At 37.9% G+C, this 144179-nt stretch overlaps 8 protein-coding genes and 1 long non-coding RNA gene across 26 annotated transcripts in view; 4 read left to right on the top strand and 5 right to left on the bottom strand.

Moving 5' to 3' along the window:
- The window catches only part of PA200 (proteasome activating protein 200), a 29995-nt gene extending 8427 nt beyond the window's left edge, over positions 1-21568 (bottom strand). The window contains exons 1-27 of one of the 4 annotated variants that reach the window (XM_039116886.2): positions 21157-21568; positions 20563-20665; positions 20335-20447; positions 18394-18516; positions 13358-13459; positions 13101-13266; positions 9159-9275; positions 8937-9004; positions 8731-8832; positions 8420-8636; positions 7980-8210; positions 7771-7898; positions 7534-7651; positions 7194-7409; positions 6968-7123; positions 6761-6837; positions 6429-6646; positions 5696-5912; positions 5537-5616; positions 5329-5446; positions 4626-4796; positions 3895-4063; positions 3650-3693; positions 3475-3517; positions 3262-3407; positions 2932-3026; positions 1866-2764 (exon numbers count right to left, since the gene is read on the bottom strand). In XM_039116886.2, the coding sequence (XP_038972814.2) occupies positions 1866-2764; positions 2932-3026; positions 3262-3407; positions 3475-3517; positions 3650-3693; positions 3895-4063; positions 4626-4796; positions 5329-5446; positions 5537-5616; positions 5696-5912; positions 6429-6646; positions 6761-6837; positions 6968-7123; positions 7194-7409; positions 7534-7651; positions 7771-7898; positions 7980-8210; positions 8420-8636; positions 8731-8832; positions 8937-9004; positions 9159-9275; positions 13101-13266; positions 13358-13459; positions 18394-18516; positions 20335-20447; positions 20563-20665; positions 21157-21317 (4398 nt within the window). In that variant the 5' untranslated portion in view covers positions 21318-21568. The remainder of the gene's footprint in view (positions 1-1865; positions 2765-2931; positions 3027-3261; positions 3408-3474; positions 3518-3649; positions 3694-3894; positions 4064-4625; positions 4797-5328; positions 5447-5536; positions 5617-5695; positions 5913-6428; positions 6647-6760; positions 6838-6967; positions 7124-7193; positions 7410-7533; positions 7652-7770; positions 7899-7979; positions 8211-8419; positions 8637-8730; positions 8833-8936; positions 9005-9158; positions 9276-13100; positions 13267-13357; positions 13460-18393; positions 18517-20334; positions 20448-20562; positions 20666-21156) is intronic. The other 3 variants (XM_039116887.2, XM_039116888.2, XM_088707121.1) reach the window with 3 other exon arrangements.
- Positions 21569-25022: 3454 nt separating this feature from the next.
- Positions 25023-45179, bottom strand: CPL4 (C-terminal domain phosphatase-like 4). Of its 2 annotated transcripts, none has more exons than XM_088707120.1 (10): positions 45004-45179; positions 42751-42837; positions 40013-40193; positions 35479-35573; positions 32963-33093; positions 29849-30029; positions 28728-29017; positions 25963-26151; positions 25829-25867; positions 25023-25701 (listed from the first exon to the last, which is right to left on the bottom strand). In XM_088707120.1, exons 3-10 carry the CDS (start codon positions 40165-40167, stop codon positions 25390-25392), a joined length of 1392 nt encoding a protein of 463 aa, XP_088563246.1. In that variant the 5' UTR covers positions 40168-40193; positions 42751-42837; positions 45004-45179; the 3' UTR covers positions 25023-25389. The 2 variants fall into 2 exon arrangements, with proteins under 2 accessions (XP_088563246.1, XP_088563245.1); XM_088707119.1 differs by having other exon boundaries at positions 42751-42827; positions 45004-45168.
- Positions 45180-49079: 3900 nt separating this feature from the next.
- On the top strand, positions 49080-59664 carry LOC103724312 (uncharacterized). 2 transcript variants are annotated; one of them, XM_017846932.4, is made up of 9 exons: positions 49282-49790; positions 53387-53764; positions 53848-54074; positions 54184-54378; positions 54547-54600; positions 54684-54741; positions 55866-55909; positions 56068-56124; positions 59155-59664. In XM_017846932.4, exons 1-9 carry the CDS (start codon positions 49499-49501, stop codon positions 59185-59187), a joined length of 1338 nt encoding a protein of 445 aa, XP_017702421.4. In that variant the 5' UTR covers positions 49282-49498; the 3' UTR covers positions 59188-59664. The 2 variants fall into 2 exon arrangements, with proteins under 2 accessions (XP_026656275.3, XP_017702421.4); XM_026800474.3 differs by lacking the exon at positions 56068-56124 and having other exon boundaries at positions 49080-49790.
- Positions 59665-61247: 1583 nt separating this feature from the next.
- Positions 61248-62715, top strand: LOC103724311 (uncharacterized). The gene has a single exon (XM_008815531.5). The coding sequence runs from the start codon at positions 61709-61711 to the stop codon at positions 62375-62377; it is 669 nt and encodes a 222-aa protein (XP_008813753.3). The 5' UTR covers positions 61248-61708; the 3' UTR covers positions 62378-62715.
- Positions 62716-76669: 13954 nt separating this feature from the next.
- On the top strand, positions 76670-83390 carry LOC103724309 (KH domain-containing protein At5g56140). 5 transcript variants are annotated; one of them, XM_008815530.5, is made up of 7 exons: positions 76670-76913; positions 77664-77749; positions 79741-79889; positions 80809-80910; positions 81006-81122; positions 82539-82682; positions 82785-83390. In XM_008815530.5, the coding sequence occupies exons 1-7, from the start codon at positions 76804-76806 to the stop codon at positions 82932-82934; spliced, it is 858 nt and encodes a 285-aa protein (XP_008813752.1). In that variant the 5' UTR covers positions 76670-76803; the 3' UTR covers positions 82935-83390. The 5 variants fall into 5 exon arrangements, with proteins under 5 accessions (XP_008813752.1, XP_038972818.1, XP_038972817.1 ...); XM_039116890.2 differs by having other exon boundaries at positions 79738-79889; XM_039116889.2 differs by having other exon boundaries at positions 79738-79889; positions 80791-80910.
- A 1736-nt stretch (positions 83391-85126) lies between these two features.
- Positions 85127-85832, bottom strand: LOC149751640 (uncharacterized). Its single transcript, XR_016397806.1, has 2 exons — positions 85640-85832; positions 85127-85352 (listed from the first exon to the last, which is right to left on the bottom strand). It is a non-coding gene; the product is annotated as an uncharacterized LOC149751640 (long non-coding RNA).
- A 25142-nt stretch (positions 85833-110974) lies between these two features.
- Positions 110975-111983, top strand: LOC103724307 (copper transporter 1-like). Its single transcript, XM_008815525.5, has 2 exons — positions 110975-111606; positions 111700-111983. The coding sequence occupies exon 1, from the start codon at positions 111012-111014 to the stop codon at positions 111447-111449; it is 438 nt and encodes a 145-aa protein (XP_008813747.1). The 5' UTR covers positions 110975-111011; the 3' UTR covers positions 111450-111606; positions 111700-111983.
- A 3592-nt stretch (positions 111984-115575) lies between these two features.
- Positions 115576-116088, bottom strand: LOC148700699 (uncharacterized). The gene has a single exon (XM_088707117.2). It carries the CDS (start codon positions 115931-115933, stop codon positions 115694-115696), a length of 240 nt encoding a protein of 79 aa, XP_088563243.1. The 5' UTR covers positions 115934-116088; the 3' UTR covers positions 115576-115693.
- LOC103724306 (uncharacterized) lies at positions 116079-139809 on the bottom strand. 9 transcript variants are annotated; one of them, XR_015971248.2, is made up of 3 exons: positions 138699-139809; positions 138478-138567; positions 116079-116204 (listed from the first exon to the last, which is right to left on the bottom strand). XR_015971248.2 is itself a non-coding variant. In XM_026800481.4 (3 exons), exon 3 carries the CDS (start codon positions 139248-139250, stop codon positions 138717-138719), a length of 534 nt encoding a protein of 177 aa, XP_026656282.2. In that variant the 5' UTR covers positions 139251-139255; positions 139355-139402; positions 139494-139808; the 3' UTR covers positions 118651-138716. The 9 variants fall into 9 exon arrangements, 6 of the variants coding, with proteins under 6 accessions (XP_026656282.2, XP_088563241.1, XP_088563242.1 ...); XR_015971247.2 differs by lacking the exon at positions 116079-116204 and adding an exon at positions 118154-118449; XM_026800481.4 differs by lacking the exon at positions 116079-116204 and having other exon boundaries at positions 118651-139255; positions 139355-139402; positions 139494-139808.
- Positions 139810-144179: the final 4370 nt, after the last annotated feature.

Here is a 144179-nt window from a genome sequence, read left to right as displayed (position 1 = left end):
ACAATAACGGGCAGTATCTTTCACTAACTATTAATATACATTCTGCAGCTTTGACTTGCATCCAGCAATAACTAGACAACAAAATTAACTAAACTGCATTCTAAAATTCATCTAATAAATTGAACATTAGTGATATGAAAGCTTAAGAGTAAAAGTTCAGACAAGAGGGTAGAGGGAAAAGGTGTGCCTTATTGTACGATATGGTGTCCAAACCAAGAAATCTCAAAATAAAAAATTAGCCACACGAATGTCAGAAGTTCATGAGCTCCACATTGTAATAAGCCTCAACAAATGGATCGTCCTTGAAGCCCAGGCATAAAAAGAATAAAGTGAAGCAAGAAATTCTTAACAAGATACATGTATTGAACTCCTTATGTCAGATAAGCAAATCCTTCATTATTCAATCAGATGCTTGTCTGCATTAGATGCAGAGGTGAAGAATTTGCATCCACTCCAAGTCACAGCTTGGACTACAGGTTGAGCCATCTAAATGGCCATTTATTGCAATTGTCAATATATGAATGTGATTTGCTATGAGGGCAAGCTCCTATGTCTGTGCCAACAACCTAAATGTCCATGGCCAGGAGGTAGCCACTTCTGACATCAAGGACCGTGCATGAGTTGCCATGAGAGCAAGTCAAGAATCAAAAGGCAAATGAGATCGTTTAGGCAATAAACCAATATATTAGAATACCGAGCATCCCATATACAATTATTATTTAAGAGTTTCTAAGCCAGACTCTAGAAACAGCAAGATACCTAGATAAGGACACATTAGAGGAACTACAAACTGGGGTTATGGTATATATTCCAAGGTCCCTTCACTGCATCAGTCATTCAGAATGGAATTTTATCATAGCACATCCAGGAGTGACACTCCGAGCAATCATATGTACATCCCACGTCTAGATTACCATAGGTAACCTTGACCAACACAGTGCAGAGAGAGAGGGGGGAGAGGGGGGAGGGAGGGGGAGGGGGAGAGAGAGATGGTGAGTAAAGTGATTCTTCAATTAAAGGTCCCTTGAGCCAACAGCCAATTCTTGGAAATCCTTTATCGGTTTATCCTAATACAGAGGAACCTCGCACCATATAGGAAAAATCTACAAAGGAAAAAGCAGTCAATCTTACCATTAGAGTTGATTCGCACATTAAGGCTCTGTTCTATTGCCAAGAAAATGAAGAAAAGGAAAAGTAATCAACAGAAGAAATTGGGTGGGGGTGCAAAGAAAAGAAAATCAATAATTTTCTCTTGCTTGGTTAAGGTAGCAAAATGGCAAGGGCTTCTGTTAACAATGTTGCTATGATAGGGTAAGTTATCCTGATCCACTAGCTTTCTGTTATCCTGTGTAAAAATCACCATTTATAAGAGAAGAATAGTTTTTGGCTTTCTAATGATAAGTTTAACCTTTTTTCTTTTTATTTTTCTCTCTGTTAGTTTCATCTCCAAATGTTGGACCAGAAGAATCCTCTCTTACAAAATTTCTTCTCTCTCTTACATAGCAACCAAACAGAGACTAGTCCTAGGAATCAGGTAGTCTCTGTATCTCACAAATCAAATGCTGTCAGTCTTACATGCAGCCATGGTGACATCTTCAGGAATGATTTAGGAATTGAAGACAATTACTCATCTGAATCCTTGCAGCTGTTTTGTTGCAATCAAGTGAGAAAAATAGGATGATGCACAGAAATTCATTTAACCACCCCAACAACGCAAATATACCCAATGTCATGATTTGACAAGCTGCAATTTGTGCCATGTCTGCCGATGCTTAAAAACCTCAAAGAAAAAAAAATAGACTAGATGGAATACAAGCAAAAGAAACTATTTAAACTCAATAAACATTTCCTAAAGTAAATCTTACTTGGGCAGATGGATGAGTCATCTTATCCAGCAACTCTTCCAGAAGCTTATCATGGTATTCAACCTCTGCAGTAGGCATTCTAGGTGGAGAGATTTCAATGAGTGCAACTGAAAGGAAAGAATACCTCTTGGCCACCACATTGCTCGTCATGGTTTGGGGCAAAGGTCTTGCCAAGCAGTCTAAAATTCTTTGCCTCAGAAGAGGAATTCGTGCGCCATATTTTCCTTTTCCCGTGACCGCATATCGAATGCATGCTGCCCACTCTGGAATAGACTCCACAGATGGTGTTACCATGATATTCTGAAGCTGAAGCATCATCCAATTGTCCCAGGCTTCCAACAGGCCATTAACATCAGAATGAAGTAACCCAGCCATGACTTCAGCAGCAACACATTGCTTTGCTCTCTCTTTCGCACTAGAAAATTCTTCAAGTGCATCCTGAAGCACATTAAGAACTGGTGCCCCACATTCTTGTATGAGCCGCTTAAAAATCCTTGCGAAGTTAGAGTAAAAGGTGTCATTTCCCACAAGAGATATCCAGCTGGGGGTGCGTGGCCATGATGCTGAGAAGTCAAAATAGAAAAAAGTGATTGCTTTATCTGTCAGGCTCTGAATGGATGACACTCCTTGAGTCCCTTTAGAAGCCGAACTCTCAGTATCAGTTACGTGGACATGGGAGAGGCTGTTTAGAGTCTCACTGAAGAATCCCTCCTCCCTTAATATCTGATTAAGTACTCCTTCAACAGATGAAGCGTTACTTTCTTTAAGATGATCAGCGCAAAGTTGCTGTTCCTGGCCGGATATTTTATGTGGTGTTCCTTGTAATAGGGTATTCAGAGCAGAGATTGCCAGCATTCTTGACTGAGGAAGTTGACTTTTCAAATTTCTTAAAAAATGTCCTGATATGAAACAAACCTTCCATCAGAGTCAGAGATAAAGAAATGCAGTATCGAAATAGGTGCAAGTCGTTTACAAGGCAGAATAAGCCTGAACTAGTTTTTTAAAAAAACACCAAGGTGTAAACATAATATCAGCTATTAATCAATCAATTTTCAGACATACAGACCTGCTGTTTCCCCAAGAATTTTTGAAGGCAATTGTGAATCACTTCTAGAAGCCAGAGTTAATAGAAGCAGTACTCTGTTAGCCATCAAATTATACCTGAAACACAATTAAAAAACATTATGCGATATTCCCAGAATTCAAGACGTAAACAAATCCAAGTGTATGCATCACTAGAGAAAAATACAGGCAAAAAATGTGACTACATGTGAGTAACAGGTGATACTTGAGAAATACATAATTGTGCAAATTAACAAGCTATTTTGAAAATTATGATTATGATATATTTATTCTTCTGCATGCAAAATTCATGAGAAGTAGATTCAATCTATACCGCCAGTGCAAGCCAGTGGTGTCAAAACTCAAGGAACTGATCTGAGAAAGCAAATCTACAAATTCCGGCCTGTCCAGCTGGCCATCTGAAGTCTTGAAAAAACTCCTTGATATTCCAGAGAAGTGGATATTGTATTTGACAAACAGCTGTTGAGACACCAACATAGTCAATATTTAAAGATAAAATCAACATCTATTCATTATTATTATATACCTCAGTAATAGCTTTCTGAGCTTTCAGTGATTCATGATGAGAGCTTCAAAAACAACACAATAAAAGTTGGATCAGAACTTCAGATCGCAATTTTGCATAATCATGAATTCATGATACAGTTGGACAGAAAATAAGCAAAATTAGAACAATTATCAAAATAAATAGAAAAGATTACCTTGCCAGAAGGCCCATGATAAACGAAGAGAACGAAACTGCATCCTGTTTATAACATAAAGTAAAGATCTGTTACTGAAGACAATAAGTACATGCACAATACATAGACGTGCATTTGACTGCACAGTCACACATCTGAACACCAAACCACTAACCTACCCACAGGCATACACACACAAAAACACATATATAGCGTGGGTGGGTTGCAGGGTGGGTGAAGCAAACATATGAACGCTAGTGGGTTACCGTTGTCAAATGCCGGATAACAGTTTGCATTGCAAGTATGGTGCAAGTGCCTAGTACTGCATGTTCTGGTGCTTTTGGATCCCGCAAGTTCCCCGTTAGGGTGAGAACACACTTAGCAATCAATGCCGGCCAGCGTTTGAGCAACTTTGAAAGAGACCTTCCAGCAAGGCTAAAGGTTTACAAAAATGCAATCAGATATACTGAACATATAAGGAGAAATGAGGAGGGGGGTAGGCACTCTATTGCAATTTACAAAAGTACACTAGCAAATCTCTCATGATACAATTTTTTTTTTAAAAAAAAAGAATCGCCACTGGAAACCAATAAAACTATGCCTTTAAAACTTCAAATAAAAAAAAGTCACTTCTTTGTTTCTGAAAACAGCTATTATACAGAAGGAAGAAAATCAAAGGCACTTATTATCATGAAAAATCACTCAATAATTAAATCAAATTCTCATTAAAAAAAAAAAAGCTTAAGTCACCAAACAAATCAAATAACGCTCATCAAAAGGAATGCTTTATTTTCAATCAATAATGGTGAATAAGCTGTGCAGTGAATAAAGCTGTACAGTGATCTGATCTTTCATCACACATGCTGTGTTTTCTTTTCTACAATCAATAAAAAAGTGTTGGAAATTCAAAAAACATGCTACTGAAAACCTATAAGATCAGATCACTGAAGTTGACTGACTTATAAATAACAAAGATATAATCCACTGTTGAACTTACGAGCGAACTGTTTCATAGTTGTGCAAAGAGAGATCTAGAAGATCCTCCATCAGAATAATCGTGTGCTCTGAAGGAGAGATGTTGCTATCTGTACAAAATTTACGGTATGCTGATTGCGAAGATCTCCATGTATTATGCATGTATGCTTTGTCAATAAGTGCCCACCTGGGCCTGGAAATACAAAGGATAAATGGCCTCTTAGAATGTGAAAAATGATCATAATTTAATGCTCTAGTCAAACGACACACCCGAGGTCCGTAATCTTGATATCAGACACCATACCGGTACATTACTAGTTCGATACAGTAAGGTTGGTACGGTATGTACCCTATACCAAGATAGCTCTCAACCATTTTTTTCTCACTTTTTATTATGGTACCATCCGAATCTAGGTGGTACAGGTTGGTACAGTATGCACCCGGTTTTCATGTAGTACTAGACGATGCAGCGCAGTTCTGTTTAGTTTAGATCGGTAATGTCCGGTAGAAACCGATTTCGCTAAAGAAAAAGCTTTTACTGCAGTTAAATATCCTTTTTTCTTCCAAATATTCCTACGAATATGTTTTTTTGATATAGAAATAGTACAAACCGGTTCAACTCATATACCGAATCAAACCTCGATACCGGTACAGTCCATATGAGTCAGTATGGGTCAGAATGGCAGACCTTAGATATACCACATATTGGCAAGAGGAGTCCTCACCTTTTCTTTCCTTGGGCATGAGAAGAAACAATGAAATTACATGGAGGCTCAATTATAGCAGCAGACTCCAACTTCCAGGCCTGAATGTGATTCGACCATTCTTCGTATTCCAAGCTCCCTATAAGCACAATGCCTTGTGAAGTCAAAAACTCTAATGAACAACTTGCAGAACCCCACAATGTACTTCATTTGGTTGCAATGTTCATACCAAAATTTGCTAAAGCATCCATGACACGAATAATAAGGATGAGAAGTATGCTATCATCTGCTCTTTCTTTCAGTAGATATCTGTCAAACATGTAGCAGCTAATGAGCTTCAAAAAACGAGAAACAAGACTAAGAAATACCATCAGATATCAAGCATTACTTGCAAGCTACATGTATATGCTGAGCAGCTCTCTCCCTCATTTCTGAACTACCAACAGACGAGCCAACTGCTCCTGCAATTAAAAAGTTACTGTGATCCATATCTTCAGTGCCTTTATTTCTGTATGATGGGCGCATATCCGGCAAGCATGACATCACGCCTTGCAATGAAGAGTAAATGCGCAACAGCGTCACCTTCAAGTGTTCCTTCTCATCTCCTATGCAAACAATTGCATCAATAATTAAAGCAACAGTTGCAGAAAAGCAAATTCCCATATGATCAATCAAGTATCAGAAATTAAACAACTTTCATGTTAGGAAAGAGCCTGAGCAGTAGACCAACACATGGAATCTAACTGATTTAACAATAGTGAATAGCACAGAATATTGTACTGCACTAAAATATTAGACAGGTTTATAGCTAAGCTTAGTCAAAAATCTTCCTGAAAATTTTGTGGTTGCTTTCTTTTTCATGAACTTAGCCTTGGATGGCAATTAACAGTAAATCCCAAAAGGTCAAATCATACATTAATGGGATAAATCCTTATTTCTAAGGTAATGTAATTCCTTGAAAGGGGGAAAAAAATCCATGAAACACCTAATGCATTATGCACTGAAAGAAAACAGTTCGTCAGGATCTACCCTTTAGTAGGATATGCCAATTGGTTTTCTTTCATCAATTCAACAATTGCTGACGAGAAACCTTAAAAAGAAGAAATGTACGTTACATTTACCTGCCTCAGAATGCACTTTGGTTTGACATAGTCTGAGAAGATCATCCAAAGCAGATTGAAAATGAAGACCTAAAAGCTCATTTGCAAAAGAGAGTTCGTCTTGACTTGGAATGTGCCACTTGGGGAGAGAACTGAGCTTCTCATTTTTTTCATTCTCATAATCCTTTGAGCAAACCCAGTCTTCCAAAACAGAAGAAACAGGCTGACAAGAGAAAGGCCTACACAACCAGGAATATCTTCAGTATGTGGAAACAATGACTAGTAGGAGAAACTGTTTAGTCTGCATGAATACGCAATGAATTATGATATAAAATAATAAATTTTCAGCATACTTGTACTGATCAATGGGGTAATAAAGGACCAGGCTTCCAAGGAGAGAGCGAAGGACATGATCACCAGCTCCATTGACCTATCATTTGTAAACTAAATCAGTGTTATCAAAGTTCAAAAGAACTCTAAAAAAGATACATAAAGAAACCAAAAATTAGCCAAGTACAGTAGTCAGTTAAGAATGATGCAGCGTAAAATTAGCCTAAAACCTTCCATGATGGAGCCTGAAAAGCTGACGCAATTGCTTCTTTCAGTTCATCCCTGTAATGAAGTAACACAGGACCCCCATAACTAATGGTTATTGCCAAAACTTTTAGATGGTACTCAAGTGCTGTTTCCAGGGCTGGTGAAAGTGTGGCCTGCAACTAAATGAAGTTCACAACAGATCATTGAGCAATAAGCGGGGCATATATAACTATGTGGTATAAAACAGACCTTGGTAGAAGATGATGCACCAGAAGCTCCTCCACCAAAACCTGAAACTGGTGTTCCTCTTAGCGTGGAGATTATAGTCATTAAAATCGGTTTAATAAGCTGGATGGCTGCCTCTTCTGGATTAGAATGAACACAGGCACAACATAGAAGCCCAACCTCTGCAGTAGCTCCAGGAAGGATGTTTGTGTTGACAAACTTGGAAATTTTCTTTAGTGACTGAAAAGTTCAAAAAGAAAAAGGGGTCTATAACATGGAAATGATCCAAAGATGGAAAAGAAAATTAGGGAAACTAAACAGCTTGAAGCCTTGAACAGTCGTATACAATAACAAAAACAAAAACCTGATTAAATAAAGCTTTGGACAATTTTCCGAGCAGGATTTCCAGCATGCAAAAGTAGAATGGACTGTCCTCAACAAGAAAAGTTCCTGATGTTAACGAAGTCTGGATACCCTCAGTCCTGTATGATCCATAAAACAAAGATGTGTTTAAGCAGTGAGGGATTTTATCTATAGATGAACATTGAAGAAGCACTAGCAAAGAGTAAACATATCCAAATCCATGAACGCAGCTACTCACAAGACATTACTTGGCTCCAAATGTTGAAGTAGAGAAAATAAGCGACAAAAGAACTCATCTAGCCATTCTGATAAACTGATGGTTTGTAGGAATGCATGCCCATCATCACTACCACCCACCATAGCTAACTGAAATACAAACAAACAGTAAGATCGAACATATCCATGCTAATAAAATGGTATCCGTACAGCATGAATGCTGATACTCACATTGGAAAAAACAGAACCAATTAATTCCATGGTCGCTAAGGTTTTTGGCGGATCATTAGCATCCATACCAAGCAATGCATTGGACAAAGAGATTACTATAAGATCCATGTATGCATCAGCAGTATCACAGCCATCAGTTTGAGGGGGAGCAGAAATAGAAGAGAGAAAAAGTGAACGACCAGCAAACGCCACTGATGTGACAGCAGTTTTCAACTGGTGAGTAGCTGTCATCTTGTTCAGAAACAAAAAACAGAACTCAGCTGGAATCAAAGAAAAAGTTCATAAAGAAGAAAACCCTCAAGCAACTTATTTTTGGTCTTGACAAATCTAGATGGTTGTAATAAATTAAGTGGTTGAGCAATAAATAACTAGAAATGCTAAATTCTTCTAGAAAACCAGTAAACTTGTCAGTTGCAGTGGATAAAAGAAGAAATACTTACAGTCTCTAAGGCTAGTTGAAATCTGGATGCAATAAATGAAAGGACCAAAGAGGACTCCACATATGACAAAATTGAAGTTGCAACAGCAACCGTTTCAGCAAGAGATTCATTTTTGCTATACTGACCACGATCAATTAATTTCAGTACCACTTTGACGAAAGAAGCTCTTTCTAGATTTCCCAAACACAAATCTGCCCGCTTGCTATCACTTGTCTTACTGCATATATGTAATTTTAATCAGACAAAGTTATGTCTAGTGAAGTAGTGAGGATTATAACTATCTTGCATCAGCATCTAAATTGAATTCTTACAGCTGCTCATCCTGAAGGCGCTTTTGGAAGCTAATTACCAAGTGCCGCAAGAAACGCTCCAATGAGGAGGTCCAGCGACCTCCATTAGAAGGATGGTAATATCTACAATGCCAGAAGACTGTCATCATTTATTCTGAAAGGAAGTGATATCACAAAGAGCATCCCTTAGTAAGTGAAAAGTGATGTGAAAGAGGTCAGAAACAAACTGTTCTAATAGGTTTGCCAATCTCTCGAAGTACACTTGAACCAAACTACCAGGCTTCAAGAGATAAACCTGCAATAATACAACGTATCATATAAATTAACAATTTAAAACATACTATGTGATTTTAATAGAATTTCAATTATATTCCTATTTCCTTATGATGGACTCATGAACCCTTAGGACAAATTAATTTGGCATAACAAAAATACAAAAGTTGTCTTACAATTGACTTTGCTATAGCCTTAGCAGGCATGCCTGTCTTGCTGGAAAACAAGAACCTCGTATTCCTAGGAACCTCTAAAGGGAAAGGATATGATCCATTCCCATTTGATACAGGAACCTGAGCACACCAAAATAGTATAAAATTAGAGCAGACAAATCATTTCAGCCTATGCGACCACGATTGAAGATGAACTGTAAAATGGCAAAATACTTAAAAGTGTAGCTAATTATATGAAAAGCCGATTTTACTTTCTAGTGTTAACTCATACAATTGGCTATCTTACTAGATCAAAGCATTCTAGATACCGGACCCATATTGGTACCCAACCTGTACATCTCTATCGATACCATGGTATGCTATACCAGTCGGTACCGGTCAGTACCGGGCATACCGTACCGGTACTGGTACTGATACACCAATGTCGGTATGCCTGGCATACCACATACGCCAGTGTCAGTACGGAGTCTGGTATCGGTACGGCGAACTTTGATCGGTACAATACACACCCAGGTACTAACACTCAATATGGTAGGTATACTGAGTCTTGGTACCCTACTGCTATGGTAGGGTATTGCCCTATTTCAAGCAGTGCAGTCTGGTACAACAAACCATGTACTAAATACATATAAATTGCTAGAATAAAAGAATCCAAGAAGCATTTCAAAAAAATAATAAATTAACTGAAAAGCACAATAACAAAACAACTAAATAAATTACAAAAGAAATATAGAATGTGAAAAAGCATGACATGTAATCCAGACTAAGATTTACATTATTCAAATGTTTCTAGGTATGGCTCCAATTAACCACTAGATCTTGGACTTTCTTGGTCCAACTTGTAAAAGAGATGCATGATACAATAGGAACAAAAGCCAGAAGACTATAATAGAAGGAAATGTGGCTATATGTAACAAAGTTCATTGTTTGTCATTTAATATATCCAAACACACATCACCGTTAACTAAATGAGTACCCGTGGATTAACAAAAAGTACAACATAAAAATGACCAGCATCGCATATGACATATGCCACATTAGAAGGAGCAGAATAATAGAATAGCTTTTCTGTGCTAGCTCTTATATGAAAAATTAAATTTTAATATTTGTTGAAAGAATACAACCAATTTCTGAAAAAATAAAAGAAAAACAGTGTTAAACATCCTTATGAATAATTTTCCATTTAAGTAGGTAAGATTGCCCAAAGTACTTGTCAACTGACTGGTTTCACAAGAAAACTGATCAGAACGACTTGAATTAACAAAGTCGCCAATCAAATTCAGACAATCTAGGGCAAGTTAGCCAAAATTCTTTTGCAAAAGATGCAGGAAAAATGGATTGACAAGGCACAGGTGCAAAAAAAATTTCATCATATTATTAAAATAACAAATAGTAAAGTGAAAACTAAAGATATCAAATCTCTTAATAAAAGCATAACGTCAGTGATCCTTCAAATCTCTCTTAAGTCACACTTGATGGGTTTCTCAAATGAGAAGCTTAGTTTCGATATCTTGTGGATATGAAAAGTCTTTAACTTCCCTAACCATTGATAGGTTTCACAAAGATTAAAATATCCTGACACCATATAGGATTGCCCAGACCTAGTAAAGTTGGTCACAAAAACCAATATGGTGCATTTAACACCTCCAAATAGTTTAATCACATTAAGACATATCAAATAATAGCCTAATGAATTCCAAGTTGAGGCCGCTTGAAGTCTAGGTTGCATTTGAATCTAAAATTTGACTTTGAATGAAAAATTCTTTGATGTAATTCTTCATACACCCCAATGACTGCATACCAAGAGATTCCTATGTCTGAATATATATTATTTTTTTTAACATACAAAAGACTCAAAGTATACCTGTAAACATCTCCCACCTAAATCCATTACCGTAATTGCTCAACCTTGATATGGCTTGATGCTGACCTCAATCATCTCTAATTCTAACCTTTCAGTAAAAAGGTAATAGAAAATGAATGCCTACTGTAGGATGTGTCTCAATGCCTAATTCACTTTTAGGTCCCACATGAATCATGACCCCTTTCAACAAAATTAGAGTGGGCATGCATCTTCTTTCTTTTTTTTCCTTATAAGATCTTCATTAGATTGTTCCAAACAAGGTCCGCCATACCAGTACCGGTCGGCGTACCAGTGGCAGCCCGGACCGATACATACCGGTTCCATACCAATCTGTACCGGCTCCATACCGGTCCCATACCGGTATGGCAATCATACCGGCCAGTTTTTCAATAAAAACTTTCGATACCGGATCCCACGTTGATCCGGTATCGATCCCAGCCCGGACCGGTTCGTACCGGCCGGTACGAGCCAGTACGGCATACCCTGGTTCCAAATATGTGGCTAACATTACTTATAAAGTATCCATTCCACCACTTGATCATTGAACACTTTAATCCTAACTCCTAAGGATATTATCCATTGACACAAAGTTGTCATAGTTATCAAAATGGCCTTGGAAAGTCTCATCATCTATGAAAGCTTCATTAAGGACAACAATCTACACAATAGTTAGCTTCATACAAACTCCCATTTCTATTTCATATTTCTTCCTTTCCTTTTTGACGATTTTATTTTCTTGAGTGATCATGAAGACTTTCTTTGTGAAAAGAAATTTGATTTTCAGTGAAGGGTTCTTCCATGTCATTCTAAACCTCTTTAAAGGTGAGAACTCTTTAAAGGACACACGAAGTTTACAAAAAAATGTAGTAGTTCCCTAAACAGATAAAGGTGCGAGGCAAGGTAAAAAAGTCAAATCTTTGGGGAACTGATCTTGTTGATTACCAACATCTAATCTTAGTAAGCAATAGATAACAGGAGGCTTATCTCATCAAAGGATTCAAAACCGCTACTGGTACTCGTGCCAGTCAGTGGCTGGCATGGCACATGCTGCAGAGTGCAGAGTGATCCAAGTGGGAACCAGAGCCAGGCAGTGTTGGGTGCTGGTTTTATGTCGGTAAGGTACATATTGGCCAGCATGAGCCAGCATGAACAGCTGTTACATCCTTGATCTCAATCATGAGAACATCTTAAGCTAATGCATAAACAGCCATTACAATAGCACATGGTGGTAATTAAAGTATCAGTGCCCAAATGATGCACGCCAAAGAAATCACTCAGTTGCTTAAATATAAATTAACAAAGAACAAGTACAGATCTTTCCCTCTACAATTTTTTTAAAATTTAAAAAACACCACTCTTCTTGAACACTAGAAAGCAAAATTAATATCTCTAGTATTTGGCCTAATGGATACAAAATATATGAAGACATAGATGTCAAAATTGAGTTTCTCAAAAGATAACTATTCATTTCATATTTAATCAATAACTTGTTGCCATGCTTGCTTTTTTCTAAACTTCTATTAAAGACATAATCCTTAAAGGAATCCAGAACCTCCAATAGCTTTATTTGGCTTCACTTCTTCAAAAATATACAGTGTCAATGCGGAATCATGGATTTCAAATTACAGTCTGCTAGAGTATAGGATATAGCTAAATTAGAAGATTGATGTCTAAATGAAGAAATCCTAAAGCTAATAGAGCTCTTAAGAGTAATGACAAGATATAGTAATCACACATAACATTACAACTCGCATCTATAATGCAAAGTACTAGGTGTAAGCTAAAACACTGATCCTGCATCACAGTCAAGACATGCTTTACCCTCCACAAACCTAATATTAAAATTGTCTACATGCACTGCCAGTTTTCTGCTAGCAATTTTTGCTATCTTATCAGAATGACATTATATCGTTGGCCACTGTTTCATTTTAATTTCGTTTTTGTCTCAGAAACTACATAGAGAAGTAAGCCGACTAAAAATAATATTAAAATGATGACTGGTTAGGCATAATCTTTTTTCCCCACTATTGTCTGCTTAAGCTGGTATGCCACACAATTATCAGGAAAACTTCTTCCCTCACCTCAAACAAGTTTAGAAACCGCGTAAAAAGTGCTGGCAAAAAGACTTCCCAGTCAATTGACTTGCAACTCTTTATACAACGTGCAATGACAGAAGCCCATTGAATATCCCAAAATTGGCAATTTGGTATCGAGTCCCATACATCAAGACACTGCTTAATCCAATTACTGCAACCATGAGGGGGAAGGTTAAGCAAATACTTGCAAAGGGGGGAGAAAAGTAGATTATGTAGGTTTTTTTATATGTTTCTTCATGTACCTTGTAAAGTAGTTCTGGTTCTCCAAGTTCACAGGAAGAAACAGTCTCACAAATCCAGCACCTTCAAAGGCTGAATTATGCCATGGGTTTTCCATTAAAGCCCTGCAAATTTGATAAGTCAAACAGAGGAGTGCAACCAAGATGAAAAGTAGGGAGAAGGATTTACAACTTTATAATGTTCAACTTCAAGTAGAATTCTTAAAAGTGATTTCACTTTGTAATTTCTATTCAATGATGCCAACTAGAGCTACTGGAACGAAGTGACCAGCAAGCAGCAAGCTAGCGTAGGCAATACAGATGCTTGGTGCTGTTTCTTTGCATAAATCTAGCTTCTAATGATCAAAAGGCAACATAATATACATGCCTCTGTAGGACTGATTAATCACACATAAAAGGGGGGATGAAATGGAATATCCAAGCTGATCAGCTGAATAACATGAAACAATACCTCACATTATGTGAATGGCATGACAAATGACTGCACTTGATCTAACACTACAAAGTATAAATCAAAGAGATATATATGAAATATTTAATCATTGCTGGAATTAACAAATAAAGGTCAACACTGCTGCAGGGACTGCTGTGTTTTGTAACCAAAAGTATCCTTGCTCAAAATGATTCTTCTAAATGTGATTCTTCTAAATGCTGAAACAAGAGCTTATAGCTCAATTGCATATCACATTAATATAGGTCTGGCCTTGTCTGTTCAATGATATTTCCTTTTAAGCTCTAAGAAATCAGCCCAAAATTGGGCCTAGCCTGGTTAGGTAAATAACTTGAATTTATGTTAAGAAAATTGACCCGATACCATTGTTGGTTCCAAGATTTGTCGAACCAGTACTGAAGGTCGTACTAGCAAGCGACCGTTCAGTATGATACAGGTTCGTACCGTATCATTTTAGGGTGCACCGGAAATAGGGAAAGGAAGGGGGGAGAGGGAGGGAGGAAGGGGGAGGAGCCCTCTAAACCCTAACCCTAACCCTAGCAGCATGGGAGAGAGAGAGAGGGAGGAAGGGGAGCTTCTCTAAACCCTAAGCCTAACCCTAATCCTAGCAGGGGAGAAAGAGAAAGAGAGAGAGACGGAAAGGGAGAGGAAGGGAGGGAGGGAGGAAGGGGAAGGGCCAAGGGCTTAATAGTGACGGCCAAGAGGGAGCAAGTCCGATACAATCGAAACCCTTGAACAATCATAAGCTGTGGGAGAGAGAGGGGGAGAGGTTAAAACCGAACTAAGGGTCGTGGGAGTCGAATCGGGGAGGCGGAGAGAAGTTTTATTCAGGGGGAGAGGGAGGGAGGAAGGGGGAGGAGCCCTCTAAACCCTAACCCTAACCCTAGCGGCATGGGAGAGAGAGAGGGGGAGGAAGGGGAGGGCTTCTCTAAACCCTAACCCTAACCCTAGCAGAGGAGAAAGAGAAAGAGAAAGAGAGAGAGACGGAAAGGGAGAGGAAGGGAGGGAGGGGAAGGGCCGAGGGATTAATAATGATGGCCAAAAGGGAGCAAGTCCGATACAATCGAAACCCTTGAACAATCATGAGTTGTGGGAGAGAGAGGGGGGGGAGGTTAAAACCGAACTAAAGGTCATTAGAGTCAAATCCGGCGCGGGGGGGGGGGGGGGGGGGGGGGGGGGGGCGGGGCCGGGGGGGAGAGAAGTTTTATTTAGGGTCGGAGGAACCGGTACCGGATATCATACCGGTTCTCTAGCAGAACAAGTTGGTACGGGTCATGTCGAGCCCGTACCGAGAGAGAAAACCTACCAGAGGCGGAGAAGAAGAGAAACTGAGAGCGAGCAGGGGAGGAAGGGAGAAGGAGCGGTGGCAGACGCTGGCGGAAGCCGAGGCCGCATCCCATATTTCGAAAGAAACAAGAGATGCGACCGCATCATTTGCGGACTTCATTTAAAAATTTTCAATTTTTTTAGCCATAGTCTGTTCCCCTATTTGCGAAGAGGAGTTTTATTCAGGGTTGGAGGAACCGGTACCGGATATCATACCGGTTCTCCGGCAGAACGAGTTGGTACGAGTCGTGCCGAGCCCGTACCGAAAAAGGAAATCTGCCGAAGCCGGAGAAGAAGAGAAAGAGAGAGCGAGCAGGGGAGGAAGGGTGAAGGAGCGGTGGCAGACGCTGGCGGAAGCCGAGGCCGCATCCCATATTTCGAAAGAAACAAGAGATGCGACCGCATCGTTTGCGGACTTCATTTAAAAATTTTCAAATTTTTTAGCCGCAGTCTGTTCCCCTGTTTCGAAAAAACAGAGGACGCGATCGCGGCATCGGCCTCCGCCGGCGTCCGCCATCGCTCCTTCTCCCTCCCCTGCTCGCTCTCTCTTTCTTTTCTTCTTCTTTGGCTCCGGCAGCGAGCCATTTTTAAAGCCAGAACGGTACCGGTGAGCCACCGGTATGGCTCGAAACGGGCGGAACCGTCATTCAATGGTTTTATTGCAGTGAACCGGGGGTGGGGAGGGGTTTTATAACTGAATCATCCCAACCCAGCTGAACCATTCCGACTTAGCATCGGTTTAGGTTGGTTCGAAAATCACTGGTTGGTTCCACCTTGTCTAGCATACTGACAGGTTGGGTTGGACTCATGTTAGGCCAACGCTGAATTGCCACGATAGCAAAAGTCTGCCTGATGCACTAGCACATATGCTTGATCATCTACTACATGAGAATCATTCATTAGGACCCCATAATTGAATTCTATCAAATTTGGCTTCTAACTGAAATCACTGATGGCATGATAGTATTTTCATGACAGCCTTGTTATCAAGGTACTTCTTTGGTTGTTGGAAATGACATTTAATATTATTTTTTAGGGCAACTCAGAGTTCCTAGAAACACAAGCCACATAGTTAAATTATGATGTACAGAGATCTGAGGGTCCACAGCAAATGGTCAAATCCTACTGCAGCCTACAAAAATCAGCTAGGTTTAAGAACACCTAATATTATATATATATATATATATATATTTATATATATATATATATATATATATATATATATATATATATATATCTGATTTGAGTGATCTTGGGCTAGTTGGAAAGATCTCTTTAAAAGCTACAATAATAAAGTTGATATTTTCAGCTTGGTCATGTTCCCTTGTGTTCAGGATCCAGACTGGCCAAAGATTTCAGCTGTAATTTAGTTCTGATTTTCGAAATATTAATCATATTCTAGGAGTTCTTTAGTTAGAAGTGCAGTCTGGATTAGAAATTATATAGGGTTACTATCGCAGTGCAGTTTGGATTAGAAATTCTCTAGGGTTACTATTGTTGGCGGTCTGTTTAAATAGCTATCCTAAGGGTTGCAAGCAATTTGGTTCTTTTGAGATATAACAAGTGTGAAGTATTGGATTTATCGAGGTAGATTCGCCATTTCTCCTCTCTTCCTGACCCTATTCCTATTCTTCTCCTTTATTGATATTTTCTTATTTCTAAAGATTCTAAGGAGTCTCCAAGTTCAAATTCCACATCACATTGCAATGAGTTAGATTCATCTTTCTTAATTGTCCATTGAATATTGCACCAAATCATGCAATTTGCTTCATGTTGTGATTGACAAACCAGGGTGTTCAAGCAAATACAGTTATTTAACATGGGAATGGTTTCGTAAAGCACCCCATCCTTGTAACCTGCCATAAAAAATAAACAGTCAATCTATAATTGCATTGTAGCGGGATTGGCACTGCCGCTAAATGCTACAAATTGATATGGCTACTTAGGCCACCTAGGCACGCACCTTAGCTTGTGCGTGCTCTAGTCACTTCTTTTCAACTCCTTCCTTTCCCTTTCATTCACCTTTCTAATCACCCTTCGTATCATCATTCATTGTTCCACCACTAAATTTATTTATGAGTCCTCAAGATAGATACCTTGTGTCTGGCATGCCTTGGTCATTCTCCCCTAGGTCTAGATCAACTCTTCCTCTTTCTATTTCGTTTTGGAAGGGGTTTTCAGATTTCTGCTAGATGCTTATGAATTACTATTTTGCTGCTGTCTACTTTGATCATGGTTAATTCTGATGATTAGCTTTTGCAAGCTAAGTTAATGAGATTTCCCTGCTTGTTTTGTTATTTATATTAATTCATCCATCACATTCGAGTAAAAATTCAAATTTTTCGCCAGAGAATTCTCCAGAACTTTTGACAAATATTCCATAAAACCAATGAGACACAGCACCAGTTCAAAAGATTATGCAGCGTAGAGCCTCAATCATGAATACTCTAAACCTTATGTGTATTATATAGATATACTAAGATGATCCTGATATACAGATTAAACTTATTGGTACTTGGTCAGCATTTGTGTTTGAGTTGTCAGATAAAAAGTTTTCAACAATCACAACCTTTTTTTTTTTCTTTTCTGGGTTAGACTATTTAAACCTAGTTTATGGCATTATTACAGTTAACCTCTCACCAGCCTAAAAGTTCTAATTCAATTCTTTCTGGAGTTTTTTTAGTCTCTCATGACCTTTTATTATGCTTATTAGTTTTTCAGCATTATGTGCTTAGATACCTTCCACTTAATGTCATTCAGGACATCATATGAAAAGAAAATAGAAGTTTGATATTGAAAGCAACTTGTTTGCGGTGGCAGTTGATCCTACCATTACCTTTCCTCAACCTATGGCAACCCCACCAATATTAAGATCTCCTAAATCTAAAGAATGCTAGTAAGTTTCTTCATCAAATTTCATATTACTGAAAACAAAGAAAATTGATTGGTCTACACGTGCTAAAAACTAAACTAAACAAGATGTAACATGGTTCTAAAACAAACCCACATGGATTTCATATCAGCAAGGTGAAGCAACAACTAATTCTGTTCTCTCTCTCACTATTAATGGCCAGCCAAATAATAACATTTACCATGAGTTCAAAACCATCCTACAAAAATCATTAAGTAATATATCTGTGTGTGCTTGATTTCGAAACCATCCTGCAACTTTAAATGTTTGTGGCAGACAATTAATTTCCCAACCACCAAGCCATGCATGACAAGAAACTTGAAACCAATGGAAAAAAAAGAATGCAGGTACCTGAATTCTGACCATATTTCAGAAGCAGAACCTGCAGGAAAGAACTTCCGGCAGGATCGAGCAAGGGACATGATAGTTATAAAATGCCGCTGTCTCAATTTCCATCCCTCAGGGCCTGTATTTCTGCTTAACATCAGACACTTAGGTTAAAAAAATGATTCAAATAACCAAAAATTCAGTTAGTGAGAAAACTTCACCATAGTAAAGACCAGTTGCATCCTTAAAACAGTAGGTCACCCAAGAAATTCACAAGTCAAGAGTGAAAGAAATGATGATAGAAAGGCAAAGCTTCAGAAAAGTACTAAGAAAAAAATAGACTCGTGATCTCTGCAATTTGATTTTGCCATGACAGAAAAAGTTCGTTCAAAGAATAAGGTCACAATGTATATTAAGACCATCTGGGTTGCATTCATATAAGAAATGTTATGAGTTATGACTAGTTAATTCTTAACAAAATCTTAACCTGATATGAATGCTCTAAATGGTGCCAAGTTCCTAATCGAGATGACTCCGGATGCAAAAAGGCCTCTTTAAATCTAGAAGCCAAGTTGGTGGATCGGAAGCTCAAATTAAACAAGCAACCAAGAAGTAACCACCGTGTCTAAAGTTAGACTTGTAAAGAGTCTAGACCAAGAGAGGTCTTAACTAAATAAGACCTCCAAATGTTACAAGTACATAACTAAATCTAATTCAATAAAATTAAAAAATATTTATAAATTCTTAAAATAGTACAAGAATTCTTATGATAATTTCTTGTATGTTCCCTTAATCAAAAGGTTTCCTCAAAATTTGATCACCATAATGAAGAGAATCGATACACTGATATTGGATAAGATTTCGTGCACTATTAATTGCATGTTGTATCTGTTGACATTTGCAAATATCAGCACAGAAAAATATGCAACATGGAAAGGAGTATAGACAATACTACACCATGATACACTAGGAAATCTTACTATTTTTCTAATATAGAATTTTTGCGCTGGTTCTTCATTAATGGACAGACGTGTTTCTATTAAACCTCTCCCTACTAACCCTTTTTTGGGATAGTAAAGAACTACTATACTGTATTAGTCACTCCAATTTATAAAATAACATGCATGCATCAGTAAACCTGACAAAACAAACAGAATTTGTAGAAAGGTTTGGCCAAAGGATGACAGTAGCTCAATATGAACCCTTTAAAATGTGATGAGTGCGAACTGTGTCAGTGTAGCCTCAATGCAGTATGCCTTCCAGAAGTCAACAGCTTGTAATCAAAGATGACTGTTATTACTAGCACAAAAGAGAGAGAGAGAGAGAGAGAGAGAGAGGGAGAGAACACTATTATTATTTTCCATCTCTTCCAGAGTCCCTCCAACAAATACCATATTGTTTGGAGATCAATTAAATTTACTCAGCCAACCAGACCCCATAAAGATTTAAGAACTTCTAATAAATTGCATACATTAATTAATTTCGATGCTTGTTTTATTATTGGATTACTCATGCACTTACTGAGGCCATTTTACTTTTCCATTCTCTGATGATCATGGTCCAAAGATCTTCCATTGCACTTCTTGATTGCATGCCGTTCCTTCTTTTCTAATCAGATCTACTGTTGCCAGAAGACAGATTGCTTAAAAGTTCCCTACTTCCCAATACCATATACAATTGAGGTTTATTCTAAGTGATATTCAGGATCATCAGCCAAACGAGAGAGACGAACGTGTATGAAGATTCATAAATATCTATTATGGGCCCACTTGAACATTTCAAAGTTCAAAAGGGAAAAGTCACATGACTCTGATACTAACTTGGCAGTGATTAACAGGACTAAAAGGTATGAGGGCACTAAACAACATATGATAATGCAAATATTCTTAAAAGTCCAGTCTTTATGATGTGCCTGTTTTAAGGATTTGAAGCAGTATGGATGGAGAGTTATATAAGGAAAATCACCTTTTAAAGTGTGTACGCATCAAAGTGTCATAGATTGGTCTCCACTGAATGCTTATTGACAATTTCTTTCCACGCTTCCTCAAAAGCTTGACTAAGATATTCCCCCATCTAACCTAATTAACATAGATGAAATTCAGAATCACAATACAACACAGACCAGAGTTTCGTCTAAAGCAGAACATAACAATTGAATCCCATACATATTAATGCCATAAGCATCATGCTTACCTGAGCATAAAGCTTGTTCTGTGATGCATGAAACACCTCCAAACCAAACTCCACGAGCTCCTTTACATCTGCCGGGAAAACTTCACTTTTCGCTTTTAAGAAACTAGAAAAGACACGGAAAAGCAAAAGGTGTGAGCAGAAAATGATAACGAAAAGTTTGAATATATATATATATATATATAAGAGGATAAACAGAAGAAAAAAGAAGCATGAAATGATCAAGCAAGATAACCGGGGCATCCTTCCTAACATTCCATGAAGAACAATACAAGAATCATGAACAACTAAAAACCCAAGAAACGATCTAGTACTTGAAAAATTGACTCTATTGAAGCCAACATGACCAAAATCACAAAAAACAAAAAATCTAAAGCATTAGCCATAACATGTTTTCCATCATCTAAGTTACAACGATCAAGAAACGTAGCATCGAGCTCAATATCAACTAAAGTCATCAATCAGAAGATCCTAAAACAATCCAAGAAAGCAGAACAACTTCATTTTAATGATCTCAACCCTAGCAATCAAGAAACGGGCCAAATCAAGAACCAAGTGGATGAGGAGGAGGAGGAGAGAGAGAGAGGATCGGCTCACAGGTCGATGATGGAGATCCACTTGAGGGTAGAGTAGACAGAGTCAGGATCGTCCGGCCGCCACGTATCCTTCACAGATCTCACCACCGTGGCGAACGACTCCGCCTCCCTTTTCGTCTCCTCCGCCACCGGCAGCGGAAGCCATGCGTTGTAGAGATGCATCACTTCCCTTCCCCTCCCTCGTTCTCTCCTCTCCCTCTCGCTGTTTGCCTCCTCCGCGGTCGAGGTTTCTTGATTTCCTGCGCCTGGGAGACTGCTCGGGTGCTGCTTATATACCCTTCTCCGCTTTCTTCGTCCCCAAGACGAGAAGCGCGGTATAATATTTCGCTCGATCCTCCTACGGCGAGGACTTACGGCGGCTTGACTGCTTTAGGGAACGCGGTCGGGTCACGTTGTTGAGTTGTACCGCCGCTGCTTCGCCTGAGATGACGCCTGCTATTTATTTTTGCTGGTACGGGAAAAACACACGCGTTAGGAGGTTAATCGTAGACCATCAGTTTAAGATATTTTATGAATCAGAATCAGATGATTGTCATGGGATCATCTGGGATCCGGGATGATCCAGATTTGTTTGCGAGGTGGACGTCCGAGTTGGGGGTAGGTAAAAGGGAACATCGTGGGTGGTATTTTTATCAAGTCAAATTGGGGTCAGTCGTGGGCCTAAAGGGTTCGGCCGGTGGGCCGGGGTGGAACCCATGGATTTGTCCACATCTGTCGGTGCGATCGCAACCGGATAGTGGTGCTGCTTTTTGTTTTTTTTAAAAAAAACCAAAAATTGCATGAATACCATTTTTAAAATATTCTCTTAAAATTTATATTTATTTCTGTATTCTTATAAAATATTATTTTTACACAAATATTTCTCATATAACGGTTTTTTTAACACCATTTATAAAAATCATGTTTATTTTAATTAAAAATAAAATAAAATTTTGAAATTACTTTTTTGTCTTCCATTGCGATCGCTTTACTTTATAAATATTTTTTTTGCACATCTATTAATTAAGGGTATTTTAGTCATTTTAATTTGAAACCGTTAATTTTTTAACAGTATTAGATGACGTTGGTACATATGCAAAAATAACGATAAAAAAAAAGATAGAATAGCAAAACAAATGTTTAATAAGAGTACACATACAAATATTAATTTTGAGAGGGTATTCATACAAAAATTGATATTTAGGAGGCTATTTATAAAAAAAAAACTTATTTTTTAATATGATTCCATGCTATGACTCGGATCTTTCCAAATTTTTTTTTTTTTTGCTTTGAAAAAGAAAAGGGGGGTGAGAAGAACCTCACCCACGTAGCAACCCCCACTGGGGCTCCTTCCCGTTGGAGAATGTTCGATGCGGGTAGACTCCGTTTTACTCATACCCTTCCCGACCCGTAAAAAATTCTATGTGTAAGTACGTCACACCAGCACCACCTAAGTAATCGGCGGACCAGATAGCGATTCCATCGGGTAAACCAGATGGGGGCATCCGAACCCCACATTTAATCAACGCCTGCGCATTTCGAATCTGAGCCACTTCTGTGGAATTAAAGCTCCGTTTCCATCATGCTACCACCTCGATGGTGACTCGGATCTTTCTTCACTAACTAACTGGAATTAGCAGTGCTTCCAAGTTCCTAACTCGGACTCCTTTGTTCCGCTTGTACTTTGGACAACCTTGAGAGAAGGTGTGAAGTGCCTCCCCATCAGTTGATCATGCAGACCTTGCTGCCGAATTTTGGAGTCCTTTTTAACTAACAATTCAAGTGAAATACTTTTTTTTTTCATTTGGATGGGGGAACCCAACATTCTTCACGACTGACTCTTTGCACTTGTATTTGGAATGTTGTTTTCGATAATTTTGAGATGCAATTTTTTAGATTTTCTAAATATTATTTTCTTGCAGTTTTACCATACAATCCTCGCACTGGTACATCCATTATCCAATTTTACCTCAGTCTAATTCAGATTCGCGTGCTTGGCTTTCTTAGCTTTGTTCTCCTTAAACTAATCCAGAATTTATGCTATATCATTGTTCACTCGAGTAGAAGTTTCCAGGAAAACCAATGCATTTCTTTTAAAAAGTTTGCTCCAAAGTCATATTATATCGCCAGAGAAAACAAGTAGCAAGGAAGAGAAAATTTGCTATTATCTTTTGTTGTTGTTTAAAGGTCTAAACGGCACATGGTCGGAAAAAGGGGAAGGAGAATGAGAAAGATTTGGATAGGAAGATTCTTCTTAATCCATAGAAAAAGCGAAAAAACACTCATTTTTATTCGGAAATTCACAATCTTTTGCTTGTACTTATAAGAAGGAATTTCTTTATAAATATGCATGATTTAAATTTTTAGCTAATTTTATATTTGATCTAAGTTTGGGAATCAGTATGAATTCACTTAAATAAATTACATTTTATTTCCTGACCGTTACTTTCTCTTTTGCCTGCCACTGTTTGTGCCAATGCCAACTATGGCTTCCACTGTTCTCCAGTTATTCTTCATCCCTAAGATCTGAGAAGCATGAAAGAGCGGTATAATCTTTTGCGCTATGCCTACCCAAGGAGGTATAGATTTGGATGTATATGTACTAAAACTGTATGAATCATCCATTGTAACATATATATATATATATATATATATATATATATATATATATATATATATATATATATATATATATATAAATAAAGGTTACCCGGACTTTCTACTATTACCTCTTTATTTTGGAAATATTGGGCTTACATTGATCTTTGTCATTATATAACAGCAGAAGAGTTGAGGACGGTACCATACTCTGCTTGCCTTGCAACTTTCTTTGTCACCTGGCGAAGAGCATGGCGATTTGACTCTGATTGGCCTTCATTCTTGATGAGCAGGTGAATATAAACAAGCAAGCGGGGATTAGCCCCTTCTAATTTGTTTTTATTCAAAAAAAGACTACTTTGATATTTTTGTTAGAAGATTATAAGGATTTACAAATTTGAGATATATCAGATATTGTAATGTTTTGCAGAGTTAAAATTTTCCTGATTTCAATATGACACAAGCTTGGGTTTCCATCAACCATTGGTTGTAGCATTGAACAGGCTACAGAATACACACCAAGTACAAAAGAAACACAAATCAAGATGCCTCCACCGAAAAAGAAAAAAAGCAAAAAGATTTAATCGTTGTCGGTAGAAGGCATCATTCGCTGTTTTGAACATTCTTCTATGATTGGTGTTTCTGATCCAACTTATTGCATATAATTTGTAAATGGAAGTGACTATTTGATTTATCTGCTATAAACTCCACAAAAGATATTACAGCCAAGATTTCTTGCATCCAGGCTTGAATGTTATTGGGAAAATTCTAGGTCCTTCGTACATGCCAACTCCTGGCATTTGATACAAATAAGCAATCTTCCCATTGATTATTCACAAATCAAAGCCTTCAAAAGAAGTCAGCTGCAATGCATGCATAAACATATGAGCTCCAATAACTAGACAGATGCCTCAAACATGTTGTACATCTAGAATATTATGAGATACAAACGGTTCATTTCACAACTGTTTCAGGCCCGTGATCACGATACATCACATTCTGAGCTGTTACAGTAAAAGCATCTTATTGTCTTCTCCCTGAATTGTTCTTCCTTGTTTCATACTCTGGAACTCTTAGATAAACACACAAAGGAAAATGTTCCATGGAGGCAAACCTATAATTTTGTAAATTGATACTGAAGCCATGGTTTTCAGTGTCTGGATGATGGTGTGGTACATAATAAACAGGTCTGGTTCTTGTGCCTTTGGAAATGCATACAGTCCATCAATGCTATGCAAGACCACCTTGGTCCAGAGACTACCAACTGATTAAACAACAGTAGGACTAACATTCAGGTGAAACTGTGCTGTAATTTTTAGATGTGCAATATCTGCAGGTACCATGAAGGACAACAACAGACTCAGTTTCCCCTAACGAAAGGAAAAGAAAGTAAACTTCAATGCACGGATGACAGAGATAGATTCTCCCAACAAAGCAAGAGATCTCAATAATGTAAATAATGCCTACGTTGGCATCAGACGGCCAGAGCACCCACTTAGTGACAAGACAACAGTTGATATCAGCATTATACACGAAGTCACAAAAACAACCAAGGGTACAACAAAGCCTAACAATCCAATATTGTGGTCATTCTATAGGTTGGGTATATACTAGTTTCTCCAAGTTGGTGACTTTAACGACAATATGGAGCATATCCTCATGAATTTCTTGAACTGCTAATCGGAAAATCCTCCTCCTGCTGCCGACGCCATAAGTAATTTGCTGCTTCAATCCAACGTGGGTTTACCAAAAACTTCTCATTCTGCAGGGCCCATTGCGCTTTTTGTGTTCCTGTATCAGTGGAGACTACATGTGTTATGGATGCATCCACATCTGTACAGCATATTGCACCTAACTGTTCAGCCAACTTCCAAATTGGCTGATCCTTGGCCAGTGATTTGGAAGGAAATACCCTGCTGAAAACTATTTTGCATCCCTGTAATATCTCTCGTCGGATTTTCTTCAAAACCTACAAAGAAAGTCATATGGTGGGCTAAGAATTAATAACTAGAGGGTTAGTTCATGTGCAAATTTCCCTTAGGACTGAAGAACACGAGAATAAGCCAGAAAGAATGACACATGTTTGCTAGTTTTACCTGTCTAACATCTCCGGAGGAGAGGTCAGTGCCCAGGACCTGAGATAAGTGGACCAATAAGTAGAAGAAAAGAGATAATATATTTATATTAGAAATAAAAATAATCAATACAAAAGAACGGGTATGAAACTAACCGGATCAAAAAACATCTGATGAGTGCACTTTAAAACATTAAGAATGGTTGCAAGTGCACCATCAGACTCTCTTTCATCTTTCTTCAATTCTGATAATGATTTGGCATTGAAGCCAAACTGGCGACAGCTAGAAGAAAAGAAATGGTATCTTTCCATCAGAATTAGGTTCTCTTTGTGTTTCTGCCATACCTACAACAACAACTGCTTCTGGTTATAGTATGCTGGAATATAAATGTTAAAAATACTAAAATAGAAAAGCAGCAAAGCATGAAGTAGCTGGAAGGCAAATATTGCTGATATACAGATTCATATGAAGGCTCATCAATTTCTTCTTCCTTATTTTTCTAATTAACAGTGTTTGAAGTGTTTACTATGCATTTTATTTTCAGATAAGAAATTACTATGCATCACATGACAAGTTTTCTTCTGTTTCATATACTTAAAAGTAAAATGTTGACATACAAGCTTGCTAAACAGCTAAGCTCAGATCCACCAATATTATGACATGAGATAATTTCCTCCTGCACTATCAGTCACAAAGGGCAGATTATCAATGAAGGACAAAAGCAATATATTACCAATTGAGATTAGTATAATATCTGTAATAACTGCTTGACATCTCAAAATCCCCCCCATCCACTATTTTATCACACCATTTAATCCAGCTCATAAATGATGCAAACATCAGCACGAGGAAAATCAGACAAAGGATAGGCCTGCCTCCAAATGGAAATTTTGGATATGATAATTATTTATTCAGAAGGGGAGGGGGTTTAAGAAAACCTATATGTAGAATCATGGACAGCCATTCCTTCCCGAACCACCTGCTATAAGGTATACCATACCGTACCGGGTCAAAACCGATACGAAAATCATATTCAGGTCAATACAGGCTTGGTGCCAACCTACATGAAGGCATACCAAGGTGCGTACTGGCATGTATTGAGGCATATTGAGATAAAAATTTGGAAAAAATAGCTTGAGAGCTGCTTCAGTATGAGGTGCATATCATACCATACCAGCTTCAACCGTATCGAACCAGTAACATACAGGTATGATACTTGATACTGAGACTCCAGCCCTTGTGCAGAATGTCGAGAGATGATTTGTAAAATCTTCCTTTTACTGAACGTCTAGTTACCACAACATTATGTAGTAAATTATGATAATACTGAATGGTGAATGATTCCCTTAAGTCGAATTTTTATAACTATTTAAGGCTCCTTAGTTTGGTGAGGCTTATATAGACTGAGAAGATATGGATGATTGTGAGACACTAGATACAATGTTGGTTCTTATATGGAGAGTCAGTTGACAGTAGTAGGCATGTAGAAAGAGGATACTTACTTGACTGGTGATGCATAAGTGTTGATTTGAAGAAAAAAGTTAACGTTATGTTGGGTTCACCAGAATGAAATAGATCTGGATGGAATGGAAATGGAAGATAGGGAATCAGAATGGTTGTTCCTACTCCACTAGGGCATAAAATGAAGGAAATGAAAATCAATTCTAATATTTAATTTGGCTAATTTTTATAGAATAAATAGATTTTATATTTACTTTTTGAATAACTATTTGAGTAAGGAATAGAAACAAATTTTAAAATAACAATTATTATAGTTATATATAAATATATATATAATGGGAAAGGTCTGAGGTCGCACCCCACCCCACCCCCCCTCCCAAGGCACCCGGAAAAACAATAAAATGGTATTCCGTTTCCCCAGGTTTGCACCAGCCCCATGCAACAATTTTTAGAAAATGGCCCTAAGCCCATGCACATGGTTTTCATCTGCACGTGCATCACACATGCTGAACTTCAATACCGTTATAATTGCCATTATTTTACTTATACAAATAACATTATCAATTTGAAATGTAATTAATTATTGATTCCCATTTTTACTAGAAGAGTCGCTAACTGATTCACACCAAATATGTCATTTATTTCCATTTTATACCATAAATCCACGTGTTCATGCCATTCTTCCCATTTAGGAGTGCATCACAATTCCTCTATATGAGGGAACGGTGATTCCAAAGGAATCATGAATCTGTTAGTTATTGTATAAACCAAACACTAGAACGGGCCCAAAGATGGAATTCCAATTCCATGGCAACCCTCATTCCTCAAGCCAAATGTAGCAACAAGGGCTGCCTTGCTTCCTTTAATCCTTTCCCTCTCATCCTCCTTCCCACTCTTGTATGAAGGCTCTAATAATGCCATATCCCATTATAGTGCCCCCCACCCCCACCCCCAAGAGTTTCTTTTTTTCTTTTTCTTTTGGTGGTAACACATGGTCAGTAGTTTTGGTCATTATAGTAGAAATAACAAGTAGTTGTCCATTCCAGCCTAGACTGCGCTATTGTAGTCTAGCCTTCCAACTGTAATAACAGCTGTTACTTGCACATTCTAACTTTGGACTGTCATAAAATAGTCTTTAATAAGCTGGGCTCGTTATCACAACCCCAAGGAGCAAACAACATTGTCAGATAAATTCCAAGTCATCCAGTCAAGAATGGGATGAAATGGTAAATTTTGGCAATCCATGAACAAAAAAAACAATGAGCACCCAAAGCAGATAGATTGTCAAGACAAAAGTTAATTTACAAGCAGAATATAGCAATTTCTCTAAATCGAGAATCTAAAATTACAGGTTCAAACAATTCAAATTAGTACACTAAACAAATGGAAAAGGAAATCAATTATAACAATCAAAAGATATATAAACAGAGCCAATTTTTCTATTAGCAATTACACTTACAAACTCTGTGTCATCAAGAATCAACACAATGTTTTCCGCTCCCAGCACCACATCAAGGCCTTTCTGATGCCGCTGGGTGCAATCAGCTTGTGAAATTACTTTGGAATTGAAGTAGACTTTCTCAGGGTCAAGGAGCTTGGCAATTTCCAGTGCATAGGAACGCTCTGCCATAGTATATATATACATCTCAAACATACTGCTTGCTTCTTTCAAAAAGGTGTGGACAAAGGGCCTCAACTTTGTCAGCATATGCATAGCATCCAACTTGAATAAGCTTCTTTTTGGATCATCTACAGGGCATGACATAGCATATTAAGTCCACAAAATCATTAAAAAATGAAATAATGCTTCAAGTGGTATTGGGAAAAAAACAAACATATACAAATCAAAGTAAACATGTTATGTTAAATATTGAAGACACCAGCTTGAACAAGCAGCCATTGACATCTAGAAGGTAAGGGGAAAAATGGAAAGTTATTTCATAATAAAGATGAAAGTTCTGAAAAAGTTTGTTGTTAGCATCTTAGAGAAAATGAGATTCACCAAGATAGCCAGTTATAAAGATCACTGAATGAGAGAGGTAAGAAACTTTGGATCCCATTTGGCAAAATCACAACCTGATAGCTGGTGCCAGAAATCTCAATTTCTTACTATTAATAGTTTTTTAGGAAATTAATGTGTATTTAACCAACAACAAAGATATCAAATGGTGGCAATGGTGGGGGGGTGGGGGTGAGAGAGAGAGGGAGGGAGGGTAAGAAACTTTGGATCCCATTTGGCAAAATCACAACCCGATTGCTGGTGCTAGAAATCTCAATTTACGTTATTTAGCTTACTGTTAATAGTTTTTTAGGAAATTAATGTGTATATAACCAACAACAAAGATATCAAATGGTGGCAATGGTGGTGGGGTGGGGGTGAGAGAGAGAGGGAGGGAGGGAGGGAAGAAGGGAGAGTAGCGGATGGGGATGCAGACCATATTAATACAAAACCACTATTATTTAGGAACCAGAATATTTTGAATAAAGGAGAAGAAAGAAGAAGAAGAAGAGCTACAGGTAGTTTGCAAACACAGTATCCATTACAGTGCAGAACTACAAGAACTAAAAAACAGGAATTACCTTTTATGGAATCTGCTTGCCTTAACAAATATTCCTCCTCCAAAGAGACATCTGCAAGCCGGGTTGAGTTGAGTAGAGTATGATCCAAGTCTAAGATCAGTATTAGCTTTTTTTCGCGCAACAAGTTCTTAAGATCTTCCTTCCGTAGTCTGTCACTCTCCCTAGTCCCTAATTTTAAATCCTGCAAAAACAAATATTTCATATGATACCACATGGAACTGCAGTGAATACTCCTCAATATGCAAAAAAGTGTTAACAAAGCTAACATAGGTGGCTGGATTAAAAGTTCACTTGCTCCAAAATAATTCAAACGAAACCAAGCTCCGTTTCATAACCCTCATTCAGCTCGACTAGAAAATTCATTATTCAATATATTCAGAGTGACAGTACAGAATCATTATTGGTGTATACAAGGTTCGTTGTACCGGATCCGGTAGGCGTACCGGTCACCTACCGGACCGGTACGATTCCGGTTCGTACCGGAACCGGCCGGTACGAACCGGCTAGCTCTTCCCCGCCGGAGCCAGGGAAGAAGAAGAGAACGAAAGAGAGCGCGGGGAAGAGAAGGTGGGAGGAGACCTGTGGCCGCCATCGGAGAGCCGGAGGAGAGGGGTGGCGGAGCTCCGAGGGGGGAACCCGCGGAGGTGCGACAGAGGCCGAGGACACGGCCGCGGCTTTTTAATTTGAAAATTTTAAGTAAAGTCGACTTCACTTAAAAATATCTTTTTTTTTAATTTAAAATTTTTTTAAGTGAAGTCGGCACCCAATTTGCCGACTTCACTTAAAATTTTCAAATTAAAAAGCCGCGACTGCGCCCCCTGGACGCAGCCTCGGCCTCGGCCTCCACCGCGCCCCCGCGGGCTCCCCCGCCCCCCAGCCTCCGCTGCCCCTCCGCGGCTCTCCGATGGCGGACACAGATCTCCTCCCTCCCTCTCTTCCCCGCTCTCTCTCTCCTTTTCGTCTTCTTCATCTCCGACACAGAACCGGCCCGTAACGGTTTTCACTGCTCCGACGTACTGGTTACAGGCCAGGCTGGTCCAAACCGACCGATACAGACCGGTTCGTCAAACCTTGGGTATATACAAGGTTCGATGTACCGGGTCCGGTAGGCGTACCGGTCACCTACCAGACCCGTATGGTTCTGGTTCATACCAGAACCGGCCGACCCGGTAGGCGTACCGGTCACCTACCAGACCCGTATGGTTCTGGTTCGTACCAGAACCGGCCGGTACGAACCGGCCCGCTCTTTTCCGCCGGAGCTGGAGAAGAAGAAGAGAAGGAGAGAGCGTGGGGAAGAGAGGACGGGAGAAGACTTGTGGCCGCCATCGGAGAGCCGTGGAGGGGCGGCGGAGACCGGGGGGGCGGGGGACCCGCAGGGGCGCGGCGAAGGCCGAGGTTTCCCCGCCCCTCGGCCTCCACCGCACCCCCGCGGGTTCTCCCGCCCTCCCGGGCTCCGCCGCCCCCCCAGCCTCCACCGCCCCTTCGCAGCTCTTCGATGGCGGCCACAGGTCTCCTCCCACCCTCTCTTCCCCGCGCTCTCTCTCCTCTTCATCTTCTTCGTCTCCGGCACAAAACCGGCCCGTACCGGTTTCTACTGCTCCAGCGTACCGGTTACAAGCCGGACCAGTCCGAACCGGCTGGTATGGATCAGTTCATCAGACCTTGGGTGTATATATTGTCACCATTGTGAAAGAAGTTAGATGCAAGTGTGTTGCTGGTATTTTTTGACCTCTGAACGTTGCCTAATAATAGCAGAGGCCACATCTATTGAAATTTCAATAACCTATATGTGCATACATTGGAAAACTAGCAGAATGTATCTATATATCAATGAACAGCTCAAGATATGGCAAACAACCAGACACGTATATCGGTGTTCGATCGTGGCACAAATACAGATGCAAGTATAATAAACCATCAGATTAAGAAACAACGACATGGAAATATTCATGAATATATAAACTAAATAAACATAAAAGCAAAAACGTAATTCTATTTTTTTTTCAGGTGGTGGGGGAGCAAGATGCAATTATTCCTCATTGACAATCTAGGGATGCTTTGACCATGCAAAAGGATTCTATATACAAAGCTGAATGTTGGACACTAACCATCTTGGTGACACTAATACAAATGTCAACCATATTATGAAATACACTGTACCCTGAAAAGTTAGTCTCAATACAACAATTTACATCCAGCAATTTATAAGTGAAATTTAAACACAGCTGTTCCTCATAACCGTGCTCTCAAAATTGAAAATACATAGACTAGAACTAGATGAGATCCTTTAGATGGCTCCTTCAAGACTAATATATCACAAAAAATATAAATAAGAACCTTTATTTTATTCTGAGATGTGATCTCCTATGTATAGAACCAACTATTGATATCTATAATGAGATATAATTATGCGGTTTCCACCCCAAAAAATTTACTAGTCATTGGCACAAGATATTCTTCCCCAAGTTAAGATAAATAGCGTACATTTACAACAGATGCCAGGGTAAAAAATTAAGGGTTCATATCATAGAACCCTTAACCATTACTAACATTAAAAAAAAATCTGAACGAAGTAGGATTTGTATGAGAAGGGGTTAGGTACAATTGAGTTGGGGTTCATGTTTCTGAACACTGATCACATCCAAACAGGTTGAATATGAAAGTATGGTGCACACAGAATTACACCACAACCCAAAACAATGCAGGAGAAAATTGACAGGATGCAGGACCCTGTGGTGATTGAGTTCAGAATAATAAGAATGGCAGATTGTCAGCTGCATATGGTTTCTGATGCAACCTGTTCAAATTTGACAACGACTCCATGCTGCTAACCAGGCTGAATTTGTGAAAAATGGGCACTTCTTGGCACCAGTATGCAAGATGTAACCATTTTATTTAGAATTAAATATGTGGAAGCAGGATGTGAGCCTAAAATGAAAATAAGTTATCCACATTCCAGACCATTTTGAAGACAAACATCGCTTATACACCTAGGTAAGCATCATTAAGCTGCTAACCCAGTCCACCTCACTACCATTTGCATTATATAAGAAACATAAAGTTACTATATCATGATTATATTACAGCTCTGTAGTATAATTTTGAGCATTGCACCTTAGTAATGTAGTCAAGTGAAAGCATAGGCCCATCATCCTCCACTAGCTGACCACATCTCAAGCACAAGCCTTTATAAAATCCAGGATGTGGAGGGCATGAATCCTCATCTGCCAGTTTCTTAGATGTACCTGTAGTAGAATATTCAGTTTGCTTGCGTAAGCTTTAGTTGACTATAAAGTGTAAGTCTTGCTCATCACTATGTAAAAACTTTAACAATTACCAAGACGTAGAAGCATAGATGACCCAAAGTTTAATTACAGCAGCAAAATAATAGTTGAAGGTTGCTAAAGCACTAAATGTAGAATTTATAGTAAAAAACTAAAATGTAAAAGATCATATAAAAGTAATCAATTTTGAGGCGGTAAAATAAAGCACAATGCCAAAGTGCCTTTCTGATGCTGTACACTGACAAGTTGTTACTAAATTAAGAAATTTATCTATTCTTGGCATGCTCAAATGCTATACCAAAAGAATCAAAAAAAGGACGTAACCAAGATAGTGTCGAAGTTCTTTTGACAAAAATTGCTTTCTTGAAGATGAAGTATCCTTAGAAATAGCCAGCACCATGATAGTGATATTATAGAACTCGAAAACTATTCAAAAACATATTTACCAGAAACCTTACATGCTAAGAAATGCATCTTGGAAAATGACTCAATCTAGTTCCCCAAATCATGGAACACCTGGGACATGCTTTGGGAATGCTCAGCAGGCCATGGCTATAAGAATATCAAACAGTGCTGAGTACCGTTTCCCTTCTGACTCAAATATTTTTCAAATCTTTTTATGATTCCTACGTTACATACAATGACTGTTTTGAGCGGCTCGTTTTCAAATCACATATAGCTTTGACCTGTTCTGATTTCTTAATCAGGTGACTAAGTCTGGAAGCCTGTGGTGAAGTGTCTTTGACCACCATTATATCTGAACTCTGAAACCCAATAACTGAAAAAGTCACGGAACAGTTACTAAACAAATGTTGAAAGATAAGTTCGTTTACTGCAAAATTTTTAACTTTCACTTTTTTGGTTGGACAATTTAGTGTTCTACAATGAACTTAGTTATGCACTTTCAGACAATAGATGTTTTTGTACTTCCCAAGATTCTGCACTTAAGAGTGGCACACAAAGTAGAATGGATTATAGGACATTGTCAAAACACAAAATATTAGTTAGTAATTGTTTGACCATCCTCTGCCAAATTCTTGAGCAAACCTTCAGACTTCATAAAGCTAAGGATTATAGCCTCCGCAAAGTCTAACAATGTGAAAGAGATTGGTTCTTATCGGGCTCCTAAATATTTAAATATTATGATTAAATTTGAAGGAGCTTGAAGTAATCATGGTTTTGAGGAAGCTCATTCACAAACAGGAAAGTGGGATAATTTTTGTTCTACAAACAAGTTGGATCTGCATTACTTCCAACATGACAGGATCCATATGCTGCATACAATATGATAAAAAATCAAAAGAAATAATTTATCTGGTTATTCTAATAAGGTGTTACACAAAAATTGATCCATCATGTCAACTATTTCAACTACATCTACTGGTCTTTTGGATTTGGGCACCATGCGTGGACCTATAGAACCTAGAACTTGAAAACTCTATCTAGGGTCCTGCAACCACTTTGAAATCTCTGCAAAAACCATTTCCACACCTGCTAGCTTAGTATCTCTTTTTGCTTTTTTTTTTTTTTTGGGTGTGTGTTTCTGTGTATATGTGTGTGCGGATGTCCACTTCCCTGCCTATATTTCCACAAAACCACAACCATAAATAAGTTTCCTCCAACTATTTGGGATGGATTTACATGCTATTACTTCCCTGTCATCTACTTCCTTATTACAAAAGTACTTCCAATTTTTCAGTAAAGGCAGTATTCTTCTTTGAGAGTTTGACATGTCACGAAGTTATAAACCCACATTCTCAATTTTTTGCAAATCTCCGCATCAATTACAAATATGAATAGTAAACACCTTCGGCTACAGGTCATTTTGCTATGGCCTTATTATGGTCGGCCAGGTAAGGAAAGATAAGTATAGGACGAGCAGGAAAAGTAGACAGGGAATTGAAAAGCACGGCTTCCAAGAGGCTTAAGCAGTATATGCAAAATGAAAATATTTAATTGCAAAGATCCCATTCCTATCTTTATAATTAGCATTCTCAACATTACTATATGTAGCTGAAATAGCTGCAACATGTACTTTATATTTCTATTCTAATCAATAAGTTGATTCTCCTTCCATGATTAAACTCAATTCTTGACTAAAATTATTGTATCTTTGATCATAACAAGCAATCTATAATATAAAAACATCCTAGCATAGGCTAACAAATTTTGCTCTGGTATTTCTCCATTTCTTCAAATGTGAATTTTTTGAATGAACGTATTGTCTCAACCTAGATTTCATTTCTGAAAACAGTATTTTTAGAGTTTCCTTTTAGTGTTTGGTAAGTAAAGATTCCTATATTTGGAAAACAGAATTTTTTTTTGCTTCACAATCAAGATACTAACCAATAATACCAATATTTTCTTGATTTGTCTCGATCATCACTGATCCCTGAAGCTCTTTTATGCCCTCCAAGCTCTCCACTTTACGTCTTTTAATCCTGCATATGCATGTAGCAAACAAGAACAAGCATAACCCTAAATGTCAAAACCAAAATGATGCAAAATACTTAATTAGAAAAGTAGTAACTATTAGATTTTTTAAACATGATGCAAAAAATAATATGAATCGCCAGAAAGAAACATTCATACACTGCCACCCCAATAATTAAGCCATCCAGTGTGTACTATGACTAAAGCAACTCTATTCAGCATTCAATTTGCAGATCGCTGTCCCCTGATTTAAAGACTCCAACCAGAAAAATGAATCATCAAATCATATGACTATTTCAAATCTGACCCTTAAAAATGTTGACAATAAATGAAGTAATGTGGACCGATGTGCTGATAATATTGGTAGCCACAAATGCTTATGGAGCCTAATAGTTGCAACCCACAGGAAAAGGCCCTAAAGTAAGAAGGTTGTATGGTATTGTACAGCTTGATTCAAATATGGTAAGCAACAATGACAAGATAATTTTTTCAGAATAATTATAAAAAGATCATAAGAGTATGCAATAGAAGCGGGACTCCAAAGGCACATAAAGCAACACATCTTCCTCTTAACAAGAAAACTATGTCCAGTGCTACAAAAAGGAAATAAGCAAGGTGGCTAAGGCCAATAGACTGCCTATAAGCACTTTGACATTCCTGAATTTTACACTCAATGAAAGGGTTATTGCCCCAACCCTACATTAGCTAAATGATGGCAATGATCTAGATGATTGGTTTGACTTGACTGATTGAACATGCATGACATCATGACTCCATAGTGTCATTCGACTCATTCATAAGTATTATACAACCTGATCAAATTTGGGTAGTGGATATTTTTTTTGAGATCAGAATAGGCTGTGGAATATGAAAAAAATGCAACAAATAGTATGCAGCTTCATAACCTATACACATTCATCTGTTTTTGTAATACATAAAGAAGTCATTAGGCATTAATCACTCCATGTTCAGGATGGTTTAAATCTAATGTTCATCAAGATCAATGTCAACTGTGGTTTGGATGTTCAAGACCTGTCTATTCTTGATTGCAAAACAGCCAAAGTTTCAATATTTCGATTTTCGAGTGTACCTTTATACTGGCAAAGGATTATTGGAAGTTTGCCCCTCCATGGGTTGATTTTACGCAATCAAGCTGGAGTCTTCTTCTCTAGAATACGTCTTCTGGGTTTTGTTGCAGGTTCATCTCTTGTCCCAAATTTCCTTAACCAGGAGTCCCTTAACAATTCTTGAGAGTTACTAACACAAAGTTTAGGTCCAGTCCTAGGGAACTCCAAAACTTGATGGATCATGCTTTGAAATGTTGTTGTCAAAATTTTATACTCCAGGTCAATATGGGTCATATTAATCTGGATCCCATCCCAAAATTGTGATGAAATGCAATTACTAGATCTAGATCAAGATCATAGATTATGCAATCCCATGAATCATACGATCCAACTTGATCCAATTATTCACATACTAAACCTTGTGGAAAGTCCATTCTTTTATGGTTTGGTTGACTTTAATAATCACTTAATTATCAGTAATGAGCCTCTAGAATATGAGATTAGTAATCCCATTTGGGGATTTAACATTTAAAAGTAAAGAAAAAGAAATCCAGGAGCATGAGGAGCCAAAAGCTAAAGGCAAATATTCATAATCTTATAATCTTTTCTAAGGATTTGATCCTTCTGTCTTAACTGTTCAACCTTAATAGTCAACTAAAGTGCTATTTAGAGTTGTTAGTCATGCTTTGCTAGGCATATTCAGAATCATGGCTCTCTTCATCCTTAGATACCACAATGACTTACTCTAATGGTGCCTTGTAAAGTTCAGTTATATAAGAAAGAAGAAAAATTCATTTTTTTCCCCCATAAGCAATAAGGGAAGCAATTTTATCTATGAAATTTGATAATGATGATTATGATGGAAATATTATTTTTCTATTTAATTTCTTCTACCTGCCTATTGAAGCATAATTTCCCTGGTCCAATTAAGATGCAATATGGATTTTGTTGAAATGTGTCTTCCGTGTAGGGCTGGAAGTGGGCTCGGGCCGGCCCGAAGCCCATCGGGTCGGGCCGCCCGCGGGCCGGGCTATGGGCTAGGCTCACTGTCTTTCGGGCCGGGCTCGGGCTTCATCATTCAGCCCATTTCTATTTCGGGCCAGGCTCGGGTATTTCATTGGCCCGGCCCGGGCCCGTCCAAGCCCGAGCCCATCAGTCTGCCGAATGCCTTAATGGCCCGAATCGCGGCCGAGTAACCCGAGTTGCCATTAGGGATTTGCAGCCCGAGGGATTTGCAGAGGCGTCGCGGACGAGCGGTGGAGGCGACGAGGCGTGGTCCGCCTGGAGCTAGGGTTTCTCCGGTCGTCGTTGTCGTCATCGACGTCGACCGTCCAAGCTCGGCGAAGTGGTGAAGAGGAGTCCCGACCACCCTATTGTCGGCGAAGCTAGGTTTTAAGGTACGATTACAAATGATCTTCTTCGTTTTGGTTCGGATTTGCAGAGGCGCAGGGCGAACGAGCGGCGGAGGCATGGAGCAGCTGGAGCTAGGGTTTCTCCGCTTCTTCTTGTCGGCTCGTCGCCGGTCGCCAGCCGTCATCGTCGACCGTCCAAACTCGGCGAAGCGGTGAAACCCTAGATCTGAGGGCTCTTCGACCGTCCAAGCTCGTCGACCGACGACCGTACTCGACCGTTCTCACCCATTTTAGATCTGAGCTAGAAGATTTTTTTTACTTTTTAATTCAACAAATATTTATCCTTGGCTTCAAATGTGTAATGCACGGTTTGTCTGCTGCCTATTTGCACATAGTTTGATAGTATTGATATGAATCCAGTCCATTTTTGCATTTGGATATGTCAACAAGTATTTCTATTTGAACTTACATTGCTACTGGTTCTTTTAGTGGTGACTCCTTTTTGCTGCATCATATTATCTGTATGTCTCTTTACTTTGTTTAGAGAACTAAAGATTTTCAGCGAGGAGAAATGACTTATAACTACTGGGTAGAAGACCTGGTTGGAGTTCATGACTTTGAAGATGATTAATATCATTAAACTTCTTATCCCTTGCAAGTTAGGTATGCGGGTCCTGAGGAGACACCAGCAATTTGCTCATGGAAAGAGAGGTTTAATGCACGGGTTGGCCCAAACGGGCTCGGGCCGGGCTCGGGCCTCGTTCCTTTAAAATTGTTCGGGCCTCGGCCCGGCCTGAAGCCTGGAAAAAATTTCGGGCCGGGCTTGGGTAGGGGTGTGGCCCGGCCCGGCCCGGTCCACTTCCAGCCCTACTTCCGTGCAAGGATACTAGTCCTGATGTTTTGGGGAATGGGCCTCTCCGGAGGCCAAGAATATTAGCTTTAGTTTCCATACCTTGAGATTTACATTGCCAAAGTTGCCGTGAATGAGGCTATTGACCACCACAACTTAAAAGTCTGATGTATCCAAGGGAATCTGTTACGTCTCGTATCATCATTAATAAGAATAACGCTTTTCTAGAGATGGTCTGATTTTGCATGTGGCTTTGCTAGCAATTTGGCAACAATTCAATTTGTTGCTTATGCTAAACTACAAGAACTCAAGAAGACATGGCTATTATCTGACTTACTAGATGATTATTTAGATAGGCTGCCAAAATGATAGGCAAAAGTGCGCATGTTTGTGCCACCATGTGATATGATGAATTTGAACTTTCTTATTTTGTCTCAGCCACGAGATGAGCAAAAAATTAGTTAATGTTGCTTGAAAAAAAGCAAAATTCTTTTCTCTAAATATGTCTAAATATCTGCAGCATTATCCATCTGGGTATGTTCATACCAAGATATGGATACAAACACACATACATACATACATATCGTTTATAAACATACACATATATACATACATGCATATATACATGTCTATATCTAGATATATATATACACATATATACATACACACATATATATAGATATAGATATAGATATGTGTATCTCCATATATATAGATATTTGTAGGTATATATGTATGTGTGTATATGTGTGTATGTGATATCTATCTATCTATCTATCTATCTATCTATTCATCTACATATACATACACATATACATATATATATATATATATATATATATACATATATACATGTATATGTGTATATATATATATATCTGTGTGTGTGTGTGTGTATGTGTACATGTACATATACATATATACATATACATACATATCTATATATGTATATAATAATATATACATATATATAATATATGTGTGTGTGTGTGTTTATGTATGTATGTATTTGTGCATGTGTATTTCTGATAGTATGTGATAATGTGAATTGGGATGAGATACATCATATGGTAAATTATACAAGGTTGAGTAAACCAACATTGAAAGGAAAGGGGAAAAAACTGCTCATATGATTAATTGTAGTTCAAGACAGCAACTATAAAATGCTAATAAGAAACCTCTGCTCATGAACATCATTATTTTCCTCATCTTCATCTGGTTGATAATTAGGAGAAGTGTCAGAAGAAGCCAATTCCAACTCCGCCTCAAGGAATGCAGCGAGATCATCACTACTACTTGAAGAGTGCAATGGAGATTCTGCTGCAAGACTCATGCTTGCCACATCATCTATGAGACATCCTGTTGCAAAAATCAATCAGTTATACAAAAATTTTTGAAGTGAAAAATTGGTAGAACCAACACAAAACCATCATATTTTTGCCAGTAAAGAAAACAAGAAAAAGAATATCAGATGAAAACAAATTTAAGGGTGACAAAGGCAGTATAATTTTAGTTGAACTTGTGCTTCATTAATCATTATGCTTTGGAAAAACATGACCAAAAAGGTCTAGTTTTCTCACTATCAAACTTTTCTACAGCATGATATCCATAAACCTTTATGCCATCACCATTTAAAACTCCGACTTCAACTATGTTTCAGCAAACACAGAGGGGGTTGTGAATGTAGGGGTTTATGTGCACACCAACATGCTGCAAGGATCATAGAACCAATCCTGGTTACAAAATTTTGAGGGTAAAAAGAACTCGCAACCATCATATGCCTGCTAGGTTTGACAGAATTATATTAGCATCACATCCCATCCCTACTTGAAACACTAATTTCAGCTAGGTTTTAGCAAGAACTAGGACAGAGAGGGGGGGGGGAGTTGGGATTAAGGTTGTCAATGGGTCGAGTTGGCTAGAATGGCCCCAAGACATGACTAAAAAAAATCCGAGCTCAGGCTCAAGTTGTAGGGCCACGGGCCAGTCTCGAGACTATAATTTGAGACTCAATCAATTCTTGGAGCAAGATCGAGCTGAAAGATATGGTAAAAACTAAATAAGGGCCTAGTTTGAGCCCAACCCAAAGCATATTCTAAGTCATATTAGGCTTGAAATTGATAGCCCCAAGCTAGATCCGAGCTAGGCCAAGCTTGGACCTAAGGTTTAAGCCTCAAGCTTGCTTCAGGCCTAGGCCTAACCTAGCCCATTGACAACCCTATCAAGGATAGGCATTTACACACACACCAGCAAATTGGACCAAGGACTTAATTCTAGTTAGAACAATTTGGGATTGAAACAATCCATCCCAATCATGTGCCAAGTAGTATTGCACACACACTAGTCGAGTGGGATCAATCAGCTTATAAGGTCAACCGTCTAGCAGGTATGGGTTATGCTACATTAACTTGCTAATAGGTCATGTATGTGTCATCTCAGTTATATGTGGATTGCACAAGATATTGACCCAATTTGAACTCATATAGTCCAAAAAAGCTGCCAGTGTTACCCAACAAACCGAATCTTTTTTTGGTAATGTGGACTTAGAATCCTTGATAGTTATTGACTTGGAACTACATAAAATGGACCCAAACAAATTAGCCTCAACGTGTGGATGACAAAGTCAAGGACGGTTAGTAAGAAAGTGAACATCATTGTGTGCCCAAGAACAATAAACAGCTTAACAAGCAATAATTAAAAGCCCACATGAAACTTAGGTCATGGAGGTGCAAAAAACTAATATAAAGGCAAAATTGGCTCAGTATAAATTGATAAGACCAGCTTGAAAAATCCTCGAGCAAATTTAAATGTGGTCAAGGAGCCCTGCTTTTGCATTCTTTCTAGGAGGATAGAAACAAAGAAAGATTGGGCACATGGTTTAGCTCCAATTGAAAAGCGATTGAGAGTTAGAGGGTTTATGAATAGAGAGGAAGGGAAGAGTAGGGACTGGAAGAGTTGTACCTTTGAGACTCCAGAAGATGACATCCATGGTGGGTAGAGATATTGCGGCAAGGTTTCAATTAACCAATGAGAGAGTGGAGATGGGGAAGAAGCTAATTTGAAGGAAGGGTGGGTGAGAAAAAACGAAGAAACACGCAAAGAATAGCCACGGAGTAGGGGGCATAGTTAAGCAAACAGGTTGGTTCATCATACACCACAAAGACCTAGATTTGGGATCCAATTGGATTCATAGGTTCTAGGATCCATATTTAACAATTTTATTTCAAAAGAAATAAAATACTCAAAACAAATCCTACTCCAATTATGGTCAAATCCTAGGTTCGGATTTCTAAATAGAAGAGCAAACAAGTGGCAAAGTGAAAGGAGGATATGAGAAAGGAAGAAAAAAGGGCAAGCGGGTTGATGGGGGTGGCAATTTTTTGGCTTAGGTTGAGTTCAGTTTGGATCAACCTTTTGTGCTATCAATTTGAAAATCGGATTTAAGAAACCATGACTTTTCATATACGAACAAATATTAAAGTACACAAATATAATAAAGAGGACTTATGTGCTCAAAGTAATATGACTATTGTAATTTCTTTTTGCTTTTCTAATTATAATGTGACATCAATATGCATCATTAAACTACCTAGTCTAGTGGAAGACAATTTGAGCTGCATTCATTAATACAATACAAGTTATGCAAAATTCCTCACAATTAATTGCCAATATTCAAAGCAAACCTTCAATATATATCATTACATAGATTAAGCAGTGCATAAGACCTAGACAAAAGATACCACTAAAACAAAGTATGCAGCTAACCTTCATAATTAACATATAACACTGCATCTATGAAACCGAAAGCAAGCCTTATATAAATTGTCTGGTTTGGTTAATTTAGATTCTATTAGAAAACAAAAAATATATTAGATATCTACAAATCATCCATAGAATGAAAGATAGACTCACGTACCTTGGAATATGATGCAAAGCTGAAAAGTGGAAACAGTATCTTAATGACCAGGTGGAAAATGCAGCAAATACGCAGGCCTGAAAAATACTTAAAGAGAAACATTAAATTAATTTAACGGGATCAAATAACCTCAAAAAATATGCAAAATGCTAGCACACTAATGTAGTACACTCCAGTACAATTCATTATGTGCTGATGTTTATGTAACCATAACTACAACATAATCTGTCAGAGGGAATTAGATATGTGCATCATATGGGAAAATTAATCAGATAAATGCTTGAATTTAGACACCATGTTATAGTTCACCAACAAGATGAAAAGTATGGGGATCAACTCAATTTGATCTACTCAAAAACAATTTGCCTGGCTTTGATTGTCATGCCCAGATTGTAGTTTCAAATTAAAGAAAGACCAAACAAATGAAAAAGATAAAGCAAATAGTTAAACCAGAAATGGACCAACAAGTGACAAATTTCATGAGCTTTCCAATGATTTTTCTGTTTTGATCTTGAAAATACAAGATGTTTGCAAGGTAAAATATCCTTGCTAAAGCACAAAGATGAACCTTAAATCAAGCTAGCATTTAACAACACCCATAAGACTTTGCTCAAGCAATCTAAAATTAAAAAAAAAACAATAAAATTCCAGTTTTAAACAGCAATAGAAAAGTCATGACTCAAGAAAAATTCAGTTTATCAAACTAACAAGCAAGTTCCGACAACCAAGATTAGCTGTTCATAATTTCAGAACTTCTTCAATGAACAGCCAATATATCATCATTAAAGAAACAAATCATTGATCATTTTCATTTGAGTTGGCATAGCTTGCTCTAAGAGAAGGCTATTTAAGATTGAATAAGGGTAAGTGGCAGGCCTGATTGGTTGCTAGAGGAAAATTTGCAACCAGGTTTGGCAGTTGAGTGATGTGTTAGGTATGAGTGAAATATAACAATTATGCTACTGCATATTATGTTAGGGTGGCACCTATCTCAAGGTTTGTTTTATATATTGTTATTGCATAAGGTGTCACGAGTAGAAGGAAGGTTTAGGTGGATGCACTCAAATCAACATAGAGACTTTTCATGACGGTAACATTTTCAATAGACTTTTCATGAAGATAACATTTTCAGTCCCACATTTGCATGTATAAAACATGGACCAGATGTTCAGTTGTCAAACCCTAACTGCAAAAGAATTCCGTATTAACGTCCAATTTAACCAAATTTTATTCTACTTACCTTTCAAATCCTTTGATCATTGTAAAACATATCATAATAAAATTTGATCAAGGAATTTACCACAATTGACAATGTCACACAGATGGTCAGAAAAAGTTTGATGATTTAAAACACAGGCTAGAATATGTTTAAGTTTGACCCCAATTTAGCTTATTAATCAGTATGTACATGGATGTGTACGTGCGTATATACCTTCCGCCTGCAGAGAGAGAGAGAGATAGAGAGAGTAAATTCTACTAGCATAGGAAGCCCACCTACATAAAGAACAGGATAAACGTGCTGGGTTAAAGGAGCTCCAAGTAAGCCTAAGTGGGGAAAATTGGAGGTTTTCATGAATGCAAAATGGTACAAAAAATTAACCATGTTTTCATCAAAAAATATTGAATGCAGTATTTCTTACTCTACTTCGATTACAAAAGGCAAAAAATCTGAGAGGAAAAAACTGGAGTAACTCATCACGCCTTTTACACCTTTCTTGATCATCCACATTTCATCTTTTCCAATCTAAATCTAACAACTATTAACCTACCCTAAGAACCCTCACAACAGCTGAACCACGATAACTAAAAGTCCAACATTCAAAAGCTTTTATACCTAAGGAACCCCAAATTCACTGCTCAATTCCACAAGAAACCCACGGCATTTAAAAATAAAACCATCTAATAAGCATGTGATAAGACAGGCAGCAGCTTAAGCATTCAAATCTGTGGAAAGTAAGAGAAATACGAGTGTCTTTAGGTATCGTGGAGGAAAGTAAAAGAAATACGAGTGTCTTTAAGTATCTTTGAGGGGAGACCGACACGGGAAGGGAGATTGGGGTACTGAGAGCAAGGATAGAGGGAGAGAGACCAGAATAGGTGAAATGGAGAGATAAGGAGAGAAGAGCTGCCGGAGAAGGTAGGAAAGAGGAGGGAGAGGCGGAGTTGAAGACGCTAGGGGATGGCCGGAGACGGGGAAAGGGAGGAGGGAGGGCAGCAGAGGAGAGATGGAAAGAGATAAATGAGAGGCGTCACCTTGGCGGAGGGGTCTGGAACCTGGACGGTGATCGCCGGCGCCCGAGATGGGAGGCGGAGCAGTGGAGGAGGTGGTCGCCAGAAGAGCTGAGAGGCGGGGCGCGGTGAGGAGTGGAGGAGAACAATAGAGAGAGAGAGGTTGGGCCCGAGTTCAAGTCGTAAATCGACATTAAACCGGGTCGAGTCTAGCTATATCCGCGTCGGACATGATTAGGTTGACGGGTTAACGGTTCAAATCGAATTCTGGAGCTCCGATAGTAATATTTCATCTCTCTACATTGTAGCTTATGCATAGCAGCAATACGAAGAGAAAATTGGCATCCCAGGAGGCATCTATAAACAGCTCACCAAAACCTCGATAAATTATTCTTCATTATATTAGCACAACTTAAATATTTTAAAAGTATCAATCATATCTGTTGGTAAGCAATCTTAAGTTCTTAACAATTAGATTTATTTAAACAAATCAAAGCTATTGAAACTTGGTTCGGAATGTGCAACAAAGAGTTTTATGCCAGATTAATTTGTGGGTTGAATGATGGTACCAACAACATAAATGCTAGGCCAATGGTTTAAATAAAAAACACCCTGTGTGTTTTATATTTGCATCAGACAGCTGGTTTAGGCAATCATGTTTGTATTAGGGGTGCTGGTCTTCCTATATTTTCATTTTCTTTTTGTATTGTTTGCATTTGTATACGAGTGATGTTTGATGATGTTAAATTATGTATTCACGTAAATTCGATCCCACTCATGTTTTTGGATATCCATCATGATTCAAGCATACTTAGCAGTAGAAGTAAGGGTATGAATGGATGAGAAAACTTGATATGCTTGAACTTGATTTAAGTTGGACCTGCCAAATTCAAAACCTCAACTTTGTAAAATAGTATCCCAAACTTGACTATTTGTGCACTTCTCTACATGTATGGATTTGGTATAATTGGATCTAATTTTATTTTAGACAAACCTAAAAATTCGTATCTTATATTGTCCATTTTTTTCTGAATTATCTCAAACAAGGCTAACATCTGTGTTCGTATCAAAGAGGAGGTGCGACGAGCGTGTAGAGGATGAGATAATATTATACATTACGTTAGTTACACTTTACAATGACATAAAGGCAAGAGCGGGAACTTTTTTTGGGAATTAATTTGGAACCATATTTTGCTTGTTACCACTTTCCATGGTAGACTTTTTTTTTGGTTATCTATTTTTGTCGCTTCATGTATAGTATTTTCTGAACTAGAGAAAATATCAATATTATAGGATGAATAATCTTTTTGCTTAGTTGCATTTGACTTAACCTGACCTCACCCAATTCTAGCCAATTCAACCTAATCTCATCCACTCCAACCTAAGCTCACGCTTGATCTACTTAATTCGACCTAATTTGATCATACTCGAAATCTAATCTTAACCAGCCAATCATACCCGATCACACTCATTTGCACCCTATCCAACCAATTTGAACTTATGTCGCCCCAATCTAATTAACCCTATCTTGATTTAATTCCTATGGATCCAAATCTAAGTGCTAGACATAATATATCCACTAAGAAAATCTAAAATCATGCGCTTGTACCACATTCGAATCTAGTTTGAACCCAATGTGGGTCCCATTAGATCTATTTTTTCATGATTGCACCTGTAAAATTCATATTTTGCTTCTTTAGTATGGATGTATATCACAAAGAAGATCTTCTCGTAGAAGTGTACACCTAGTTAAGACCACTAACTCTGTTATTCTATCATTAGAATGAGTTATTTGTTAGCGTGACAGGTGGCACTCTCATAAGTCACCATCTTATTATTCCTCAATTCCTCTCATTATGCGCCTCTCTAAACACTATCTGCCAATGCCGCCACCTTTACGCTAAACCCAATCATACAAAAACATAAAAACAATATATTATCCATAATAATAATATTTTTATATCATTTTCATTATATGCATTAGATTGAATTTGGCATAATATGTTGCATCCCCTCCTAATGATAATTTTGGCCTTTAAATCTTACTTGTTTCTAGTATAGATCACATCTACTGCACTCCATCCTCATTTATTGGATCCTTTTCCTTTGTACAAAATCATATCCTTCAATAAGTTCTTCAACATATCAATTTCAGAGGAGAATGAATTGACCTATCACATTCTTCCATCTACTATCCTTTTCAACTATGAATTAACTCTCTTTCCTCATCTCAACCCTCCTCTTAATCTTCTCATTTTATCCTTCCAAGGATACATTTTGAAAAACACAACCTCCTTAATCCTTGCCCTCCTCCACAATCCTCCTCTTTCCCTCTCTCTACCCAATAAAGGGATGCCACTTTATATTAATCTCCTACTTACTAGATCGGAAGAGCTCTTATTATTATTATTATTATTATTATTATTATTTTGCTAAAACATATGATTCATACAGTTCTAACATGGATAAATCTAATAAGATTAAAAAACAACAAATTCTGAAATGCTCTAGGCAACTCCCTCTTTCCAACCCACATGATACTTCCGAAGTGAGTCTAGAGGTGGCAATCGGGTCGAGTCGAGCATAAACGGGTCGGGTCAGATTCAGGTCGAGTCAAAAAATTATAAACCTGAATTTGACCTGTTTATTAAACAGGTCAGAAATTACAACCCGAACCCGACCTGTTTATTAAATAGGTTACCCGACCCGACCCATTTAACATGTTTAATAAACAGATCAGTTTAAATAGTTCCTTCTTGAGTCTTGACCCGTTTAAACAATGAACACCCGATCCAGACCGCTCTCCGTTCTCCTCTCACCCATCCGACCGTCTCCTCCAAGACCCCCTCCCCGTTCTCCCCTTACCCGTCCGGTCGTCTCCTCCAAGACCCCCTCCTCGTTCTCCTCTCACCCATTCGACCGTCTCCTCCAAGACCCCCTCCATGTTCTCCCACTTTTCCGCCTCCCCCTTCGTCCGCCGGCGACGGCCGCCGCTCACCTCCCGGAAGCCCCGCCTCGGAAGTCGGAAGGTCCCACGACCCCAACCGCGGCAAGCCCTGGGCCGTCGACCCCCACGTCTCCCTCTGTGGCCATCACTCCCTCCTTCGGTCCTCTGACGACCCGTCCCCGGATCTCGATGAAATCCTCCGACCCTTGGCCCCCTCCTCCGACCCCGACGCCGGCGTCGTCGTCGTCGTCATCGAGTCCTTCCTCACCGACCTCCTCAGCATCATTGAAAGCCCGGCGTCCTCGGATCTTCTGCTTCTCCTCGGCATCATCGAGTCCCTCCTCACCGACCTCCTCGGCATCATTGAAGGCCCGGCGTCCTCGGATCTTCTGCTTCTCCTTAGCATCATCGAGTCCCTCCTCACCGACCTCCTCGGCTTGTTTGTTCGCCAAATCTAAAGGGATCGAGGTCAAATCCCACGACGGCCGGAGGGGCGACGGTTGGAGGGAGATCTTCGGCAGCTCGGTAGCTGGGGGAAGATAGGGAGAGATGAGGAGGGAAAGGGGGAAAGAGCCCGACTGGCGGCGACTCCAGGGGGTTTCTCTTTCTCACTTTCTCTTCTTTTAGTTTTAGTTAGGTTTTCATCTGTGAATCTCATCTCCACTCCCAGTCGTTGGATCTTGAAATTGTTAGCCTCCATCAATTTTATTTGGGATAAAATCAGGCCCAATGAGGCCCATATATTAAACAGGTTATACGGGTTAGACATATAAAACCTGTATCCGACCCAATTAATAAACAGTTTAAACGGGTCAACCTGTTTACGACCCGAACATGTTTAGGCCAAACCCAAACCTGTTTATGGCGGGTCGAATCATATTTTGCCACCCCTAGAAGTGATTGACCACATACCGAGCTCTTACAATCATCCTCAAACCCCCTTATCCCCTCCTACAAAATCCTAGCTATTTAATTTTAAAAACATACAAGCAACACAACTTTGCGGCATCCTAACTTTAAGTCCAGCTATGCCATTAATCCATTTATTAATATGTTAGTCAGTAGATTTTAGCTATTTAGCATTTCATGATGGTCGTTAAATCTAGGACCATACAATCTATACTATCCCTCGTTCAATCCCGACCCTAAAACCGTCAATCAAATTTAGAAATCCAGTTCGTTTTATGTAATTCTATTTTAAAAAGTGGATTTTCTCTCTTCCAAGATATCTGTTTATTTTCAAAATTCATAAAAGAATTATAAAAACATTAGACAGCTTTTGAAAGATTAAAACCTTTTTTTTAACAAAGAAACTCGCATCTTCATCCTTTTCGCATGTGCCTTCTTATACCCTCATCGCACTTTGGCTTTTACTCCCGAAACTTTAAACGGGAAAGAGAAACCTTCGGCTTCTGCTGCTGAAGTTTTAAACAGGAAAAAGAAACTTTTAAACAGGGTTCTTGCCCACTTCTCCATATCTCTCCTCTCCCATGGCGCCCTGAATTGTTCTCTCGCTTCCTCAATGCGAGCATCGCCCGGGCCTAGGATTAGGGTTTCGATCGAGGCCGGGAGATGGAGCAGATCGAGTCGGAGATCAGACGAGTCCTCCAGGACCACTACAAGTTCAGCTCCACCGTGCGGACCGAGGAGGACAAGATCGACGCCCTCGGTAAGGAGATCAAGGCTCTGGAGGACCGAATCCGGACCTCAGAGGCGGGGGATTTGGAGCGCCAGCGAATGCAGAACCTTCTTAGCTACCAGTCGACGCTAATCGAGAGGGCGTCATCGCGGACTGAGCTCCTTCGGGCGCTGCACGAGGACCTCCTACTCTTGTTCATCCGAAGAAAGCAGTTAAGGCAAACAGGTGGTCGTCCTTTCTGATTACTTGGTTCCTGTGATTTTGTTCATCTTGCGTTCAACTGAGTGTGTTAATTCTAGGGTTCGTTGATTTAGAGCTATATTTTTAGTCAATAGTGCGTCTTTCACTGAAAAGGAGATTCTTTATGGAATTTTTGTTTCCATTAGTTTCTTTGGTTGTTCTTGTTTCATTTTGATGGGCAAAATATGAGTTCATATTTCTGATGCATCCTTTTCTTTTATCATTAGGAAGGGAAGCTTACTTTCTGCTGTCTTCTTTTGTTTCCATTTTGAGGACGAGGAAAGGGTATAAAAAATTCACGAATTGAAGGTTTACTTTTATTGCAATTTGCTCGAAAAGTTGTCAGCTAATGAGAAGCTCAGAGCAAGGGATAGAGAGTGTCAGCGTAAAGATGAATGAGTTAGTCAAAGCAATGAAGTTGTTTTCTGCTTTTTGATGGGTTGCTACTTGGTTTCTTTAAGAATATGATTATGAGAACTGTTAGCGGCCATCAGGAAGTGTTTCAGGTCGATAAGCTGCTAGCTGGTAAGATGACATGCTGTGTGGGGCATGATTTGTGGCCATACTACCATATACAAGTGCATATTCTTAAAATTTAGCTTAAGAAGAGTCCTTTTTTAAAAAGGTGGAGCATATGAACTAAAATACATTCGCAAGGTTTTTATGGAGAAGGTGTACACGTGTTTGGAGACTTCAAGGTTTTTCCCCTTCAAGGTGCATCTCAATTATCCCAGAGTTGGAAATAAGAAATCATCCTTAAATTTGGAGCAATTGAACCCCAATTGTTAGTTTATTTTACTTGCAAGCAGATCTTTGTTAAGAAGAGTTCAGCTTTTGTTGTTTATTAGTATATAAATCCATATAGAACCTTTTAAATTCCAACATTATGTGGGGAATGGAGAAGACTTGACAAATCATCTTCATAATTCATTGGGAGTAGCTAGGATGGGTTTGATCTCACTTCCGACATGTGCCAGGTATGTAGTTAAGTGTGTTTTGCTATCTTTTGACGTGTTGTTTGGTTGCCAAAGGGTCAAGCCTGAAAGCTTGGTAAACTAAAGTGGGAAAATAAGCTTACGTCTTTGGGGTTTAGGTAGAGTGCAGAAATCGGAGCTTATTTGAAAACGTGTTAAAACTTATTGGAACTATCAACTTGATAATTAAAGGGACTTTTATGTGTGATTTGCTCTTGAAACAAGTAAAATTTCAAAGACTTGCTTGGGTTCACAAGTGGTGTAATGTTTTCACATTTCATTGTACAAGTTTTATAGCATCCATGGGAATTACGGCCATTTTAAGTGACTAAATTATTGGGATTAACTTGAGGTTGTATCGTATATAAAGCGTAGTTATAAAGTCTTTTTAACTTATCAGATATGTCCTATTGTCACAAATATCTCCATATGAAGTTATAGGGGACAAGGTAAGGGTCTAAGCATGCAAGTATGCATCCTATCATGATCTTAGAGTTGCTTGCGATGAAGAGGTTAAATGAGTGAGAAAGATACATGCTACTATAGATAAAATTTGTTTCATCAAGAGTAAAAAAAAAAAAATTAGTTTTAGTAAAAAGATAATGAGTTTAAGGATCAGTGGAGATATGACCACTAGAAATTGCAAAGGAAGTGGCGTAGCAATGAAACTAGATAAAGAACAATGCTACGAAGAATGGCAGGTTTAACTGGATGTTTTAAAATAAAAGTATAAAAACTTTGAATGATACATGATTTTTACACTGGCTAGGTGGAAAAGTTCTCAAATGAATGAAAGTGAGTGTTGGCATAACAATTTGCAAGGAGTGGCCTACAAAGTTGCACCTGCTTTCATGAACACACATTATGAGGTTGAGGAAGTGGGTCTTGGGTAAAAAATTGGTGCAGGCAATGATGATTCCAATGAACTAATTTGGCTTTATGTAGTGAAGGTTAAATTTTTGGCTAATTATTTCTCAATCGGTTAAAATTTGTTTTTGTGGATAATTATTATCTTGAAGGTAGTATTGCATGGATACAAGTGTGAGAGTTAGATCTTGATGCATATCTAATTTTTTGGTTCAACAACAAGAAAAATGAATAAAATGGATAAATAGAAAAAGTATATTGACTAAATTACAAGTAAATTAATTCTACTTAGAAAAACTATAAGCAAATTTTTTTTATTAATAGTTTAGAATAAAATTATATTAAAGATATTACTTGTCAGGTTTTTGCATCTTCTATATAACATCGAGAACCTTATTAGTGATTGATTTCTTTGGGTTTTTGCTTTTAATATGTACATATTGATGATTTGACTTGTTTGATGTGTTTGTTGAAAAGAGTGGAATGCTAATGAACTGATGTTACTTTGTAGATCTTAGAAAGTGGTCACAAGTATAAAGCATGATATGCAAGATGGTTTTATTGCTATGAAAAATTGCAATTAAAGGGTATTAGTGTTAAATGATGAAAAAAGGCACTGGTAAGATAGCTATTATGCTTATCTTCTGAATGCTTCACAAGGTTAGTGCTATATGTCTTACCAATACAACTGCTATTAAGATACATATTCCTCATCCAAACTGTAAATTTAGCTCAAGACTTAAGGTTGAGAAATATTTGACATTTTCTCTTTTGGATACTTCATGCTTAACTAAGCTCCAAAAACAGCAAGGATGGACTTCTAACACTTTTAAGTACCACGTCATGAGGCCAGCCCTTAATAGCCGGGACAAAGATTGATAATTATGGTTATTGAGCATGTGAGATAGACGTCTTTGTCACAATTACTTATTTCAAAATTTAAAGGGAGAAGAGGTAGACTTGGCTACAGTTGAGTGCATCTCCATTAAGATTCAGTCAGGTCTGGATTGGACGATGAGAGTCCACATCAATGATATGAGCTGTTGGATGTGATTTACTATCTTTAAATCTAAAATCATATGATTTAGAGACCTCTAGCCATGCTTCAATTGGTCAAAAACTTAAATAGCCTAATAACATTAAATTGTTTATTTTTTTGACACTTGATGAATAGTCTAGGGATCTCCAAATCATATGAGTTTTGGTATATAAGCAATGTAGAGGTAGTAGATCACACATCCGATAGCTCAGATAATTGATTTGAGACCTCCATTGTCCAATGTAGACCAGACCAGATTTGAATGGATATCCATTGAGTGTAGCCAAGTCCAGCTCAAGGGAGAAAATGAAAAAGATTATTAGATCTTACCTATGCTGCTGATTTGAGAACATTTCTTTTAGTTTCAGATTTTTTCTGCATTGACTATATTTACAGAAGACGACAGAAAGTATATCGCAAGCAATGATTATTTCAGCCTTCTTTATCTTAGTGTGCTCCAAGCACCCCAGTCCCCTCCCCACCGAAAAAAAAGAAAAAAAAGGAAAGAAAAACTTTAACATTTTAATGTGGTCGCTGATAATTCGTAGAATGTTTCTTCTGCTTTAAGATTAGGCGATTGGATTATCATATGTGCTTGCTTTTATGTTACTATTCTTTGTTTCCCTGACAAAAGTACCCTTGTTTTTTGTTATTCATATACACAGTTTTTCTTCACCAGTACATCATTTTCTTGTTTATAGGTGACTCAGGTGCTGACATAATTCCCAATGTATCCCTTAGCTCTGGATTATCAAGTGGTGACAATAATGAAGGATTACCAAATGACTGTTCAAGGCCCTCTTCCGTGGATATTATGAGAATGAATGATGACCAGGACAACATGGAGGAGGTAACTACTGAGCAAGCACAGGTACCTCAGGGTCTTAATATGCCAGAAATACGTACGAACAAAGACACAGGTTTGACAAAGGATGATAGCAGGGAATACAACGATCTTCGGTATAAGAGTAATATCCTAGACAACATTGCTATCAGCATCCTTGATACGAATACAAACATTGATAGCATTTTAAGCAAAGCAATGAAGAGCTCTGATTTTCCGTGTGAAGAAATTCAAGGTGATTGTATTTTCGTTTAGTTTTTGCCTGTATATATTAATAAGCTATCTTGTTTTCTTATGCTCTAGAGATGGTCCTTCCAGATGCAGGCTTGAAAAAGGTACCTAGAAAAGTTTGTCGTGTTGCTAACCGTAATACAGTCAAGAGATTGACAGTGGATTTTGATGAAGCTGGTAACCCGACAGGCCCAAATGCTGGGGCCTTTAAACGGTCAATTAATTCATATGTATGCCATTTTCTACCTGTCAGATTCAAGCAAATCAGTGATGTTCCAACTGATGACTATAAATCAGTTTTAAGTGTATTAATGGTAGGCATCTCCATCCTTTCCATGTACAGGTATTTACTCCAAGTTTTTTGATTTTTTTCTGTCATCATTCGTATTCTTAATTTTGGCAACAATCATTTTCAATATACAGGAGAGGTATAATTTTGATATAAATGGAAGCTATACCAGGAAAAAGATTTCTTCTTGTTATAGACAACACAAATACAAACTCTTGGTTCGGGTTAAGAAAGATCTTGAAAGAGGTATTGAGCCACTAAAACCATCATATGTAAAGCAGGAGGACTGGGATGCTTTTGTCGCAAAGACAAAAGATGAAGAGTTTGATGTGAGTCTCTGCATTCTCTCCACTCTCCATCCAACCTCCTCTCTCTCTCTCTCTCTCTCTCTCTCTCTCTCTCTCTCTTGTTAAACTCATCATACCCCACCAGTGCATCAGGAATTTTTTGGAATGACATATCATCTTCACTTAAAAGCACTATATATTTTTTTTCAGAGGATCAGCAAGAAGAACAAAGCCAGCAGGAGTTCTGTACATAAAAGAAAGCTGGTGAGTTCAAACCCAACTTTATTACCTGTGTTTGTTGTATTGGAAATGATTTCTGAGGGACGTTTATGGTATTAATGCACAAGGGGTCTGAGGAAGTGATGCACGGATATGTGTATACAAAGGTGCCAAAACCCAAGAGAGGTAGGCTACTATTTCTTCTAGTTTTAAATTGTCGGCAGGCCTTCTAACTGTCATGGCTTAAAAGTGATGCTTGCTGAATGACTGATGGGATATGGCTACTATATGCATATTTGTGCACATGTTGCCAATGATGGAGTGATCATATACATGTATCCTTTGCCATGCGTTCTTTCTTCTTCTATGTGTCTTAAAGTGTTATCTTACAGTCAGAAGTGGCAACAAAAGGCATGTGCTTGTAATAGCAAGTGCAGGCCAATATGCTTGAGTGCCTGCTTATATTTTGGCAGCTGCAATAAGATGCACTTTGATGTACATGTTGGTACGTGTGGCTGCAAAAAGTACCTGTTGTTCAATACTCTCAAAATGGAAGCTGTATTTAAATCCTAGATAGCTTGTTTCCTTGTGATGAAGATCCACCTTCGACTAGTGCTTTGCTTTCCATTAATAATATGAGCAAGTAGTGGATTTATGCTATTATCAATCCTTTCCACTTTTCCAGTGTTTACTTTTTCAGTAAATGGTTTTTTACTTTTCCAAGATGAATGAGAAAAAAATCTTTTAATGTTTCTGTATATAACACAGCCTTTTGTGTCATGATGCATTTGCATATGTTTCTACTTTTAGGGGTAAAGATTTCATTATGCCATCTAGTGGTTGGTATCATTTAATCTTATTTAATTCTATACTTATTTCAGCTTTCAGTTGTATTATCTTGTGATTTTAACCTTGTGAGTTGTTTATTGTTATGTGTTGTCGCTATTAGGACGTAATCCACAAATCTTATCCTATTCATTTGGCATGTCGATTGAATTTATCTGCACTCATTTCAATCTTGACTCATGTTCGCTTCCCTTGCTTGCTTTCTTAGATCCTTCTTATTATTTTTATTTGGTCTTTTCCTTCCAACCTTCTATGCTTTTAAGACCCTTTAATCAAAATCTGAATGACCTTCCTTATTAGAATCTTCTATGACCTCGATTGACAAATCCATATCAAATATTTAAATAAGTGTGAAATAAGTGTGCATGTAAATAGACATATGTCATTCGTCTTTCAATTTTCAATCTGCACTAACTTTATTATTTTTTATTTTTTCACATGCTTTTTTTTTTTTAAATGTGTAGGTCGAAAGAAGAAGGTTCCAGCTGTTGCGGATAGTAGTGACAATGTAAGGTTCCTTTTGTTTTATTCTCGTTTATTTTTATTTTTGGTTGCATCGTCTTTGCTTGCCTCCTTGGAGTTCTCAGACTATTGAAATATAGTCTTCTGGTCTCGAACCATAGGTTTATTTGTCTTGGATACTATTTGCTCTTTTGCCGATATCAGGTAAAGTATGTGAACAGCATGAAGCTTCATGTTCGCCAAGTGGTTCTTCATGGAGAGGTTAAATCCATTCTGCCTGCCTTTGTCAATGATATGCCTGCATAACTATTCCTTGCACATGGCAGTCATTTGAAGATGAATCATTTATAGTGAACTTCCTTGTTGAAAAAGAAAAAGAAATTTCATGCACATTATGCAACAAAGTGGTGCGGTCACTTGCTAGATTCATACACACACTGTTGTTTGCTGCTCAACCAAATTTAAAATTAATTTTAAAGTGTAAATACAAGCAGGAATAGAAATTTATTTGAACAAGTGGCACCATGGCATGCTCATTGAGTGGTTTTGCTTCTTGAGGTTGCAGGGTTGAAATTGGATTCAAACACTAAGATTTCTTAAACATCTTTTGGTTTCTTTATCATAAGGTTTTAATACCTTGACACGATGCAAGAGAGGAAACACTTTTGCACTCTCAAATGGATCCTTTAATCAATGTGATCAGATAAGTTAAAATGGTATATTCATAGGTTCCGAGGTTCCTCTACTTTTGAACTGGCGGTTAGCCATTGGGTCAATATTAAACTTTTAAATAAATGAAAAAAGTAAAAGCTTTTTGGGCTGTGAGTTGGTTTGGTTTACTTTCTTTACGGATGCTGTGATACAAAAGTTGGGATGACCTTAGGCATCTTACTCAATATGACTCTGAAGCAAAAGAGGGTATTCAAATATATTTTGGGCTTCAGAATTGGATGTCATTGGTAGATTGCGATGAACCTGTTACAGCAATCATCTCTCAGGATCCGCAAGTAGTAATACACTGGAAATAATGTGAGAAATGCTTCAGATTTCTGGATACTATCCATCATTATCTCAGAATCTAGAAGTCCACTTGCATGTTGGATTCCATACCATGTGCTTGGTTCAGTCTTCAGGTGGGTCTAGAAGATGGTTTCTGAGGCAGGATGTTTCAATTTGCATCATGAAGACTGAGACTTGTTTTCTAATAAAAAATCCTCAAATTTATTGTTTGTCTATACTAAGTTGATGGCCGACATACTATATCGTCTGCAAAGAGAGCAAGTTTCTGAAATAGGCATTTGGATAACAAGTAGACGAATAGTCCGGTTTTGCTTTAGTGGGGGATTTAGTTTACCTTTGTACCCACAACTTCCTATTTCTTCAGGGGAATATCATTTTCTTGTATAAAATGCTTATGAGAAAGTGGAACTTGCATTTTTTTTTTTTTTTTTATAGGACTAAAGCTTTTCTTTGTTCCCTTAAGCTTTAGTGGGGGATTTAGTTTACCTTTGTACCCACAACTTCTATTTCTCCAGGGGAATATCATTTTCTTGGATAAAATGCCTATGAGAAAGTGGAACTTGCGTTCAATTTTTTTTTTGGGATAGGACTAAAGCTTTTCTTTGTTCCCTTAAGCTTTGGCCAAGTTTAGTTACTAATGCCATGGACTCAAGTTTTTAGATCCTGAGCAGAGTCATATTGTCATTCAAGACCAATGTTTGTTTGAGAGGTTGACTTTGTTTTGAGAGGATCATTGAATTTCCTTTTAGCTCTGGTAATTTTTAGAGAAATTTAATAACATCTTTTAGTTACAATATCTTCAATACATTTAAAACTTTTATCTTGATTGTAATCATTGGAAAATTTTAATTGCTTTTAGAAATTTCTTCTAGAACTCTGTTATTTTCATGTTTTTATGGTTTGCGTATGCATGCTTAAGTTACGCCCTGATATTGCTTTCCTTTTCTTCTATGGACAAGTTGTTTACGTTTATCAAAATTTTAGAAATAATAACAAGATCTTAACATATATTTCTAGTATAAAATTCTCAAACCCTTATAAAAATGCTTTAACAATGCTTAAGTTGCCTCCTAATAACAACTATCTTACTTCAGCGGTGAAGATATTTCAACATCATTATGCACATCCAATGTTCGTTGGAATATTGGCACGAGTGGCAAGTGTCCAAATGACCCCAAGTGTTTGACACTATCTCCAAAAATTTTAATACGTGGACACTTCCTTGTAATACAATTATAAAAATAAAAATTATAAATATCTTAATTCTTAAAGTATGATGATGATTACTGAAAATTGACTAGTCAGTAACATTTTTAGTCAAGGTCCGTAATGTCGGTACCGAGTACCGTATTGGTTCGATACGGTATGGTACAGTATACTTTTGTGCCGAAATAACTTTCTTACTTATTTTTTCAATTTTCATCTCGGTATGCCTTGATACGGACTGGTATGCACTTTGGTACGAGGCAGTACGGGGCTTGTACCAACTTGAAGGCATGTTTCGTACCAGTTTTCTTCTTGTACGGTACGGTATGCCATGCTCTGTACTGGGCGGTATAGGGCAGTACTCGCTTTTAGTTATAGAAAGCTTAAATTAATGCCAAAGCAACATTAAAGAAAAATGGAAAAATAGGCTTGACAATGCCAAAGCTAAAAGAGCCCGAACACTGGACTGATACTGTCTAATGGTATTGTAGACTTGTGGTTGAGAATTCAAGTGTCATTAATTGCAATTAGAGTGTCTTTTTTGACAGGAAACGCCATCCGTCCATCTCACGAAAAAAGGTAAAAAGGGTGCCAAGTGGGACAATATAATGAGTCCTTGTTTTATTTTTTTTAATATACTATGGTTTTTTGGAGTAAGGCTGAAAAAATAGGCTTGACACTGTGCTAAAAGAGTTCGAACTTGATGCTGCTGATAATTTAGAGGGGTGGCTTTCATAAAATTCATCAGTGTTTAAAGGATATTACAGCATTGCATAGAATTACGCAACTTACAAACACAGACAAATCTGATGACTGATAAGTATTTTTCTCTCAAAAAATCATTTCTATCAGCAAAAGCAATTGATGCAGTAACTTTAGGCTTGTTTCTTTTATTGCAGAAAGCAGCAGATTTCCAGTTTTTACATTTTTCTTTTGTTCTGAAAGTTGCCCGCGGTCTAGATCACCTATTTATTGTTCATATGAATCTTTTTTCTTAGTAGGCACATGAATCAGTATATCTGTGAGGGGCTACTTGGCTGAATTATATTTGTTGTCTGGTGCCAGGGATTCAACTCAGGCTCAATCCATGTTGGTTAGCATTCAGATTTCAGCAGATCTCGTGCTCTCGTTATTCCTGTTTCTTAGGCTCTCTCCCGACATTGCAATGAAGCTCGTGGCATTATTTTACACATGCACCCGGCTCAATAGGGAAAATTGTTTTTATCTTTCAAATTTGCTCATTATTTGAAGGGCATGGCCTTGTTTACCTTCACTGTTATTGGTTGTGAAATGGGGAGAAAGTGTAGATAAGTAATCCACTGTTGGCAATTGTAAGGTGAACATCCAAAAGATTGTCTGGTCTCAACCATGCATCGTTCCTTCTGGCTTTTCTATGCGGTAGCCTATAAAGAGGCCCACTGCCGAAAACGAGTGGCAGGCGTCTCTGGGAATGCCATAAATAGTGGTTGCAATTACCATTTGTACAATTACAAACTTGTTTGGAACGTTAGATCGTCGTGCTGGTGATTTAGGCGTATCCTTGTGACATAATAAACAAATAAAGCAGTTTAGATATGTTGATCTCCGATTTCTGTTGGGTTGTAGCAGTTATTAATCAAGATCACTGCTTTTTTTTTGTGTATGTGATACTCTATATTAATTTTAAAAATATAGAGATTAAAATAATATTAAAATAAAATTTTCATAATATCTTTTGCGGATTAGGACAGGTTTATTAAGATTGGGCTTTAATTATGGTGTTAATTATGGTGTTTATGATAGATTTGAATGTATTTAAATTCTTAGTATGAGAATTAGTATGAGAAGTTAGAGTTTGAACGGAGAGGACAAAATATGTGAGGATCCTTCCGTGCACGTGTTTAATCTTATATTGGATATTTGTTGGGTAGATAATAATATTTTTTGGGTATTTTTTTTTTATTTTTGGATGAAGTTGTAGGTTTAAGTGATAGCAAAGTCTGCAAAGATCACCCACCACACCACGGCAACCTAATAAGGAACAATATTTCTGCTGTTGTGTTTAAAAAGGTATACATTGGTAGTAAGAGTCTATCGGTGCATTGTATGGATGGTGCACAAGACAATCTCTCATTGGGTCGTTGGATCATCTAACAATCAGCCATTGTTAGATCATAAATTAGCCGTCCGATATCCTACCCGACTGTCTGATTTTGGTTTTTTTTTTTTTTTTTTTTTTTTTTTTTTTTTGCTAAACCGGGCGATCTATACAACACGTGTACGGATACACCCAATAAAATCGGAAAACAAGACGTCCCGGAGCTCCCGAGGCAGCTCCCCGTCCCCAGCCCATAAGGTGCTACCGGCATGATTGGCCACATACGTGGCCACCCAATCCGCAGCCCCATTGGCTTCTCGAAACACATGCTTCGCCTGGACCACCCCTCCGTCCCTCATCATCAACCCGATATCGCGGACTAAGGGATGGTCGGTAGCACCGGCTCTCAGACCCCCCTGGATCCAACTAATGACCGTAGCCGAGTCACCCTCCAAGATGACAGATCTAGCTGAGAGCACATGCTGAGCGTGTCGAAGGCCCGCCCAGGCAGCTCTCAGCTCCGCTCCGGGGACCGTACAGTCAAATACCTGACAGCCTCCTGCCGCCACAACCCTGGAGGTAGGGTCCCGAATAACAAAACCCGCTCCACCTATCGTGCCACCATCCAGCACGGACCCATCAAAATTGACTTTGAGGAAGCTAGGGGGTGGGGGCTCCCAGGTGAAAAACACCGTATGAGAAGCTGCCGAGGCAGAAGGGGAACCCCAGATATCCCGAGCTATCAAAAGTCCGTCTAAGGAGAAGAGACCACTAAACTCTGCCGCCTGCGCCCGGGCGCTCTCCGCCACGAGCCTTGGCGACTTGCTCTGCTCACCAAAGGTTCGAGCATTCCTAGCCAGCCATATCTGGTATGCTGTGCAGGTCGCTCTAACCGCCTCTTGGCGAGTCAATGGGTTATCCGACCACCAGCGGATAGTTCGTAAGAACTGGTCCCCCTGGGTCCAACCATCCCATGGCAGCCCCGCCGTACACTACGCCGCCCTCGCCCATCTGCACTGAAACAGTACATGGTCCACCGACTCCTCAGCTCCGCATGCCACGCACTCTGATTTTGGTTTTCAGAAGTAGTTTTATTACATGTATAAATGGATGAACCCATACCATTTGATATTTCAGTAGTCTGATGAACCACTAGGTAGACCGCTTTTGGGGCTTCGGCCCCAACGGTCAGATTCGTTGAAATCACAAATCTGACCGTTGGGCGCCATCAAACGAAAGCCAACCCAAGGGTAAAAAATTTGACCGTTGGAGGCCAGGCGTTTCTTCAACGCCCTCAAATATCTCTCCTCCTCTCTCCGCCCAATCCAAACCCCCACGTCAAACGCAAGATCTCTGCATTCACTCTCTCTTCTCCTTTCCATTTCCGCCTCTCTAATCTCCTGCGCGCCTCCCTCTTTCTCTCTGTATCCCATTACAACCAAACTTCCTTTCCCAAACTCAGATCTTCCCTGTTTCTCTCACTTTCCCAAAATCCCATATCAATTCTTTCTTGGTTCTTTCCTCCACCTTCCAAGTCTTACAATGGCAGAACAAAGAGACAACCATGTCGTCGAAATCCCAGTCGATACCGAGCCCCAGAAGCAAAGCCCCTTTGCTGATGCCACCCTTGGCGCGATCCAACACCATCCCCTGACCGAAATCTCCAAGAGCCCCGGCCACCTTCTCCTTCTCAAGCTCTGGCAGAGGGAGGAAGACCTCCATGGGCACCGCATTGGAGCAATCGAGGCCCGGCTGGAAGGCATCAAGCGCGGGGCATTCCAGCTCTGCTGCCTCTACTTCGCCTTCCATGGAATCTCCCTCACCCTCCTTTTCACCTCCTCTGTTAACCAGTCGGAGGAGCGCAGGGCGTGCAAGAACTGGTGGGTCCCTTCCTGCTTGTCCCTTCTCACCTCGCTTGTTTTGGTTTGTGCGGTGCAGATAAAGATCTGCGGATATTGGAAGGTCTCGAGGCATTTGCAGAGGGAGAGGGCCGACGGACGGGCCCTCACGAGGTGCATTCAGGAGTTGAGGATGAAAGGCGCCAGTTTTGATCTGTCGAAGGAGCCGCAGACCTCGAAAAGGATGAAGAGCTCAAGCGTAGAGATCAAATGGAGGCCTCTCCGGTGGTGCTCTCAGAATCTCGTGACCATATGTCTTCTCTGCTTCACGGGGATGATCTTTCCAGCTTGCAAGTTCATACTCTGCGGCTAGGATGGTTTCTTGACATCAAAATGAGGATTCTTTTATTTATTTATCTATTTTTTTAAAGAGCTATCTGGGGCTTTATTTATTTATTTATTATTTCGGGGCAGCACTCAGTGCCCCGATGATTACATCGCAAGATACCTTAGAGTTGATCTTTTTTCCCGGCTTTTGGACAGAATCAAGTCAGTATATGTCATTTTTTTATTGATACAATAGTTTTGCCTTTGAACCTCACTCACTTCCTTAATTTTTTTCTTCTACCAACAGTTGGATCTGTATTAGGATTTTCTTTGTCCGAGGATTTATAGCAATTGGAGCCTGATAGGTTCATGATTTTATTTTCACTAAGAAGCTTTGTGATGTGCTTCTCGATCAAGAGGAATTGAGAAAGCTCTTCTGTATAAATATCTAATCTTTTCCATCGCTTTACTAATTTCAAGATTCTTTCTTTTATTTTTTTGGCTGACATCCGGTTGGACAATACGAGTAATCCTTTGATTGGACTGTACTTGATTTTTCAGACAAAATTCTGCTATCAACTTCATCTTTAAGTGGTTTACATGTCTAAAAAATTTGAACCTCAGATAGTTCTATCCTTTATGATCTTGAGGGCATGATTCAAGGTCCAGCAACTTATTAGGCCGAGGAATAGTGGGAAATTATATGCAGTATTTGGGCTATTCCATTCCTTCGTGAAAATTGTGAGGCCCAGCCTCATTGGGCGGCTTGTTGGGTCAACCCAGTTTTCGAACGCGGCCTGAAGGCTCGTCCAAAGCAAAACCAAGGCAGAGCGCTGGTTGAGCACAGTAGAGGAGGATGAGTTCTCCTCCTCCTCAAATTTTGCCGGAGACTAGGAAACCCTAGTCTTCACAAGAATATCAGCTCTTCCCCATCCTCCCCCATTGGAAAGCTAGCCCCAATCAAAGCATGTCACCGATTTTTTTTGAATTCTTCCTTGATCGCTAATCGCAATTGTGCCGCCACCGCCGCTATTTGCTAAGAATCCAAAATCTTTGGATAACCCTTCTCTCCCTCTTCCATGACCTTTAGAGGTTTGTTTCCGGTTGGTGGTCGTCGGAATTGGTCGAGAAGACCTTTAGAGGTTTGTTTCCGGTTGGTGGTCGTTGGAATTGGTCGAGAAGAAGGATGCTCTATTTTTTCTATTTTTTGTGGATTTTTCTGATTTTGTTCGTTCTTTGCGGCCAGTAATACTGTCGGATCTTGTTGCCGTCAGCCGCCATTCATAGTGGCGGCCGTGGGTCCCTGACCCAGGCACCATATGCAACCACCTTGTTCCCTTTTTCTTCCTTAGAGAGAGAAGCTTGTTCCCTCTCTCTTTTCTCCCTCTTTTAAATGCTCTCTTTTGTCTTTCTCTCTCTACTGGACTTTTCTCTCTCTAAGATAGTTGGATTCAGTAGGGATTCTTCACAGTGATTTTGAATTGAACCTGGTGAAGGGTCCTGATCTAGGATCGTCGGGCGACGTGCCAGCCCCACCGTGGATTTTGCCAGACTCTATTAAATTTGATCACTCCGATTTTGTTGAACCATGTGTGCTTTAGTTTGAGCATGATTCGATGAATTTCACCTTGATCGGACCGACCGAGATGTTGGGCACTTCTGCTTGGCTGAGCCTATGAGGATACTAGAATTTAAGTTTTTTTATATATTATGATAATTTTTTAAAAAAATATAATTTTTAGATATTAGGCTCTAAGAAGAATTTTTAGAATTAATTGAATCTGTTAGTTGGATTGCGTTCGCAAGATAAATAATGTATTACTTTTTCTAAATTTAACAACAATTATTAAATTATTATATTCATGACTTTTGAGGTATTATTCATGATGCATGATTTAATAGATAGTATATTATTATATTATTCTAGAATATTGTGATGATATATGATTTTATTATGAATTTGATTGATTGATTTTGACATTTCATGAATTTAGAATTGATTTAACAACAATCATTAAAGCCTAGAACTAATTGAATTTTGACATGGCTATGTTGAGGACCTCGCCAATGAGGGCTAATACGTTGGCACATGATTTGTTCTGAAGGTCGTGTCCAAGATGACTAGTGACATATTGCTAGCAGATCAGCGGTCCTGAAGGACTTTGCTGCAAGATGATGATCGGTGTTATGACCCTACCACAGGAAACATGTGATCATAGATCTGGATTGTCAAGATGAATTTAGTATTTGAAAGAATTTGAATTTATGAACGAAATTTAATATTTTAAGAAAGATTTGATTCGTATATATGCTTATTTTCTACAAAATATTATCTATCTAATTGCCTGATTTATTTAGCTAAGTATTATTGTTTACTGGGCTGTTTAGCTCATTATATGATTTCTTGTTTTTTTTTTAAAATTCAGAGAACTAGCCAACCAGAGTTTTTAATATAGGAGAGCGACTAGAAGAACTTAGGCCCAACTTATCTTAGATTAGAGTTTATTAAATTGATGCTAGTTAATGAAATAAAGTTTGCATATTATTAGTTAAATTGTTCTACTACATATATGATATCATTTTGATATGCCTTTTATACTTATGGGGAGAGTTCTCTATGAGTATACGGCGGTTGTTGCGACCCCCAGCTCGCGATCTCAAGTCTGGGCATGACAATTATTATGGTATCAAAGCATAAGTGGATAAATTCTAAGACAATAAAATTTGACATAGGATGAGTATAGGTGGGTAGACACTAGGGATATTAGAACGTATATCTATGTCGATTGTATTATAAGCTACTTTAAAGATTTTCTGAGCATTTGTTATTATGTATGAAAATGTTGCCAAAAAAAATTAATAAAATTACGAGGCTTGATACATGATGGAAGGTTGGACAATCTATGAATCAAGTTATAATTAGTTAGATTTGGATCTAAATTAAGTGCAGGGGGATTGACCATGGAATATTATCATGCATTATGATTATTTGTTATTTAAATGAACTTGAAAACTCAAAAATTGATATGGAGGTATACTGTGATATTGCTTAATTTTGAAGATATTTTTTAGGCAAATTATGATTCATTTATGTGAAGTTGTTTAAGATTTGGGCTATAAAAGATTTTTGATTCTCTTTTGCGATTAAGATGGTTTTGACATTTTCTGTTCGGAAGCACTCAAGTATCCTTAGTAGTACTTCTTTTCTATCTATCGCCCTTTTCTCCGCATGACTAAAAGTGATCAATAAAAATACTTATAAGGTCTACTCACGTCAAGGTCTTCCGACATCTAAACGTTGGAAGTGCCATTATCTCTTAATGTTTTCGCCGCAATTCAATCGTATTCTATCTATCAATTTGACTACAAAAAACAATCCGCGAATTCTTTTTTGAACGCTCGAAGGCGATGGTTCCGTCTTCCAGTTGCTATTGCCCCGCATCCAGTCCTATCTGTCTCAGTACTCCGGTTGTGTGAATAATATGTGGATTAAGCATGAAACTATCATGTAGAAGAAAAATATACTGTGTGATTCCGTTGGAATATTTTTTGAGGTTTGAATCATATGTGGATTAAGCATGAAACTAGCATGTAGAAGAAAAATATACTGGGTGATTCCGCAAAAAAATTATTTTCTTATTGAAGAATTATTTTTTTTTTGAGATCCTAAAGTATTCAACTTAGTGGAATTATTAATAATTTTTATTACTACCTTTGGATCCAAATAAAAGATTTTATTTATGTCTATCGGAGACTATGTGGTGTGTAATAAACTTCAATTCAAAGTTTGGACTAATAGGTTGATCTAGAGATCTTTTGCTTATATTGTTGAGGTTGCTAATGAAATCTAGTTTTGCGTAAAGAATTTGATTTTTTAAGGCTTGCATGATTATTATAGAAGATTTTTGATTAATTCTAAAGATCTCGATGCAGAAACTCTAGAAGAGATAATTGAGTCGATTTTACTCATATCTATTGATTTAAGGTCTTCTAACTTGGTGGAGCATTGAGAAAATCCTTCTAGTTGTTTTTACTTGTAGGAATTTGACTTGGAACCATCTAGTTGAGTTGACAAGAGAATTAAGATTCGATTCATTTTGAATTACAATAGCTAGCCTATATGAGGGTTTGAATGTATCAATTAACTCGAGGGTTAATTTAGATGGATGTGCTCGAGATAAAATAGGGGAAGAGAATCAAATAAAGGTTCCTTTTTGGGCTTTATATGGAAATTAAAATTTTGGATCTCTTTAGTTCATAATACAAAGTAGTATTTTGATCAAAAATTATTAGTGAATCCAAAAGATTTTGGTGGTTCAAATCAGAGGGCGCAGCGAAAATGTAATGGTCCGAATTATTTTTCTAAATTGATCAGAAGTATTATCTCTTTAATTCGGCAAGTTTTAATGATAAAAGACTTGATCTATTTTTTTGTGTAGTAAGATTTTCTTGATAAACAAAAAAAAAGATTTGATTTTTGCATGTTGCTGCACTATCTTAGGTTCTCCAATTCTATGTCATGCTAAGAAAATTCTTAGCATTTCGAGATTAGAATTGATTTTGGATCTGAAACATTTTGGTGTAAATCTCTTTTCTTCTAAATCTGAAGCTTGAACTTCTTCAATTAATATTAACTCCTCAATTGACTTTGATGAATATTCTACTAGGAGTGGATTAGAGTTGTTTATGGTCTAATCTTGTAATAGACCAGTTAATCAAAAGTAGTTGATATTTTGACAAACAAACTTAATATTCTTATTCATAATTAAGACATTGATTTCCATTTATAAGAGAGAAACTTGATTTACAACATCTATAAAAGAATCAAGTTTGGAGGTATTGAACCTTATTCTTTTGATAAGATCTAATGATGAAGTTGTATTGATTAGTACAATTATTGGAAACTTGAGGATGAGATTAGAATTATATATCTCAAACTTTTTGAAAGGGCAAGAAAGAAAATTTTGAGGACAAAATTTTTTAGAGAAGGGGAGAATGTGAGTCTTAGCCTCATTGGGCCAGTCTGTTGGCTCGGCCTAGCTTTTGAACGCAGCTCGAAGGCTTGTCCGAACAGGAGGAGGACGTTCTCCTCCTCCTCGGATTCTGCCGGAGACTAGGAAACCCTGGTCTCCACTCTATATGAGCTCCTCCTCATCCTTCCCACCCCCCCATCGGAAAGCCAGCCCCAATCGAAGCATGCTACTGAATTTTTCTTGAATTCCTCCTCGATTGCCGATCGCAATCGCGTCATCGCTACCGCCATTTGCTACCAAAAAGCTAGGTAAGAACTCAAAAATCTTTGGATAACCCTGCTCTCCCTCTTATGCGACCTTTGGAGGTTTGTTTCCTACGCGATGATCGCCGGAATTTGGCTGAGAAGAATGGGTGCTCTATTTTTTCCTCTTTTTTTTTGGATTTCTCCTATTTTGTTCGTTCTTTTTGGCTAGTAACGCCATCGGATCTTGTTGCCGAGATCTTTGCCCGGTTTCTCACGATGATTTGCAGCTGTGGCCGAGGCTCCCATCGCCGGGATGTCTCGGTTTCATGGGTTAAGGGGGCTTGAACCGCTGTTTTAGGAGGTTTTTTTCCTCACCGCTGGCCTCTAGTTGCCGTCGACCACAGTCCACAGTGGTGGCCGTGGGTCCCTGACCCTGGGCACCACTTTGCAGCCACCTTTCTCTTTCTTGGTTAGAGAAAGAAGCTTGTTCTCTCTCTTTTTTTCTCTCTTTTCCCCATACTTTCTCTCTCTTATCATGCTCTCTCTCTATTGGATTTTTTCTCTCTATTGGACTTTTCTTTCTCTACTCTCTCTAGAGTAGTTGGATCCAGTACGGACTCTTCACAGTAATTTTGAATTGACCCTGATGAAGAGTCTTGATCTAGGATCGTGGGGCAGTGTGTCAGCTCCACCCTGGCTCCTGCCAAACTCTATTAGATTTGATCGCTCCGATCTTTATTGAACCATCTGTGCCTTAGTCTGAGTATGATTTGATGAATTCACCTGATCAAACTGGCCGGGATGTCGGGCACTCCTGCTTGGTTAGCCTTTGAGGGTGTTAGAATTTAATTTTTTTATATATTATGATAAAATTTTAAAGAAAAATATAATTTTTGGATATTAGGCATTGAGAACGATTTTCGGAATTAATTAGATCTGTTAGTTAGATTGCGTTTGCAAAGTAAGTAATGTATCCTTTTTTCTAAATTTAACAGCAATAATTAAATTATTATCTGCATGATTTTTGAGGTATTATTCATGATGCATAAATTTGATGGATAGTATATTTGGAATATTCTAGAATATTGTGATGATATATGATCTTATTATAGATTTGATTGATCGATATTTTATCTTAGATTGATGTTAGAATTGTGAGACATTGTAAGTTGAGTTAGTTAATAAAATAAAGTTTGCATAATATTAGTTAAATTGTTCTGCTGCATATTTATGATATTATGTTGAGTTATCTTGAATGTTTGTGGGAAGAATTTACTATAAGTATACGGCGGTTGCTGCGACCTCCGGTTCGCGATCTCGAATTAGGGGCGTGACAGAAATAGTGGATAACAATTTTGCTTTTTTTTTTTCTTAGGTAGATAGAACACTCTTTTTGCTCCAATAAGTACCCAAACAAACAGTCCTGCCATTTTTCTTTACTCAGTTGTTTCTTCCATCAAACAGGTCTCCACTTCATTTACTTTCTTCTGCCCTCATGTACCCCAAGTACCAGTGCCTATGTCTTCATCTCTTCCACCCTTCTAATAAGCATGCCACATATTGCTTTTTTTTTTTTCCTTTTCTTTTTGGCTGCATATCGTGTAATTATTCTCTTAAGCCTTCATTTTCGTTTTGCATTATGCTTCTATGAATTTTTTCATTTAAACATTAAGATCCGTCCTCTTGATTTCTTAGTTAGCAGTGCTGATTGTTTCCGAATTAGTCCATCTTCATCCCTGACTCAAGATTTGGAACCTCCTCCAATTACAAGAAGGGTATGCTTTTTGTTTAGGTCAGAGAAACAAGGCAAGAAATATCTGAAGGGTAAGGAAAGACAGCAGGATGTTAAAGATAAGAAAAGGAATATCTGTTGTCTTCTTGATTCATCTCATGTATCTCCCTGTTATTTTGATCCATTATGTAGCCTTGTTAGGGCTTAACCACGCAAAATCTCATGTTCTACTTATTTATTTTGTTTATATTTTACTTGATGATCTACTTTGTGTAGCAATTTCAACAACAATTACTCCTATGTTCCAAGTAATTATAGTTGCTGAACTGTGATAAGATAAAGACGCACAATATGCTTTTAATAAAAAAAAATGCTGGCCTCCTCTCTCTCTCTCTCTCTCTCTCTCTCTCTCTCTCTCTCTCTCTCTCTCTCTCTCTGACTAGGAAACTAAGATTGGAGAGGCTAGGCTAAAATTACATAGGCAGTTGTTATTGTTCGATCATCTGTCTCTATAACCAGTGCCTTTTGCGGTCATATTTATGCCGACAAATAGAATTTGAACAAGGCCACAATAAAAATTTGCTCAAAATCTAGTGCAAAAGCCAATTGATACCATACAACCACCAAGCTTTCAATTTAATTTTAGTATAATCGAACAACTATTGAAGTTGATTTTTATGATAATTGGCCATTTCCAAAGCTAGACCTTTAATATTATGAGGATTTGTTGCAGGGCGAAAGATCTTTACTCAATGAGGCTGCCTGTTTTCAACTCATTGGGAAATGCAATTAAAAATAAATTATGGCGCATTTTGAGGGTGCCAGGTGGTTTAGCTGGTAAAGTCACTACGTGTTGATATCTGTGACCTGAGTTCGAACCTATTTCAGACTTGATTTTGGCCAAACTTCTTCCTCCTATCCTATTTATCAAAAAAAAAAAAAAAGTCAATGTTGGGAGTTCAATATGTTAATTTTTTTGAGTAACAAAATTTATATTCAAACCCTAAGACCGAATAAGGCACTGTTGTTGGATAATTGAACTTGTCCAAATAAACATAAAAAAATTGAATTGTCCTAAAAAAAAATTAATTCAAACATTTGGGTAAATTATTGGAGAACTAGCCGAAAACCACCTTGAAGTATTTCCTGTACTAGAACTCAGAGAATACCTTTTATATTTTAAATCTTAGCCCTTGAATTTGAAGTGGTTTTGTCAAAATATTCACCGGCCAAGCCAGTTAAAAGATATCCCAATTTTGCCCTACCCCTTCACCCTCCCCATCCTTGCACCACAGAGTGTGGCACCATTATGGACAACCACCACATCATCCATTTTGGAGATGGGCGGCTCTCTTTCATCTCCATAATGCACCATACATCATGCTGAAAATGCCTAAACATGCTCCTATGATACATAAGAGCTGCCCATTTTCGAAACAGACGGTATGGCAGCTATCCACAGTGGTACAGGACTCTTCAGTGCAAAAGTCACACCGTAGAGGATCCGAACTCGTACGGTTTGATAGATAAGATACAAAAAACATTTAAATATGGCACATGTGGAAGGGAATGGAAATTTCTTCTTTTTGACATTTTCCTAAAAGGTTTCTTCGAATTTTTAGCATCATTTTGGTGTGCCAAGTCGTTTGTAATTGGTTGATACAAACAGGCAAGGGTTCCTAAAAATTTTAGAACAGCAGATCTTGTTTTTGTTCTCGTAAGTAACAGTATCTATTTTAGAACAGCAGATCATGTTCTTGTTCTTATAACTAGAAGTATCTATTTTAGAATAGTAGATCATGTTTTTGTTCTTGTGAGTAGCTGCATCTATTTTAGAACACCAGACCATGTTCTTGTTCTTGTAAGTAGCAGCATCTCTTTTTAAAACAGCAGATCATGTTTTTGTTCTTGTAAGTAGCAGCATCTATCACAACTCACCAAGCAACCCTAAAACATGGTTGGCAGCAATTCTGGGGGACTCTGCACCTTCAATTTCTTGATATTCGACCAATCAATTCCTTGGAAGCAAAAGAATGATCGGTCTGGGTGTTCTCTACCTCACCATTTTCAGTAGGCACTTAAAATGGAATCAAAGCAAAGAAATGAGTATCAATGAAATCTTGTGGAGCATTTGTTTGCAAGAAAGATACATAACTCCAATTGAAATCACCATAAATGGCTTGATTCAAGCCAATTTTGATAAATTCTTCACCTTGTAAAACATGAACATGAGCACACTCCAGCTCAGTGGAACATAAATTTATAAAATGTAACTTGTGTATTAGTCGAGCAAGCGATGATAATAAGAGATAAGAGAAACGTTCGGTAACATGGTTGACAATACTAAACCAGGATATCTAAGAGGAAACACTAACTAAATGGCTAAAAGGGGATGGCTTAAGTGATGGTGTAATGGAAACAATATGTCATCTAATTATCATATTTATTTCATCGAAACTTAAGAGAATACATATTTATTTCATTAGTCAGAGACAACTCTAAACAATGGATGTTTTACGTTCCATAGATTGTGTAACTTAATTATCATCAAGGAGGCACAGTGGAGTGTGGCCAGAATCTCTGGCCTGAACTTACCAATAAGTGAAGCAATTAAGGGTCTATTTCTTAGGAACATACGGCATGCGACTTAGGTAACAGCATCAAACTGTTGCTACCCTTTCTAACTTGCTCCTAACAAAACATGCATTTGCTTTGATTGCTGATGCATGCCACTAAAATTTTAAAAAGAAAAAAAATAATAATTGGGTGCCTATAACCACATCCACATGTCACCTATCAGAAACTTTTGAGTCCAATGATTTAAGGCTGGCTCCTTACACCTCCTTCCTCTGTTCCTGCTTTCGTTTTCCTATCATGTCTAATTAGACTGTCGGGCATCACTATGTGATCTATTCTGATGTAAATCTTTCTTCCTCCAAGTTAACATTTATATTTGAACGAATGAGGAAAATGAATTGTCCTTCCCACCCTCTTCCTTCCTCCAATGTATTCCTTTAAACTTTTCTTTATAGATATTCTCATCTTTGATAAATACATCTCTTTAATTCACCTTTCGTTCTCATAGGTTAAGAAAAATAAAGAAGTGCACCAGCAAAAAGTTGTTTTCAAATAATTAATAGAAAATAATAGAAAAAAAATCAGTGATCATTAGGAAGATCACAATGATTCATGCTTCTCTTGCATGTGCATCACACTTTGCCAATATTTACATATTGAACATCATAATATTGTAAATTATATTGGAGAGCTCTCTTATTAATTCAGGTTTTCCCCCACCCTGCCTAGTTAATAGTATAGCTGTTTTAGTACATTTGCCATGAATATGAGCCCCTTCTTGTTACATTCTATGACAGGCCATGAGAATATTTCAAGCCACTGATTCAGAGAGGGCAATGAGTACCCAGGGGAACAGTATCATATCACTCTGGGCAGTTGGATTAATTTGTTATAAATTAAAGCTAATAAGAAATCAGCTGCCCAACAACCCCAGGTGTATGACTCCAAATGCTACAACTACCACCATAGCCTTTCCTTGGCATGTCTTGTGTACATGTGTCTCATTATGTTTTGTTTTGCTGTGTCATCACTCCTGTCAGTGTTTTAAGTTTGTGTCTCCCATTGATTCATCTGTCACTCCCTTAGAAAGCCTCCCACCAACCAAAGGAGCATTAGATATTATATATGAACATTAGATTTTTATTGACTTTAAAGCACATGTAATCAAAGATTAGTTTATATCCTAAAGACAGCCTGTCTGATTGAGACAAAAGAGCCCTGATTCTCCAACTAGTTTTTCTCTGGTCTATTTCAAACTATGAACCTTACATTCCCCTCAAGTTGCCAAAAATCTTAATCAATAGTACAATTATGTTTGCCATCATGCGATCGAACTACTACAAAGTCTGGCAGAATAGCTTGCAAGGTTGGCAATGGTACAAGTGAGTTTTTGTAAGGTGAAGGGCCTCATTCCCAGTGGACCTTAAGTAATTCGCTGCTTATGTATGATTGAGAGATATAAGAGTTCATTAGGTATTTGCTTTTCAGTTTACTAAGCAAACTTGCATGTGTTGGGTGGAAAATTGCTGCAATAATTTATTATTAAGATAACTATTTTTTATGATAATTAAGAGAATCGACTAGATTATAGCCCAGTACAACATGTAGAAAAGTAGAGACTTAGTACTTCCAAAGTGGTTCAGGCGAATTGGTCTACCAAATAATTTTGCGTTTCCTCTGAATCTCAGGTCATTACGAACCTTTATTTCCTTATTGGAAAAAAAAGGAGTGAATTTTTGATGAATTTCGCATGCAATGCAGACTTCTTTAGGTTTTGGATATATCCTTCAAAGTTCAGATTATGGAGTGATCAAATAGTGCATCGGCAAGCATCACCAAAGATCTTAAAGAGATCTATTAGCTGTGAGTGGTCCAATAGTTCTACTTTAATTAGAGAGGAAAAAAAGAGGATACCAATTTTTGTGTGAGTCAGAAAATTTGTTGAAGGTGAACAATCACATCAGGAAAAATATGCATCAACATAATAATAAGATCATGATAATCTCGAAACAAAGTCAAACATAAACGGGGAACAATAAATTTGTGGTAGATCCTATGTAAGGCATTACCACTACAAAATATAAACGCATGCCTCTTAAAAGAGCTTTTTTTTTTTTTTTTTTTTTGATGAGAAAAGCTTCTAGCTCACATTTAAACACAGAAATGATCAAGATAACCAGTAAAATCAACAAAAGGTTTATCTCAATAAGCGTTGACATTAATATAATCATTTACTAATTAATGGTTTGGTGTTTAGCAATTAATGATTTGATGCCGTCTGTAAATTTCATGGCAACAAGTTTATGTTCTACATCTACGGGCATTGTAATGTAACTCATGATTATGAACAATTCAACTATTGCATATGTTAAAATGGGACTAAAGAATGGATCATATTCTGGCATTCATGAGAGCCCTTGCACCTCATACCATCCAACATAAGTCAATCCAGCCAGAAAAAAGTTCTTTGTGTTTTTTTCATTTTTCTTGGGTGATGAAAAGGTTCTTTGTTAATTAGAAATCCGTAGACTATGATATCAAAATGCAGTAAAGTTAATATGATAAAGTTTTCATTTGATGGGCTTGTTAATTATAAGAAGGATTACCCACTTAAGTTGTTGCAGATTTGGACTCTATAGATTTAATTCTTCATTATTTGCAATATAAATTGGAATACTTTAGCCCCAGTTTTCTGCAATTGGTAGACATATGCATGATAAGGTAATTTTTCATTTTCATTTTTTTTAAACTTAGCTTGTCTTGCCGGAATATACTTTGAATAGGTACCAAAAGTACTTTAACTTGGTAAGAAGGCAACCACCAAAGTGTATACACCAAGACAACATAACATATTATTCTAAAGAGAAAATCCCTGTTATTTAAAAGTGATGGGTTATAACCTTTAGTTCTTTTGATCGTTTCATGGGAAAATCTGTGAGTTTATTTGACAAAAAGTTAACAAATAATTACTTCCAATAACTCACTATTCTTTCATCTTTATTACCTCCACTATTATTGGTTTTATGACAATGTCCTCTATAATCTACATTTCATGAAAAAAATGAAAAATTGCATTTTAACAAACATCAAAACTTAAAATTATATGTAGGCTACCAAAACTAGAACTTAATCCACTATACAAGAAACATAGCAACCAGAAAGAAAGCAAGCATAAAGAAAAGCAAATCAAGTTAGGACTTAGGATATTACTAAGCTGGGTGATGCATGAAAGCCTATCCCACCGTAAATTTAAACCTCTTGCCAAATCACACAATTGGACATGCGTTACTCAACAAAACTATCTCAAGAAAATCAATAATAAGAAAGTGAAAAGGATAAACCTAACTAAAGGAGTACCAATCAATATTTTAAAATACAATAACCAAGATTTTAGAGCATGGTTTCATTTTCTTTTGAAAAAGAAGAGTTTTGCAATAGGCTATACAATAAAAACTTTCCCCCTAATATCCGTAACTCTCTAAAAACTTGGATAAAAGCAGAATTTAAATTCATGTCCCTTGATGTGACAGACTGGATTCACAACGTCCGGCACCGAGAGAGGGTCACCCCATACTTAGGGACATATAGAGGCTGGTGTCTGGTTGCCGCTCGATCCAGGTTGTCCATGTATTTCAAGAGGCGAACAAGGCTGTAGATTGGGTTGTCTGCTCATCATTTCGGAGAGGTATCATGGACTGAGATGGCAATTGCCCCATTACCTTTATGTCGTTTTCTTTCTCTTGATGCTGCGGGTGGCACTTATGCTCGTTTGATGTGAGCTACCGATATACCAAAAAAAAAAAAATTACCAACTAGATTAGCCTATACCTTCAACATAGATGATTATTATTGTATTTCTTTTTAATTTTTTTTTTGACAAGGTAAATCTTTTGTTAAACTCTCTAGCATTCAAACATGTGGACATGTTTTCTAAGCAAGGTGAAGCAAACATGGACAAAGAATACTTTCATTTTGGTGGTAGTAATATATATGGATCGGTTGATGGCAGTACTTATTACAAAGTTTTGTCCTTTCACAATCAGAATTTGTGGCAACTTGTTTTATACTTCTGAGCAACTAGGACATATGAACTACAAGTTGATGTAACCCTTAAGTTTCTCTCCTACCATCCTCCATTATTACAATGATATCCATGTTTTGCTACTGCTGCATTGGTGGCCATCATTCATTTCAGATTTTGTACACATGGAGAAGCCTGATATGATGTCCAATGTCGCACGACAAGCATGCAGTAAAATTTTTAAAACAATATGTTATCCTGCTATAACGGCTCCCTCCCAAAACCCTTATTAACTGCTACAACGATCACAATCATTGTTACTTACCTTAAATAGCAACTTTTCAAATTCTTAATATCAAAGTAATGACTCCTATTATAACAGAAAATAATGGATAATGATAAAAAATAATAACATTAACTTTCCCTTTATTTTTATTAGATAAAATTATATATTATTTTTTGACTGTCTAATTATTTTTTGGACAAAATATTTAAAAATGAAAATATGAAAAATATTATTTTATTTAATACCAAAAATAATATTTACGTTATTTATCGCCGTTTTGTGAGAGAGAGAGAGAGAGAGAGAGAGAGAGAGAGAGAGGTGGGTGGGCCAGGGGGGGAGGAGTTTATTACCCGCACCAATTAAAACTGTTGAAAAAACTTTTATTATTTCCTTTTTTTTTTCTTACCCTGCGGTAAACTGTAAATGGCCTGTCACTGTGTCCTCTCGCTCTCACGCTCCTTCTTACCTTCTTCTCTATTTATACCCCGGTTTCTCTTTTTTTCTGTATGCTCTCGCTCTCTCTTCCCACCTCCCCACGAGCCAGGCTTGGGAGCTCTTAGGGCATCGAGATCTCGACGGAATTCTCCCCTCGTGCGACCCGAACCTGGACGGAACCCGACGCCGACCTCGCCGGAACCATGTCTTCCGGCAGATACATGGCGTACTCCCCTTCTCCTTCGACCGCCCCCCACTCCCCTCACATCACCGGCATACGTTCCGCCACCAACGCCATCGCCGAGAAGGAGAAGTACGCCTCTCTACCCTCTCGAAATCTCTACGTATAATTTCGAAAAGAAACGCCGTTTTTGTCGTACTTTAGTCTTTGATCTTCCTAATTTTCTATCTTTTATATGGGGATGATCTTGGATCTTGGATCATGCACTCATTTCCTTGTTTATTGCTTTCTTCTATGGAGTCATGGTTGGTTCTCGGATTTTCTTTGGGCGACGAGACGCTTGTGGTTTGGAGATGTTACTTTTTTTTTTTTTTTTCTGTTGATGGTTTCGTGTTTTTTTCTATGTCTAGTTTGAGATCGTTAAATGCTCTTCTGTTTCTTTTGTATGTGGGATTACAGATTATGGACAAAATTCTATGTCAAAATTGAGATCTTTAGATGTCCATGTGTTTCTTTTGTTACGTGGGATTGGATTAGAAATTATAGACAAGATTCTATTCTTGCAGTGCTTGAAATTTGGTTTTGAGCTACTTTCTTTGTCTTTAAGATTTTGAGCTGCCTTTCTTTGTCTTTAAGATTTTGAAAGAGTTGATATTAGGAATCTTCTTTTCTTCTTCCTTTGATTATTGTTTTGACATCTTTTCTTCACAGGTTCTGCCTTTTCCTGTGGAAAGGTTTATGGTTTTCATCAGTGTCCGTGGTTTTAGTATTTAGTTGGTCTAATTGGGATTATACGGATAGTAACTCTCTGAATATATGGAGGCCATACAGCTTCTTTGAGTTTTACATGTACTAAAATGATAAGGGCAAATTGATTTACAGGTATCTGTCGGAGTTGCTGGCAGAGCGTCACAAGCTGAGCCCTTTTACGCCTGTGCTTCCACACAGTTATCGGCTGCTGAACCAGGGTGAGCTTAGAAGATAGAACCAAAGTTGTATCTCAATGTTTATCATTATGTACCTAGTGAACCAAGATGCATGATTTTTCATGTTTTTTTTGCATAATAATGCTTGCAACCATGTTGAATGCTCTTTTTTGGATGCCCCATTTTATGTGCTCTGGTTGGAGGGCTGTTTGCCAACATTCTCATTGTGTAGTGGAGTTTGAGTTCCACTGCTCTCCCCCATATTTGTCTTGGTTTCTTAATTTCTCTTGCTCTTTCTTGGGTGCCCGATTTTATCAATTGAACTATACTTTGCTTCAGAATGTTAATATGTTGGATCTTTTAGAACATCAGAGTATTTTGAGGAAGTTTCTTTTGTTACTCTTTGGTTGTTTTAGATGAGATACATGACTACCTGGAGATTTTTCTTATTTTCATATACAAAGTCAAAACATTGTAACTATATGTTATTGCTCCAAGGAATCCCCACAACTCAACGTCATTATTAGCCTAGAAATTATATTGTTATCTGTATCAATCTGTACTTTTGGAGTCATCAAGATGCAATTAGATTGAGAACTGTGTTTACATAATCGATCAAGCTTTAGTGGCATCGATATTTATTATAACTGCAATCAAATTACATGAAGACAATCTTTTTAGTTTATCTTGTTAAAAAAATTCCTGAATCCTTCTATAGCTTCCTTTGGGTGACGATAATACAATTGACATAAGTTGGTCTAGAACCCCAAAGTTCTCATTGATATTCAAGCATATATGTGGATGACTGTTGAAATAAAATTCTCATGGCATTTATTTTACTAGGGGGGAACAAGTGCAATAAATTGTTTAATTTGGTGTTTAGAGAATAATGTTCGCTCCTTCCTCTATTCCATACCCAAGATGTGGTCTAGGCTTTCTAGAGATAGAGATTGTGTGAATACATTTGCCCTTGATAAAAAAAGCTGCATATTTTGGTTGCTGTCACAGTCTTTGCCTTTTCCCATTACTGGTTATAGGAGTGCCTTTAAGCTCATGCTGCATGCTATTTGATAGGAGATCTGAAGGAAATATGAGTAACTTTCTGGATATGCTTGTGGTGATTTTGTATGATGTCAAGTTATCAGTTTGTGTTTTCGAAAGGAAACTACTTTTGGGATGGTGGGGACACTTCTTTCTGGTTTGTTTCTCTATCTACATTCCTCTTCCATTTTTTGGGAGACGCCTTCAGTCTTGGTTATATCTTTTGCTCCTTGCACCCCCCCCCCCCCCCCCCCCCCCCTCTTCCTCCTCCTCCTCCTCCTCCTCCTCCTCCTCCTCCTCGTCTCAGAGTAAAAACCCTCACAAGGTGTTTGGCAATTTCCTTTTTACTGTCAGTGTGTACACAGCCTCTGTATTATCATGATAAATAGAAATTCAACATGTTTACCTCTCAATTTTCTCATATTTTGTTTGTTCGATCTTTCTGAATTACAAGTCGTTTAGTTTTTTTCTCTTTCCATACATTTTATATCAAAATTTGATCTCGCCTCTGAAATATTTTGATTGATGGAATTTTTGCATCATTCATATTCTAAAACACTGCTCTGGGTTACTGAAATAAGGTATTTTTTAGAAGCTTGTCTATACAAATAGGTGCTGCAGTATTTGATCAGGTTTATATGTGTAATCAACATGCTTTTGATTGATCAACTGGAGTTCCTTTACGATGTTTATTTGCTAATATGGTCTTTCAAGGAACTTATTTGCTCCACTGTTGTCCTTTTTGGGACATACATATAATATATGTAACATGTGGCTATTTATTAATCATTCTAGTGGTTCTTTTCTATGCTCAAAATATTTTGAAAGTCCTATGGGTTTGACCTTAAATAATTAACAGGCAAGTACACTGATCTTATTTCTGATCTTGGACTAACCCATTCTGTTAGCAAATGACTGCATATACTTCTGACTAATTTCTTAACAGATGCTAACTAGTACGTCTTATGCTTGAAATTGACATTTTGAAGCAGAAATTTTGCGTATTACCATACTGTTGGGGAATGCATCTCTTTTAGATCAAAGTGGGCTTGAACATGGTAGCCCTCTGACCACTGGAGGATTACTTTCAAATGGAGGAGCAGCTGATATGAATGGGTGGGCATCAGCATTTCAATCAGAAGTATGGATACTAACCATTAACATAACTCCTCTTTGCATCTAATTTTACTGCTCAAGGTGGCGTTCTTAGGGTTTCATGCTAACTTGAATTAAATCGAACTGTTTGCATTCTTGACATTTAACACTTTGTGCTAACTTTACTGTTGAGTTGGAGGTCCCAGTATTCTTGATCTAGTTCTTAGTTCTGTAGTGAAGTTGTGTTAATTCTAATGTATATGACCGTTATTACTCTAACTGACACATCAGCATTTACATTACAAATCCGGAGATGTATGACCTACCTCAAATCTTATCATGATGCTATGATGTCCTTCCTAATAGAGATCGTCAAATGAGGAAATTGCAAACCTTTTTGCAGTCCTGATATAGCTTTAGCTTGTCTGTCTTTATGCAGTGTCTGTTGTGGATGAATTAATCTTTCCCTTGTTTCTTATTCTGCCGTTTGGTAACTATTTCCAGCTACTCTCGGTTCACCTTTACTTATTCTTCATGAACTCACAGGATGAACCCAGCTGCAAACAGTTCGTTTCTGCAACTCTTTTGGATATCTGGGCAATATTATTTGTCCTGAATGTCAGATGCACAAAATAAATGAAGTTTCTGTATAGGAGAGATAGACACTATTCTTGTTTGCAGTGTGCAAAATCATTGACAAAATATGAATTTTGTTTTCTGCTGGACCTTGTTGATGTCTCATTCAAATGTGAACTTCTTTTGCAACTGATTTACAGATAAACCATTATCCTATTGCGCATTTTGGCTTATTTTGGTTAGATTTTTAAATGTTATTCTCATACAACCTCAAAAGAATTATGTTGACATTTTTCATTCATCTTCCAGAATCATTATATATTATATATTGTAGCTTTTTGCTTGATCAGAACATCAGATGTAACATGCAGAGTTTGGGATTGTTGCAGCCTTCATCAGCACATGGTTGGCTTGGGTCTCAATGTAGTTCGTCGAATCTCATTGTCAAGAAAACAATCAGGGTCGATATACCTGTGGACAAATACCCAACTGTAAGTTAATTGTCCTTTTGCTTGGGTTTGACCTCAATTTATTATTAAGTTAGAAAGCATGTTCTGATGGATATTTCTCTTCATTGTTTGTGTAGTATAACTTTGTTGGGCGTCTCCTTGGTCCTAGAGGGAACTCTCTTAAACGAGTGGAGGCAAGTACTGAATGTCATATTCTGATAAGAGGACGGGGTAGCATCAAAGATCCTACTCAGGTATCAATTGAGTTCTGATAAGCACGGGTTCAGCATGCATGAATGCTTATATATGTACACTTACATCCACGTTTGCAGCACAAGTTGAAACTACATCTCAAGGAACATTCATTGCTAGGAGTCACAAGTGCATAGTCAGAATCTGCTTGAATACCTAGGGGATAGCACATTCTGATGTTTGGATGAAGTTATATACTAGATTTATGGATGATATAACTGCTAAGCCTAAAAGCAGGTCTATTGACACAATTTCAAAAATAATAAATTATTATTTGAAGGAAATGAAAATTTGCATGAGTTCTTCCTTAAAACACTGTGGCATATGCCATTCAACATATTCCTTTACCTTCCAGCTTTCATCCTTTTCTTATATGGAGAAATGAATGGTTGATTTTCATACTTACAACTAGAAAACGGTGTAGTAATGCTATGTGATAAGCGTGGAGTTTCTTAATGTGTTGGTCTACTAATAGGAAGGTTATTAAAAAAAGGCAAACTGAAAGCAGTCCTTTGAGAAAACCTGTCATTTCTGCATATATTGGTTGTATAATGGTATATGAGCAAGATTTCCTTAGCCATGTTTAGAAAGATAGGGTATTAACAATTCCATTCTACCAGAAACTTATAAGTTATTTTATGGATGAAGAAGAGGAAAATAGCCTTGGCAATTTCAGGGGATTACAGATGGAGTTATGAAAGGCATCATGAGGATGAATGCTGATTTTTATATTTCTCTTTTGCTGTATGTATGTTGGTGGACAACTTTATTTAGTGTCAAATCTGTTCTCTAGGATAAAAGAGATTTAACATTAGCAAATATTTGTTTACACAGTACAGTATAATTGACTCCAATGCAAAGTGGAAAGCAAAAGAAAAGTTGTTGGTTACCGTTACAACTAACTGAGTAGGTAATAAAGGGCGTCTGGTAGACAAGGCACCCACCATTGCTGGGTTTGAGAAGGGTCAGATGTACACAACTTTACCTCCACTGCGGAAAGGCTGTTTCCACATTCGAATCCATGACACCTACATCACAATGGAGCAACCTTAACATTGCGGCAACGATATCGATATTCCCCAATTCTGCCTAGTAATCACTAATGTGACATTCCATGTCAACGATAATGTCTAGTACCCAGTATTTCTAGAATATGAGCTGGAAGAGTTTAGCTTTATTGTAGCCCTCCTATTCATCATTTTTTTCCTCACCTTCTACTGCCTGTGGCCAGAAAGATGCCATAGCCCACTGGTGTATCCAAAGTATAATCATGTGATACTTCCTACTCTTGAATGACATACACACTTATTTTTAACTTTTACATAAATAGGATCTTTTAATTATAAAGGGACATTCCTTCGAACTTATGTTCTGATGAAACCAACATTCACTAATGTTAGTTTTGCTGTTTCTGATAGGAGGAGATGATGAGAGGAAAACCAGGGTATGAACATTTAAATGAACCCCTTCACATATTGGTAGAGGCAGAGCTGCCAGTTGAAATTGTTGATGCTCGTCTTATGCAAGCACGTGAGATCCTTGAAGATCTGCTCAAGCCTGTGGTATTGCAGTTTTCCCTTATCCAAATTCCAGCTTTTTTGTTTATTAGCGTTTAACAATTGGTCTTTATATTCATATTTTCTTTACTTTTTTTTCTAATGTAGGATGAATCCCAGGATTTCTTCAAGAAGCATCAGCTGCGAGAGCTTGCATTGCTTAATGGCACTCTCCGTGAGGAGGGGTCACACATGTCTGGTTCAGGGTCCCCCTTCCGCAATAGCCTTGGTATGAAGAGAGCGAAGACAAGGGGGTAGACTGAGTTTGTTGTTTGGTTGGCTCTCCTTGTGGAGCCATATTCTGTCTGCCTGGGTGGCAAGTTCTATATTGGGGGCTGCCATGCCATTATATGCCCTTACATGCCATCGTGGCAGAGGCACCAAGGCCATTCCGACCTCAATTTCTATCAGAAGTGTGTTTGTTGACATAATGCTATAAGCCAGCCATTTCGCGTTGTGTGAAGTTTGTTTTACATGTCTTAACAAGTCGGGGACAAAACAATATATATTCATCATGTTATGGTAATATGCGTTTGTGCCTGCTTTGCAGTTTTGTAATAGTAATGGGGATGTGCATAGAATAATGTCAGTTTTTGTAAAAATAGGGAGACAATAGTCCCCCAAACCAGGTGTTGATGGTACTCCATTTGTATAATTTTATCCTCGATAAAGGTTTTGGCAGTAATAAAGTTTTGCTTGTGGTTATTCTGATTACCTGAGGACTCTCTTTCTACTGAAAAAAAAAACTTCTTTTTTCTCAAAATATTGCTTGAGGGCTGCCCATTTATTACAGAACCAATTTTGATCTTTCAAACGAAGGTTTGCCCTGGTCCCATGCTTGTCAAACATGGTGCAGGGTGGTAAGGGGGAAAGGTTGCAGAAATTCCTCTGAAATTTGATAGAAACTTGCGGAACGGCTACTTCTACATCTTCAGTGCAGCGAGGGGTAGAGATTGTAGTTGCTAACCGTGATAAATTATGTTTGGTTGGAGATTTGTGCATGATGATTTGCGGATGCTGTGATAGCCTGATATATTGAGTACCATAGTACTTTTGAACAGGGTTGTTCTTTATGATTTATAATTATATTATAAATATTGGTGCATTTTTCTTGGCTTTTTTTTTTGTCAATTTTGCATCTTATATATGCCATGATAGACTGGCAATTTGATGGGTTTTCCTGGGTAAAGTTCAGCATGTCCAACTTTAAGTGCTACCATTAGAGGGATTGGCTAGTGATTAGACAATTAGGATGTGTGGACCGCCTTCAGGAGTCTCTGTGCCTTGCTACTATGCTAACTTTCTAGGCTTTGGTGATGATGATGCTTCTACTTTCTTCTTTCAACAGTAAAAGGTGTTAAATCCTACTTTGTCCCATATACTTTTCCCTTCCCCACCCACAGAAGCTTATGTCAGCTGAAATCGAACCTCCATCCTTGTCCAGGTGACAAAGGATGATACAATCCGAGCAAGCTTTTTGATTAATCCAAAATTCTTAGGATTTGTGTAAATTATACCAAAACCAAGAAATCTATAAGACTATGCAAGCAGTGGCCTCTGTTATTTTCAGATTGTCGCTCTCCTGTTGATCCGATTGAGGATCAAAAGCCATTTAATCTAGTTATTCCATCCTTTTTCCAGCTTACTTATTTGGCAACCAAAATTGAATCACTTTTTCACTTTTCATCTTCCTATCATACTTACCGCACTTAATTTAGAAAATAATTATTTCTTAAAAGGCGAAATAATTTGATTCTCAATTGTCCAACTTACTTCATTTAATCCAACCAATTGCTGAAATGCAGTCTTAAGAGAAGAGCAATGATAACTCAAAATTTCACTCAAGGTGATAGCTTTCACTCTGCTCTATCTTCACAAGGTCAATTCAATAGGAGCGATGGTTAAGAAGGCTTTCACTTTGTTTTATCTTCACAAGGTCAATTCAATGGGAGCGATGGTTAAGAAAACCGTTATTGGTTGTTAGTCAAATCAGCTGAGTGATATTTAGTATGAGATTCTGAGTTACTAACACATTTTTGATAAATTAATCATGATCTTTAAGAAGATTGTTATTGGTTGTTAGTCAGTACAAGTGAATTTGCAATATGATTGATGACTTTCTCTAATTTGACATAAGATTTGCATTTCAATAAAACATAATTTAGGAAGGGATGCTGCTAATTCAAAAATTCGCGCCATCTAATTCTCTGGATGTCTGAATAGAAACATTTTGTAACAATCTAGAATCTTACTAAAAAAAAACTAGCTTAAAGATATTATTTAGGTTCTTTGATTCTATATAAGTATTTAGAATTTACCTAATGCATAGCTAAAATGGAACTAAACACATATCTATTTAGATCCTCATATTTTTATGCAAGCTTTATAATGATTCTTAATGCAGGACACTAGAAATACTAAAGAAATTAAATCGAATGAAAAAGAAACAATCACTTCAAATAATTTATTTCAAAGATATAAGTTTTCATTATTTTACAGATAATTGATTTTGGATATTGGCCAGATAACATGTGTATAACCTGATACCTTATTAGCATGTGTTTGCTAACAACCTCCAGCACCACAGCAACCTCCGCCACCACCCCTTCCACCCCAACCTCCAAGCGCCGCCACCTGCGGACTGCGGAGATGATCGGGTTGCTCCCATGCCGTCTACTGTAGCCGCCCCATATAATGAAAACATAATGGTCAATACAAGTGCAATAGCAATATATTTTTATTCACATGGTTGATCACTTTCTCTAATTTGACACAATATTTGAACTTAAACAAAAATTATTTTGTAAAAGGGTGCTGCTAATTTAATTTATGCAACTTAATTCCTCTTGATGCCTGAATAGAAATTTCATGCGAGCTTCATAATGGTTCTTAATGCAGGACGCCAGAAATGCTACGGAGCTCAACATGAAAAAGCAACAATCTTCAAATAATATATTTCTTACCTATAAGTTTTCAAATGATAGATTTCTTAGATATAAGTTTTCGTTATTTTACACATCCGTAACCGGCTCCGGATAGCGGCCAGATGAAATATATATAACCAGCGGAATAACTGGTACATGCAGCTGCTTCCAATCGCAACGAGACCTGATGCCTTTATTGCCATGTATTAATGCACACGCTCGGGACTTTAGCAACCTCCGCCGCCACCGCCACCGCATCCGCCACCGCCGCCACCTCCACCGCATCCGCCACCGCCGCCACCTCCGCCACCGCCGCCACCTCCGCCACCGTCGCCGCCACCGCCACCACCATCGCCACCACCGCCACCGCATCCAGCACCGCCATCAACGCCACCGCAGCCAGCACCGCCATCACCGCCACCGCAGCCAGCACCGCCATCACCGCCACCACCCGTCCGACGTCTTTTACCCTTGCCACCCGTCCGACGTCTTTTATCCTTGCCATTCGATTTGTCACCACAGGCAAGGACGACCATGGTTATGACTACGGTGGATGCCGCGATCATGCAGAACAAGAACAAAATTGCTGGAAACTGGAAAACACCATCACGGCTGCTGCTGCCAACGGAGAGAGCTGCTTCTACGGTCCTCGCCATCTCGATCTTCCTCTACCTCCCTCAACAGGAATTCTTACAGGCCGCCGTGACCTCCAAGCCTTCTCGTGCCGTCTTCTAGGATACTTCCAGGATGCAACAAGTGGAAACTTACAACACGTTGAAATTTCTCACAGTTAACCTCCTCGCGGCGATATAGGTGTCTTGGAGAGAGGGGTTCCACATCCACTTAACGTCAAGACCGGATCAATATCCACTCAAAAAAGAAAAAAGAACGGATAAATATGCGATCATTTTCTGCCACCCATGTTAAGTTTGCATGTCATAATACCAGGGACTCTATGTTTGCTATTCAAAAACTACTGAAACTAGTTTTTTGATGGTGACTTCATCAAGATGTCAAACAATATGATTCAAGGTGGAAATAAATTCATATTTATGTAGCAACCCACATTCTTTAATTTCACAAATCCATAGGTAGGATTCAAGTTCCGGTTTCTGGCCTCTCAAATCCCACGGACATTGTAGCGATTGGTGATCATCGTCCGCTATAGGGAAAGATGGCCAGAGTCGACTGTTTTACGTGCACGTAACCGGGTCAGCGGATACTGGAGCATATATTGCTTGCTTTCTGTCCATAGCTTCAATCCTCGGCATCCATTTCTAGTGACAACGGAAGGGGGGCACACTTGGCCTCGTTTGGATCTCTCCTCTATTAGTCAAATGCAACACCAAGGAGACGTGTGCACAAAGAAGAATTTAAAGACTTAGGAACTCTCTAGGGACAAAAATAATAGCTGTTTATTTATATATTTGTTTTCAAGTGAACTTGGGCCAATTTGTTTTTGAGATGAATAGAAATTTATGATATATCTAGGTCACAATAAAAGCTCATGTGGCTCAGTTGTTTTTCTTTTTTTTTTCTAAGGGGGCTCTTACCTGACCCGAGCAACTCTAGTTAGGGTTAAATATCAGCTTGGTTCAAGATATCAATCTTCGTTTGAATTTGATTTTTCAAATCGAAATTGATTACGTTGTTTATGGTAATATATTTTTATTATGCCACACTTCAAAAAAAAAAAAATCATTTTCTGAATGATATGGAATCTCTCCTCCATTAGCTAAACGCAACATCAAGGAGATCTGTGCGCAAAGAAGTGTTTAAAGAAACTTCTTACATTAGGGAACTCTCTAGAAGGGACAAAAATAATAGCTGTTTATTTATTTATTTGTTTATTTTTGAATAAACTTGGGCCAATTTATTCTTGAGATGGATGGAAATTCATGATTTATTTAAGTCACGCTATAAGCTCATGTGGCTGGATGATTTTTTTTTTAAGGTGGCTCTCATCTAACCCGAGCAACTCCAGTTAGGGTCGAATATAAGCTAGATCAGGCTTGGGTTAAAGTTATCAATCTTTGTTTGAATTTAATTCTTCAATTCAAAATTTATCACATTGCTTATGGTAATATAATTTTTATTATGCCACAATTCAAGCAGAAAAAAATATCATTTTTCGAAATGATATGGAATCTCTCCTCCATTAGTTAAACGCAATATCAAGGAGATGTGTTTACAAAGAAGTGTTTAAAAAAACTTCTTATATTGGGGAACTCTCTGGAAGGGACAAAAATAATAGCTGTTTATTTATTTATTTGTTTTTGAATGAACTTGGGCTAATCTATTCTTGAGATAGATGGAAATTTTCGATATATTTAAGTCACGATATAAGTTCATGTAGCTCAGATGATTTTTTTTTAAGGTGGCTCTCATCGGACCCGAGTAACTCCAGTTAGGGTCAAATATAAGCTTGATCAAGCTTGGGTTCAAGTTATCAATCTTTATTTGAATTTGATTGTTCAACTTGAAATTGATTATGTTACTTATGATAATATAATTTTTATTATGCCACAATTCAAGGAGAAAAAATATCATTTTTCGAAATGATAAGGAATCTCTCCTCCATTAGTTAAACACAGAATTGAGGAGACGTGTACACAAAGAAATGTTTAAGGAAACTTCTTATATTAAGGAACTCTCTCGAAGGGATAAAATAATAGCTATTTACTTATTTATTTGTTTTTAAATGAACTTGGGCCAATTTGATCTCGAGATGGATGGAAATTCACGATATATTTAAGTTACAATAGAAGCTAATGTGGCTCAGATGATTTTTTTTTGTTAAGGTGGTTCTCATCTAACTCGAGCAACTCCAGTTAGGGTCAAATATAAGCTTGATCAAGCTTGGGTTCAAGTTATCAATCTTTATTTGAATTTGATTCTTCAACTCAAAATTGATCATGCTGCTTATGGTAATATAATATTTTTTATGCCACAATTCAAGAAGAAAAAATATCAATTTCCGAAATGATATGGAATCTCTCCTTTATTAGTTAAACGCAACATCAAGGAGACGTGTGTGCAAAGTGTTGAAAGAAACTTCTTATATTGAAGAACTCTCTGAAAGGGACAAAAATAATAGCTATTTATTTATTTATTTGTTTTCGAATGGACTTGGGTGAGATGGATGAAAATTCATGATATATTTTAGTCACGATATAAGCTCATGTGGCTCAGATAATTTTTTTTTTTTTTAAGATGGCTCTCATCTGACTAGAGCAACTCCAGCTAGGGTCAAATATAAGCTTAATCAAGCTTAGGTTCAACTTATCAATCTTTGTTTGAATTTGATTTTTCAACTTGAAATTGATTACACTACTTGTGGTAATAGAATTTTTTTTTATGCCACAATTCAAGGAGAAAAAAAATTATTTTCCGAAATAATATGGAATCTCTCGTCCATTAGTTAAACACAACATCAAAGAGATGTGTGCACAAAGAATTGTTTAAAGAAACTTCTTACATTGGGATACTCTCTTGAAAGGACAAAAATAATAGTTGTTTATTTATTTATTTGTTTTCAAATAAACTTGGGCCAATTTGTTCTTGAGATGGATGAAAATTCACGATATATTTTAGTCACGATATAAGCTCATGTGGCTCAGATAATTTTTTTTTTAAGGTGGCTCTCATTTGACAAGAGCAACTCCAATTAGGGTCAAATATAAGCTTGATCGAGCGTGGGTTTATGTTATCAATCTTTATTTGAATTTGATTCTTCAACTCGAAATTGATTATGCTGCTTGTGGCCATATAATTTTTATTATGCCACAATTCAAGGAGAAAAAATATCATTTTCCGAAATGATATGAAATCTCTCCTCTATTAGTTAAATGCAACATTATGGAGATGTGTGCACAAAGAAATGTTTAAAAAAGTTCTTACATTGGGAAACTCTCTAGAAGGAATAAGAATAATAGTTATTTATTTATTTATTTATTTATTTGCGAATGAGCTTAGGCCAATTTGCTCTTGAGATGGATAGAAATTCACGGTATATTTAAGTCACGATATAAGCTCTTGTGGCTCAGATGTTTTTTTTTTTATTTTTAAGGTGGGTCTTATCTGACTCGAGCAACTCTAGTTAATGTCAAATATAATCTTGATCAAGCTTGGATTCAAGTTATCAATTTTTATTTGAATTTGATTCTTCAACTCAAATTGATCATGCTGCTTATGACAATATAATTTTTATTATGCAACAATTCAAGGAGAAAAAATATTATTTTCCGAAATGATATAGAGGTATGGTATATCATGCCAAACCAAGGGGTCTACTAATTAAATCCCATGCGCAAGCAATACAATCACGTGTAACTGTGCAACTGCGATGGGTTGGGCGGTACTGGGGTCCAACCCAAGTCCCAAACCAAACGAAAACAGATTAACAAAATCCAAACTCAATCGTAGTCCAAATTTCTCAATCAAAACACAATTTAGATTCAATTGGATCAGGTTGATTCCAGCAAAAATTTTGCTAGATTAAGTCAAAAGCCTAATTGTACAAAGTATTGGTCAAGTGTGGGCTTCCAGCGATTTAAGTCCAGATTGGCTCAGAATAGGTACCGTGTCGTAGAAATTTGGGGTGGGTCGGGATTGAAATGGGTTCCCTACAAATAAGCCTGACCCAAGTTATAGTTGGGTTAGTATGTTTAACCCAATCCCAACCTAAGTTAGATTTATATTGATTCAATCCAATCCAGATTATGAGTTATCCTCACCGCGCTATAACAAAAAAAAAATGATATTCTTGGTGAAAAAAATCATCACTAGAAAGTCAATTTTGTCATAAAAAATTTCTGGTGACGAAAAAAAGATGCCCATTTAGAGAAAACACGTCGCTAAAAATATAGCGACGATAGGGATATTTTGTCAATAAATTTATATTAATTATGATGAGAATATATTGGTGATGATAGTTTCCATCATAAGAAATTGAAAATTTCATCATGATATAGCATATTTTTCATTATCAAAGATTAATCTATGGTAACGCAAATAAACTCGCCATCAAAGAAATTAGTTTTTGGCCAATATTATTCGTCATAAAAAGTTAAAAAAATATATACAAGTAAAAGATACTCATTGTTACTAAAAGAATCAGTAATAAATTTTAGAATTGAAAACAGCCGGTCGGATATTGTTGGACCAAGTCCTATTCGATATCTGTTCAAGCCTGTGGAGTTGCAGTTTTCCCTTATCCAAATTCCAGCTTTTTTGATTCTTGGTGCTTACCAATTAGTCCTCATATTCATATTTTCTTTCTCCTTGTTTACGTCGGATGGACCACAGGATTTCTTCAAGAAGCAACAGCTGCGAGAGCTTGCAATGCTCACACGTGCCCCCTATGTAACTATGAAGAGAACCAAGACAGGGGGCAGACCGAGTTTGTTGTCTGGTAGGCTCTCTTTGTGAGCCTTATCTTCCTTGGTTGAAAAAAATTATTTGTTAGACCAAATCTACCAATAATATTTAAAAAGTAAGGTACATCATACCGCTCACACAAAATTGTACAAAATGTACCATATCATTTCATACAAATTTTTCTGGACTGAGATTACTAATTCCGAAAAAATAATGACTACTCTAACGAGAAATAATAATTGATAATTGAAAAGCAACAACATTGCGTGTCCGAAGAAATGTTCATCTTATACAAAATTATTTTTCCTAACAAATACAAAGATTGAAGCTTAACACTCAACTCAAAAGCCAGAAATGTTGACGCGAAATAATGGTTGCCGTCGTATGACCGCTGTTACAATAAAATAACTGTCAGTCCCATCAACTTTTCCACGAGCAATGGCCTGAGACCATTTGCAAGGGCCGATCGCGTCCGACCAGCCGTCGTTTTAAAACCAGCTCATCCTTCCATATCCGTTCTTTCCGGCTGTGTACTTCCAATCCCCGTTCCCACTCGGACTGCAAAAGAGCTGGCTCGGGTTGTATCTGCCGCGCGAAAGGGTGATTGACTTCCTTCACAATAGGCGTGGGTGGCCTGCAAGAAGCCACACCCTATATGTTGTGAAGCAGCAACATATAGCCAATATTGCTATGCCGGTCTTAAAATTCACTCAATCACCGTAGCTAATCCAAAATCACTTTTCCACATTGCTATGCCCGACAAAGGATGATACGATTTAAGCAAGCACTTTGATTAATCCGGAATCCTTAGGGTTTGTGTAAATTATACCAAAACCAAGAAATCTATAAGACTATGCAAGCAATTGCCTCTGTTATTTTCTGATTGTCGCTCTCCTGTTGATCTGATTGAGGATCAAAAGCCATTTAATTTAGTTATTCCATCCTTTTTCCAGCTTACTTATTTGGCAACCAAAATTGAATCACTTTTTCACTTTTCATTTTCCTATCATGCTTACCGCACTTAATTTAGAAAATAATTATTTCTATAAAAGGCAAACTAATTTAACTCTCCGTTTTCCAACTTACTTCATTTAATTCAACCAATTGCTCAAATGCAGCCTTAAGAGAAGAGCAATGATAACTCAAAATTTCACTCAAGGTGATAGCTTTCATTCTGCTCTATCTTCACAAGGTCAATTCAATAGGAGCGATGGTTAAGAAGGCTTTCACTTTGTTTTATCTTCACAAGGTCAATTCAATGGGAGCCATGGTTAAGAAAACCGTTATTGGTTGTTAGTCAAATCAGCTGAGTGATATTTAGTGTGAGATTCTGAGTTATTAACACATTTTTGATAAATTAATCATGATCTTTAAGAAGATTAATTATTATTGGTTGTTAGTCAGTACAAGTGAATTTGCAATATCATTGATGATTTTCTCTAATTTGACATAAGATTTGCATTTCAATAAAACATAATTTAGGAAGGGATGCTGCTAATTCAAAAATTCGCGCCACCTAAATCTCTGGATGTCTGAATAGAAACATTTTGTAATAATCTAGAATCTTACTAAAAAACAAATAGCTTAAAGACACTATTTAGGTTCTTTGATTCTATATAAGTATTTAGAATTTATCTAATGCATAGCTAAAATGGAACTAAACACATATCTATTTAGATCCTCATATTTTTATGCAAGCTTTATAATGATTCTTAATGCAGGACACTAGAAATACTAAAGAAATTAAATCGAATGAAAAGGAAACAATCACTTCAAATAATTTATTTCAAAGATATAAGTTTTCATTATTTTAGAGATAATTGATTTTGGATATTGGCCAGATAACATGTGTATAACTTGATACCTTATTAGCATGTGTTTGCTAACAACCTTCAGCACCACCGCAACCTCCGCCACCACCCCATCCACCCCAACCTCCAAGCGCCGCCACCTGCGGAGATGATCGGGTTGCTCCCATGCCTTCTACTGTAGCTGCCCCGTATAATGAAAACATAAGGTTCAATACAAGTGCAATTGCAACATATTTTGTTTCACATCATCGATCACTTTCTCTAATTTGACACAATATTTGAACTTAAAAAAAATTATTTTGAAAAAGGGTGCTGCTAATTTAATTCACGCAACCTAATTCCTCTTGATGCCTGAATAGAAATTTCATGCGAGCTTCATAATGGTTCTTAATGCAGGACGCTAGAAATGCTACGGAACTCAACATGAAAAAGCAACAATCTTCAAATAATATATTTCTTACCTATAAGTTTTCAAATAATACATTTCTTGGATATAAGTTTTCGTTATTTTACACATCCGTAACTGGCTCCGGATAGCGGCCAGATGAAATATATATAACCAGTGGAATAACTGATACATACAGCTGCTTCCAATCGCAACGAGACCTGGTGCCTTTACTGCCATGTATTAATGTACGCGCTCCGGACTTTAGCAACCTCCGCCACCGCATCCACCACCGCCACCGCATCCACCACCGCCACCACCGCAGCCAGCACCGCCAGCAACGCCACCACCCGTCCGACGTCTTTTACCCTTGCCAGTCGATCCGTCATCACCACAGGCAAGGACGACCATGGTTATGACTACGATGGATGCCGCGATCATGCAGAACAAGAACAAAATTGCTGGAAACTGGAAAACACCATCACGGCTGCTGCTGCCAACGGAGAGAGCTGCTTCTACGGTCCTCGCCATCTCGATCTTCCTCTACCTCCCTCAACAGGAATTCTTACAGGCCACCGTGACCTCCAAGCCTTCCCGTGCCGTCTTCTAGGATACTTCCAGGATGCAACAAGTGGAAACTTCCAACACGTTGAAACTTCTCACAGTTGACCTCCTCGCGGCGATAAGGTGTCTTGGAGAGTGGGGTTCCACATCCACTTAACGTCAAGACCGGGTCAATATCCACTCAAAAAGGAAAAAAGAACGGATAAATATGCGATCATTTTCTGCCAACCATGTTAAGTTTGCTTGTCATAATACCAGGGACTCTATGTTTGCTATTCAAAAACTACTGAAACTAGTTTTTTGATGGTGACTTCATAAAGATGTCAAACAATATGATTCAAGGTGGAAATAAATTCATATATATGTAGCAACCCACATTCTATAATTTCACAAATCCGTAGGATTCAAGTTCCGGTTTCTGGCCCCTCAAATCCCACAGACATTGTAGCGATTGGTGATCACCGTCCGCTATAGGGAAAGATGGCCAGAATCGAGTGCTTTACGTGCACGTAACCGGGTCAGCGGATACTGGAGCATATATAGCTTGCTTTCTGTCCATATATAGCTTCAATCCTCGGCATCCATTTCTAATGACCTCGGCATCCATTTCTAATGACAACGGAAGGGGGGCACACTTGGCCTCGTTTGGATCTCTCCTCCATTAGTCAAAGGCAACACCATGGCGACGTGTGCACAAAGAAGCATTTAAAAACTTAGGAACTCTCTAGGGACAAAAATAATAGCTGTTTTTTTATATATTTGTTTTCGAATGGACTTGGGCCAATTTGTTCTTGAGATGGACAGAAATTCATGATATATTTATGTCACAATAAAAGTTCATGTGGCTTAGTTGTTTTTCTTTTTTCTTTTAAGGGGCTCTCATCTGACCCGAGCAACTCTAGTTAGGGTCAAATTCAGCTTGATCAAACTTAGGTTCAAGATATCAATTTTTGTTTGAATTTGATTCTTCAAATCGAAATTGATTAGGTTGTATATGGTAATATATTTTTATTATGCCACAATTCAAAAAAAAAAATATCATTTTCTGAATGATATGGAATCTCTCCTCCATTAGTTAAACACAACATCAAGAAGACATGTGCACAAAGAAGTTTTTAAAGAAACTTCTTACATTGAGGAACTCTCTAGAAGGCACAAAAATAATAGCTGTTTATTTATTAACTTCGGCCAATTTGTTCTTGAGATGGATGGAAATTCACAGTATATTTAAGTTCATGATATAAGTGTTAGCCTAGATGCACAAATATAATTAAATATTTCTAATATTCAAAAACAATAAATAAGAAGAATAAACTAGCAAATAACTAACTTGACAATATAATAATAAAATGAAGAAAGAGAGAGAAGATGGCCTGTGGATCGAAGCACGCTGATGCGCTGTCCCAGAAAAGTTTATGCCCCCCACGCACGGGTCTGCTGGCACAGATCTCCTAGAGATACGACGACCCAATACAGAACCACGTCTTCCCCGTCAGTGCGCCTCCAGGGAAGAAAGAAGAGCACGTTCACGCTTGCAGATAGCTCAAAAGAAACTTAGAAAAATTATGAGGAGAAGAAAAATTTTCTTTATTTCTTTTCTCCCCAATGATCCCTAGAGCCTTTTTTTTATCTAGACTCTTGGAATAGGGAGAAGAGAAAATTTTGATTGTGCTTTGAAATGATTCCTAGAGCCCTTTATATAGGCTCAGGCACGTCAAAAGAAGAAGATTCCCCTCCCGCGGATTGATGACGTGTCTTCTTGTGCTCCTTTGATTCTTTGGCTTATTGCATCTTGGCCGTTCATGCTTCCTTCCTTCTTCGAAGGGCCTTACCATGTTTGCTCCTGCGCTGGATACATGACACTTGTCATGGTTTGCTTTCATTAGAAATTCTTCCATGTTTGCTCCCTTGCTTGTGCACGGATGCTTGCCACTTGGCCGTTAACCAATTTTGGTTTTCAAATTTTTAAATTATTTGATTTAATTCAACAATCCCCCACATAAATTAAATATTTAAAAAAAATTTAAAATCAAAATAAAATTTAAAAAAATCAAAATAAAATGCTGAGTATCTTATGTTATGTAATAGGTGTAGGTACCTTTCGGTTTGAACCTTCACTTAGTGACAATTGATTACCTCTGTGGAGCCAAGGTGGACTATGCCTTGAACCTTGGTCCATGGCTCAGATTTCATCAACAGCACACATAATATAGCGTGAACATGCTCGAAGCGGGTTTGCGCTTTACGGCCATGCACAGGTATCTCTTCATGTGTGTTATTAGGGAACAGCCCACTTCCCACAGTCGCGGCCTCACGACTACACGCATATAGGTGAATCCTGAAAAAGGGTACGAGCAAGTAGGTACCCTGCCTCATGGGTCTCGGATTCATTAAGAGTAAAAATTCAACCTAACCCTTGCTTTTTATGAGCACTGTTGCCCTAGGGATGGGAAAAACAAATAGTGCTCCTCATTAGTCACCTATCTAGCTTGTTTCTACCCATTGAACCTTTTCAGGTTGGGTTACCACCGTGGTGACTTTACTTATGGGCTTAGCCCCATCCCCCTCGACAACTCTAGAACCACTGTTCTAGACAATCCTTTGGTAAGCTGATCAGCTAGATTCCTTTCGGATCTTACAAAATTTAGTGCAATCAAGTTATTCTTTAATTTGTATCTCAATGATTTATGGCGCACTTTCAAGTGCCTATTCATTTTCAAATTTGCATTTTCTTGATTGCATTTATCTATAGCAGATCTGCAGTCACAATGAATAGATATAGAAGGTAATGGTGAAGTCTCAATAGGCAAATCTATCAGTAGATCTCTAAGCCACTCGGCTTCAATGCTAGTGGTATCTAGGGCAATCATTTCAGATTCCATGGTGCTCCTAGCCACTACAGTTTGTTTGGTAGACTTCCATGATACAGCTGCACCTCCTAAAAGAAAGACAAAACCAGTGGTGGATTTGGTGTCAACTGTATCACTGATCCAGTTGGCATCACTATAGCCTTCCAGAACAGCAGGATAACCACAATAGTGTAATCCTAGAAATATGGTACCCTTAAGGTACCTGAGAATTCTTTCTAGAGCAGTCCAATGATCATTATTAGGATTGTGAGTATATCTACTTAGTCGGTTCACAGAGTATGCAATATCAGGTCTGATATAATTTGCAAGAAATCCTAAAGAACCAATGATCTGGGCATACAAGCTTTGATTGACTGGATCACCTAAGTTCTTCTTTAGATGAAGAGATGGATTATAGGGAGTAGATACAGGATGACAATCAGAGTAGTGAAACTTTTTAAGAATTTTCTCCACATAGTGGCTTTGGGACAAAGTTATTCCATTTTCATTCCTTATGATTTTAGTATTAAGGATTAGGTCTGCTTGTCCTAAATCTTTCATGTCAAATTTTAGAGATAAAAATTGTTTTACTTCATTAATAATTTCTAAGTCTGATCCAAAAATTAGGATATCATCTACATATAAACATAAAATTATAATTTTGTTATTCTTCTTTTTATAATATACACATTCATCTGTGTTATTAATTTTAAATCCATTAGTTAGAATTATTTCATCAAATTTAAGGTGCCATTGTTTGGGGGCTTGTTTTAGACCATAAAGAGATCTAATCAACCTACATACCTTTTTCTCTTGACCTGGGACAATGAAACCTTCGGGTTGGTTCATGTAGATCTCTTCATCTAGGTCCCCATTCAAGAAAGCAGTTTTAACATCCATTTGATGTATAACCAGCTTATGAATGGAAGCCAAGGCAACAAGAATCCTAATAGTAGTGATTCTAGCTACAGGGGCATAAACATCAAAGAAGTCAATCCCAGATTTTTGAGTAAAACCTTTGGCTACTAACCTAGCCTTATATTTGTCTACAGTTCCATCTGGCCTAAGTTTCTTCTTAAAGATCTATTTACACCCTATAGGTTTACTTTCTGGGGGTAGGTTCGCCAATTCTCAAGTATGGTTTTGGATTATGGATTGCATTTCATTATCTATTGCTTCTTTCCAGAAGGGGGCATCTAGAGATTTCAAGGCATCCTCTAAAGAAGTAGGAGAGTCTTCTATTAGAAATGTGTAGTAGTCTTCTCCAAAGTTCTTTTCAACTCTAGTTCTTTTACTTCTTCTAGGTTCAGTTTCTTCTTCTTCTTCTCTAAATCTGGTTCTGCTAGAACTAGTCCCTAAGTTATTATTGGTATTTATTTGATCATTTATCCTTGTTTTAAAAGGAAATATACTTTCAAAGTAGATTGCATCTCTTGCTTCCATTATAGTGTTGTTATTAATTTCATTTATTTGAGAGTTAAACACTAAAAATCTATTAGCATTACTCTCAATTGCATATCCTATAAATATTGCATCTATTGTTTTGGGTCCAATTTTCTTTCTTTTATTTTCTGGAATTTTTACTTTAGCTAAGCACCCCCACACTTTTAAATATTTTAAGTTAGGTTTTCTATGTTTCCAGATTTCATATGGAGTTTTATCATTATGTTTGAATGGAATTCTATTCAAGATATAAGATGCAGTTACTAGTGCTTCCTCCCAAAGATTTTCTGGTGCACATGAACTAATTAATATAGAGTAACCATATCCATTAAGGTTCTATTCTTTCTCTCAGCTACTCCATTAGATTGGGGTGAATAAGGAGTTGTTACTTCATGAATTATCCCATGTTCTTTACAGAACTGGGTCAGCTCAAATGAGGTATATTCACCTCCTCTATGAGACCTTAAGATTTTAATCTTTTTATCTAGTTAGTTTTCAGCCTCTGCTTTATAGACTTTGAATTTATTTAAGACCTCATTTTTAGCTTTGATAATATAGAGGTGACAGTATCTAAAAAGGCCATCTATGAAAGTTACAAAATATTTGTTTCTATCCCTTGAGGTTCTTCCTAAGTGACATACATCACTATATATGAGTTCAAGGAGATCAAAATCTCTACTTACAGAATGAAAGGATCTTTTAGGTAATTTGGCCTTTACACATATCTCACATTTGTCATTATTCTTAAGTTCTGATTTTGGGATTAAGTTCAAGTGCATTAAAAATCAAATATAATGATCAAAGATATTTTCTCACAAAAGGTCTATGACTCTCCTATATAGACCTAAGACTCATGTGCCATACATGGCTTGTAGGCGGGATAATTGAAACTACTTCCTAATCAGCCACATGGGGTGAAATTCAAATTCAAACTTCTTCCATGTAGGGCACATGCTGAAAATCAAATGGGGAAGGAGAGCAAATGGGTTAGACCCATTATTGACTTTAGTAATACTCTTACCAATGGCTGAAATCAAGCCTAGGATGGTGAGCAAGAACCGTATTTGATTCCGCCACCTCCTAAAGTTTTGACCATCAAACTTTTCAGATTTAGCACTAACATTTTCAGATGTGTGGGAAGCCATTAATTTGTAGCTTAACACAATTTTGACACATGTAAAAATGAGAAGGTTTATGTCAAATTATTGCACTGATATCTAATTTGAACTTTAGATGTCTAATTGAAAAATCTAAAGAATAACAGCCAGATCAGCTCCAGATCGGTGGTGGAGCACTTGGCTCACTTAAGTACCAGCCTTTCTTAGGCACGTATGCCTTTTTGACAAGCTTTTCTTAGACACCATTATTCAATAGATAATTTCACTAGATATCGTTCAATTTTATCCTAAGTGCAATATTAAGCTAGCTCCTATGAATTAACCAATTTCCGAATTTTCGTTTGAATGGAATCTGGAAATTACTCCGTAAGGAGTCCAAATGGAGGTATTAATAAATCTCTTGGAGGTTAAGCAATCTAAAATTTTGCTTCGAAAATTAAGTACTAAAGTAAAGCTAGCATAAATATGTAACAGTTAAAATATAACAATTTACAATTATGCAGCAAAATATATAATAAATGTTGCAATTTAAAATCTAGTGCTAACAGTGCATAAACTTTCCTGGATTGTTAGCCTAGATGCACAAATATAATTAAATATTTTTAATATTCAAAAATAATAAATAAGAAGAATAAACTAGCAAATAACTAACTTGACAATATAATAATAAAATGAAGAAAGAGAGAGAAGATGGCCTGTGGATCGAAGCACGCTGATGCGCTGTCCCAGGAAAGTTTATGCCCCTCACGCACGGGTCTGCTGGCACAGATCTCCTAGAGATACGACGACCCAATACAGAACCACGTCTTCCCCGTCAGTGCGCCTCCAGGGAAGAAAGAAGAGCACGTTCACGCTTGCAGATAGCTCAAAAGAAACTTAGAAAAATTATGAGGAGAAGAAAAATTTTCTTTATTTCTTTTCTCCCCAATGATCCCTAGAGCCTTTTTTTTATCTAGACTCTTGGAATAGGGAGAAGAGAAAATTTTGATTGTGCTTTGAAATGATCCCTAGAGCCCTTTATATAGGCTCAGGCACGTCAAAAGAAGAAGATTCTCCTCCCGCGGATTGATGACGTGTCTTCTTGTGCTCCTTTGATTTTTGGCTTATTGCATCTTGGCCGTTCATGCTTCCTTCCTTCTTCGAGGGGCCTTACCATGTTTGCTCCTGCGCTGGATACATGACACTTGTCATGGTTTGCTTTCATTAGAAATTCTTCCATGTTTGCTTCCTTGCTTGTGCACGGATGCTTGCCACTTGGCCGTTAACCAATTTTGGTTTTCAAATTTTTAAATTATTTGATTTAATTCAACAATAAGCTCATGTGGCTCAGATGATTTTTTTTTTTAAGGTGCTCCCATTTGACCCGAGCAACTCCAGTTAGGGTCGAATATAAGCTTGATCAAGCTTGGGTACAAGTTATCAATCTTTATTTGAATTTGATTCTTCAACTCGAAATTGATTTCACTGCTTATGGTAATATAATTTTTATTATGCCAAAATTCAAGGAGGAAAAATATCATTTTTCGAAATAATATGGAATCTCTCCTCCATTAGTTAAACGCAACATGAAGAGGACGTGTGCACAAAGAAGTGTCGAAAGAAACTTCTTACACTAGAGAACCCTCTAGAAGTGACCAAAATAATAGCTGTTTATTTCTTTATTTGTTTTCGAATGAACTTGGGCCAATTTGTTCTTAAACTGGACAGAAATTTACCATACATTTAAGTCGTGATATAAGCTCTTGTGGCTCGGATGATTTTTTTTTTAAGGTGGCTCGCATCTGACTCGAGCAACTCCAGTAGGGTCAAATATAAGCTTGATCAAGCTTGGGTTCAAGTTATGGATCTTTGTTTGAATTTGATTCTTCAACTTGAAATTGATTTCGCTGCTTATGGTAATATAATTTTTATTATGCCACAATTCAAGGAGGAAAAATATCATTTTTCGAAATAATATGGAATCTCTCCTCCATTAGTTAAACGCAACATGAAGAGGACGTGTGCACAAAGAAGTGTCGAAAGAAACTTCTTACACTAGAGAACCCTCTAGAAGTGACCAAAATAATAGCTGTTTATTTCTTTATTTGTTTTCGAATGAACTTGGGCCAATTTGTTCTTAAACTGGATAGAAATTCACCATACATTTAAGTCGTGATATAAGCTCTTGTGGCTCGGATGATTTTTTTTTTAAGGTGGCTCGCATCTGACTCGAGCAACTCCAGTTAGGGTCAAATATAAGCTTGATCAAGCTTGGGTTCAAGTTATGGATCTTTGTTTGAATTTGATTCTTCAACTTGAAATTGATTTCGCTGCTTATGGTAATATAATTTTTATTATGCCACAATTTAAGGAGGAAAAATATCATTTTTCGAAATAATATGGAATCTCTCCTCCATTAGGTAAACGCAACATGAAGAGGACGTGTGCACAAAGAAGTGTCGAAAGAAACTTCTTACACTAGAGAACCCTCTAGAAGTGACCAAAATAATAGCTGTTTATTTCTTTATTTATTTTCGAATGAACTTGGGCCAATTTGTTCTTAAGCTGGATAGAAATTCACCATACATTTAAGTCGTGATATAAGCTCTTGTGGCTCAGATGATTTTTTTTTTAAGGTGGCTCGCATCTGACTCGAGCAACTCCAGTTAGGGTCAAATATAAACTTGATCAAGCTTGGGTTCAAGTTATGGATCTTTGTTTGAATTTGATTCTTCAACTTGAAATTGATTTCGCTGGTTATGGTAATATAATTTTTATTATGCCACAATTCAAGGAGGAAAAATATCATTTTCCGAAATGATATGGAATCTCTCCTTTACTAGTTAAACGCAACATGAAGGGGACGTGTGCACAAAGAAGTGTTGAAAGAAACTTCCTACTTCTAGAAGAAAGAAAAATAATAGCTATTTATTTATTTGTTTGTTTTCGAATGAACTTAGGCCAATTTGTTCTTGAGATGGATAGAAATTCACAGTATATTTAAGTTGCGATATAAGCTCTTGTGGCTCGGATGATTTTTTTTTTTTAAAGGTGGCTCCCATCTGACCCGAGCAACTCCAGTTAGGGTCAAATATAAGCTTGATCAAACTTGGGTTCAAGTTATCAATCTTTGTTTGAATTTGATTCTTCAACTCGAAATTGATATCGCTGCTTATGATAATATAATTTTTATTATGCCACAATTCAAGGAGGAAAAATATCATTTTCTGAAATGATATGGAATCTCTCCTCCATTAATTAAACACAACATCAAGGGGACGTGTAAACAAAAAAGTGTTGAAAGAAACTTCTTACACTAGAGAACTCTCTCGAGGGACAAAAATAATAGTTGTTTATTTATTTATTTGTTTTTGAATGAACTTGGGCCAATTTGTTATTGAGATGGATGAAAATTCACTGTATATTTAAGTCGTGATATAAGCTTTTGTGGCTTCGATGATTTTTTTTTTAAAGGTGGCTCTCATCTGACTTGATCAACTCCAGTTAGGGTCAAATATAAACTTGATCAAGCTTGGGTTCAAGTTATCAATTTTTGTTTGAATTTGATTCTTCAACTCGAAATTGATCATGCTACTTATGGTAATATAATTTTTATTATGCCGCAATTCAAGGAGAAAAAATATCATTTTCTGAAATGATATGGAATCTCTCCTCCATTAGTTAAACACAACCTCAAGGAGATGAGTGCATAGAGAAGTATTTAAAGAAACTTCTTATATTGGGGAACTCTCTCAAATGGACAAAAATAATAGGTGTTTATTTATTTGTTTGTTTCAAATAAACTTGGGCCAATTTGTTCTTGAGATGGATGGAAATTCATGATATATTTAAGTCATGATATAAGCTCATGTGGCTGAGATGATTTTCTTTTTATGGTGGCTCTCATCTGACCCGAGCAACTCCAGTTAGGGTCAAATATAACTTTGATCAAGCTTGGGTTCAAATTATCAATCTTTATTTGAATTTGATTCTTCAACTTGAAATTGATCACGCTACTTATGGCAATATAATTTTTATTATGCCACAATTCAGGGAGAAAATATATCATTTTTTGAAAAAATATATTATTTTTTGAAATGATATGGAATTTCTCCTCCATTAGTTAAATACAACATCAAGGAGACGTGTGCACAAAGACGTGTTAAAGAAGCTTCTTACATTGGGGAACTCTCTTGAAGGGACAAAAATAATAGTTTTTTATTTATTTATTTGTTTTCGAATGAACTGGGACCAATTTGTTCTTGAGATAGATGGAAATTCATGATATATTTAAGTCAGCATATAAGCTCATGTGGCCGAGATGATTTTTTTTTAAGGTGGTTGTCATCTGACCAAAGCAACTCCAGTTAGGGTCAAATATAAGCTTGATCAAGCTTGGGTTCAAGCCATCAATTTTTATTTGAATTTGATTCTTCAACTTGAAATTGATTATGCTACTTATGGTAATATAATTTTTATTTTGCCGCATTTCAAGGAGAAAAAATATTATTTTTCGAAATGATATGGAATCTCTTCTGCATTAGTTAAACGCAACATCAAAGAGGGTAGGAGGTGGTCTTCGAGAAAGGTGGTGGATCGAGCTGTGCTACATGCAGGGAAGATTACCGCTGCCACTACTTTGTTCACTTCTAGGATGGCCAGGAACATCTGGGGTACTCTTTCCGTTGTTACAGCGCCCAGGTTCGCCCTTGTTTCATAGGTGCCCCCATCCCTTAGTCATCTCAAGGTGAACTTTGATGGTAGTCGGTCGGTGGATGGTGTTTCTGGAAATGTGGGATTTGTAATCAGAGACTCTTTGGGTAGGTTGATAGTCGCTGGTGGCCGTCGCATGCCAAGGCTTACCATTGTTGGAGCAGAGCTGCGGGCTGCTTGGGTGGGTTTATCCTATGCGAGGAGGGTTCTCGACACCGAGCGAGTGCATCTTGAGGGGACTCTTCTGTGGTGATCGACTGGATCCGAGGTGTGGACAGGTACGGTGACGGTCATCCTCTCATTCTAGAGACCCGGAGATTGGTTCAGAAGATGGGTGATTTTCAGGCAGCACATGTGTACCGGAAGGCGAACAGAGTAGCTGATTGGATCACCTCCTACGTCGCCCGGTACTCCGGAGAGCTCTTTTGGACATTTGTAGTTGATAGTCCCACTCCTTTGTTCTCTTTACTTATGATTTGGCTAGATGTACTCAAGTTAGAGTTATATGAATTGCCGTTTTAACCAAAAAAAAAAAAGAGACGTGTGCACAAAGAAGTGTTTAAAGAAACTTCGTACATTGGGAAACTCTCTTGAAGGGACAAAAATAATAGTTGTTTATTTATTTATTTGTTTTCGAATGAACTTGGGCCAATTTGTTCTTGAGATCGATGGATGGAAATTCACGGTATATCTAAATGACGATATTTGCTCATGTGGCTCAGATAATTATTTTTTTTTAAGGTAGCTCTCATTTGACCAGAGCAACTTTAGTTATCATCAAATATAAGCTTGATCAAGCTTGGGTTCAAGTTATCAATTTTTATTTGAATTTGATTCTTCAACTCGAAATTCATTACGCTGCTTATGGCCGTATAATTTTTATCATGCCACAATTCAAGGAGAAAAAAATATCATTTTCTGAAATGATATGGAATCTCTCCTCCATTAGTTTAATGCAACATTATGGAGACGTATGTAAAAAGAAGTGTTTAAAAAAACTTCTTACATTGGGAAACTCTCCAGAAGAGCTAAATATAATAGCTGTTTATTTATTTATTTTCGAATGAACTTGGGTCAATTTGTTCTTGAGATGGATGTAAATTCTTGGTATATTTAAGTCGCGATATAAGCTCATGTGGCTCAGATGATTTTTCTTTTTAAGGTGGCTCTCATCTGACCCGAGCAACTCCAGTTAGGGTCAAATATAAGCTTGATCAAGCTTAGGTTTAAGCTATCAATCTTTATTTGAATTTAGTTCTTCAACTCGAAATTGATTATGCTGCTTATGGCAATATAATTTTTGTTATGCCACAATTCAAGGAGAAAAAATATCATTTTTCAAAATGATATAGAGGTATGGCATATTATGCCAAATCAAGGGTTCTACTAATTGAATCCCATGTGCAAGTAATACAATCACGTGTAACTGTGCAACTGCGATGGGTTGGGCTGTTTTGGGGCCCAACCCAAGGCCTAGGCAATCGAGAAAACCCAAACCAAACGGAAACAGATTAACAAAATCCAAACTCAATCGTAGTGCAAATTTCTCAATCAAAACACAATTTAGATTCAGTTGGATCAGGTTGATTCCAGCAAAATTTTTGCTAGATTAAGTCAAAAGCCTCATTGTAAAAAGTATTGGTCAAGTGTGGGCTTCCAGCGATTGGCAGCCGAACAAAGACTAGAGGTTAAGTCCAGATTGGCTCAGATTACGTACCGTGTCGTAGAAATTTGGGTTGGTTCGGGATTGGAATGGGTTCCCCACAAATAAGCCTGACCCAAGTTATAGTTGGGTTAGTATGTTTAACCCAAGCCCAACCTAAGTTAGATTTATATTGATTCAATCCAATCCAGATTATGAGTTATCCTCACCGCGCTATAACAAAAAAAAAAAAAAGATATTCTCGGTGAAAAAAAATCATCATCAGAAGTCAATTTTGTCATAAAAAATTTCTGGGGACGAAAAAAGATGCCCATTTAGAGAAAACATGTCGCTAAAAATATACGCGACGATAGAGATATTTTGTCAATTAATTTATATTAATTATGATGAGAATATATTGGTGATGATAGTTTCCATCATAAGAATTTAAAAATTTCATCACGATATAGCATATTTTTCATTATCAAAGATTAATCTATGGTAACGTAAATAAACTCGCCATCAAAGAAATTAGTTTTTGGCCAATTTTATTCGTCATAAAAAATTAAAAAAACTATACGAATAAAAGATACTCATTGTTACTAAAAGAATCGGTAATGAATTTTAGAATTGTAAACGGCCGGTCGGATATTGTTCGACCAAGTCCTATTCGATATCTGTTCAAGCCTGTGGAGTTGCAGTTTTCTCTTATCCAAATTCCAGCGTTTTTGATTCTTGGTGTTTACCAATTAGTCCTCATATTCATATTTTCTTTCTCCTTTTTTACCTCGGATGAACCACAGGATTTCTTCAAGAAGCAACCGCTGCGAGAGCTTGCAATGCTCGCACGCGCCCCCCTATGTCACTATGAAGAGAACCAGGACAAGGGGCAGACCGAGTTTGCTGTTTGGTTGCCTCTCTTTGTGGGGCCTATTCTATTTGGCTGAAAAAAATTATTTGCTGGACCAAATACGCCAATAATATCTAGAAAGTTGGATACATCATACCGGCCTAAATCGAACAGTACATAACGTACCGTATCATACCGGTTCGGTATTAATACCCAATACGGATGGCGTACTGATACTTAATACGCCAAAAAAATTTGGTACCGTACCATACCGACATTATGCTAGCATGCCACTAGTACAGGATCTGGTACCGAAATGGCAAATTTTTCTAGAAAGAGATTACAAGTGAAATAAAGTTTACAGGCCTTCGTCAGCAAAAAGGTTAGAAGGTTTGCTTGCAAAGTATGGCTATCCAAAGATTTTCTGGTGCATAAATTTTCCCAAGATTGGAGGGTAGTTTGGAGGATAGAACCTGGATCAGAGTATTTTTTGAAGGGAGATTCTTCTACTCCTCACGCCATATTTATCAAAAGAAAGCCAGAAGTAGCTGATCCCAGCCATGCTTTAATCTTTCATGAATTTTTCCTAATATCCAAGATGTCCAAAGAGCATGAAGATTGGAAGGCAATCCACTCAAAGGCATTTGGTAAGTATGATCCAAATAGATCCTGTAAAAGGAAATCCAAGGAAGAGATGTGCTATATATGGACTCCACACCTGTACTTTGTAGAGAGTACCCAGAGCCAATCGTCCAACTCTTTTCTTTCAAGAATATTGCCAGTGTGCAAAGCCAGCCAGAGAAACACTTCTAATGTTTTGAAGCACCTTTGCTTTCCAATGACTTTGTGATAGGGACATTGCACGCCACGTTCTATTTGGCCTTTCCCAGCTTCGTTCGGATGCGCCACAGAACTTTGTTGGTGGAGAGAAATAGTGATAAGTCAGATACCGGGGTGTAAATGTGTCCGCAAGCTTATCACTGGCATCGAGTTAGCCAAAAAGATAGTGTTCGAAGAAAGGATAGAAAGTAGAATTGCTCTAGATACCTTGATCTTCAAGAACTTTCATCATTATCACACCATCATTTGAACTAGATTCTAAGTAAAAACTTTATCCTCTAGCATGGTCAGACTGTTAGGCCGAATCTAATTAAATCTAACATGGTCACATGATTTCCATATGTTTTAATCTCTTAATTCATCCACATGACGCTTATCTATGGTCGCCATCTAAGTGGTTGAGTTGGTATGTGAACAAATAGGTAGTGCTACTCTACCTCTCATGTCATAGGCAATGAGAAGAGGGATAACAGTACTCATTGAGGACACATGCCCTAGCTATTGTATGCTGCAAAGCCCACTATTGCCATGCATGGTAGGTAGCTCTATCATCCTTCTCCATTTTTTGGTGGTGTGCCTATTCCTTCCACATTATTGATAGTGGCACATGCTGACTAGCCATCATTTTGGGACTCTCTTGATTAACTGCTTCACTTTTGGCCAATAACTTCTATTCCTTTTGGTCTATATATTAGTTACTTGGCTTATACCATTAGTGTGTCGATATGTATCTTTGTTGTTTGTTATTTCGACTTGCACAATCGGTCTCCTCCAACCTTCGAACGGATCACTTCTAGCTGGCAAAGTATCATTAATTGTTATGATATTTGGATTAGCAGTTACTTATACAAATTTTTCGAAACTGAAATGACTAATTCTGAAAAAATAATGACTACTGTAACGAAAAATAATGATTGATAATTGAAAAGCAATTAAATTACGTGTCCGAAGAACTGTTCATTTCATACAAAATTATTTTTTCTAACAAATACAAAGATTGATTTTTTTTTTTTTTTGGTACAACGGCTACTCACCCTACTCTAGTGTATGTGTAGCCAGCAGAATCAAAAGTTACAATCTGACACGAAGATCAGGGGGTGCCTCTAGATGTGGCCAAAAAACTTCGTCAAAGTGCTGCGCGACATAGGAAGTAACCCAGTCAGCCATCTTGTTCGCCTTCCGATACACGTACATTGCCTGGAAGGCACAATAGTCTCTCAGCATCAGACGGATGCACTACAACAAAAGTGATTTTTTCTGACTCTTCTCCGCCAACGCAAGAAAGAAGCATCAGCAATTTGGGCATCGCGCCAAAATTTGCCGACGCTTTTATATAGCATCGGGTGAAATTGAAATTAGACGACGCTTTAAAGCATCATTGGGGAAAAAACAGCAACAAAGCCAACCCCCTGCCATTTCCTCCTCGATCCCCGTGCCTTTTTCTCTCTCACACATGGCGGAGAACAAACCCTAACCCCTTCACCTAGCCGCCATCATCCCAGTGCCCTCTCCCCCTTCATGCCCTCCCTCTCTTGATGGGGACGACCCCGCGCCGTCGAGAAAGGTGTCCTAGGGCACTCCGACCCATCATCTCCCCATTGGCCTCGATCCACGATCTCTCTTCAAGAAGGGGCAAGGGGTTAAAATAGCAGAATAATTCAAGGATCGGAGTTCCCCGCCATCGCTGTTTCTCTCTCTTGCTCTCTTCATTCATCGTTCGCTTCCAACCCCTAGGGTTCGACTCGAGGTGGTCCACTTGATCGTAGGCCACGACCTTGGATCTCCGATAAGATTTTTTTTCCGTTTGGTTTTCGGTGTTTGTTAGATATATTTATTGTTCGATTGAAAGAGAAGAGAGACTAAAAAAAGATAAGATGGGATTTTTTGGCCTAATTTGTTACCTGATCGCAAGGATCTGGCAAGTGATTTCAATTCCGGAGGCTTCTGATCCAGAACAACTCGAGAATTTGTGGTTTTTTTTTGGATCTAGCAAGTGTAGAGAAGGTTGGTCACTAGGGTTTTTCTTCTTGCCCTTTTGTTGGCAGCTGGGTTTTCAAGGATTCGAAAAGAAAGAAGATGAAACCAAGATGAAGATGAAGATGAAGGCTCAAGGATGCTTCCATTTTTATTGTAATTTGTAATTTGTAATTTGTAATTATGCATTGTGTTCCTATTGTAATAGATTTTCTATTGTAATTCATAAAAAAAATCAGTAAATTGAGCATTAGCATTTGTTGTTGTTCCCGTGTTGTTGTTTTTGTGCTATTAGAAGAAGCAGAATCATGTTGTTGTAGTTAGAAGAACCAGCAATGGAGAATAGATTTCTTATTAATCTCTCCCTATAGATTTTCTCCCCAAAAAAATAATTTGGTTTTTTTTATTTTTTTAGAAAAATATAATTCTAACGACTCTTTAAAGAGTCGGTAAAACTCCATTTTTGCCACGCTTTTCAAAGTGCCGGCAATTTAGTTTGCCACTTTAATGTAAGCGACGCTTTTAAAAGCATCGGAAAGAAAATTACCGACGCTTATAAGCATCAGTAAAGACCAAATAAAGCATCGGTAAAGACCAAATAAAGCATCGCCAAAGCCTCTTTTTGATGTAGTGATGTCACATATTAGGGGACTCCCATCCCCCCTCCATCCCTCCTCCCATATCCAGTCACTATGGCCGAGTCTCCCTCGAGAATGTTGAGCTGGGCCCCCAGCTTCCGTCTCGCGTAGAAGAGGCCCTCCCATGCTGCTCTGAGCTCCGCTTGTAGCACTAATAACCCATCGGTGCTCCGCCCACCTGCAGCAGTCAACTGCGAATCATAATCTCTGATCACGAATCCCACACCAGCCCTACCGCCATCTTTAGGACCACTGCCATCAAAATTCACCTTTAGATAACCGGAGGGTGGGGCTCCCAAGAGATAAGGAGGAACCTATTTGCAGAAGCAGCCAAACAGGGGTCTCAGATGTCCCTGGCCATCCTAGATAAACTCGCTGTAGTGGTCCTGTTGATCTCACCCACTTGGATGCAGGCTCTCTCGGCGACACTCCACGAAGACTCTCGTCTGTCGTCGAAAACTCGAACATTTCTATCTAACCATATGTGGTACGCCACATAGGCCAGATGGATCCCCCACGCCACGACGGCAGACTCCACATGGCCTCCCTCGACTGGTGTAGTAGCTCATCTGCAGAATGGATAGCTTGATGCTGGAGAAGGCCGGCATATCTCCAAATTTATATCGTCTGCCCGCATCCAACTCAGCATAGGTTGATCTGAGCACTCTTTCCCACCAACACGTCTCTCACAGATAGGCAACCTCACGCCGCAGCACGTGGATCAACCTCTAAACCCACCTACCATAGATTAGAACTTAACACGCAACTGAACGATCAGAAATGCTGATGCGAAATAATCGTTGCCGTCGTATGACCGCGGTTAAAATAAAAAAACTGTCAGTCTCATCAACTTTTCCACAAGCAATGGCCTGAGACCATTTGTAAAGGCCGGTCGCGTCCGGACCAGCCGTCGTTTTAAAACCAGCTCATCCTTCCATATCCGTTCTTTCCGGCTGTGCACTTCCAATCCCCGTTCCCACTCGTACTGCAAAAGAGCCGGCTCGGGTCAAAGATCTCAAAGCAAATATTGCACGATCCAACGATGGATTCGCGCGAAGGAAGCTGACTCCTTCCTTCCTTCCTTCTTTCGTGAGAAGGATACAACCGTACGACCCTTCCAGGAAGTACAGCGCGCTCTCCCAGTCTCCCCCATCCTTTATATTCAAAGGCCGCAAAGAAGAAGTACAGCCCAAGAGCGACCTCTTCCTCGTAGCTAGTATTCCGCCATGGATCACTCGGGCATGGGCAACATGGCGCCGGACCAGGGTTACAGTACCCACATGACCTTCTTCTGGGGCAAGAACTCGGAGATTCTCTTCAAGGGATGGCCCGGCACCAGGGGCGGCATGTACGCCCTGGCCCTCATCGTCGTCTTCCTGCTCCCCGTCCTCGTCGAGTGGCTCAACTTCTGCCGTGTGGTCAGGCCTCGTTGGGGCCATACTGTGACCGGGCTCGCTCAGACGGCCATGTACGCGATCCGCGTCGGGCTCGCCTACTTGCTCATGCTCGCCGTCATGTCCTTCAACGTTGGCGTGTTGATCGCCGCGATACTGGGTCATGCCTTGGGGTTCTTGCTCTTTGGCAGCTCGGTGTTCCAGAGACGGAAGCTGCAGCCGGCCGAGGGGACCAAGGGAGATCTACCTCCCATGTCCTGTGCCTGCTGATTATTTCTACGGCTTTTCAGTGTGTGGGGTGATTTCGTAGTGCAATAAACGTGGAAATGTTTGCTTTGGAATTTGATTGTAAATACTGAATCCGCAACTTAGATTTTAACGGTTGTAAATTGTGTTGGAAAATAAGGGTGCAGATGTTTGATCTTCTGTAAGTTTTCGTCGGAAGCCAATTTTGTTTGGCCTCAGTTTCATTTGGTTTATGGTCTAAATACTGTGTTAACATTATTGCATCTTTCTTCAGGCGCAATTTTTACGGGGAGACTGAACGAACGTCACGATGCTCAAAATAGTATTCCAACTGGAGCTTGTTCACAAGATCTGCAGAGAAGAAATGGTGCAATTGTTTTGATAGCTTTTCCAAGAAATCTTTCCTAATTTTTTTAAAGAACTGTTTTCTTTTTAGCTTTGGAGAAAGGATTGAGGCCACCATATACGATGACTGTAATAAGTACTTAAATAAACGGTGTTGCAGAGAGAATGCTGGTAATCCAACATCCCCTGTACTCCACTCATTTTCCTGTTTCACCACGAAGAGTACGTAGTGCACTGGGCTATTGGATTCAATTATGAACTTGTGGTGGCGATAAATGTTGGCGACCTAAACCAGTTTTGATCTTTGGACGTAGGAGGCTGAACACTTTGTTGGAGTTCAAAATTGATGAAAATATTTAGCCACACAAATATTAAAAAGAAAATCTGATGAACATAGTGGAGGACTTGAGGAAGAAAAGGGCAGCACACAACTGAAACAAGAAATCCCTTTCTTTTAATTAAAAAAAAAAATCCTACCATCATAATTGCCGGTTGGAAAACCCATGGACCCGATCCCATGTAACATATCCAACACAAAACACCAACTAGCAACAAATAAAAAAATAAAAATAAATACTTTCTTAACTTGGTTCACTAACACCCACACATTTTGATCTAAATCAGGACATACATAGATTGCTTAAACCTTTTTTATTAGTTTATAAAAATCACAGAGTTGTGTATGGTAGGGATGTGCTTGTATTTTTATATTGACCCAAATAGGATATGTTTAAATTTAAATCCGTAAATTTTTATTCTTATGCGATAGATGAATTTCGTTACAGAAAAGGAGAGCTTGCCATGCATATTTGCTACAGATATAGTCATAATTGCTTGTTAATCTTGCTTGATCACTGGTAAAATATTCGTATATTCTGTTGATTTTATATAAGCTTATGTAAATTTAATCTTGGACCCAATAAAGTGCAACCACCACTAAAAATTGGATATAACTCTTTGAGCTCTAATAGGTGCACGACACGTCTCCTATTTTGATTGAATTTGAATATTTTCCTCCATTAGCTAAGACATGCATTTATTAATTTTGATTTAATCATGACATCACCTCATTACCTAGACATAATTAGTCTTTTTAATAAAAATAATCAATCAACTATTGATAAAGTTAATGGTGATTAAGCTCAGTGTGGAAAATTTTCTTCGATATATAGGACCATGCATACCCACAGCAAGTAGTATTGACAAAAACAACAAAAAAAAGAGAAAACTGTTAATTACTATGTAATCCCTCATATAAGCTGTGATTCAGAATTGAAATATAGAATAAGACAACATTCATGAAACATGTTCAAAAATGCCTTTCTTCCTATTATAAACTTATTCGAAAGGAAAACAAAAAAAAATTGTGATTCATGCAGTTTTTCATGATTAAAAGTTAGAGTATCACCAATTTTAATTACCTAAGCCTAAAATTTGGGCAGCAATCCCACTGAAATTTGAGCTCAGAACCTGTGATTCATACACTTGAGTTGTAATTTTAGATAGTAGAATAACCCGAAACCTTTCCTTTTTGTCCATGAATTATATGGTAGTTTCTTTGTCCTCTTTGAAGGGAAGGCAAAGCCCACCTAGATTGTATTAAGTGAATGAAATTAAGTTACAGAAAAGTTTGAAAAATGAAAGTAGCGAAGAAAAGGAAAGTAGTAGATGAAGGGATGGGAGATATAGTATGAGTGTGGGGATTGCTTGTATGCTCGTTCTTCATATTTCCTGACATAGTGTGACTCTCAGTTGCTGCTATCATTTATCTATTTATTTATTTATTTTGCTGCTAAGGCAGGCATGTCAAACTACACGAGCTCGGATACAGCCAATAAAATCAGAAAATAAAACATCATAGAATATTTTAGGCAAATCCTCGTCCCGAGTTCACAAGATACCACCTGCGTGGTTGCTGCTATCATTTCCTGGCTTTACTGATTGATAGGTTGCTGGTCCATTTGGGAGAAAAGTCGAAAAGAATTGGAGCATTTCTGCGATGCTAATCTTCTTTGCACGGTTCCAACTTTATCCAGTGTCTCCGAAGAGACATAAATAAGTTTTTTCAGGTCCGGCTCCATCCATAGCGGTGACAATTGAGTATCCCAGTTGGACCGGAGGCTTCCATCGTCCTTATCGAAGACAAATACGTGAAAAGGTCTCAAGGGAAAAAGACTTGTCTAGATGCAGTTTCTCCAAGATCCGGTCACTCCGAACGCCGACGACCGGTGCTATTATATATAGAGCTGTTATGACCAATCGACACTTCCCCCAAGTTTATTAATAAAAGAAATACTATGTACACATTATATACTGAGAGATGTTACAAGACTAGAGGGTGCCAATGATCAGAGAGAACTCCAAATTCTCCCAATTACTTGTTATTACAAAGATTCTCCCAATGATAAAAGAAGGGTAACTAGGCTTGGCGTCCACCTAGGCTGAAATCGGATCAAATATGGATTGGATACTAGCATATCAATTTTCATATTTAATTTGTTTGACGAATACAGATACGGATGTTAGTCATATCCAAAAAATCATATCCATATTTATTTTAAATAGATACAAATCAAATATCGAAAGTATGGATATAAATACGGATATAAATTGGATAACTAAACTTTATGATCACAGAATCAATGATATTACTAAGTGGATGATAAATTAAATTAATAGCATATTAATATGGTCATTTATTTTCTTAAAAGTTCATGACTATTATATAAAATTGAATAGGTTTCGGATATTCAGATACGAATCGATAGTTATCTATTCATATCTTCTTTTTTTTTTTTCGGATTTAGATATGGATATAATTATTAGTTTGATATTATCCGATCTATTTTCATCCATATGTCAGCCAATAGATCAATCTACTCAACTTCACCATCCGTGCCATAGAAATGTTGGTCCTGAGGTAGCTGTCAGGGCAGAAGCGTAGAACCAGCCACCGGCATTGTTGACTTGTTGTAGACCATGTCGTCGATTGGTTTGATGGGGGAGGCTTGGCCCAACCCCAACTAACCTTTCAACTGAGCCCAAAGAACAGTAGAGCTGCAGATGAAATAGGCTGGGCCAGGCCAAAAGCTGTCCTGAGCCCAACTTGGAGTACAAGAGGCCGGCCTAGCCTCCACTCAACCTCGTGAAGACGTCGTGCCGCCCCAGGGATAGTTTTGGCCGGCGGTGTACTGCAGTCAACAATCCTATCCATGTCGGCTCGTTAACTAAAGCATTTTGGGAAATCTGACACCTTGTCTTTGTTTTGACTGTTATTTGATTCCTTCCTCCTTTTTTTTTTTCCTTCTTTTTTGAGGAGGGGGATACTGGCTGGGATACCACTTCATTTGCAAAATCAATGGTATTTTTTTTAAAAAAAAATTAAAAATCTATACTGTATTACGAGCTGCATGTTCTGCACATATCTTTATCGTCATGGCGATCCATTGGAACACCATGCGCTGAAAAAGAATAGAATACTTGTTTTACCCAAAAAAAAAAAGTAGAATAAAGCGCCCAAAAGTGAGAACTTCAGAAGGCAGCTAATACTCTCTGCTGGATTCCGTATTTCCGTTGCTTTTTCCCCCTTGAATTCTACTTATCATAACCATTCCTTAAAAGTAATCAGTTCCCATTTCCCATCTCACATACCTATTTCCTGGTTCTCTGTGTTCAACCACATAGAAAGCTCGTAACAAATAAAACCTTTGGTACCCTTTTCACAATAAAAGTTTGATAGCAATTTACCAACAAACGGTTAGCAATATGTATAAAAAAAAATCAAGATGAGAGAGAAGAGAGAGCATAGCCAATCAAAAGCTTCGTATCATACATTCAGTTATCCCCTCTTATTTTTCTTTCATACAGAGGACATACATGAGAGAAACTCACATCAAACACTCGCACTCTCCTCCACAAAGTACTTAAGAAACACAAGTATCACAAATTCCATAGCCCCCATCACAGCCACTGCCGGTGCCGTCACAAAAACCGGTAGCCCCGATGAACACCGGCCTCCCCTGCCTCCGACGACGCTTCCGAGAGGCCTCGGGATCATCCACTCTGGCAAATATGATCCAAGATACGATAGATAAACAAATGACAATCACGCAGTACAAGGCTTCACCTCCATAGCCATCACTCCACATAGTCTCCATGGCCATTGCTTGAAGCTTGTTTCTCCTTCCTTCTTCTATAGAACAGAGGGAAAAAAAGACGTCTTTGCTTGGATTTGCTTGGAGTGCCCGCTCTCATACCATATATATAATATAAAGCGAAGTCATGCGTGGTCACCAATAGAAGGCGGTTCGATAGGGGTGAGGCGTTTGCTTAAGAGCTAAGAGAACTGTGGACCGTCAAAGTGGACCTCACAGGCTCTTTGCACCCCGGGCTGAGGGAAATGCCATTTTGCTTCTTGACAGTGATATGGTGATGCTGAAATATTGAGAGAGTCATAAAAGAGTTACATAGCTTCCTTTTTAACTCAAAAAGAGCAAAATATCCGTGTGAAAATTCTATGTTATTTTATTATTTTCCCTTTTGTTTCTAGCTTCAAGGGGAAAATGTCAGTGTGAAATTTCTATGTTATTTTATTATTATTTTCCCCTAGCTGCTGGTTTGGTGTCTAGGGCACGACCAGGTCTCTGTTCAGGAGGTAAAAAAGGCCCTGCTAAACTCTAAAATACATTTTGTTTGCCAGTTGTTTAAGGCTTCTTTCTTAATGTATTGTCCCTCAGTTCCTTAATGATGAAGGAAGATCTTTTGGTAATCATGCAGCTTAAGCATGTCTTATGCCCTTATCAAACATATCCATAAACTTTCTAGGAAAGTTATCAAACCATTGATTTCTATGTATAAATCCATTTGAGGCCTCCAATTTTTATATTCTTTTTTGCCTCTAGAGTGAATGAGAACTTTGGAGGATTTATTTTGCCATGGTTGAAAGCAAATTATGATGGATTATATACCAGTAAATAGGTATCAAAATTGTTAGCTCCACGGGATTTATAATAAAGACAAAAACTTCTCGCTAATTATCATGAGGTTAGAAAAATGAAATAACAATATTGAAGGGCATTTTAAGAAAAGAAGCAAAATACTAAATTTAAAAGAATATTTAAAATCAAGACTTTTTTTATTAAGTAAAAATATTTTAAAGACTTTCCAATAATTAGCAAATTAAATTTTATTTTTCATATAGCTCATATCTTTCTAGTGTATATCCTATGCAAAGATTTTGGCATCGGACAAAAAGCTGATTCAAGCCCTTCTTCGGCTAACTATTCGTTTTTTTGGTTAATAGGATTTGAATGCATCCAACATGCCGAAGTATTAGATTTTGCAATCCTCGATAACCAAACATACCTCTTTGGATGAGAAGATTCACTTTTTAGAAAAGACTTCCACTCCTAAATATGGAATAAACAGATGAGCAAAATTCCACGCTGAAAGCCCTAGTTAGTGATCTCAACTTGGTGGGAGGATCTCTTCCGCTACCACCATTGCAATAGCAAAAAAGAGCTGATCAGATTTAGAATGCTATTACCAAGCCAGGCTTTGTTCAACTCTGGAGAAATCGGTGGAGAGACTGCGCTCCACTGACAGATCTAGTTAAAAAAAGTGGTTTGTCACGTCTTATAAATGTCCTTTCCCTCAGTCAGAAAGAAATCCTTGATATTATATTTCCCTCTAACGTACATGATGTCACACAGATGACATAGTATCCTGCATGATGTAAACTATCATGCTCCCATTTGTCAACCGCTTCACCTGCAAATTTGATTTTCTCTGATTTGCTGCATTTGTATTACTGAAACACACCAAGGCAAATTTAAAGCTCTCATGATTTACTGATACGGAAATAGGCATAATACTTCAACGGAAAAAATGAAATCATGAGTGGATGAAATCATGAGTGGTTACAATACCACTCTAGTGCCATTTCAGGAGTGGATGGAAGAGTGGCGCTTCAGTGGTGCTCCCATACATAGTGCATTTCAAATTGTGAAACACTACTGTCATACCAAGCAGTGCAGGACGAATTCCACTTCACTGACTTAGATTCTAATTTAGATGCGTTCATTCATAATTCGGCATGGTAGCTTCGCGCACTGACCACAATAGCCAGTGTGAATCAACGGTTCTTCTTATACTAGGTTGAGTCTAGCTGGAGGCGGCGCAGAGTGGAGGTATGTGCCAAGGCGTGAGGTGACGTGCGAGGCACCATGGTAGGCATGTCAAGATGGCAAGCATGTGGGGATCGCGGACCCTCTCACGGGAACCGCGTGGGTTCCTAGTTTGCACTTTGGGGGGGGTGGGGCGGGGCTGGTACAAAGGCACCTAAGCTTATCCGTATGCAAGGCCTACAAGCCTTGGGCATTAGGTCTAATACACCTCCATAATCTCTGTCACGCCCCGGACCCGGATCCGTGACACGGCCGTGCTATTGCCGACTATCGCCCACAGTAGCACACAGCCTCATACAGGGGTAACAGATAGCCAAAAGGATTCAAACTTATATATATATATTAAAAGTTTTGCAGTACAACCTTGAAGTTTGATACCAAAAATACAGAACTTCTATGCTATTCAAATGTACAAAAGTATATAAGCTTCTCCAAAAATAACGAAGCTCTGTAACAAAATAAAAACATATCTGATGGCGATCACTGGTGAGGATCTGAAAGAAAACGAAGCATAAACAGACGTGAGCTACACAGCTCAGTAAGTAATCCTGCATAATCCTACCGGATCAACTAGTAGGCTAAACATGTAAATCAGGTTTTGAGAAGTTGACATGCATATTTATCTAATAATCATCATGGCATAATATGTATGCAATTTAAACAAAGCAGTAGTGCAAATCACAAAAATTTTCATAAAATATGCATATGAAACCGTGCCCTCGGCATGCCGTGGTCCATTCTCTCGGATGCTACTGCGAAGTCCATTCGGCCACTGGCGGGGCCAGCTAGTCATTCTCGGCCACTAGCAAGGCCAGCGAAGTTATTCTCGGCCACTAGCAAGGCCAGCTCAGTTGCATTCGATCAGTAGCATCTTTGAGCCCATTATAGTGCCTCTTGGCTAGATAGTATTTCATTATACCAACTTGCATGCATGATTAAAATATCAGCATAATCATGGTGCATACATGGCCATAGATAATGAGATCATGCAAGTTACTTATCCATCATAACATATCATGCATGAATAACACTTTAAAAACTTACAAACATAGTAACATGATCCACAATAAGATTAAAATAGATTACTTACTTTCTTCACAAATCATGTATTCAATTCAAATTGTATGAAAACACTGGTTCATCTTATAAAACGTAATACAAGATCTATGATAAGATTAAGACAGATTACTTACTTTCTTCACAAATCATATATACAATTCAAATTGTATGAAAAATACTGGTTCATCTTATAAAATGTAATACAAGATCTACGATAAGATTAAGACAGATTACTTACTTTCTTCACAAATCATGTATACAATTCAAATTGTATGAAAAATACTGGTTCATCTTATAAAATGTAATACAAGATCTACGATAAGATTAAGACAGATTACTTACAGCAATTCGTTATCCAAAGTCCTGGTGGCAAATCGTTGATTCCTAAAACCACATTATAGGAATCATATTATTCTCTATTTATTATAGAATTTGGTTTATCTTATCATGGACTTGCTTGGGTCCCAACCAAGGATCTTAGCCCATTTTAATTTAGCCAATTTGAAGCCTTTGGTGTTCATTTAAAGCCATTTGGGTCCATATGGTTAATTGGGCTTTTAATGATAGGGTTGGGCCTGATTTAAGACTAAGCCCATCCTCTTTCAGCCAATTAGGCCCTCTGTCAATTTAATTAGCTTGGACTGGGCCTAATTTAAAATTAATTGGGCCTGCTGGGATTACTATTGCATAAATGGGGTTCAGACCCAGCTCAATTGGGCTTAATTTAACCCATTTCATTCAATTGGGCTCGGTTCAGTTCTTTTTGGGTTTGGATTTAGCCCAATCTACTTAATTTGGGTTCATTCAGGCTTGATTGGGTTCAGATTCAACACCAATTAGGCTTAATTGACCCGTTTAACTCGATTGGGCTTGAATCAATCCTTCATCGGATTCACCCAAATCGAATTAAAGAATTTAGGCCTAACGGGTTTCGGATCCGGACTCGGATCCGACCCGCTAGGCAGACCCGTTAAGGGTCCTTTCCAGGGGGTTCCAGAGGCTTCCGCCTCTTTCGCGCGCCCCTCTCCCTTCTTCGGCCTCTCCATCTCCCATCCGCCGCCCCCCCCCTCCTTCCGCCTTCACCGAACCCTCCCCGGCCTCCTCCTCTCCCGGTGCCTTTCTCCTTCTTCCCTCGCCGCCTTCCGGTTCTTCCCCTCCTCTCGCAGGCGGCCGGGGAGGCGAGGCTCCCGATCCACCAGCCCGGAGTGGTGCTTCCCTTTCGGGGCGGCGGCGGTGGGAGGCCGGCTCTTCCCTCTTCTCCGAAGTGGTGCCGGAGGAGAGGAGAAGAGCTAGGAGGTGGGATCGAGGCCGATCTCCTCCGGGAGGACTTCATCGGCTCCGACCATCGAGGTAAGTACCCCCCCCCCCCCCTTTTTTTGTTCTTCTTCCTCTTCCGTTTTCTTCTTCTCCCTTTTTCCCCCTTTTTCTTGTGGAAGTCGCGCCACCACCTCTCGGCCGGCGGAGAGGTGGGGCTCGGCTGGGGCTGGCGGCCTTGAGGCCGCGTTGGTCACCGGCACGTCAGACCCGGCGGCCCTTGGCTGCCCCTTAGCCCTAGGGTAGCCATGGCCGGGGCCTGTCACCCGCAGGCCGAGTCCGGCTGGGCTCGGCCCGGGTGGCGTTGGGCTCGGCTTGGGCCGTTCTCAGGCCGGCCCGCGGCCTGTTGGTCCGGCCCGCAGTCCGTGGGTCCGGCCCGCGGCCCTCCTCCTGTTTTTCTCTCCCGTGCCGGTCTCCTCCTCTCTGTGCCAGTCTCCTCCCCTCTGTTTCATCAGTGAAACAGAGGGGGAGAATACCACACAGAGGGGTACCTCCACCCTGTCCTTGCCTAGAGACCTACTTACAGAGCCTTACCTTGATTCGGTTGACTGGAGTTGGGCAGTATCTCCGTCTCGGCAAACTCCCTCCTTCCTCTCCTAGGGCTGCAGGGTCCCTTCCGCCTCCAGCTCCAAGGCTTGGCTCTCTGGTGCAGTAGATCCAGAGGGTTAGAGGTTTAGGGAGGGTACATTCAATTCGGGGTTAGCAAATCTCAGGGGTTTTAAATACAGGGCTTATGACTTGACCCCAAAGGAGAGTTGGCGTTCTCTCATTCCTCACTGCTCCGGGAGCCACCAGCTGCCCCTCCTCCTCAGGCCAGCTCACAGCTCATTTGCCGAGGGGGGAGGAGGTGGCGGGCTCCTGTTTTGCATGCCTGTGGGGGTTTTTCCGTTGGCCATCTGGTGGTCTTGTCTTTTCAGCCCTCAGGCGGGAGATTATTGCCATCTTGGGCCAGTGTGGCCTGCTAACCCCTCCCTGGCCCAATACTATTCAACTGGGCCCTACAGTATTGGGCCCGGTCTGTATTGGGCCCGGACATTACAATCTCAAGGTCATGTACATTTTATCATCAACTCTGAAAACACTTCATGTACAAAACTTAAAATTTTAGATTGAGCGTCGAAAGATACTTGCAACCAAATTGACAGCTCGATTTTTTCTAGAGCCGAGAGTCTCTAGGATTCTCTATTGAGGGCAAAGTATGGGAACTCGGTAGATCCGTCAGCCTTTTGCATTGGTCGAGGATGCTCCTTCATCCGGAGAGAGATATGTGCCCGCACCCCGGTGATGATACTGGCGATCAGATGGGAGATCGGGAACGGTAGAGCAATCAACATTCTGGAGTACATGTAGCTATCCGAGGTTCCACTGCAGGGCTGGCCCATCCGGATCAACCACGGCTGGTTGGAGGGACGTAGAGTCAGTGATTTGTTCACTTCGGGGGAGCAGAGGTGGGACGAGGCCCACATAAGGCAGATGTTTGGGAAGCAGCTCGCTGAGCGGGTCCTATCTTTGCCGATCCCTATAGCGGAGATAATGGATATGAGAGTCTGGAGTATGACCGGGAGGTTTGTGGTGCGAGTCCGAAACTTATCTGGGATGGTCGGGAGACCTCTAGCTCGGTAGATTGATGGAGGATGCGCATCCATCCCCGTATAGCTCTGTTCCTCTGGAAGATGACTTGGGGGTGTTTGCCTACTAGAGGCGTGCTGGTGCGGTGGAGAGTGAGGATCCCTTCAGTCTGTATGGTATGCTCGGAGGTGGAGTCTATCTACCATGCTTTCATCGAGTGTCTGTGGGCCAGTCAAATTTGAGAGTGTGCCTTGGCCCATCCCGACCAGCGGCAGGGATGGGTGTCTATTGAGAACTTTCTATGCTTCCGGGAAGCTTCGGTGCAGGGACCCGGGCTTGAGGAGAGGGGGACATATGCTGCCTATCTAGCCTATCACTATTGGCTGGATAGGAATGCCCGGGTCTTCGAGGATGGCAGCTCTCATCCGAGAGTGGTGGCGGATAGAGCTCTACTGCATGCGGCGGAGACTCTCAGCACTACTGAGACATCGCCTATTGGGTTGGCTAGAAAAATCTGAAGCCCTCATTTTACTCTTGTAGCATCCAGGACTGTGCTTGTTTTCTGGGTACCCCCTGATGACCCAAAGATTGATTTAAAGATTGATTTTGATGATCACAAAATCTTGAAGTATAAATACTAATGTTTGTGTTGCAAGAAGAAAGATAATTTGTTTTGCAAGGAACATAGCAAGTTGGAAAAATACAAGAAGGCCTCAAAAGCTCTCAAGAAAAGTTGGAAGAAAGCTACACTTTATTGGCCCAAGTTTCAAGTTCAAAGGATTCAAGTTGGAGGAGCAAATTCAAAGAAAGATTCAAAAGAATAGTCCTCGAGTCGACTCCTGGAAGTTCAGAGTCGACTCTGGCACTCTGGAGTTTCAAGGAACAGTACTCGAGTCGACTCCGGAACTTTACGAGTCGACTCCGACTGAGAACAGACAAAAAAAACAAAGAGTTGATTTTCAGTGCTACAGTGCTCGAGTCGACTCCGAGATCGACTTCGAGACTGCAGGTCGACTCCAGGACTGCAAACAGACAAAAAACAGAGAGTTGATTTTCAGTGCTACAGTGCTCGAGTTGACTCCTACTTTAGCTGAGTCGACTCTAACACGCTGGGAGGCATAACGGCTAGTTTTTTTTCTCAACTCCAACGGCTCTATTTTTGTCTCTAACGGCTAGATCTTTTTTTCCACGCCATCCAAAGCTATAAAATCAAGGGGAGAGCTAGAAAAGAAGTGATGGAAGTAGGAGAGAACACTTAGGGAAGAGATTTTAAAGAGATTTCAAGAAAAACCCTCCAAAAGCACAAAAGGGTCATTCAAAGAAAAATAGAGAGAAGAAGAGCATCCAAGTGAATCCCAAAGCTTCCTCTCCAACTGTGTGCTGCCTCAGTGATCCTCTACCTCATGCCAAATCAGAAGAGGGTCAAGTAAAGAAGAAGCCGAGTTCCTTCATCTACAAATTTTTTGAGGGCTTCTTCTCTTTACTTTACTTGTTTATATTTGCTATATTTGCTAAGAAGCTTGTATTTGCTTTAAATTCTTAGTCTAATATCTTGTAACTTGATTCAATCAAGGGATTGAATCAAGGGGTTAAGGTTTGTTGGTGAGCCAAAGGAAAAACCAATGGTGTAAGGTTGTGGTTGGTGGACTGGAGAAAACCAACTGGGTTGGATTGTGAGCCCGTGAAAACAATCGGTTGGTTCTAGTCGGTGAGCCTGTGAAAACCGACCGAGTTCGTTGTGATCTCGTAAAACAACAAGTTGGGTTGTGAGCTTGTAAAACAACCGGCTGTAATCTGGAGGATTATAGTGAAATTTCCAAGAGATCTTGAGGAGTGGATGTAGGTGCTGGGGTGCACCGAACCACTATACATCTTTGTGTTTGTGATGCCTTATCTCTTGTATTTCATACCTTACATTCATACTTGATGGTGTAATATCTTTAGCTTTGTTCTCTATAGAGTTATAAGTGATTGTTTAGAATTTGCTTAGCTTCCACTCCATTCTTACCATACACATAGATTGAAATTGATCATACAACTATAAGTTAATTTTAGATCAATTGCACCCTAAAGCCATAGTATAATTGCTCTAGCTTAATTTTCCACTGCTTTACTTGTAATTGCCTAGAGCTTAAGTAAATAACATCTTATCATTCCGCTGTATTCAATTCAAAGTAAAAATTAGGGAACATAATTTTTAGAAAACCCAATTCACCCCCCCTCTTGGGTTGTCACCTTGGGCAACAAGTGGTATCAGAGCAGGCGCTCTAAAATTAATTGTTGATCTTACGATCAAGAGCCAAAGATCATGACAACTCAAATAAATAGTTTTCTAGGAGAGGGACAATTAATTGATAGACCTCCACTATTTAATGGCATAAACTACACACATTGGAAAGCATGCATGCCCATTTTTATTCAATCACAAAACTATGATTTATGGAATATCATAATAAATAATCTTCACACACACTCTCAAGCTGCCAATGAAAAAGACTTAGCACAATTGAATGCTAATGCTATGAATATTCTATATTGTGCTATCCATGAATCTATATTTCATAAGATTTCTGCATGCTTATCTGCTAAAGAAATCTGGGATACTTTAAGAAATATTTATGATAAATCTCAGATTAGCTCACATGTGCTTCAATTGCATACTAACAATGAGACTGCAGAATCTTCCATATTAGCCGAGTCGACTCCCAGTTTGTCCGAGTCAACTCCTAGAGAAAAACAGTCTGAAAGGCAGAGACTCAGTCTTGGAGATCCTGTGAACGAGTCGACTCCAAGTATTTCAGAGTCGACCCCCAAGTTAGCCGAGTCGACTCCGAGGCAGAACAGTTCAAAAGACAGAGAATCATTTTTAGGCCTCTGAGAACGAGACGTCTCCCGCATATCTCGAGTCGACTCTCAAGTCAGTCGAGTCGACTCCAAGTAAACCCGAGACGACTCAAGGAAGAAAGAACAACAAAAAAATTCAAAAGCTTCCTAAAGACAAAGAAGAAGAGGAAGCAAGAAGAAAGAAAGAAAGAGATAAAAAGGAAGAAAGCCTTGACCAAGGAAGAGTCAAGCAAGAAAATGAAAGCTAGGAGCAACAATGATGATATTAGCTCCAAAGAACTACAAGAGGTAACTAACTTGTGCTTTATGGCACAAGAAGATAAGGTAAAATCTGAATCTACTTTACATCAAATGATTTTCAAGAAGAATTCCCTTATGATGAATTATTAAATGTTTTTCATGATTTGTATAGTGAATGTAGAAAATTAGCTATGAAGAATAAAAATCTTAAGAAACTAAATCTGAAAATTTCAAAAAAAAGAAATTCTAGTGATGAAATACAAGATAAACTAAATTCTGAAAATGAAAGCTTAAGGTTAAATTTAGAACAATTGATTCAAAAAAATCAGAGTTTAATTAAAGAAAATCAAAACTTAAGTAAAGAAATTAACCAATTAAAATTTTTTATTAATAAATTCACTGTAAGTTCAGAAAGATTAAAAATGATGTTTGAAAGCCAATATGTTGCTTATGATAAATCAAAACTTGGCTTGACTCTCTTACTTAACAATAAATCTCTAGAGAAAAAGGTTATCGATTTACCAAGCAAACCATTAAATAAGATAATTTATTTCAAACATAAAAAAAATGGGCATAACAACTTTACCTATCGTTCTAACATAATTAAATCAAGTGGTAAAGTTATTACAATTAAACAAATTTGGGTTCCAAAAGGAACTATATGTCCTAACTCTCAAGGACCCAAGCAAGCTTGGGTACCCAAAATGAAAATATGAGGATGTAGATGTAGGTATGCCAAGATACCCATGAAACAAATAGAACTTTCATACAAATGGGTGTTCTAGACACACGTCAAAAAATAAAACTTAAAATATACTTATGAAAAGTAATTAAAAAATAATAATAATGAAATCAGTAACCCTTGCATCTCATCATTATTTTTGCTTTAGTATTTGATTAAAATATGAATTGCAAGTATTGATCAATTTTGTGATATAGAAAATACTTTTAAAAATATAATCAAATCACTTCATTTTATAGTATGCTTTACTCACTATTGGATAAGTTGCTAAATGATTAATCAATTTATTAAGAATAACTCTATGAATTCTTTATATGCTTGATTGAGAGTTTTTATCCATGGCATTATTGTTTATTGATCATAGATATGAAAATTGTACTTAGTATGCCTTTGAATATATGCACTATGAATACCAAGATTAAAGAAACCATCTTTGGCATAAAAAATCAACTCATGCTAGTATGTACTTAATCTCAAAAGACCTTGCCATTGGCTTACTTAGATTATCTTCTGAAAGGTCAAAGTTTGCTATGCATGTTAACTAAGGAAACAAACAAAAATCAATTTCTAAATCTAAAGATGTTGTTTCCATCACTAAGTTTTCATAAGCTTACATTAATTTTGTTCTTGGGACTCAAGTTGAAATATTTTCTACATTGGCACAAACTCACAAAAAGGGTTCAAATGAAAAAGGTTTGCAAACTATGAAAATAAAGAAGTATCATGGCATAGTTTTGAAAACCAATTTTGTATTAAGTTGTGCACAGAAAATAATATTGAATACAATTGTTTCTGCACCAAGAACACCATAAGTAAAATAGGATTAATAGAATCCTTAAAAAAATGAAAAAGGCAATGTTGTATGATAGTCATCTACTTAAATGATTTTTTGTTAAAAGCTATCATTATTGCTTGTCATATATATGGTTTCTATTAGATCTATTTTTGATGAAAACTCCATTTGATCTTCTGAAAAATAGAAAATGATCTATTGCATATCTTTCATATTTTTCAGTAGTATATGTTATGCTTGATATGGTCTTTTGAAAATAATGCCAAATCTGATAAAGATATTTCTATCTTTGGATATCATTCATCAAGCAATGCATATAGAACATTCAATGAAAAGATTCTAGTTGTAGAAATATCAATTCATTTTATTCTTTATGAGACTAATAATTTAATATCAAGATACTAAAATCAAATTATATATGTATATGGTTAATCTTTTACATATAACAATCTGAAAACTTGTTAATAATTAGAACCAAATTGAGTTTTTCAGAAATGCACTTAATGAAGAAAAATTGATGACTACTAAAAGACTAAATCAAGAAAAGATGAAATAGATCTTGATGAAATTTTTACATGATTAGAAGTAAAGATCACCATTATCATTTGCTTGCTTTATGAGCTTTATATTCTGTCAAATGAATGTGTAGAATGCACTACTATGTGGTTATTTCTTTAGAAAAGATCTATGTAAAATAACCACCTTATTTGAAAACACTCATTACAAATATGATAAAGCAATATGTGATTTGAAACAAGCATCAAAAGCATGATATATAAAAGCTTGAGTAACTTTTTGATAAAAAGTAAGAATGATAAATCTATACATTAAAAAGAAGAATTTGTGATATCTTGCTTGCTCAAAGCATACATTGATGGCATCATTTTTGGTTCTACTAATGAAGATTTATACGGAGATTTTACTAAGCTAATGCAAAGTGAGTTTGAAATATGTATAATGAATGAATTAACATTTTCTTTCGAACTCCAAATTAAGACAAACAAGAAAGAAAATCTTCATTGACTAAAGTTAGTCTACAAGAAAACTCTTATAGAGGATTGGCATGAAGAAGGTATGTCTATGACCCCATCTTGTAGAATTTGAAAAGGATGAGCAAAGTAGATCTATTATTTTAAAGCTGTATTGAAGCATGATAGAATAATTATTTTATCATACAGCTAGTAGACCAGATTGTATGCTCATTATGTGCCCTTGTGCAAGACTTCAATCTAACTCTAATGAATCATATTTTATTGATAACAAATGAATCATAATCTGAATTTTGATAGAAACAACTGTTTAAGATAAATTGATTAAAAATTAGCTAGCATATCTTATTGATAATTATCTTAAGCAAATAGAATCTAAGCTAAATTGATTCTGAAAACAAGAAATTGATTTGATCTTGATGAATCTTCCTATTGCCTCACATGCTTGTCCTTGAACCATCTTGGTTAATGAAACTATCTCTTTAGTTCAAGTGACATGTGCTTGCTTATATTTAGGCAATCTCTTGAGTAAAGTGACTCAACATTCAATTATTGTCATATCTTATGTTGAGTCATCTAGTTAAAAAATATGTTATATGAATGTTTTGTATCTTGAAGAAACTAATAACTTTCCTTCAAGAAAGAAAAAGATTTTGTTAATAATGCACAATCCTTAAGCAAGAAAATGAGAGATTTCAGCTTGAAGGACACCTCCACATAAGATACAATAAACATTCATATGCAAACAAGAAAGGGGACCTTCTTCAGCCAAAAGTTTACACATAAGAAATCTAGTAGGTATTTGACTGAAGAATGCAGAATGAATCGGCAATTTTAGATACCTCTCTCATAAATTAACTGAGCAAAGTCAATAACTTAAATCTTATTATGGCATGATTAAAGTCTTTAATTATTAATTTCTTGATATCATGTCTATATATGTATTGATTGACTTATGCTTTTAGAAATTATTTCATAGTTTGTCCAAACTAAAATATATCTTTGCCTATGTCATAACCATGAAATACACAAGTTTATGCTTAAAATTTTGATTTAAAATAACTTATGAGAAGTTATGAATCCTTGAGCATAATGAAAATGTTGTTTGCTGATATACATCTATATGATACATAAGATTATTTCTTTATTCTGCTCTTTCATGTAAATTACTTGAGAATAACAAAAAGAGAGAGAGATAAAGAAAAGAAAATGAACATTATTCAAGAGAAGTAAAATCTAAGTAAAGGCAAATACTCCGATCTTAAGAAAAAGCAAAACAAGCATAATATATTCGACACATTTGTGAGACTTGTGTGAGCATTCTTTTGGAAGGTGTAAAATCCGTAATTAATTACACTTAAACAGGGAGAGTTTGAAGTGAACATTTTAACCTTTCTATATTGCTCATCATAGGAATGGTGCCAATGGGGAGGCTAGTGGTAGTACCCGGCACTATTTGACCCAACTATTCGGTGTAGGGTATATTAGGGACGGCACAAGAGGGAGGCTAGTGATAGTACCTCGTGCCCCTTCCAACTCCACCGGATAGGGAGCAAATAGAGTATAGAGCATAAGAAAGTAAAAACGAAAAACAATATCAAAATGTTCGTTAATTGGTTAAGAAAAGAAATTCAAAAAGGAGGAAATGAATGACAAAGTAAATGAAAGTATATAAGAAGAATCAAGTCAAGTTTTAATCACTTCGAAACACACCTTAAGGATGAAATCAGTGCAAGATTATATTTAAATAGGGAAAGTTTATTTGAAAAGAATTAATTTTGATCCTTGACATGCTTATTCTTAATATTTTTACATGACTCAACACATAATATATTTTGCATGTGGCATAATATTTTTGAATTATGGATTCTCAATATTTTGTAATGCTCCATGCTTGGATAATTTGATTAAATATTTGAAATACTACATAAACTTCTTTTTGTATTATTAAAAAGAAATTTCAGATTTATCGTTCACTATCATCTTTGAAATCTGAAAGTTGAATAAATTTGTAAAAAGAAGAAGAGAAGGATATCTCTATTTAAGAAAAATGAATTGACTTTGTTTCATCCTTCAACTTGCCTAACTTTGATACACAATGTTCTAATTCGTACTAAAATTCAACATTAAATACAAAGATTCTGAAAATACTCTAATATGTTTGAAATATGTATTTTCAATCATAATGATTTAAGATGAGCTACAATGTGGAAGATACATGTCTCAAATTACAACTTTGAAAGCCTTCTTAAAAATCTTTATGAAGTTCAGAATCTGATTTTATATAAAAGCCTAAACTCAATATGATTTCTAGATAAAAACTACAGTGTAAGAAAAATAGAATAATTTTGATGTCTTGATTATTTGCCCCGATACGCATCTGAAACATACCATTTCTTATATTTAAAGTGTACTAATATTGGTCTAGATGATGTGTCTTTCAATGATCTTGATTATAAGCAAATATTTTTAAATATATGATTTTTTTTATATTAAAAAGATTTATTGTGATTCATGTATACATTGCTGAAAAACTATGATAAAGAAATTGAGTTTTATAAATATATACCTCAATGATCATCTATATGTTTTTTTTTCCCTACATTATTAAAGATTTCCATCAAAAAATATATATATTTTTAAAAAAGAGTGAATGATCTTAAGTCTAGAAACATTTCAGCTCACTCAAATGATTCTTAAAAGAAAAAAAAATGTAAATGCTTTTTAAAGAAATTGAGCTTCAAATGAATCATTTTCTGATTAATATTTCTATACATTTTCTCAAATATTTAGAGGAAGCATAACTTGTTCTTGAAGGATTAAAAAGACTGATTGCTATAAATTTTGAATAAATCTAGATCACTCTACATTCTTGATATCATAGAATTTCTGTTTTTATTTACGCTTATCATTAAAATCTGAAATTCAACAAAAAGAAAAGAATAATTAAAGAAGAATGCATCTTTTGAGGGGGAGCTTAGACATATCAAGATTTTACATCTTATTCAAAAGCCACCATCATATGATGCATATCTTTTATATTTTATGGATTGATTTTGATGAACCTCCTTATATTGCATAACTTACTTTAGTTATATAATAAGCTTATACCTTGAGATGAGTTCTATAAAGGTTGTCTTATCTCAAACCTTGAGTCTTATGAAAATATGTTGAAACTTATAGAACATATACTTTCCAGATTGACAATTTGAATATTTTATTGAAAATTATCTTCAAATTCTAAACTCCTAAATGGAATGTTCAATTAAGGGGGAGAAAGAAAATTTTTAGGAGGAAAGATCATATGGAACTTAATTACATAAATCCATAACTAAAGAAGAGAGAAAGAATACTAAATGAGAAGTGATCCTAATATCCTCCAATAGGTATCATCTGAAATTTAAATATAAAAATCTTTATGATACACCATGAGGCTTGTTATTTGGTTAATATATCTTATGCATAAATCATGAACCAAATTGCAATTCAAACAGTTGATCTTAAGAGCCTCTAGCTTAATGAAAAAGGGGGAGAATAATGTGTTGAATTTTCTTGAGTATCTTTCAGAAAATCTATTTTGGAATTCACTAATGAGTCCTAATTGGCTTGCTCTTTAGAACTTCAATTTTGTGCCAATTCATATTTTTATGTATCAAATTGTGCTTATTTTTAAAAGAATAAAAGAAAGTCTTTAAAAGAACTCTAAAAGAACTTTCAAAGCTTTGCATTTTATGTATGCTATAAGATATATCATAAATTTCATGAATTCATATTTTGATATGTATGCCACAATATTTTTTTTATTATGAAAGAACTTTGAAGCCATTAAAAATTAATGATCCAACATGATGTTATATATATATATTTTTAAAAAAGGTTTTGTTCTTATACTCTTGAAATTAGTTCAATTGCTCTCATGTTGCTAAAATACTTAATATATTGGGTAAAAGATCTTAAATGAACAAGCTTTCATACTTATTATTAAAGAAGGGTTAGATTTCCATTCGTGCTTTCTTTGAATATCATTCTTGGTACTTCTTGAATTAACTTGAGAAAGATTCCACCTACATTTGATTTGAAAACTATCTTTGGAACCACATTCGATGTGTTCTCATTATAATTGGCTCTGATCTATGCTCATTAATCTTTTTCTAACATTATTGCCTTAAGTTATATGATTCATATTCTTGCAATAATTTGACATGCAAATCAGAGTACAATAAGAAAAAGAAATATTTGAGTATTCTTATCTTTGTGCTTAATGTTTCACTATCTTTTTGATGTTGTCAAAAAGGAGAAGAAATATCTAAGTATATGCTCATAATGCTTTATGTGTTGATTATGTTAAGTTGATTAAATCTAAAGCATTATCATGAAGTATATTTTAAAGATATATATTTTCTACTTCAAACAACTTAGCTATGCATTACTTTTAGAACACAATATATTTTATATTGCATATACTCCAAGTTTTGTCATCATCAAAAAGGGAGAGACTGATGACCCAAAGATTGATTTAAAGATTGATTTTGATGATCACAAAACCTTGAAGTATAAATACTAATGTTTGTATTGCAAGAAGAAAGATAATTTGTTTTGCAAGGAACATAGTAAGTTGGAAAAATACAAGAAGGCCTCAAAAGCTCTCAAGAAAAGTTGGAAGAAAGCTACACTTTATTGGCCCAAGTTTCAAGTTCAAAGAATTCAAGTTGGAGGAGCAAATTCAAAGAAAGATTCAAAAGAATAGTCCTCGAGTCGACTCCTGGAAGTTCAGAGTCGACTCTAGCACTCTGGAGTTTTAAGGAACAGTACTCGAGTCGACTCCGGAACTTTACGAGTCGATTCCAACTGAGAACAGACAAAAAAAACAGAGAGTTGATTTTCAGTGCTACAGTGCTCGAGTCGACTCCGAGATCGACTCCGAGACTGCAGGTCGACTCTAGGACTGCAAACAGACAAAAAACAGAGAGTTGATTTTCAGTGCTACAGTGCTCGAGTTGACTCCTACTTTAACCGAGTCGACTCTAACACGCTGGGAGGCATAACGGCTAGTTTTTTTTTTCAACTCCAACGGCTCTATTTTTGTCTCTAACGGCTAGATCTTTGTTCCCACGCCATCCAAAGCTATAAAATCAAGGGGAGAGCTAGGAAAGAAGTGATGGAAGTAGGAGAGAACACTTAGGGAAGAGATTTTAAAGAGATTTCAAGAAAAACCCCCCAAAAGCACAAAAGGGCCATTCAAAGCAAAATAGAGAGAAGAAGAGCATCCAAGTGAATCCCAAAGCTTTCTCTCCAACTGTGTGCTGCCTCAGTGATCCTCTACCTCATGCCAAATCAGAAGAGGGTCAAGTAAAGAAGAAGCCGAGTTCCTTCATCTACAAATTTGTTTGAGGGATTCTTCGCTTTACTCTACTTGTTTATATTTGCTATATTTGCTTATTTAAGAAACTTGTATTTGCTTTAAATTCTTAGTCTAATATCTTGTAACTTGATTCAATCAAGGGATTGAATCAAGGGGTTAAGGTTTGTTGGTGAGCCAAAGGAAAAACCAACGGTGTAAGGTTGTGGTTGGTGGACCGGGAAAAACCAACTAGGCTGGATTGTGAGCCCGTGAAAACAATCGGTTGGTTCTAGTCGGTGAGCCTGTGAAAACCGACCGAGTTTGTTGTGATCTCGCAAAACAACAAGTTGGGTTGTGAGCTTGTAAAACAACCGGCTGTAATCTGGAGGATTATAGTAAAATTTCCAAGAGATCTTGGGGAGTGGATGTAGGTGCTGGGGTGCACCGAACCACTATACATTTTTGTGTTTGTGATGCCTTATCTCTTGTATTTCATGCCTTACATTCATACTTGATTGTGTAATATCTTTAGCTTTGTTCTCTATAGAGTTATAAGTGATTGTTTAGAATTTGCTTAGCTTCCACTCCATTCTTACCATACACATAGATTGAAATTGATCATACAACTATAAGTTAATTTTAGATCAATTGCACCCTAAAGCCATAGTATAATTGCTCTAGCTTAATTTTCCACAGCTTTACTTGTAATTGCCTAGAGCTTAAGTAAATAACATCTTATCATTCCGCTGCATTCAATTCAAAGTAAAAATTAGGGAACATAATTTTTAGAAAACCCAATTCACCCCCCCCTCTTGGGTTGTCACCTTGGGCAACACCCCCCACCTCTGGCTTTCTCAAGATAAACTTTGACGACAGTGTGGGCGAGGGAGGAAGTTGTGGAGGTGTGAAATTGTTATCAGAGACCATGACGCTAGACTAGTGGCGGTGGGGTGTCGACGGATCTTCGATATGTCTGTTGTATGCGCCGAGCTTAGAGCTGCATAGGAGGGCATTACCTATGCGAGGCTGGTGCTGGGTGCGGATCGCATCCTCCTCGAGGGGGACTCTTCCACGGTGATCGAGTGGGTCCGGGTCAGGAATGTGCTGTTGGGGAGAGGTCGCTGCTCCACGACATCCACAGACTACTAGGGGAGTGCAGCTTCCATCAGGACACATATGTATACAGAGAGGCAAACAGAGCCATAGACTGGGTTGCCTCCTTTGCAGCTCACCACTCTGAAAGTTTTATCTTGGCAAACTATGTGTCATTGCTTGAGCCCTTATGTACTCTTTCATTTTTTTTTAATTTTGTTGGCCACATTCACACCCGTGTGAGCCGCCATTGTACCAAAAAAAAAATCTAAATATGTACCAATTCCAAGAAAAAAACAAAACAAGACTAGTTTTTTTTACTATTATATTAATAGATTGTTTAAGTGTATCTAATCATTTTGTCAATTAAGAATGCCCATAAGATTCATCCTTAGTCAAGTTGCAAACGAAGTTCAATAGGATATTTATCAGCCTCAAATAATGGTCTTTGACCGGAAAATAATGAATAAAAGTTACAATGCTGGTAAACCGCATAAAAAAAATAGTGGTTGATTTTTTTTCTAGCTCATCTTCAGCTCTAAAATTAGATTGTTGGATCACGGAGATCGCTTATATTTTACAAACTTTGAAAGTCTACAATTATGAAAAGTTGTAACTTGTAAGAAGCATTTGTAGGGGTCCTTCGCTAGAGATAATAAAAATATCAAATATGATTTTTTAAGCTATTGATACTCACATGAATGACACTGTTTTCGCCGGGATGCTTTTATAAATCAAATTTTGCACAAAGATTTCTTTACTTTCAATTAGTTTCTTTTTCTAGGCTCTTTTTTTTTTCTACCGGCACAATTATGTCTGCTTAAGAGAGTCTTTAATCCTATTCTAGGTCTACACAATGACATTTTCAAACTGACTAGGTTATTATAATTATATATAGAAAATATGATAGTGCATTTGGTTGGAAAGCAAGTAGAAGATATCTCCCCAAAGTGAGAGCATCCTACCAAATACCCAAAATTGGCACCCAGGATAGGCTTATACTATGGGAGGAATATGAGTAGGCGGTCAATGTCTCAATGATATAATTCTATCTTCTCATTTTGATGAAAGAGATTTATACCATGGAACAGAGAAAAGTTGTCTTCTCAAAATACTTTTTTTGCCCCATCCTCTCTCTGCAAAAAATAAAAAGAAGAGGGCAATTTCATCCTGAAGACAAGTTCCTAATCATCGCAAAGTCCAATATACTTCATGCACTTATCACTTTGATAGTACCTGAATAAGTTAAATCCTATTCCTTATGAATTTATTCTGTAGTCAAATATGCGCCAAGGTATATATGGTCTAAACAAAAAAAAAAAAGCATGAACTCATCCCTTTCAATAATTAAGATCTTATTTGGCAGAGCTGCTGGTAGTAGAGCTCTTAGAAGTAAAATTTTTAGAAGTAGAGAATTTATAAAAAGCTATTTATTGTTGGTAACTACATTTCTAAAGTGTTGTAGAATTTTAACATATGTTTAATAAACAAACTGAGAAAATACTTTTGGTATGACAAAATTACCATAAAGGATATTGCATAATATCATACAATAGAACATAATAAAAAATAATATGTATTAATGCATAAATATATGATATAGTATAATATTATTGTAATGTAATATAATATTATTATAATATAGTAATATAGTATTGTATACCATAGCATAATAACTTAATATAATATTATATTATTTAACATGACATATCAATGTATTATGATATAATATAACATAATATTATATTTATAGTATAATACAATAATAAAGTAATAAAATATTATAATTATTAACATAAATTAATTTTTCATAATATTAAATTGTTTAACATAACATACTAAATGATTTAATATAACATATTAATGTATTATGATAAAATGTAATATTATATTATATTTATAGTATAATACAATAATAAAGATATAAAATATTATAATTATTCGCGTAAATTAATTTTTCATAATATAACATAATATTAAATAATTTAACATAACATATTAATGTAATGTAATATAATATAATATTGTATTTATAGTATAATACAATAATAAAGGTATAAAATATTATAATTATTAGCATAAATTAATTTTTCATAATATAACATGATATTAAATTATTTAACATAATGTATAATGTATTATAATATAATGAATATAATATTATATTTATAGTATAATACAATAATAAAGCTATAAAATATTTTCATGATTATAAAATATTTATAGTATAATATAATATTATATTTTTTGTTGAAACTCCTGCAAATTTTCATGATAATAAAGGGACATTTTGTGTAATTGTTATATTTTATTACGGGTATTTTGGTTAGAAAAGAAAAAAAATATTATAACTCAAAACAGCTTTCTGACGGGGCCTAAAAGTGTTTTTCCGAAAAAGCTCCAAAATGGAGCTTTTCCCAAAAAGCTATTTTTAGCTTTCTGTAAAGCTAAAACAACTTTCCGAAATTTTTACTAAACAACCTATTTCATCTAAAAATATTTTTGGAGGGCCAGAAAGTACTTTTTGGCCCTCCAAAAGCTCTGCCAAACAAGCCTAATTAGATCATACAACTTCACAATACTCTGAGTCAAAGAGTGTTCCCATTAGCTAAGCCTAAGCCATTTCATGGCTAGGTCAAGAGAAGCAATAGACGCAACTCAAAACTAAATTCATATTTGAATCGTTCCCATTTGGTTTGGATTGAATGAAGTTGGATGTTTGATTTATCAATCCATCAAATTTTTGGGGCCAAATTGGATCAAAAACAAATCCAATCATAAATCAAAATAAATATGTATGAATTGATTATCTTATTATATCATAAATATACTGTTTAGAAGTCCAATACTAAGCAACATGTGGATACTGTCAGCAACCTATTCTGTATCAGAGTTGATTGATATCCATATATAAATTCTAATCAATAGAACATATTAATGACTAAAAATTTTTGACGTCCAAGAAGGGTTTCGAGCTATACAGTGTAGAACTCTTGGATTGGTTTGGCTTGTTTACGTTTGGAATGAAAACTTAGACATCCAAATACAATTTATATTTAATACAGGTGAATATTTTTTATTCAAACATAATCCAAGTAACTTCAATTTGGATTAGATCAAATTAATTGCAGTCCAAATCTAAATCGAAAGTAGGTCAATCTATATAATCTGCTTGTAGCCCTAGTTAGAGACCTACAATTTAGTTGAGGGATGATGTAATCAAGTGCATCTAGAAATTGCTATTGTAATAAAAATAATAAATCAAAATTTTAAATAAAAGGCTTGACTTGGATGAGCATAGCATGGCTGGCTGAGCTGAGCCCGGCACACGACCAGCCCAATCTCATAAAGGCCGATTTAGAAAATTTATTTAAGCAAGAAGACTTGCATGTGGGACCCAAAAAAAAAGAGTTTTTACAACTTTAAAATAATTATCATATAGACGATAAGATTGGTTTTTATTTTATAAAATTTATTTTTTTTATAAGTTAAAAACTCCAATAGAGAGTCCATTGCAAGACCCAAAAAAGACACTAATTAGCTATTATCACTACTTGCTTTTAGAAAATTAGCGATGCTAAAAGAGCACCAGTACATTACCCATGACATTCTCCATATAATATGGTATTAGAGGATACTTTCAATTCACATGGGGTCGATTTGATTTATGTAGGATTGGAACATTCATGAAGTGCCATTTTCAATGTCACTCAGCACCATATTTGAAGCAATAAGATGTCATTTTTTTCTCTGGATACTAGATTTGGCTTACAGCAAAAGGAAAAAAGTTTTTTTTGTTAAGCACACTAATAATGATAGACAAAAACTCGTGAAACAACCTAACTAAACAGTTTGGCTTGCAGTCTTAATAACCCAAGAAATGCATTAACATCTAAATAATTATTAGATACATGGTATTATTCATCTAGGTGATCAATATGCCATCATAATTACTACCATGGAAGAACTTATCAAGCTTCCTCGCACAAGAACATATATTTTTCATTATGCTTGATGGATCACAAGCAGAGTGACATATCTTGAAGTCTAGTAGTAGAAAAAATTGCTCAACTAACAGAAAGAAAAAATTTATTTGACATGCTAAATAATTATTAACAAAAAATTCCAACAATCGATATTCAATTTAACTCTTGATTAAAGGGAAAAAATGTCCTCATGGATCCAAGTTGCATTTTTCATTTTCTAAATTGCTCATTCTCATAAATAAAATAACTTAATCAATAAAGGGATATGTTTTGAAAATATTTTACATAAAAATCATGTCATCATACATTCCATTGATGAAAGCATGATGTAACATCTGTTCTCTACTCATGCAAGCCATACATGCATCCGACCACAGTCTACCAACATGATTAACAACTTCTTACAAGCGTGGAAACTTATGGGTTTAAAAAATTAATATGGAGCCGTATGTTATGTGTACATGTATGAAGCATGATGCTGCCTAATATGGAAATGATTCATTCAATCAAAAAACATGGCAATGTTTATATGTCAAAAATTTTAAATACTTACCATCCCAAGTAGTCACAGAGTCCAAATATTTTTCTACAAGATTCTTGAACTTTTGCGAAATAAAAGATTCTGCGGCTAAGTCAAATGCCCCTGTTTTGAAAATTTAAACAACTATTACCAACTTTATAACAACAACTAAACGGCTAAGATTCTAACTAAAGAGGGATTCAAAAAAAAAAAAAGCAAACAGAAAATTGGAAAGAGGCGGAAAAGAAGATGGCCTTCTCTTGTTTGTTTTGTCAAGCGCTGGAGCGCTTTCTGTACACGGTGGTCAGCGGCTGGTGGAGCACGGTGCTCCAGATGCAATCCACGCTGTCGGCGTCCCCATCGGACGGCCAGGATCCCTCTTCGCCATCCACGGGGAACGCGATCGGCCCCAGCGGCGGCGAGAGGCGGTCGCCGGGGAAGCCGATGGCGGCAGAGCACCCGTCGACGAGCGACGAGAAGAACACGTCGCGGAGATCCCGGCCGTCCGACTCCTCCTCCTCCGCCGCCGCGGCCGCCGCCGCGATCAGTCCTCCGTCCTCCTCCTTGTGCCACGGGAACTCGAACAGCCCCGGCGGGCGGTACACGTCGGAGATCTCGAAGATATCGCCCACCTCGAATGTCACGTCCGACGACGATGACTCCGATATCTCCTGCATCTTCCCCTCCTTCCTCCTTATCTCCGCCTCCACCGCGGTCCCTCCAACGATTCCCATCTCTTTCTCCGGCGCCACCATCACCACCACCACCGGCTCCTCTCTCCCTCTCTTCTTGCTCTCTCGATCCATGTCTCCTTTAAAAACAGAATTCGAAGCTAAAATTCGTAAGCAATGTTTCTAAATGAAGACATACAAGATGGAACTCAAATCGATGCTTGCGTGCAATTACTGACTGCATAAAAGGAACAACTCGATGAGAACTCCACAAATTGCTCTGAAATCTGCTAAGAAAGAAGAAATTATAGAAAAAAAATCTTTCGATGCAGAAATAGAAGAAATCTTTCTTCTTCTTTTTTCCTTTGGTGTTCTTACCTCGAATGGGTGCTGCGGCGGGGCGTGTCGTCTGCGGTTAGGGCCGAGGGCCTATATATAATGGAAAGCAAAGCGCTTGTTCGCACGCCACGCGAATCATAGGCGAACCGAAACCGCCTCAACTACTCACAAGCTCTCTCCCCTTCATCGTCACTCCACGCTTTTTACTCTCTTTCTCTTTGCCGCCTCTGGCGTCCTCCGCGGCTTCCTTCACCCCCGTACATAGCATGCCAGCTGTGGGGCTCGGGTTGTATCTAGCGCGAAAGTATGATCAGTCTTCTCTTACAATACCAACCGTTGGATCGCGTCATACACAGATCTTGAAGCGGACATCACGCCATGCAGCGATTGATGTCGCGAAATAAGGTGAATCATCAATCATTCTCTTGCGCCAAAGACACAACCCGATCCCGCTCCCTGCCTTTTCCCAAATTACCCTTCATAGAACATCAAATGACAACAAATAAAGAATCAAGAGAGAGACGTAAGGAAGGGCGAAATTGTCATCTTAGTAAGGGAGGTGCTGGCTTTCGTCACTGTTGCATGATGGGGCTCCGGAGCCAATGAAGGAAGGACGCTTTCGATTACGACTGTGGTGTGCAGTGGAAGCGTGTCCAAGGTGGGGGAGTGGATAAATGCGAGCGTCAGACACGCGTACAAAGGGAAAGGAGCTGCGGACAAGTGCTACGTGAGGCGCCACAAGCGAAGGATTAGTGTTGATCCTCTCAAATTAATTAATTAATTGATGGATTAAACCGTGATTAGGATTGGACGTTACAGCAAAGCTTGGCAGTTAGGCAAATGTGGGGATAAGTTCGGATGAATTCTCCTACAACCAATGCCATCAGCCACGTGATTTTGTCCCCTGGTTATCGTTCGGTGTGGGGCCCTCGTGCAGCGAGAGGCTGGCGTGGTTCTGAGGGAGACTCCCCTTCCTTCACGCGAAACCACCGTTGGATCACGGATCCTAAAAGGATTTTTTTTTTTTCCTATTGTACGTCGGTAGCTCACAGTGCTATCCTCAACATTAAGAGAAAAAAATAATATAAAAGTCGAGAGGCACCTTTAGTCTAGTTCCATAAAACTTCTTCAAGATGCTGGGCAGTAAAAGTAGCGACCCAATTGATAGGAGCAAAATGAATCGTCCAGCCCACAGCTAAAAGGCCATTCAGTTTTGGCCCAATAAACGCCAACACCGATCGGTTGAATTCTTGGTCCGGCTCAGAATCAGCTCGGCCTCGGACTCTAGCAAAAGCTCCCTCAGCCTCGGATATTCGCCAACTCGTCCCGACCAAGCTCGGGGCGCCTACTTCAGTAGTCTACCTCGACCCTCGAGCTCGAGGCACTCCACCGAGCACACCTAGGAACCCGGGGAGCCGAACTATCCCCAGCATCCGTCTAGCCGACCTTGCCAACGCATGACGCGACTTCTCAACAGGCTCGGCCTCGCCAACAACCGCACCTATGTGCGCGCCCACGCCCTCCTACGTGGCCGTACATTACAGCATCACCATGCCACGTTTCGATAGCTGGCCCTCGACAGTCAAAGGACGACACCATGATTACTCCGATCATACCCTGCTGTGACTGTCAACACCTTACCGTTCTTAAGAACGGATAGCACCGCAAGCCACCAACCAGCCTAAGCTGTGCCCCGTTCGGCTCAGAGCCACGCCTCCTCATGATGAGGGTGAACAGTGCCTCTGCCACCTGGGTCTCTCTACCGGGACAATAAATAGCCCGGTCAGTTAACTTCTAAAGGACTTTTTGGCTGGACCAAATTTACCCCACTCTAACTTGATCGTCGGAGGGCCCTCACCGGAAACACCGGTGAGGCTTTGTGCAGATCCGCCGCCGTCGCGCAGGAGGTAGCCCCCATCTTCTTCTTCCAACCACCGGCGACTCTTCCGACTCCTCCGACGTAGTCACCCTCGGGCCAAATATGAACCACAACACCAGTCTACAGCTCTATTCGCCTTCTGAAATATATTGACAACCTGGATCGAGCGGCAGCTATATAACAACCTCTGTATATCCCTGAGTATAGGGTGACCATATAGATCTCAAAGTGCTCCGAACTCAGTTATTCATCTTCGTCATGGATCTTAAAGCGATCGGTGTATGATCCACCGGTAGTTTGCGCGAAAGATAAAAGTAATTGAGAGCCTGTCATTGTGGCAGAAGCATCAAGATTGCCGAAAACGTGGATCGGGAGGTGTATAAAAGGCTACCCTTGTCACAGATTTAAAATATTATCAAAGACTAGTTGTGTGAAAGATATATATTGTTAAGAAATAAAATGGACGCGCTCGAAGGAGGATGTAAAAGTTGTGTGTGGGTATTGATTACAGCATTAGTTGCCAGCCTTGGTAACGAGATAGAGCAACGGGTTTGGCGTCTAAAAGGATTACCCGGTTGCTAATTTCCAAGTGGTTGTTAATTTCTAATCTCTTGTATATAAATTCTAATCTGTTATCTATTATATCTATTATATATAACATTAATACACTTTTTTTAGTTTAGAAAATAAGTAGGATGTTTTTTTAATGTGATTCTTTATTTTGGATTATATATATATACATATATAATAACTACATCGATCATTTAATCAAATATTCTCTTGACGAGAACTGATCATAATCATCAAACATTTTTTGCTCTTAATAAGTTTATACAATCATAATATCTTTCATCTTAATAAATAAATTTTTTTTTTTGATAAATGAATCTTTTATAACACATTATTTGCTATAATAATTGATTTTGATGCTGATAGTTTATATCACTTTTAAATATATATTTTTTTGTGAAAATTATAATTATGTACATATTAATTATTTTCCACAATAAGTATTAATTTTATATAAGTACCAATTATTCTAATATAATCAATATTAGTATAATTGATACTTGAGAAAAATTATTTAACAAAAATAGATAAGCACTATACTTATCTAAAATGACATTTCTATATCATTTAGTTAAATAGATATTTGATGGAATTTTTTTATAGGCTATCATTAAACTTCATTCGTTAATATGCAATTGATATCTGATTATTAAAGCTTTTTATTTATTATAATTTGCTACATTATTATATAGCATTTCACAAAAAGTTAGAAAATGAGAAAAAATTGTACCCTATGCATCATGTGAAGCTAATATTAATGACATCGATGTTAATGACACGAGTTTTTCATGAATGCTCAGCGCAGCTATTTACATTTGCTATTGGATGCCACTTGGTATTAATGATGAGAGTTCTGCTTAGTCATCCTGAATATTAATTGCTTAATATGCAACATAAATTTAGCTGTTGAATCCTTCCATTTATTATCAAATTCTTCTATTTGGTATCATATATTATATTTTTTATATTGTATTTCAAGAATTGTTGAAAAACAAAAAAGAAATATACTCCACGCACCGCACAGGCATCTCTTATCGCAAACGATAACCCAAATAACAACTATCACTACTACTAATAGCAACTCAATTAGTTATTTAGACCACAATCAAGCATGCAAAAGGTCACCTTACGCCTACACATCAGATGCCTGTTCATTGCTAGTAGTAGCCTTTATTGCCAAGGGCAACCCAACCTAACAACTTGCCGATGACATCCTAACTAGCAGCAACTATCATCATTATTAGTGTGGTTCAAATCTGGCCCGAGAGTGACCACGCCGGTGGAACCGAGGGAGCCGCCGATGCTGGAAAGGGGAAGACAGAAGTCACCTCCTGCACGACGGCTGCGAACCTGCACAAAGCCTCACTGGTGTTTTCGGTGAGGGCCCTTCGATGATCAAGTTAGAGTGGGTAAATTTGATCCAGCCAAAGGTCCCTTAGAAATTACCTAACCGAGCTATTTATAGCCTCGATGGAGTGGCCCAGGTGGCGGAGATACTGTCAGTCCTCAACATGAGGGGGCGTGGCTCTGAGCCGGATGGCGCGCAGCTCAGGGTGGCTAGTGACGTATGGTACAACCCGTTCTTGAGAACGATAGGATGTTGACAGTCACAGCAGGATATGGCCAGAGTAGTCAAGGTGTCGTCTGACTGCTGTTGGCCGATTATGGAGACGTGGCACGGTAGTATGGTGAAGTATGGCTACGTAGGTGGGCGTAGGCCCGCACATGGGTGTGGTCGTTGGTGAGGCCAAGCTTGTGAAGTAGTCGCGTCATGCGTTTGACGATGTCGGCTTGGCGGATGCTAGGAGTAGCTCGGCTTTTCGGATTCCAAGATGTGCTTGGAGGAGCGCCCCGAGCTCGAGGATCGGAGTGTATCGCTGGGGTCGGCACCCCGAGCTTAACCGGGGTGGGGCGGCGATTGTCTGGAGGTACCCCGAACTTGGTCGGGGGAGTCGGCGAATATCTGGAAGTAGTGGAGTTTTCGGCGGAGTTCCGAGGAGGAACTGGCTCTGAGCCGAAGTGAAGATTCAGTCGTCCTTCACTGGTGTTTACTGGGCCGAAACTGGGCGACCTTTTAGTTGTGGGCTGGACGATCCATTTTTCCCTCTATCAATTATCAATGGTAGCTCCAGCATTAGTAATTGGATAGGAGTCGAGTATTTGAAACACCTAATCATTGGGCGGCCCTAATTAGTAGCAATTAACTTAAGGAGCACCAATTTTACCACTGTAGACAAGAGAAACATTCAAAGGGCTATCCAGTTCGTAAGATGACA

The sequence above is a fragment of the Phoenix dactylifera genome, chromosome 11 (genome assembly GCF_051530095.1).
Source record: "Phoenix dactylifera cultivar Ajwa chromosome 11, Ajwa_hap1_PhDact_Kaust_v1.1, whole genome shotgun sequence".
NCBI classification, from domain to species: domain Eukaryota; kingdom Viridiplantae; phylum Streptophyta; class Magnoliopsida; order Arecales; family Arecaceae; genus Phoenix; species Phoenix dactylifera.
The sequence above is the reverse complement of the archived record's forward strand: the minus strand, read 5'-3'. Positions and strand labels throughout refer to the sequence as shown.

What these genes read in the sequence shown, in the direction of transcription:
- LOC103724309 (XM_088707118.1), top strand. Translation starts at nt 76,804, where the DNA reads ATGTCTTCCGGCAGATACATGGCGTACTCCCCTTCTCCTTCGACCGCC. An exon ending in TTATCGGCTGCTGAACCAGG is followed by an intron (nt 77,750 to 79,737) that starts GTGAGCTTAGAA and finishes GACATTTTGAAG; the next exon opens with CAGAAATTTTGCGTATTACC. An exon ending in AAGATCTGCTCAAGCCTGTG is followed by an intron (nt 82,683 to 82,784) that starts GTATTGCAGTTT and finishes TTTCTAATGTAG; the next exon opens with GATGAATCCCAGGATTTCTT.
- LOC103724306 (XM_088707115.2), bottom strand. Translation starts at nt 139,250, where the DNA reads ATGGATCGAGAGAGCAAGAAGAGAGGGAGAGAGGAGCCGGTGGTGGTG.
- LOC103724312 (XM_017846932.4), top strand. Translation starts at nt 49,499, where the DNA reads ATGGAGCAGATCGAGTCGGAGATCAGACGAGTCCTCCAGGACCACTAC. An exon ending in AAAGCAGTTAAGGCAAACAG is followed by an intron (nt 49,791 to 53,386) that starts GTGGTCGTCCTT and finishes TCTTGTTTATAG; the next exon opens with GTGACTCAGGTGCTGACATA. An exon ending in CTGTACATAAAAGAAAGCTG is followed by an intron (nt 54,601 to 54,683) that starts GTGAGTTCAAAC and finishes TTAATGCACAAG; the next exon opens with GGGTCTGAGGAAGTGATGCA.
- LOC103724311 (XM_008815531.5), top strand. Translation starts at nt 61,709, where the DNA reads ATGGCAGAACAAAGAGACAACCATGTCGTCGAAATCCCAGTCGATACC.
- CPL4 (XM_088707120.1), bottom strand. Translation starts at nt 40,167, where the DNA reads ATGAGTCTTGCAGCAGAATCTCCATTGCACTCTTCAAGTAGTAGTGAT. An exon ending in AGAAAATATTGGTATTATTG is followed by an intron (nt 33,094 to 35,478) that starts GTTAGTATCTTG and finishes ATTCTACTACAG; the next exon opens with GTACATCTAAGAAACTGGCA. An exon ending in ATCAGATGTTTTTTGATCCG is followed by an intron (nt 25,868 to 25,962) that starts GTTAGTTTCATA and finishes CACTTATCTCAG; the next exon opens with GTCCTGGGCACTGACCTCTC.
- LOC148700699 (XM_088707117.2), bottom strand. Translation starts at nt 115,933, where the DNA reads ATGGCCATGGAGACTATGTGGAGTGATGGCTATGGAGGTGAAGCCTTG.
- LOC103724307 (XM_008815525.5), top strand. Translation starts at nt 111,012, where the DNA reads ATGGATCACTCGGGCATGGGCAACATGGCGCCGGACCAGGGTTACAGT.